Consider the following 144,179-nt stretch of genomic DNA (forward strand, 5'->3'; position numbering starts at 1 on the left):
CAACAGTGCAAGAGGGTTCCCTTTCCTTCACACTCTCCAGCATTTATTGTTTGTAGACTTTTTGATGATGGCCAGGAATAGCTCTTGCCTAGTAAATCTCAAGGGGTACCCAGTCTGATTGAACTGGTGAGGTGCATCAGTAGGTCTTCCCTTGCTCTTTCATGGTCCTGCATACAGAAAGTTACTCTACAGGATTGGTTTGTTTGAAACACTGAAAGGTTAAAACAGCCGCTAGCAGCCTGGAATGGTAACGTCCACTTGCAAAGAGAGTAATAGTTTATTTTGTAGAATGCCCTATCCCTTTTCAGGTTTTCCCTTTGGAAACAGTTCTTTTTACTCATAGGGAAAATTAAACATTTCTGTAGTCACATAATCAAGTTTACATATACCCAGTCAAACTTGTCTTTCCTAAACCTGACACTTAGTGACTTTTATCCTAACTCTTACTCCTCGTTCCTTACTCTTTAATATTTTAAAATCAAAAAACAAGGTTGAAAACATTTTTATTGATTTAGATTTTCTGAGTATTATTACTATTTAATTTTGGGAATCTAGACAACTATTATACTCTTCTATTGTCAATTATTACTCATCATTTTGTTGGTTTAGTTTTGTTCCAAGTTTAGTTGCCAAAGGAACATCTAGCACTGATGCATTTACCTTCAGACAATAAACTTAGTTTCAAACCTTATAACCTTAGCTGAAGTGATTGTATTTCTTAAATTACATTAGGCTCCCCTGAAGCAGGTTAATTGAACTGCTGTTTACTGTTTTGTCAAGATTTATCCCCTTGTATAAATCTACTTGTGTCAGCTCTGTAGCACATTGTTCTGAAAGAAAACTACCTGCTCCTAGAAAAACCCTAAACAAGGCTCAGTAGTTAAATAGAATGTAGAGACCGACTCATCCCAGCGCTGATTTGAGAGGAAAAGTGTCCTCCTGTGTTTAGAAAGTTTCCAAGCTACATTACTGAATTGTGTTTTTTGTTTTGGAGATGGGTTGTTAGATAGAGACAAAGGTCCTTGAGAAATCTTTCTTTCATCTGGTAGAGAGTAATGAGTTGGAGAGGAGTGAGCACTATAATTGTAATAAATGGTTTGTATATGGAGGCTCAAAATCTAGGCTGCCTTTTGTTGTGAGGGTGACATTTGCTTTTGTGCTATTATTTGACCAGTTCTAAGAACAAGTTAATACATATATATGTGATAATTTATTATATGACTTATTACTTGTACATAATTATAAAATTATATAGTTTGTAAAATTTTAGCAACTGTAGCTAGAGTTTGTCTTAAACACTGGTTTAAAATAAAATCTTAAGTTATTTGGGGATAAAATAGAGTTCTTAGGCTGGTTTGATAGAGGGCAAACTTAAAAAAAAAAAAAGCTGGTACACAAATTGAACAGTGTTTTGTGGATACAAGATATAAAATGGAGGGTAAAAGAGAGTGAACAGAATTCCAGGAGGTTTGGGCCTGGGAAACAAAAGTAGGTATTAAGAAATTCCCACTCAATAAAAGTTAGCCATTGTTTTATGACTACAAAGGAATTCATGATCTTGTTATTCCCATCACCAAATTGTATAGCTCATTGCAATTTAGGAGTTTGGAGGAGAGAGAGGTCATTTAGAGTTGGAGTAGACCAAAAAGATTTTGTGGAGAAATTTTCACTGGATGTATGGGGAAATTAGGTGGGACTTAACTAGGAAGAAAGGTGAGTTAAATTAATCATGGAAGCAAGGAACAATAAAATTGGTGTCAGAGACAGAAGGACAGGAGCACTGGGATGGGAAATTGCAAGGATATGTTAGAGTTTGACTGTGGAGGCCTGGCTTCCAGGTCAAAGTAGTTTGAGCTTAATCCTACCAACCATATGTGTCTTCCAAGTCTTATTAACAGGGATCTGAACAACTACTGGCTTTTCTAATCACTTTAATAACGAATGTTTAGACCACAACTAGGAAGTCTTCACTTACCTTTCAAGATAACAAGGTTGAGTTCATTTTCCTTAGAGATTTTATAACCCTGTTGGGAGCTCTCGCACTTTATAATTAATTGGTTACTATGCTCTCTCCACTACTAGTCTGGGAGACCCTGGGGAGGGGGCAGATCTGTGTCCTACAAAACTGTTGTAGTTCCAACACCTGACAGAGTGAGAGGCAAACAGTAAGCACTTATTGAATATAAATTAGATGAATGGATAAATCAATGGTGAGATGTTGAGTACTTCTCATTTTTAAGGCATCATGTAAGATTTGTGGGGAAATATGCAATTATTATTTTTGATATCTGCCTATAAGGAATTTAAACTTTAGTTTGGCAGCTAGAACTTTGATACAAAAGTAATTAGTCATTTTTGATAGTTTATACTTTCTGCTTCCCTTTTCTCTGATTGATCACCTACCTTTAATCTTTATATGCCTCTATCACTGTGTCTTCTAAGGTTACTAAATGACCTCCTATTTGTCAAATCCAGTGTTTGAATTTTCTTAATCTGCTTGATCTCTATCTAGCACTGAGCACTAGGGAATCCAATCTTTTGAAATTCTCTTTTCCATTTTGGTACCAAGACACTGAACTGGATTCTGACATCTCCTTCCCTCCACCACTATGCTAGTCATGCAGCCTCCATCATCAGCATGTTCAGTGTTCCTACCTGATGTATTATGTGCTTCCCTGTCTCTTCTTTTCTACACTGTATGTCCTTGAGAGTGCTTCCTAGGCTAATATCTCTGTTCATGATTTAACTTGTATGTGTAAACTCTACTTCTGTCACTGAGTATCATCACTTGAATGCCACATCATCCTCTCAAATTCAGTGTTTTTAAGACTAAACATTGTGTTTCCCCTTAAGCCCCTATCTCTTATTCTGACATGGTACCAGCAGTTTCCTTGTCATCCAACCTTGAAACTTGGTACACATTTTCTCCTCTTCCTCACTTTTTATATTCAACCTTTGGCTCTTATGGCAAAGATACATAGGTTCCTTTTCATTGCCACAGTAACTGCCAAGGCATTGGTTTCCCTGCAACCAGGTTTTGCCTTCTTGAGTCCATGTTCTATGTTGAATTGAGCCTCATAAACTATCCACATTAGCCCAACCTCAGAATCCTTCTATGATGGTTATTGCTTGCAGTCTGCCTCGCCTAGCCTAGAGTTTGAGGCCCTGTGTACAATGTGAATGGCAGAGTTCTCCAGCTATTTTATCCCCTCACAAACCCAATGATTTAGTGACAATGTACTGGTCAACGTGCCTGATTTGGTGCATTTGCTTGCACCGTTCCCTTTTCTATAATGAGTTGAAGCTCAAGAATTACCTGAACTCTGGCCTCATACAGAAGTCCAGTTAAAGTCTAAGGATCTCCCTAAAGCTTCCTCCATAGTAGTGTTTTCCAAAGTGTGGGGGACATAATTTTAAGTGGTGCATTAAAAGAAAGGCATCAAAAGAACATGAATTATTTAGTTAAAAAAGTTATTCCCTTTTCTATTTCCTTCACTCTTTCTAACTTTATCGAGGAGAAGGCCTCAATTTGGTTAAACAATTTTGGTTTTTAACATCACTCTAACATTTAATAATTTTTCTTTTAATCAGTGAAAAAGCAGGGAGATAACCCAGTGCATTTGGCAGTCACCATTATCTAGTTAGAAATAAATAACGTTATTTTGTTTAGGTTTGTTTGTTACCTTTCATTTATGGTAAAAATACTGGTGTTTCTTTAGGATGATAATATTAATTTAAATAATATTTAAATGTAACATTAATCAATAGTTAAACAGTCACCCAATTTTAATATTAAATATTTAAATTTGATTTAAATATTTAAATCATGTTTCACTTACACATAAAAATATCAAGTAAATAATAATATATGTAGCAATTATTAAGAGGAAAATTAAAGAAGGTGGGACATAGGAGTACACAGAAATTATAAAAACTGCACATGAATGACTGCAGTCTGGGGAACTCTCAATTACCATTTTAGCCTACAAATTTTTTTTTCATTCTTAAACTGTGAAATTTTAGTCACTCTTCTAAGTTTTTTTGTATTAACTAATGGAATTCTTTCAAGAATCCTATGTAAGATACTATTGTTTTCTCTATTTTACAGATGAGGAAATGGAAGACATAATTTGCCCAGCTTCTCTCAAGTGGCAAAGCTGTAGAGACAGGTTTTGATCCCAAGTCTTTAGCCTCCAGAACCTGCGCTTTTAGCTACACTGCAACTCTGCCTCAGGAGAAGCACATCAATCTTTGATTTGATAATAACAGGTAAAATCTTTTGTGTTCACTATCGTTCATCTGTCTCTTTCCCCCAGAGGGAAAATTTTTATTCAGACCTGAAGTCCAGCTCTGTAGAAACCTCCTATAAGTAATTGTATTTAGAATTGATTTCCATCTCTACAAATGACTTGAAAACCTTTTTTTTCCAACAGTTTAGTTCTTAAAACTCAGGGAGTACTCAGTACTACAGGTTCAATAACAAGTAGGAAAACACGTCTCTGCATGAATAACTTTTATAGTTTGTTCATTAGAAAGTCCAGGAGCATGATGACCAAGCACAATTTGTATCTGCTTCCTCAGCAGACTTCCCGGTAGATGAACAGCCCTGGGCAGTTCAAGTGAAATATTTAGTAACTAAACAGGGAGTAGTATGAAAGCAAATTATATAAATTGGAGAAATGCATCACAGAAAATGTTATGGTTAGACTTGATATTAGAAAGGATCACCCTTACATTTGCCTTTTCAATTCTCGAAAAAAAACCTGAAAGGGCACTTTTCTGAAGAACTGCAATACCCTAATTTTATAATTACTGGAAATCATATTTTGATGTAAGGATTTTATAATAACCAGATATAGTTCCAGCATCTGTGTATTTAAAATATAGATCTCATATACAACTAAGAAATATTTAACACAGAAATTTGCTCGTAAACACTCAATATTTGCTTTTTCAACCCACTTAATATAACTAAAGTTGCTGTATTTCTTTCATAATTCTGCTATCTACTAATTATTGGTCTAACACAGGAGTAAGCAAACTATGACCTGCATTTCAAACCTGGATATGGCCTCTTTTTATGTGGCTCACAAGCTAAGAATGATTTTCACATTTTTAGGGGTTAAAAAGAAAAGAAAAAAAGAATTATATGACAATGACTGTATGTAGCCCGTAAATCCTAAAATATTTACTATATAGCTTTTTACAGAAAAGTTTGCCAACCACTGATCTATCTTCTATGTTCTTCTATAATGTGCCTCCAGCTTTTATTTTGCTATGAATTTATTTCCTTTTTCTTAAATATCGCTGATTGAATTCTGGTCTGGTAGTACTTCATCTTTCAGTTTACAATATGTGATTCTGGTGCTGTAATATAAAGTCAGTCGGTTAAAGTCATCTCATATTTTACCTAACCTAGTGTTTGTTATGCTGGAAACCTGCACTTTAGGAAATGCACTTGAGCAACCATCTCCAAGGATGTCTATTTAAACCAGGATATCAGAACTGAGCCTGATACTGATTGGGGCGGGGCGATGGTCATTGGGGCATAGTGTATTGCCTGTGGGAGGAATGTAAGTCACTGAAGCCAGGGGGCAGACAGTGTTATATCTAGAATCTAAAGGTGGCCTGCCTACAAACCATGCCTCCTGGTATTTACACATCTGTAGAGTCCCCTTCCACACTGAATTTGAGTTTGCCTTTGGTACTTAACAGAATGCAGCACAAGTGACACCATATTACTTCCAAGCCAAGTCATAAGAAGTCTTGTAGCTTCTGGCTTGTTCTCTTGGAATGCTGGCTCTTTGAATGCTTCCTCTCAAAATCCAAAAAAATTAGCTAAGAATCTCAGGCCACGTAGAAAAGACACATGTAGACATTCAGCCCCAGCTGAGCTCCTACACAACAGCCAGCATCAATCACCAGTCATTTGAGTAAGCTATGCTGAATACCTAATCTCAGACTATCAGGTGATTCCAGAACCAGCTGCCATTTGTTTGCAATTATTTGAGAGATCCCAAGCAACAAACACCCAGCTGAGCTTCTACCACCATGAAGGGTAATAATAAATTATTTCAAACCAGTAAGTTTTGAAGTGATGTGTCATGCAGCAATAGATAAATGGAACAACATGTGCCAGTAATTCTTTGAGTATGTCCTTATTTACAGGCTTATCTTGTACTTTCCTGTGGCATGCCTGGGATCAACCATTTCTCCAAGCAACCCTAATTTCTATTAGTGGAGAATGATATTTAAAACTAAGATATGGATGTTAGATGATCTCCTTGTTATAATAGGTCTCTACTTTGAGGTCCTCTCAGGGGCCAGTACTAAAATATACAATATACATTATTTATTTATCTATTATCTAACCATGCATTCACAATGAAAAATTTCAATTCTAAAACAACCACACAGATTATTGTAACCATTCCCTTTAACATATATGTACCTCTTATTGCTGTCAATGTACTTACTTATTTGATCAATCTCTCTTGCTTCATACCAACTTTATAATGAGGGAGCCCTTTCTTCCCTCAGTGTAGATGCCCTCCTTACCCTACTCAAGTTTTAACTCCAAACCCAGCAAAGATACTAATGCTACACCCATCTACTATATGAGCTCCAACGTTTATTGCCCATCTAATGACTTTTGACAAAATGAGGAAGGGAAGAAGGGAGGAAGGCAGGAAGGAAGGGAAGAAAAAGGATATGTTTTAATAGTGATTTTTGAGGAGAAAATCTGGCACATGTTGACTTATTTTGAGATTGGAGTATGAAGAAAGCAGTGTAAAATTGGCCAAGAGGATATCTCAAAAATCAGGCAGAGCTGATGTGAGAAAATGGAGAAAAAACATTTTGAAGAGAAATCTGAGCTTAAGAGCTGAATAGGTACAGAAATTTATACAGAAAATAAGTAAAAGATGATTTCTAAGTACGAGACTTATTTTGTTGGGATGTAGAGAGTAGGGCAAAGAAGATATGTTCATGTGAGTGTTCTTGGGGCTAAATAACCTATTAAACATATTGCTGCATAACTTTGCAACTGTAGATTTGTGATGCAAATATGGAAAATTAAGTCAAATTTTCATGTGGTTATAGTCAACAAGAAGAACCAATGGAATAATGTCTAATTTAACAATACATTGCAAACTCAGGTATAGTAACTATGCTCAACCCTTAAATATAACACTGTGGCTTAGTGTTTTACATGTAAAACAGGCTCAGAAAAAAGATGAATTCAACACTGGCCACATCACAAGTTCATCCAGTAACTAAAAGCAAAGCATTTCTCAAATGATTTTTTTAGCTTGCAAACAGATTGCACTCTCTTGTTAAAACATACTGAAATCTGTGTTATGAAGCTCTGATAGGTTATGCCATAATAAATTCTTATTCTTCTTTCAGTCAGTGATAGAAAAAGAAGCCTGATTTGGAAGAATTGAAATTGATTTACAATGAGAAAGAAATTCTTAATTTTTCCCTTTGAGATACAATTTCTCTTTTCTCTCTCAATGAACTGTAAGTAAAAGTAAGACCTTGTCATCCATTGGTCACTCACACCCTCTGAAAAACTACTGTTTCAGTCCCAGCCGTGTGATGACTTGGAAACTGGTCATTAACTTATTTAGTACTGGTCAGCTGAGCCCACATTCCACACTCTCATTTTCTCTAGAATAGAAACAATTACTGTGCTCAATCTTTTTCACCCACATCTTCCATATATGATCTGTCTCAATTTTTAAGAAACCAGTTATTTTATCTATTATTCACCATATGGTTTTCAACATCCACTATTCTCACTAACTGTGGACAAATAGTTTTCTGCATTTCCAGATTTTAATAGGTAATTATTTTCTTCATGGAGAAAAAAATCTGTCTTTTAATCTGATCTATAATTTATGGAATACACTATTTTAAAAAAATATAAAACAAAACTAAACAAACCAAAACAGACATTCAGCAGGCTGGATGCTCAAAAGTTATCTAATTTATTCAAAGGCAACCTGTTGCATATTTCTTTAAAAACAAATATTAGCATTATTAAAGAAGTAATTATTTATAAGAAGTAATTCGATTGTAATAAGTCAAGGATGCTTGTTGTAATATTTAGGGAACCCAGGAAAAGAATGCATACTTAACAACTTAATAGAAAGTTTAAAAAATGGAATTTTTGATAATAGTAATATGTGATCAATCTAAAAGATGAACAAGAAGAGAGAAAAGAGAACATAAAATATAATAGGTCAAATAGAAAATATTATATCATTTAGATGATGGAGAGAAAAATGGACAACTATTTGGGAAACTGTAAATATATATACAGTTTATACACACAAATATATAATTGAAATAAAAGTGAATTTTATAAAAACTATAATTTTCAATGAAGAAATTAACTCATGAAATGTGAAGAAATTATGAGTGGATATCTATATAACCTAAGAGGTAGGGATAACTTTTTTCATTTGTAAGATTTTTTTTTTTAAAGTAAACTTACTTTCCTAAAAGTCATTTAATATCTTTAATATTTTTGTGACTAAGATGGAAAAATATGGGAAATATATATAACAATTATTAATTAAAACATTTTCATATAACCAATATATTAGATTAATATATGATTATTATTATTTTTTTTTAGTTTCTGCTTTATAACAAAGTAAATCAGTTATACATATACATCTGTTCCCATATCCCTTCCCTCTTGCGTCTCCCTCCCTCCCACCCTCCCTATCCCACCCCTTCAAGCAGTCACAAAGCACCGAGCTGATCTCCCTGTGCTATGTGGCTGCTTCCCACTCATTTGTAAGATTAATGACTGAATCTTTAATGAGAAAGTGTTAGAATTGACCATGTGTTTAAAACATCTTCACACCAAATTAAAGTATATAAACAAACAAACATAAAATAGACAAATAGGAAAACGATGCAATATATACCAAAAGATTATATTTCTTGATACATAGAATGTTCTTAGACAATAATAAAAAACATTTATATAATGTTTCTTTGCAGTAACTGTAGCTTTGTACCATCAGATTTAGAAAATCATAGAGCTGAGAGAAATTTAATATAAATCTTCATTTTATAAAAACAAAACAAAACATGCAAGCACTCCAGTAGAAAAATGGGAAAGGTCATCAATAGGCAATTCAAATGAATACCATTAGATAAATTATAAATTATGTTACCTCAAGAGAAATCAAAGAAATATTACTTTAAAACTCATTTAAAATTATTATACTGGAAAATGTTAATGCAATAATGTGTGGGAGAATGGACATTTTCATATGCAACTATCACACTGTAATCTTGTATAACTCTAGAGGATATGATGGAACCAAAAGTTTAATGCATTTCTTTATACTTCAAAATTCTATTTTTAGGAATATTCCCTCCTAAGCAAGTCACTCAATAAGTGTAAAAATTATAAGTATATAACAACATGACTTTAACAATTTTGTAAGTAATAAGAAAAAAGATACTTTAAAATTTTTTTATTGCAATATAGTTGATTTACGATGTTGTGTTACTTTCTGCTGTACAGCAAAGTGAATGAGTTACACATACACATATATCAACTCTTTTTTAGATTCTTTTCCCATATAGGTCATTACAGAGTATTGAGTAGAGTTCCCTGTGCTATACAGTAGGTCCTTATTAGTTATCTATTTTATATATAGTAGTGTGTATATGTCAATCCAAATCTCCCAATTTATCCCATGCTCCTTTCCCCCCCAGTAACCATAGATTGTTTTCTACACCTGTGACACTATTTCTATTTTGCAGGTAAGTTCATTTGTACCATAGAAAAAAGATACTTACAATAAAAAATTATGCTTAACTTTACTTCACCTCATGCAGTCATAGGTCCTTCAAGAACATGTGAAAAGGTAGTCTTTGTACATATACTTTGGATGATGGAAATTCCTTAGGGTCAAAAAATATCCTCATAATATTTTATTGATTTTTATTGGAGTATGGTTGCTTTACAATGTTGTGTTAGCCTCCACTGCACAAACAAATGAACCAGCCATACACATACAGATACCCCTCCCTTTTGGACTGCCCTCCCATTTAGGTTACCACAGTGCATTAGGTACAGTTCCCTGTGGTATTCAGTATGTTCCCATCAGTTGTCTATTTTATACATAGTATCAATAATGTATATGTGTCAATCCCAGTTTCCCAATTCCTCCCACCCCACCCCTTTCCTCCTTGGTATCCATAAGTTTGTTCTCTATGTCTGTGTCTCTATTTTTGCTTTGCACATAAGATCATCTATACCATTTTTCTAGATGCCACATATATGCATTATTATACGATAGTTGCTTTTTCCTTTCTGACTTACTTCACTATGTATGACACTCTCTAGGTCCATCCACATTTCTACAAATGATCCCATTTCATTCCTTTTTATGTTTGAGTAATATTCCATTGTATATATATACCACATCTTTTTTATCCACTCCTCTGTTAGTTGACATTTAGGTTGCTTCCATGTCCTGGCTATTGTAAATAGTGCTGCTATGAACATTGGCATTTGTGTGTTCTTTTGAATTATAGTTTTCCCTGGGTATGTGCCTAGTAATGGGATTGTTGGGTCATATGGTAGTTTTATTTTTAGTTTCTTATGGAACCTCCATACTGCTTTCTGTAGTGGCTGTATCAATTTATATCGCCAAACATGTATGAGGTTCCCTTTTCTCTACACTCTCTCCAGCATTTATTGTTTGTAGATTTTTTGATGATGGCCATTCTGACCATTGTGAGGTGATACCTCATTGTAGTTTTGATTTGCTTTTCTCTAATAATTAGTGATGTTGAGGATCTTTTCATGTGTTTGTTGGCCACCTGTTTGTCTTCACTGGAGAAATGTCTATTTAGGTCTTCTACCCATTTTTTGATTGAGTTGTTTGTTTTTTTGATATTGAGCTGCATGAGCTGCTTGTAAATTTTGGAGATTAATCCTTTGTCAGTTGCTTCGTTTGCAAATATTTTCTCCCATTCTGAGGGTTGTCTTTTTGTCTTGTTTACGGTTTCCTTTGCTGTGCAAAAGCTTTTAAGTTTCATTAGGTCCCATTTGTTTATTTTTGTTTTAATTTTCATTACTCTAGGAAGTGAGTCAAAAAAGATGGTGCTGTGATTTGTGTCAAAGAGTGCTCTAACTATGTTTTCATCTAAGAGTTTTATAGTGTCTATTCTTACATTTAGGTCTTTAATCTATTTTGAGTTTATTTTTGTGTATGGTATTAGGAAGTGTTCTAATTTCATTCTTTTACATGTAGCTGTCCAGTTTTACAAGCACCACTTATTGAAGAGGCTGTCTTTTCTCCATTGTGTATTCTTGCCTCCTTTATCAAAGATAAGGTGACCATATGTCCGTGGGTTTATCTCTGGGCTTTCTATCCTGTTCCATTGATCTGTATTTCTGTTTTTGGGCCAGTACCATATTGTCTTAATTACTGTGGCTTTGCAGTATATTCTGAAGTCAGGGAGCCTGGTTCCTCCAGCTCCATTTTCAGATAATTTTTTATCCGAATTTTTATGTACTCCTCTAGCCGCCAACATTCCCATACGGACTTGCTGTCAGTATACACTAAAAGGTATGAACAGTGCAATGTGAAAAGCCCCTGACATAATTTCAAATATATGAACTTCATTAAATTGTTCTGGTTCTTTATTGAATTTTTCTTTCAGCCTTAGTGTCTGAGATGGATTTCAAGCAAATGCAGCAACAAATCAAATGTTCTTCCTTGGGAACAGATGAATGTTTTGCTGCTTGTCAGTCTCTAAGTTCCATTACCATTTCTTTCTCTTTGTGTGGAGTTTTGATTGTCTGTTTGTTTGTTTTAGACATTTTTTTTTTTTTTCAAATATGAATCTAGTTTTCTTTTCTTTTTTTTATAGTGTTTATTTTTACTTGTTGACAGTTTGCTTTATCTATTTATTTATTTTTGGCTGTGTTGGGTCTTCGTTTCTGTGCGAGGGCTTTCTCTAGTTGTGGAGAGCGGGGGCCACTCTTCATCGCGGTGCGCGGGCCTCTCACTATCGCGGCCTGTCCTGTTGCGGAGCACAGGCTCCAGACGCGCAGGCTCAGCAATTTTGGCTCACGGGCCCAGTTGCTCCGCGGCATGCGGGACCCTCCCAGACCGGGGCACGAACCCGTGTCCCCTGCATCGGCAGGCAGACTCCCAACCGCTGCGCCACCAGGGAAGCCCAGTTTTAGACATTTTATGTCTATCATTTACAGTTCTGGTACCCTGAGTATTGCAAAATAATTTAATACTGAAGATGGACTCTGAATTTGGGGATGCCAGTGTCCCCACAATCAGTAAGGCAGCATACCTGATTAGAAGCACCATCATATATCACAATCCTACCAGATAGTCTGATCTGCTACAAAGGTTGTCTGAGGTTGCTTGTGGTAGAACTTGGGATAAGTCACTTGAAGATTCTCCCTGGTCTTCACTGTCTTATTATAAGATGATGAATTTGATTGCAGTAGTTGGCTTTTGTAAATAATCTCTTTCAGTTCAAAATTAGTGCAGTGCTCTTAATCCCATACCTCTATCTTGCCCCTTCCCCCTCCCTATCCCCACTGGTAAACCACTAGTTTGCTTTCTATATCTGTGAGTCTGCTTCTGTTTTACTATATACATTTGTTTTATTTTTTAGATTCCACATATAATTGATATCATACAGTATTTTGTTTGTCTATATTTGAGAAATGTCCTATTTTGTTATTCTTAGAATACTTCCCACCACAGAAGCCAGCTACTGGTTTTCCTCATTTCCCTTGTAGCTATGAACAGGCATGTGTACTGTATGTTGCTAATCACATCACTGAAGCTAGAGGCTTATAAAATAAAGGTCTATGTCAAATTTATTAGGTAAGGGTTATGGTAAAGGTAGAAGCTACATTTAATTTCCAGTGGTAATTAAGGAAGCTTCACTGTGACTTTCTGCAGCATTCCTGAATGTTTTATCTTCAAGAATGTTTTGATCCTTCCATAGATTATTTTATTTTTATTAAATCTTTTCCACTTAAATTAGCCAGCTTTTTTCTACTGCTTACAACCAAGAACTTTCACTGAAATATTAGCACATAGTAGTAGTCTTCAAATGGTGGTGGTGGTAGTTAATAATAGTATATATATAGTAGAAACTGTCATAGTATATTAAAATATGAATGGCTAAATGTTGATAATTGTTGGAGCTGGACGATGAGTATACAGAAGTTTATTACACTATTCTCTCTTCTTTTATGTATATTTGAAATTTTCTGTGATAACTTAAAAAACACTTAAATATATGCATGACAGACACATGTGATGACAGTTGGAAATTGATTCCTAACAGATGCTTTACAGTTTATTTTTAAAACTATATGAAAGATATCTGCAAGAGTTGGCAATTCCAAATATGAGGCTATATTCAGATTTATTTTTTGTTTAATATTGTGAATATCTACTTGGCCCACCTGGAGGATGCAATCACAAATGATATGAGGGGTTGATGAGAGACTTGAATTCATCATCCCATCTTAATATATTAACCAGCGATAAGTTTTGTGTTTCAAATTCTGATCATGCAGTTTCTTCAGGGAATTATGTTTTATATTAAAATATGTGGTGAAGCAGGGTGCAAAATAAAATTACAAGTAATTTTTAAAAAATTGTCTTAGTAATAAATACTGCTAATAAAATTATGTTTTTGTCAAATGATCTGCTTTGAAGTATAATACTATGTCAATCAATGTCTTTTTTAACTTTTAAAGGTTGCATTTAATTATTGTAAAATATTAAAATAACCAATGTCAGGGATATGCTTGGTAAGTGACATTAGACATATATGCATATCTGGAGATATTATTAATGCAAATAAGATGTTTTCTTTAACCCACTAAAATGCATAGCCAGAAAAAATAATTTTTTTCATGGTTAATACTTTATTTTCTTTTAAAATTTTTATGCCATTGTACCTTATTATAATTACATTTCAATGTTATATTCTAAATTCTATCTCTTAGCACACTAACACAAGTATTTACTCAGTGTTATCAAAATCTTTGCAGTGACTGCCTCGTAACTCTGTGTCATCATAAGCTAGTTCGATTAAGGATTCTTTCATGAGAAAAAATAATATTTTTTAATATTTCAAGGTACAATTTATCTATATAATCATGAAGTGGAAGAGAATAAATCTAAATCAATAACTGAATAGAAAAACAAATTTGTATTGCACTGTAAAGTGTTATTATCATATTTCATGAGTGTATTGTTCTAAAACAAGACTCCTTAAGCTCTTCGTAGATAGTAGCATAGCCAGAAGCTGAGGCCCAATATCAACGTCTAATTAACAAATGGAAATCAACTGGGTGAGAGTTACTCTTTTTGCGTACCCTAATAATACCCTAATATTGGCAACAGATTCACCTGAATCTATACATCTACAAATTTGTTGAGAACTGTGAAATCATAAAAATTTCTTCAAATTTTTTATTATGAGCTTCAGTCTTTATATACATAGAGATTTGTAAATTTGTATTATTCGATATAAAATAACCTTTAATAGCCTCTAGAACCTTTAATATAAAATGTACCAAGAGAGTATTTTTGTTTAGGATTTTATTATTTTAACTATCCATACTAGTTTTGCTTCCTAAATGCAACTCGAATTCTGTCTCATATATCTAGTGTTAATGTTTTAGTATAGGTTCTTGTCATCTTTTTCCTTGACCAACACAGATTCCATGTAGCCAGTTTTCCTAATTATTATCTATCCTCTTTCAATTCCTCTTCAGTCACCATAGTTTATTGATTCTAAGTACACAATTTTTCATATTTAAATTTCTTTGAAATTAGAATACTTCTTACAATCACTGTCAGCCATATGGCAGTCATGATGAGGTTATTAGTGTCTTCACCCAAACATCAAGTGTCCCAGTATCATAACCTGCATGAATGTCAGCGACTTAAAAACAAACAAACCTAGAATAATGGTAGAACAACATTCCTAAAGAGAAAGTCAAAAGTAGTCTAACTTTATATGACTGCACACCTAACTTTCAAGCACTAATGGCTTTCAGTTCTTCATCAGTTCTTTAAGAAATGTTGTATTACCAACATTCTTGATGGAACAGAGGAAGATTTAGAATGTAAAATCACAGTTATTGACCACTCTGAGTTGAAAATGACTCAGTATTTTATATGAATACATTCTTGTTATGAAGAAGTTTTGAAAATACCTTAACCATTTTATTTCCATTGTAATATCCTTTCTAAACGTATGTACGAAAGTTATAACTAATAAAAATAAATGTTTAATTCTAAAAATAGCTCTTTCCACAACTATAAAATAATAAAGTGATCAGTAAGCATTGTTTCATAGTTTAATTAGTGGTATTTTTTTTTCAGTGTACCTTAAAACCTTTGGCATCTTTGTTCAGTAATTCAGTAATTACCTTGTGTCACCTTTCTAATTAAAAAAGTAGCCATCAGCATCTCCCTGTTGCCTATGAAATACAGTCACAACTCATTAGCATGATGGGGCCTGCTTTAGGTTGGGTTATCTAGAAGTAGAGACCAAAACAAAGTTCTTGCACAATTGATTTGCTGAAGCGATGCTTCCAGGTGAAACCTGTGATTGTCTGGGAAACAGAATGGGCAGAAGAAACATCAGGGTAAGAATGTGTGCTCAGCTGAAGTCTATGTGAGGTCTCTGTAAAAATATGTGTTCAGCTGACCCTATGAGGAGCATGTGGTGGTGGTTCTGTGCTGTATCAACGTAGTTAAGTTGGAACTATATTCCTAGAATCTCTTTCTCATTATGGCTTTAGGTTTATGGTTGGCCACAAGAGAAATATGCATGAGATTTGTAGGGCAGAAGTGAAGCAATAGCCATTCTACTCTGAAGGTCGGTGAAGGGCACTGGGTGCTGGTGCAGATTGCTCCCACTGTTGATGAGCTGGCTCTCCTGCTTGGCCGGAGGCAGCAGCTGGGGGTTCACAGCCGCTCCAGCTCCCATTTGATCTTTTACAGTTTCTCTAAGCCCTGGGCCAGCTGAGTATATAGCTCCATGGTCTCCAGCTTTACCTACAGGTCAGCTATACCATCATGGTTGGAGGCCATGGGAAACAGACATGCATCTCAGTTTGTGCCTGTTGGTTCTAGTCTGCCTTCATGAGTTCTACTTTGCTCTTTTTCTGTTCCACTGTATGTCCACCTTTTCTTCCTAACTGCCTTTCTGACTTTTGGCAACTTCACCAATACCATGAGATGCAGAGGCAACAGTCTTCTACAGACTCTTTCACCATTGCTCATATTTGTATAGGTTTACACTGTCCTACAATTTACCATCTATGTAATTTGTCTCCTCATTTCCTAATACTTCATATGGGCCCTGATTCTGACCATAGTTAGTCTTTTGTCTATTTTCCTAACAACCATCCCTTTCTTTTCAGGTTCTAAGGTTTGTTTGTTTCTTTGTTTTAATTTTATTGGAGGATAGTTGCTTTACAGTTATGTTAGTTTCTTGCTGTATAGCAAAGTGAATCAGTCATATGTATACATATATCCCCTCTTTTTAAAATTTCCTTCCCATTTAGATCACCGCAGAGCACTGAGTAGAGTTCCCTGTGCTAGGCAGTAGGTTCTCATTAGTTATCTGTTTTACACATAGTAGTGTATATATGTCAGTCCCAATATCCCAATTCTTCCCACCTCCCCTTCCCCCCTTGGTAATCATAAGTTTTGTGCTCTACATCAGTGATTCTATTTCTGCTTTGCAAATAGGTTCATCTGTGCCATTTTTCTAGATTCCACATATAAGTGATATTTTACGATATTTGTTTTTCTCTTTCTGACTTATTTTACTCCGTGACAGACTCTAGGTCCATCCACCTCACTACAAATAACTCAATTTCATTTCTTTTTATGGCTGAGTAATATTCCATTGCATGTATGTGCCACATCTTCTTTATCCATTCATCTGCCGATGGACACTTATGTTGCTTCCATGCCCTGGCTATTATTATAAATAGTGCTGCAGTGAACATTGGGGTCCATGCATCCTTTCGAATTATGGTTTTCTCCAGATATATGCCTAGGAGTGGGATTGCTGGGTCATATGCACAGCAAAGGAAACCATAAACAACATGAAAAGACCACCCTCAGAATGGGAGAAAATATTTGCAAATGAAGCAACTGACAAAGGATTAATTTCCAAAATATACAAACAGCTCATGCAGCTCAATATAAAAAAAACCAAACAATCCAATCAAAAAATGGGTAGAAGACCTAAATAGACATTTCTCCACAGAAGACGTACAGATGGCCAACAAACACATGAAAAAGTGGTCAACATCACTAATTATTAGAGAAGTGCAAATCAAAACTACAATGAGGTATCACCTCATGCCAGTCAGAACAGCCATCATCAAAACTTCTACAAACAATAAATGCTGGAGAGGGTGTGGAGAAAAGGGAACCCTCCTACACTGTTGGTGGGAATTGATACAGCCACTATGGAGAACAGTATAGAGGTTCTTTAAAAAACTAAAAATCGAGGTACTATATGACCCAGCAATCCCACTCCTAGGCATACATCTAGAGAAAACCATTCCTTTTTATACTCCAGACCTAGACAGATTTTCTTCTCTTTCTGTCTGGAAAGCTACTGTGCAACCTAATAGATTGCCTCCAATGTGCCTTCCTCTGAGCTATCACATCACTCTGGACATGCCTTCAGTATAGCAACTATCAATATTTTATTTGCATTACAGCTACATCTTTGGTTTTTAGGTTGTTTAGTAACTCAAGGTTTGCTGTTATTCAAAGTAGATGGAGTTCGGGACTTCCCTGGTGGTCCAGTGGGTAAGACTGTGTGCTCCCAATGCAGGGGGCTGGGGTTCTAACCCTGGTCAGGGAACTAGAACCCACATGCATGCCACAACTAAAGATCACGCATGCTGCAACTAAGCATTCCACAACGACGATCCTGAGTGCTGCAACTAAGACCTGGTGCAGCCAAAATAAATAAAGAAATAAATATTTTTTTTAAAAGTAGATGGAGTTATCACTGAAAGCTTAAATTGCTTTGTACTGTACCTTGGGTAATTGAAAATTACATTTTAAATCTTAATATTTATAATGTATGTGTACATTAAGAGGATTCTAATTCAGCTTTGCATGAGTTACCATATTCTTATGGACAAAGATAGGGCAAATGAGAATTAGGGACATGTGGACCAAAGTTCCTGTAAGATTTCTTTTTTGCTTTGTTTCTCAGTTTTTGTTTTTGTTTAATTTTTATCACCCCTCCAAATGAATAGCTCAACAGAAAAACTGCTTGAATTTATGTGTGCTCACAAAAGAAATCCATGTGAGGTTCATTTTCTCTCCTATATTCTTCTGACAAGCAGTTCTACTTTCACTACTATTTTCACATAGTGTATTATTAAAGCTACTAAAAGAGAGATAAGTAGAAAAAAAAAGTAAAAACGTATTTTAAAACTAAAATTCCTCTGATAATTATGAAGAGTTTGCAAATTTCAAGAAATTATGAGAGTTTTAAGACCAGACTGGAATTACATGTACTATAATTTATAAAACCCGAATTTGGAACTGGGGAGATGTTTGGGATATGGAAGGCCTATGTAATTCAAACAGGACAGTGGTTAATGAACAAAATAGATTGAAGCACACATGTGTAGAACCTGAAGATTTTTCCCCAGAGAATATTATCAGGAGAAAAAAAAAAAAAAAAAAACCAATGAAAGATATGAACAAGGAAAGAACTGAAAAAATAACCCAAAAGAAAAAAAATCTCAGAAAGCTAAACATAACATGCTGAAGATTAAAGAACTCAAATTTTAAGTTCTCATTTGATAGAGATAGTGAATATTTTTAAGTAATTAATGCTAGCTGTTGTAACAAAAAATTCAAAATTACCATTGATTAACACAGTACAGTTTTATTTCTTGCTCTCCTCACAGGCTAATCAGATGTTTGGCATGTGGTCCTCTTCATAATTCCTAAAACTCAGTCAAATAACTGAATTGCAAGGGAGGTTGGACTTGTAGGCTAGATGTGTGTCCCGAAAAGTAAGAGCATTGGTTTAGGTAAGCAGCTAGCGTTCTCTGCCACACCTACTTTAAAGTGTATCTCAGAGGACACCCCTTTTATAAAACCTTTCCTGATTCCCCTTAGTTCTACTGAATTTCCTTAAACAGATCTGTCACCTGTCTCATTTGACTTGAAAAAGTCTGGGCTTCTGTTTATTTTGTACTGGGTTTGTCCTTCCCATTAGAATGGATCTTAGCTCTTCTGAGGGCAAAAACTGAGTGTTAATCATCTTTGTGTCTCCTGTAGTAATCAGTGTAGTGCCTTTTGCGTTTAGAGACAATTGTATTTGAATTTGAATTCTATTTGGTTTAGTGGAAAGAAATAAATTCTCAAAAAAAATTAAACTCACTAAAATTACAACTGGCAGCTTTATATAGTTATCTGTTTAGCTTTATTTGGGAGATTATTTTAAAGCTTAGCATATATTCTAATAAAGTCATACTTTAGAAAATGCATTTCAGGCAGGAAAGAGTGATGGCATATGTGTTGCAGATGGAAAAGAACAAAAGATGCCACTTACACTTCCAACATACTGAAAATAATATAATGAAGGCTCTTATAAATGACTGTGCTTCTCTCATAATGAATTAAACACTTCACAAGAACAAAAGGACAATTTTAGAATAGAGTGGTAAATGTAATAGAGCTACTTAGTGAGGAAGGGAGTCATTATTGAGAGATGAAAGAGAAAGAAACAAATTGCAACAATGAGACTATATCCCATGATTGTTTTCCCATTTTTACTTTAGGAAGGTAGATGAGTTACAGAACTCATCTTGATTCTGTTAAGTGTTTAAAGTAAAACTAGGAATAAAATTTTGAAAGTGTTCTTTAAAAAATGTGAATGCCAGTATTGACCGCAGCTTCACGCTGATTAAGGAATCTCTTAATAATGATAAGAAAGCTGGCTCATTCCCAATTCAGACTGATTATCACCAGGGCAGACAGTGTAAGTGATGGCCACACAATACCATTAAGATATATATCAAAGAGTCTGAGAGGGAAACTTTAAGATCTACAGTAAGATTGTCAATCCATGGCAAAATATAGTCAGATCAGATCAATTTTCAATTTTTTTCTTCCGTAAATACATGTGTAGAATGAATGATCAATTGATGGTATACCACAAATGAAAGAGTGGTTCAGTGACATTGTATACTCTGTTAAAAAAATTAAGAGCCACCTAGCCAGAGCATTGGTCATGCTGATGCCATGTTTACATCTTAAAATGTGGATGTAATTCAGATGCATGAGATAAACTTATACTCTTTTTTTTTTTTTTTTTTTTTTTTTTTTTTTTTTTTTAGTTTGTGAGCTTTTTATTTAAAAAGAAAAAAAGAACATTAGCATTTATCACATATTTATATCTTAAAACACCACCCAGTTTAGTAAAAACAGGGCATTCAATGGCACACTAGCAGTGGAAGCTACTTATTAACTACCAATCATTTTTACAAGGTCATACCCATATAAAAATAAACACTAAGGAGAATAAATAGACAATGAAAGTGAATAAGAAACAAGTATAAATAATACCAGATTTTAAACAGGAATCTATAAAAGTTTCACTATATAAGGATTTTCACTCAAAGTATGCAAAATGCATAATCTCAAATTTGGAAGATAGCAAGTTAATAGATTTTCTCATTTGAGGCCTATCCAACCTCAGTAACATTTCTAGATGAAGCCTTAAGTTACTATTATATATTTTAAAAGGACTGGTCCAGTTGCATTTTCTCTATTTTTAATTCCTCCTCTTCATTTACAGTATTGGCAGCAGCATCATTATGTGGATCGTCTAGAAGGTCTTTGTTAAATCCATTTGATTCTTCCTCCTTTTGCTCTTCACCTGTACTACCCTCTTCAGGTGTCTGTGTACTGGGTGTATTCATTAACAAGTCGTTTCCTAGGGACTGACTATTACTCAGTAGCTTTGCCTGTCTTCTTTCCAAGGCCAGTTGTTTATTTCTCTCAATTCTTTGTTGTTGTTCTTCTGTTAGGCTTCTACTCGACTCAGAAGCAAACTTTGCACTTTCAGATGAGTTTGTCAGAAAGGGATCTAACTCAGTAGCAGTTACACCATGGCCATTATTTTCCCCTACTTCATCATTATTGCTAACAAAATCTTCATGTAAAATAGGGAGATCAAGTCGGATTCGTTTTAAACAGGTCTGAACTTCCTTTTTATTTCCCAGATATTCAACTCTGTCAATAAAATCTTCAAATTGCAGTTTAGGGAATAGCCTATGCGCCCAGTGCTCCATGTGTCTGATTAGTGTCTTCAAGTCCTCAGCCTCATGACCTTTACCTTTGAATTTTGCCTTATCAAACACATGCCTTAATGCTGGAAGCCCTCTCTCTGAAATTAATCTCTCAGCATTCAGCTTGGGTATGTTCCTTTTAACTGTTCTCTTTGGAGGTACAGGAACAGGTGCCCCTCTCCCTAACTCTTCTTCAGGTTCAGCTCCTTCACCACCTCTCTCTGGAGAGGCTGGAGGTGGAAATGGAGGAAAAGTTTCATCTTCTATATGCTCATAATCTGGTAGGTCAATCAAGCCATTCTCCTGTGGTTCTAGCATCTTTTCCTCTGGAGGAGACTGCAGTATCCGCAGCTAAACTTATACTCTTAAAGTACTGAGTTTTATTTCAAATCCAACCATTGTATTGAGGGACTTAATTCAGTTGTATTGGGTTGGCCAAAGAGTTCTTTCGGGTTTTAAGTAAAAATTTAAAAGACACATTTTTCAGTTTCACCAAGAACTTTATTGAACAACATATTCACAGTTTTGTTTCACTACATTCTGCCATTTTTCAGGCAACCTCATAATTCCATCTTACCAAAAATTTTTATCTTTTTGAGCAAAGAATTGTTCCAGGTGCCTTTTACAGTCTTCCAGGGAATTGAAATTTTTTCCATTACGAGAATTTTGTAAAGACCAGAATAAATGGAAATCCAAAGGTGCAATGTCTGGAGAATATGGCGAATGAATAGAACTTCCCTGCCAACCTGTAACAGTTTTTGTTTGGTCATCAAAGAAACATGAGGTCTTGCGTTATCCTGATGAAAGATTATGCATTTTCTGTTGACTAATTCCGGATGCTTTTCACTGACTGCTGCTTTCAGTTGGTCTAATCGGGAGCAGTACTTGTTGGAATTAATCATTTAGTTTTCCAGAAGGAGCTCATAATACAGGACTCCCTTCCAATCCCACCATATACACAACATCACCTTCTTTGGATGAAGACCAGCTTTTGATGTGGTTGGTGGTGGTTCATTTCACTTGCCCCACGATCTTTTGCATTCCACATTATTGTACAATATCCACTTTTCATTGCCCATCACAATTTGTTTTAAGAATGGAACGTTTTCATTACATTTAAGTAGAGAATCGCATGCAGAAATACGGTCAAGAAGGTTTTTTTCACTTAACTTACGTGGAACCCAAACATCAAAGTGATTCACATAACCAAGCTGGTGCAAATAATTTTCAGCACTTGATTTGGATATTCTGAGTATGTCAGCTATCTCCTGCGTGGTATAACATTGATTGTACTCAGTTAATATCTCTATTTGATCACTGTCAACTTCAACTGGTCTACCCAACCGTGAAGCATCATCCAGCAAGAAATCTCCAGCACGAAACTTCTCAAACCACTTTTGACATGTTTGATCAGTCACAGCACCTTCTCCATACACTGCAAAAAAAAATCTTTTTTTGCGTTTCAGTTGTGTTTTTACCTTTCTTGAAATAATAAAGCATATTATGCCAAAAATGTTGCTTTTTTCTTCCATCTTCAATATTAAAATGGCCACGCAAAAATTCACCAATTTTGATGGTTTTTTTTTTTTTTTTTTTTTTTTAGTGCACGCTGATATGACAGCTGTCACAATACAATCTAACAAAATTGTTTCAAATGAAGTTAAAGACAACTAAGCACTGAGCTTATGGAAAAATCCGAATGAACTTTTTGGCCAACCATATTTAATAAGTACACTTTTGAAAGTTTCATGTGATAGCATTTGGCTGTAATGGAATTTGTTCTATTTTAAGAATATAACGTAATTTAAGTTTTGAGGATAGAATACTCACGTACATTGTCAAGCATATTATTACCTAGATTTGGATAAATTACAGATCAGAATATGTCCCTGCCTGAAATGTTAAGAACCTTACCCACTAACTCAATTGCCTTATACCTGGTTCAGTCAGGTCCCACAACAGTAGCATTTAAATATTCTATCTTATTTGGTGTGAACACAAGGTCCGAGGACTGTTTGGGATTAAAGGTTAGTATCATTATTTCTGACAAAAGATCAGGTTTATTGTTTCTGGAAATAATTGATATATTGGGCAGACTCTCTCTCCACCCAGAAAATATGTATTTTACTTGCCAAGAGAATATTAAATTTGCAAATGAATCTAAGATTTAATTTAATAATATTTTGAGATGATAACAGAGTTTTAAATTTTCTTACAGAGATCAAAATTTTCTCATTGTTCTGAGGCCATTTTCCCAGTGACTCAGTGGCATTTATTTATTCTGGGAAAGAGTTGACACAGAATAAAACAAAGGAGTCTATTGAATTTCTGAACACATTTTTAAAATATAGAACTGTCTTGAGATAGAATTGAGTCTCTATTGCAAATATTAGAATTTTTGTAGACAAAAGGATTTGGGTTCTATTATGTTAAAAAACTAGTGAGCTCAGAACAGAAAGGTTATACCTATACCACATCACAAATGAAATCTATGAATTATATAAGAGCACATTTTCCTGCTATAGTAAATGGAGGAAACAGTAGAACCAGTCAGATGGAGAGAGAGGGAGAGATTTAGAATAGATATGGCTAGAGCTTTAGATTCTTCTTGAGTCCTTTGGAAAGGATCTAACATCTTCTCTAGGGCAGATTGCAAAAGGTGGGTGTGAGTGTAAGTTTAGTGGGGTCTAAGACAGACATGTCTCCCTTCCTAGGTGATAGTGTGAGATATTAGATTCTTTTAGAGTGATCCCATGTCCATACTGAATCCTAAGTGGTTTTCATTGCAATGGACATGGGTGGAGCCAAAGGGAATGGGCTTAAAATCAGATTTGTAGGGTCCTTGCATTCCAACACTATCTGGGAGTGTCTATGAAAGTTCTCTAGGTCCAGTTAGAGAGTATGGTTCTGGCTGAGAACAAGTGAGCCTAACCAAAGATATATATGGAAGCACAATGAGGCCTAGACCTGGATACCAGAGGTCATGGGACGATCATGGACATTAGCAGTAGATGCCAGCATACAATGCCGCAGACCAAGAAGAATGAGTTACTCTTAGTGTAGGCCAAAGCAGATGAAAAATAATGGTAGAAAAAAATTCCCCATGATGCCAGGGCAATAAATAAGCCACCCTAACCCTGCTCATCAAATTTAGATCACTTCAAAGAGAAGGAAAAAAGAAAAGAGAAGACTATTGAGGAAGATCCATAATTGACTGACTAGTTATATAAGTACCTAACATAAAAACTGAACTGATTACCTAAAAATAAGATGAGAGGTACTGAGCAAAATGAGAAGTTCTAAAATAAGCTGAGTTCAATTATATAGATAAAAGGCTAAATTCTTGTGCTTACTATCTAGCTATTATTATTTTACAAGTCATAATTTTAACATATTTAATTATATTTACCTAACAAAATGAAACACCAAATTAGAACTTTAACAAAAGCCATATTTTAATCAAAGTACTAGCCCTAAATTTTGGAAGATCAAACTCCAACTGACTAGTAGCTAAAGAAGAAATAGGAGGAGGTATAATTGGGAAAAACACACGTATCTCCCTGGAACTCAAAACTGGAACTTTTCTTACCTTGGCAAATCTTCTCCAAAATTTAGTTGCATTTTGAAATCCCCCATTTCAAAGCCCCATCCAGTAAAAAATACTTCTGATATGCTCAGTAGAAGAAACCTGATCCCATATTTGTCCTATGATAGGGAATTTAAGCTCCATTTCACTTAAAAAACACCCCCTTGTACTTATTCAGGTCTGCCCTGAGTTACTAAATATATCCTTTTAATATCTTTGCTTTGCTCCAGTATAAATAATAGGATAGATATAAATCACACTTTAAAGATGTTGTACAAAATATTTAATAAGGCATGAAAATAAAATATTCCTGATTATTAGTACTTTAAGAGCTAATTAGAAAATAAGCTAATCTGTTTTCTCTTCCATAATTAATTTTAGGTACAAATAATGCTAAGGCATTTGTAATACGTAGCTGGGTATAAAATAGTCAGTAATTAGACCAATAATTTTTATTGGTCATCCATTTTATCACATTTGGAAACTAGAGAGGAGCAGTAGAAAGACCCCTGGATTATGGTACCAGATTACTGGGTCACACTGGGCACATCACTTATCTGAGTCTTTGTTTACTTATAAAATGAGAGTATAGACAATATTGCTAAAACTTCTTTTTGTTTTTTCATCATGTAGATCTTTTTATATTCTGAAAGAGGTAATGCCTGAGATGAATCTTTGAAAGATAAGTTAGGAAGAACAACAAGGATTTTGGAGAAGGGCAAGTGAGATTGAAAAAACAAAATGGCAGGCACAAAGATATGGGAAGAGAGTTCATGGAGTATACTGGGTACTGCGAACGGCTCAGTATGCCTAGGATATTAAGGGATAAGTTTGGAAAGGAAGAAAAGCCACATCATACAGGCTGGTGGGTGGCATTCTGAGTAGACTGAGGTTTAGATGTCAAGACACTTGAGTTTTAGACCAACCTGCACTTAAGAAGCTTTGGGGAGCTGGGCTGGTAAATTAACTCCTGGTGTTTTTTAATCTATGAAAAAGGGGAGATTTAGAGTTGATAAATTTTGTATCTTCTGTTCATATTTTTCCTTTACATTTTTGTGATTATACAACCTTATCAATCAAAAATAATTACTGCTTATGCTATATATCTACCCATGTAAAAAAAGTTATTTTCATGTTTATTAGAAACAAAGAAAATATTAATCTTAATAAGGATAAAAACAACTAAATACTATTTCAAAAATGCTTTTAAATTTTATTTATTAAAGTAACAAAAGACCCCTATATTTTTACTAAATAATACAATTAGCAGTGGAATACTTTTTAATAATTTTGAAAATTTTGGTTTACCATTTTGTGATGCAGCAATATGTTCCTTTATCTTAAAGGCACAAATTAAGTACATTTTTTAAAAGATTCCTACCCATAGCTGCTTGCTATGGTAAAGGTTAAAATTTTGAAATTTTCATCTTTTTGTAAAAAAAAAAATTTTATTTAATGCCTAAATTTAACAACTATTTTATGGTCTTTGCTGTGAGTTAGCTTATGAAAATTCATGAGCTACAGAATATTTTCATAATCACACTTGATAACATTACAAAGTTTTGTAAAGATTTTACTACTTAAAGGTCTTGTTTCTATAAAATTAACTACATTAGTGTTATCCCCATGTTTCCCTCAGAATTATGCATATATCATTGTGACAACCAAGTGGAGTGAGTGTCAATATGTATATTAAGAATAAATTAAATATTTTTAAAAAATAAATAAGTAGAAAGAGAAGCTCTATTGTTTTCATCCTACATCCCAATACACCACTTTGGAACCCATTTCTTTATGTAATTAATTTAGAAAAAGAATTATATGAACAGGTTTTTAACTCAATCACATTGGTAATGCAACAAGATCTCTATTTAAGGACATAATTTAACATTAAGATATTGTTTTTTTGAAAAGATGAAATTCTAAAAGAAACTTGATGCCAATGCCTTTTTTCCTTTGGACAGTTATGAAGGTTCTTTTCTGTAAAGCATAATTTGAAGTTTTATCTTTTAGGCTATAGTTAATTAGCATAAGTTGCTTAGAGGATGTTTTGGGAAAGGAAAAGAAACAGGAAAGGCTACCTGCAGAGCACAATAATCAGAAGTTCTTACATGGAGATTTTAGCATTAACAGTTTACAAAGAAAAGGCACATACTCTAGTGATTATTGATTGCTTCTTGGGGAAGGGCAGGAGGGGGTGCAAAAGAGAGCGGGGGACTTGAGAGAATTTAAGGGTTTGAACATCTGATTAAGAAGCACAATTAAAGGATCCAGTAAGGGAAATACATTTGTGCAGATGGCTGTGAAAGAAAAATGATTGTCTTTGCTGTCATGGGTCATAAATTCACTCTTTTTCTCACAAAAGAGATAATTGATGCTTCAAACATTATGGACCAAAAGTACAGCAGTGAACCCACAGTTAGTATTGAGTTCATATTGTTTTTTTCTTAAATGTTACTGGAAGAATGGCTTTTAGGACAAAACAAAATTCCATTACCAATGATAAAAAAAACTGTTTCAAAAGAGTGAACCAGGGTGATTGCTTCCTCCTTATGAATTGATCTATTTTTTGCCTTCATGCAGTGTTCGTTTTCATCAAACCTTGTAGTTTTTTCAGAAAATGACAGGGATAAAATTAGAGAAAAAATGATCTGCTCTTTTAATTTATTTTAAAAATTTTATTTAAAAATTTATTTTTTTAATAAAGAGGAAGGAGAAGAAATACTAGAACAATAGCATGTATGAGGGTAATGCTGCAATTTCAGTTTCTCCCAAATGGTCATTATTTCCTTCCCTGTGCTCTCTTTATGCTCTTCCACGTGCTCTCTTTATGCTCTTCCACATCCCCTTCCTTGCTCAGCAAAGCACATTTTCCTTCTCTTGTTAAAGCAAAACACTATCCTTCTAGTTTCCAGAGGAATTTCTTAGTTGAATGTTCTTTGTTATTATTATCTTTATGTGAGATTGAGCAATATAATCTCCCAGAGCTTCAATTATTTTTGTAAAATGGGAGTTAATAATTTGTCCTTTTCACTATAAATCCTTGAAAGGTTGGAATAGGTAGCGTATCTCTTTCTACTTGTGGTATATATTATGATACATCACACATAATTGTAGCTCAGTAAATATTGTCCTTTTCTGAATAACAGACTGGAAGTTGTTCCCCCGAATGATCATTATTTCTTGAGCTAATATGTGTGAAATGACAATATATAAATATATTTTTATAAGTTAAATCACAAAGGAATTTAATTATTCCCATTTTATATAAATCATATATAGACACAAAGAAGATTCAAGACAAAACTGTATAATAACAATCAAAGCAGGAATGACTCATATTATGGATGAGGCACTTTGACTCTTATGTCTGTTAACTCATTTATTCCTTACCACAGGCTTCACCTTAAGTTTGTCCACATTGGACAGCAGAACTTTAATTCCAATTATCATATATGTACAACCCTTTTAGAACACCTACATACAACATATATAATAACAGGACATTTTTAATTCGTCTTTAATGCAAGCTTTCGTGAAGTTGACAAAAGAGTTTGTTGATACTGATGTCTAAATCTACACTTGTAAGAAAGATTAAAATCAGCTCACTCTACAGATACAAAAACTATTATGAGTTTACACATCATTCCCCAGATCTTTTCCACCAGGAACTGATGGTAACTCTCAGTGTAACTAAGGGGTGTAGCCCAGTTAGATCCAGTTCTTCAGGTTTTATATTGTTCTTGTCCCATGCTGAGATGTCCACTTTTTGCTTGTAGATTTTTTTTTTTGAGTTAATTTTCTGATTAACCTGGGAAGTTACCATGGAAAGTTTTTACTCTGACCTGAGTTGTTGCATCCAGTGTTCTTCTGAAATGGAAAAGGGGTCACAAAAAAATCATTCAAACATTTTTGTCAGTGAGACTCTCTTCTTGTTTGGATCTTGAATTCAAAATGACTTCCCCATGGAATAAGAGGCATCAAAGCCATAATACACTCTGTTCTGTACCATAAAATGACAGCCTGTCCTCAAGTCTTATGGGACAGATAATCAGTGAAATCATGCTGTTTTGACTGCTGAAGACCAGTTTCTGATGGCTGCCAACGCCGTGAGATCCTGTGTTCTGTGTCTGAATTATTCTGCGATAGATCTTTCCAGAAATATCGTTCCCTCTTCTCTACCTTCCTACCACGCTTATTCACTTGCCTCTCATTCCCCTGCTATTCTTGCCTCAGTATGCTCTCTTAGAGCATTATTAGATTTTATACACTTAGAACATTATTAAATTAGTGTTTAATTATATTTTATACCATGATCTTTCATTTCAGATATACTAGAACATGTACGCAAGCCATTTCATAAAGAGAATTATTGCCTAAAGACTGCTAAGTATCAAAGCTCCAAGAGAAGAGGTCACTTAGCAAACGGTTGGCCATGTGTTTCTTTGCATTGCTGGCAAAATAAGTTCCCTTTGAAATATTATGAATAAGTCATCATCTAGGCTACAGGCCAGCTTTAATATTTCTGTTCTCTGGAATGCCCCAGTGGAATGTTATGCAAACCCAGCAGATAGCAGGTGAGGCTTTCAGGGACAATGCCCCAAATATCTTTCAGTGCTGCAGACTTCAACTTTGCTTCAAGTTGAACTGGAATCCTGCCCAAGAAAAGCAAAGAGTTCATGGTTTAGGGGAGCAGCCCTGACCCAGATACCTAATATCAGACAATGTCTTCGCTGAGACATGAGCTCAAAATATGCTTTTGACATTGAGTATGCCACAGTGTCTCTCTCTTTTTCTTTGCATCTATAATATCTATCAGATATAGGAATGACAATGATAAATGACAATGAAAAAAGAATGACTAAGCAGTTGAGTGTATTAAACATTCATCTCCCGGAGCCGCTAAGCTAATCATTTAGTCTCAGGTCATTCGTGTTAGGTTCACTCACCCTCACAGCATATTTTCATCCCCAAGATATATTACTTCCTATTTGTCAAAATCAGTATAAGAAACAGTAGCAGCAAGTTCCCAAGAATAATGTTCTTTAAAAAAAGGAAACCCACTATCCTTGCAAACTAATATATTATTCAGCCATCAATATATCTACCTATACATCCATTCATTCACTTGTTCATTCACCCACTTATTTAACAGAAAGATTTTTTAACACCAAATTAATTTCTAAGCACTCTGCTGGGTATTACGAGATATGGAGGTGAACAAGCCAGAGCCCTTTTCTGAGGGAGGGATCACAATCTTTTGGCTTAATAAGATTTAAAAAATCAAAGAATTACAGTAGGCAGCCCTACATAGGATTTTGCTCAAGATTATTTTAACATAGCAGAAGAGCACCTGATTGAATTAAGAAAATCAAGAGGTTTTCTTGAGGAAGTAGCACTTGAATTATGTCTTGAAGGATAAAATGAATAATCCAAGCAGATAGAGGGAAGTAGCAGTGCTCTATGCATATGCAACGCCCTACAAGCATAAAGTGAACATGACATATTCTGAGCTACATATGAATAAGGAGGTGGTGGTGGGATGATGTGTAGGTTGCATAAGCCAACTGTTGTATGACATTTTAAGAGACTTCTATTTGATTCTGAAGCCAGTGTTTATTCGCTAAAGTATTTTAAGCAGTAGGCTTATGGATTTATTAGGGTCTAGTATGGGGAATTGATTAGAAGATTTGGGACAGTAGACAAAGAAATGAATCAGGAGGGCTTGGCACTAATAACCCCTTTACCTAATTAAGTCCTCTTCTTCCTATTAACCTATTTACTTTCTTCTCATCATAAATGGTCTTACCTGTTGCTAATCTACCTGAGATATTTTAGAGTAAATTTGATTAAAATATTTATTTAAGATAATGTGTGCACAGCACTATGAGGAAGTAGAGGAATAAAAGATAAACATGGATATTTTCTCCTGTCAAGATGTTTTTTATTAAATTGGAAACATTCAGGATCCAAGTATCTTTATACAGATAGGATGGAAGAAGAATGTTTATGAGAGAGATTGAAAAGAAGGAGAGATAATATCTATCTGAGACAGAGAGGGATTGTGAAAGGCTTCAAGAGGAAAATTATCAGAAGAAAATAACTAGAATTTCAATCAGTGAAACTAAGCAAGAGGAGAAGGAGAAATTTTAAAGAAAGAGAAGTTATGCAGATCTTCTGGCATGCATCCTGTAGCGTTTTTTTTCCTTCTTTCTTTAGGGAACAGAGGGAATTAATGGATTGTGACCAGTTCTTTAGAATCTAACCAAGGTGGAGATGTCCTTCTGTAAGTTATTTGTATATTGTATAGTGACAAAATGAACAAAACATACTAAGACCCTGCTTTAATGTATTTAAGCAAATATTTATTTTTCTCCTTCTATGTCGCAGGTACTGTTAAAGGTCCTAGAAATATAATGGTGAAAAATACAAGCAAAATGTATGTCCTAAATATCTTACATTCTATATGGGGAAGACATATAATAAATGTAAATATTTAAAGAGATTAGGTTATTTCTGTAAATGTTAAATTCTATAAAGGAAATAAATCTGAGTAATGGGATAGACTCAGGTAGGTAGGGCTTGGGCTGTCTGGATAGGTGATCATGGGGAACTTCTGAATAGTTTAACTTTTTAAAACTTTTTAATGAGGTATAAATATACACAAAAAAAGTATAAAAAATCACTAACCTTTTAGGCATTGCTTTATATTTTGGGAGGGATATATTTTTACATGTTCACCATGTAGATCAAGATATGGACCATGTTTAGCACCACAGAATTTTCCCTTTGGCCCTTTCGCTAACAATACCCTGTTGTCAACTGCCTGTTGAGTATTTTACATTTGAAATAAGAATAATGATAGAGATCAACCCTCTGAAAATCTGCAAGCAGCGTATTCCAGGCAAATTGAACAGCAAGTACAAATACTCTGAGGCAAAAAAAAACAACAACAACAACAAAAAAAAAACTTGATTGTTTAAGACACAAAATTAATGTCAAAGTAGCTATAACATAGTGAAACATAGAAAAATGGTAGATTATATCAGAGAGTTATGCAGCAGGAAGGTTATGTAAGGCTTTTGCTTCCACAAAAGAATCTGGATTTTTCAGCTTCCAATGTAGAACCTGTTGAAGAGATTAAAAAATGTCAAATATAATTGATTGTTGTAAACATTCATTCCAAAAATGTTCATGCAGAAGGTATGTGAAGATTGAACTATGACAGTGGGCATGGAAGCTAGGAGCCCAATAATGAGTTCGTACTCAAGAAAATAGATGATGGAGTCATGAATTTTGGTAGTGCAGTGGAAATGGATAAGATTTGCTAGATTCAATAAAAATGTAAGGAAATGAAGCAAGGTAATGGGACAGATTAACTGGATGTGGCATATTCAAAACAGAAATAAATTGAGGATGATTCTTAGGCCTAAGCAACTAAGTGACTAATGGAAATATTCATCAAGATGGAGAATACTTGGCAAGAGTTAGGGATGTATGTAAAGACATGAGTCTAGCTTGACCATTTATGTTTGAGATGCCCAAGGGAGATGTTAGACAGATTTCGGATTCAATTTGGGGATTCTATGTTAGATACTATATTTCAAAACATGAGACAGAACGAAATTACCCCAGGAGGGAGTACAGATAGAGAAACAAAGAGAACTCTGAGGCATAGCAGCAGAGAAGTACAAACTAGCAAGGGAGACTTGGAAGGAGTAGACAGAAAGATAAGAGAAAAATAAGAGAATGAGATACAATAAATGCCAACTGACACAATCTCTTTCAGACTCAATGTCACAGAGACTTTGATAAGACAAAATGTTGAGAGTTGGCCATAGGATTTGGCAAGTTAAAGAACTTTGGGGAAAAAAGTTCTATTTCTTATTAATCCAGTATTATTTTACCTGTTGATTTAGTCATTATTCAAGAAGAATTTACACAAAAGCCATGGTCTTCTTTTTCTTTTTTTGTTAAAAAAAAATTTTATTGATGTATAGTTGATTTACAATATTATAAAAGTTCTAGGTGTACAACATAGTGATTTACAATTTTTAAAAACTATACTCCATTTATAGTGATTTTAAAATATTGGCTATATTTCCCATGCTGTACAATATATCCTTATAGCTTATTTATTTCATCCATAATAGTTTGTACCTCTTAATCCCCTGCCCCTATGATGCCCCTCCCTCCTTCCCCTTCCCCACTGATAACCACTAGTTGGTTCTCTATATCTGTGAGTCTGTTTCTTTTTTGTTATATTCCCTAGTTTGTTTTATTTTTTTAGATTCCACATATAAGTGATATCATACAGTATTTGTCTTTCTCTGACTTATTTCTCTAAGCATAATACCCTCCAAGTCCATCCACCGTGTTGCAAATGGTAAAATTTTTATTTAATTCATGGTTTTTAAAAGGGAATATTTACAAACTTTAGGCTTTCTTGGTGCTTGAACGATACTCAGTGTCAGCAAGGCCACATCCTTACTGAGAAAAACAAGTAACAAAAAAGATAATGTTAAGGTGACCCTGAGTAGTATTTATATCTCTACTTTCAGCTTTTCAGCATTTTAAAAATCCTATTACTCTCAGTCCACCAGTGTTTCTGATTTAATATTCTTTTATATATATGGTTCTGAATTTAGACAGAGAGACAAAATCACTAGTCCATTTTCCCAAAGCAGTTCACCTCTTACTGTATCATAGCTGGCCACTGCCATCTTCATAACTGAAGAGAAGCAGGATCTACTTCTACTTTTCACCAAATGTGGTTAAGATATATAATTTTAACACATTTCTTAATGAAGACAGTATTTTTTAAAGAAGTTTAAGTTTCACAGCAAAATTGAGAGGAAGGTACAGAGATTTTCCATATATCCTCTGCCCCCACACCTGCATAACCTCTCCACAGTTCAACAAAATTGTAATAAATATGGTGTTATAACACAAGAGATTTAAAAAAATAAATACCAGGCTTCCCTGGTGGCGCAGTGGTTGAGAGTCCGCCTGCCGATGCAGGGGACACGGGTTTGTGCCCCGGTCCGGGAGGATCCCACATGCCGCAGAGCGGCTGGGCCCGTGAGCCATGGTCACTGAGCCTGCAGTTCCGGAGCCTGTGCTCCGCGACGGGAGAGGCTGCGGCAGTGAGAGGCCCGCGTACCACAAAAAAAAAATAAAAATAAAAATAAAATAAATACCGTGACAAAATGTGTGCACAGAATTTCTCCTTTTCAAAAGAGAGTATTTGTTGAAACCAAATACATGTGAGCGTGCGCCGTGCGCACACTCACACACATACTTTCTTCTCCTTCCCCTAAAACAAAAGAGAAGCGTCTCTCCAAAGTATATAAATTCTCTCACTTGAGAGGCAAAAACTCTGTGTGAGGGGATATACACTTCTGGCATTGTGACTAGGAAATGTGGGCCAATCTTCCCAGCATGAACAGATAGAAAACCTAATCAAAATATATTATTAAAAAACTACTTGAAGGTATCATAAAGGCAACAAGCCACTAAAAAATTAGTAACCAAGGTCTTAAAGAAGAAAAAACCTAGATAGAGAAGCCTGGTATGTGGAAAATGCCAAAAGGCAAGTGAGAAGCTGAACAGAGCTTTCTTATGGGGCTCGGAGTGACACAGCTGAAGTCCAGAGCCTGCCAAGGAAGCAATGCCTATAAGCACACATGATAAGGACTGTACTCTAGGAGTTAGTGTGATCTAGAAATGGTCTCGTTCTCACAGGATAAGGAAGTCCAACTTCATATCACCTAGCCTCCTACAATTAGACTAAATTCATAGAAGGTTATTAGTTCCCTAGACTATTAGTTCCCTAGACTATTCTTCCCTTTCGAGGAAGAAAAGACATAACACTAGACTTAATTATATACAATTTATGTTACCCAAACTAAAATCATCAGGCATATGGGAAAAAAGAACATTCTTTTTTTAAAAAAGAAAATATGGGTAATAGAGCCAGACATATAAATGATTCAGGTAATGAAGTTATGCAATAACTTTAAAATAATATCCTGAATATGTGTAATAATGGCATCACACAATGACTTTAATATAAGTATCCTGAATATTTTCAAAGAAATAGATATAATTGAGAGGTTCTGAAAAGAAATAGTGTTTAAGAAAATGAAAATCTGGGCACTGAAAAACACAGTAACTGAAATTAAGAATATGGTGGAAAGGGGGCTTCCCTGGCACAGTGGTTGGGAGTCCGCCTGCTGATGCAGGGGACGTGGGTTCGTGCCCCAGTCCGGGAGGATCCCGCATGCCGTGGAGCGGCTGGGCCTGTGGGCCATGGCCGCTGGGCCTGCGCATCCAGAGCCTATGCTCTGCGGCAGGAGAGGCCGCGACGGTGAGAGGCCCGCGTACCGCAAAAAAAAAAAAGAAAAAAAAGAAAAAAAAAAGAATGTGATGGAAAGGTTTCACAACAGATTACAAACACCTGAAAATATCATTAGTAAAATGGAAGATAAGTCAGAACACTGTGTGAAGAAGTACAGTGAATAAAAATGATGGAACAACCACAAAACAACATGATATACCTAGGAGTTACAGTGAGGAGGGCTACCATATGTGTGACTGGAGTCCCAGAAAGAGAAGAAAGAATGGAATAGAAGCAATGTGTGGAAAGACATGGCTGCAATTTTCTAAATCATTAGAGTTTTGAAAATAATAACTCAAGAATAATGATTAACCTCTAAAAAGAAATGAAATTGAGTTATTTGTAGTGAGGTGGATGGATGTAGAGTCTGTCCTACAGAGTGAAGTAAGTCAGAACAAGAAAAACAAATACCGTATGCTAACACATATATATGGAATCTGAAAAAAAATAGTGGTTCTGAGGAACCTAGGGGCAGGACAGGGATAAAGATGCAGACGTAGAGAATGGACTTGTGGACACAGGAAGGGGGAAGGGTAAGCTGGGACGAAGTGAGAGAGTAGCATGGACATATATACACTAGCAAATGTAAAATAGATAGCTAGTGGGAAGCAGCTGCATAGCACAGGGAGATCAGTTCAGTGCTTTGTGACCACGTAGAGGGGTGGGATAAGGAGGGTGGGAGGGAGATGCAAGAGGGAGGGGATATGGGGATATATGTATATGTATAGCTGATTCACTTTGTTATACAGCAGCAACTAGCACACCATTGTAAAGCAATTATACTCCAATAAAGATGTTAAAAAAAAAATAAGAATAACGATGAACCTCAAGCAGGATAAATACAAAGAAAGTTGTACCTGACATAGCACAGTAAAGTTGCTGATAAGGGATAAAGATAAAAATCTTAAAAGCAAACATAGAAAAAGATAGGTTAAAGTAAAAGGAGCAAGAATTAGACAAAAACAGGCCCTTCCATATCTAAGAAGAGGATTGTATTAGTTATCTATTGGTGCATAACAAATTAGCCCTAACTTAGTTGCTTAAAACAATTAGCATTTATTTTATAGATTTTATGGCAGTAATCTGGAAGCAACATAGCTGGGTGGTTTGGGCTCAAGGTCTCTCAAGAGATTGCATCCAAGCTGTCCACTGAGGTGTGGCTCTCTCAAAGCTCAAGTGGAGGAGGGTCTATTTCCAAGCTCACTCAGGTGACTATTGGCAGGCCTCAGAAGATCTTCCAGGCTTATTCACACGGCTGCCTGTTTGCCTGATTTCCCTACTCTATGGGCTGCCTCATAGGCTGCCTGAGTGTCATCATGGCACTCTTTCCAGGGCAGCCTCCCCATATGGCAGCTGGCTTCCCTCAGAGCGAATGAGGGTGAGAGAACATACCGACACGGAAGTCAATGTCTTTTTTATAACCTAATGTCCAAAGTGGCATCCCATCACTGCTACTGTGTTTTATTTACTAGAATAAACTCACCTGGTTGGCCTTATGCTTTGTTGATAGAGCAGCATTGAAGTGTCATGTGGAATTGCTATTTAACAAGTTACCACAAACTTAGTATATTAAAACAACCTTTTTATTTGATTCATTTTTGGATCAGGAAATAGAGATGGGCTGAAGTAGGTGGTACCTACCGCACTGGGTTGTCCGAGGTAGGTTCTTTATTCACATGACTGGTGCCTTAGTTGTTCTTGGTCTGACTGTCTCTGTGTCTACATGATGTGCCATCCTGTAGAATCTCTCCATATAGCTTGTATTTCTTATGGCATGGTGATCTCAGGATAATCACATTTCTTACATTGTATATGGCTTCCAAGAGTCAGGAAAAGAAAGCTCCCTCGCCAGTCGAGGGCCACATCCAGGACCAGTGCTGCATCACTTCTCCTGTATTCATATCATCATGGTAGTCGCACAGTCAGCCTAGATACCAGGGGGTGGGGATGTAAATGTCAATTCTTAATTAGGAATGAGGAAGGTCACATTGCAGAAGAAAATTGTTTTAGAGATAATGTTGTTGTCATCTTTGGGACAATGTAATATTTCACATTCTGCTCTCTGGCCACAACAACCCACATCCCATTTACGTGCAAAATACATTTACCCTCTCCCTGAAGATTTCATCCCATTATGGCACTGAGGTCACATTTTACTGGTAGGGGGCTGAATTTGATCCTTATTTTGAGGCTGCTCCTTAAATTGAGGATCTTTTGTTATCTGAAGCTAGTCCTGGCTCTTTTATAGATCCTCAAAATCCATAGAGAAAAGTGACCAATTCCCTCTTTATCTCAACTTTCTGTAGCCATATTTCATTATACATAACTAAAAAAACACTTGGCATTTCCAACATTCTGCTAAACATCTGCTAAACCAGATCCTCGAGTTCATAGGCACATTTTTACTTTATATTTCCTTCTATATTATTTATTGCTGTGTAAAATAAATACCCCAAAACTTAGCATCTTAAGACAATATGAAGCAAAATTAAGATTCTCACATATTTTCTGAGTATCAGGAATCTGGAAGTTCTTTAGATGGATGGTTCTGGCCCAGGATCTCCCATAAGGCTGCAGTCAAGATGTCAGCAAAGGTTGCAACTATCCGATAGCATGGCTGGAGCTGGAGAATCAGCATTCAAGACAGCTCACTTAGAGGGTATTAGCAGAACACTTCAACTGACTGCTGGCAGAAGGCCTCAGCATCACAGGACAGCCTGGGAGTCTTCCCAGCATCACAGATGTTTCCTCAAGAGTAAATGCTCCAAAATAGAGGGCAAGAAAGAAGCTGCAGTTCTTTTTATGACCTAATTTCTGAAGTCATACATTTCCATTTCATTCCAGTAGAAGCAAATCACTAAGGTCAGACATACTCAAAGAGGGAAATTAAGCTTCACCTCTTAAAAGGGGGAGTATCTAAGAATTTGTGGACATATTTTATAAGTGCCACATCTACGTTACCTCAGTCAATAGGTTTGCTAAATTTTCTATTACTATGTAACACAATTTATCTTTTCTCCAGCCTTCAATAACACTTTTCTCAGTTTTGTTCCACTGCCACAAATCGTCTACTTGAGGTCCTTCACACTGCCATGCAACATGTGGTTCTAAATCCAAAGCCATGTGTTTTACATTTCTGTTATAACAAAAAAACCTACTTCCAGTACCAAATTTAGGTTCTGGAATATATTTCTGAATAAGAAACCCTCCCAAACTATCAGTGGATTAAAACAGCAACCATTTACTATGTGTGGTCATCCTGTGGTTCAGGTGTTTTGTCAAGACATAATGGTGGGGGGAACCTTCAAGATGGCAGAGGAGTAAGACGTGGAGACCACCTTCTTCCCCACAAATACATCAAAAATACATCTACATGTGGAATAACTCCTACAGAACACCTACTGAATGCTGGCAGAAGACCTCAGACTTCCCAAAAGGCAAGAAAATCCCCACGTACCTGGGTAGGACAAAAGAAAAAAGATAAAACAGAGACAAAAGAATAGGGATGGGACCTGCACCTCTGAGAGGGAGCTGTGAAGGAGGAGAGGTTTCCACACACTAGGAAGCCCCTTCACTGATGGAGACAGAGGGTGGCGGGGGGAAAAGCTTTGGAGTCACAGAGGAGAGCACAGCAACAGGGGTGCAGAGGGCAAAGTGGAGAGATTCCCGCACAGAGGATCAGTGCCAACCAGCACTCACCAGCCTGAGAGGCTTGTCTGCTCACCCACTGGGCCAGGTGGGGGCTGGGAGCTAAGGCTCGGGCTTCAGAGGTCAGATCCCAGGGAGAGGACTGGGGTTTGGCTGTGTGAACACAGCCTGAAAGGGTCCAGAGCTCCAGAGCTACGTGGGAGGGAGTCCAGGAAAAAGTCTGGACCTGCCTGAAAGGCAAGAAACCATTGTTTTGGGGTGTGCGAGGAGACGGGATTCCTTCGCTGTCTGCATACAGAAGGCTGAGCACCGCCTAAATGAGCTCCAGAGACGGGTGCGAGACACAGCTCGCAGCTTGGACCCCAGAGATGGGCATGAGATGCTAATGCTGCTGCTGCAGGCACCAAGAATCCTGTGTGCAAGCACAGGTCACTATCCACACCTCCCCTCCCAGGAGCCTGTGCTGCCCACCACTTCCAGGGTCCCCTGATCCAGGAACAACTTCCCCGAGAGAACACACGGTGCACCTCAGGCTGTTGCAATGTCATGCCAGCCTCTGCTGCTGCAGGCTCTCCACACATTCCAATTATAACTACTGTACCCCTCCCTCCCCATGGCATGAGTGAGCCAGAGCCCCCTACAACCGCTGTTTTAACCCCGTACTGTCTGGGCGGGAACAGATGCCTGAAGACTACCTACATGCAGAGGCAGGGCCAAAACCAAAGCTGAATCCCAGGAGTGGGGAACAAAGAACAGAAAGGGAAATTACTCCATGCAGCCTGCGAAAAGGAGACCCCCCAACACAGTAAGTTAAACAAAATGAGAAGACAAGGAATTATGCAGCAGATGAAGGAGCAAGGTAAAAACCCACCAGACCAAACAAATGAAGAGGAAATAGGCAGTCTACCTGAAAAAGAATTGAGAGTAATGATAGGAAAGGTGATCCAAAATCTTGGCAATAGAACGGAGAAAATACAAGAAACGTTTAACAAGGACCTAGAAGAACTAAAGAGCAAACAAACAGTGATGAACAACATAATAAATGAAATTCAAAACTCTCTAGAAGGGATCAATAGCAGAATAACTGAGGCAGAAGAACGGATAAGTGACCTGGAAGATAAAATAGTGGAAATAACTACCGCAGAACAGAATAAAGAAAAAAGAATGAAAAGAATTGAGGACAGTCTCAGAGACCTCTGGGACAACATGAAATGCACCAATATTTGAATTATAGGGGTCCCAGAAAAGAAGAGAAAAAGAAAGAGTCTGAGAAAATATTTGAAGAGATTATAGTTGAAAACTTCCTTAACATGGGAAAGGAAATAGTCAATCAAGTCCAGGAAGATCAGAGAGTCCCATACAAGATAAATCTAAGGAGAAATACACCAAGAAACATATTACTCAAACTATCAAAAATTAAATACAAATAAAAAATATTAAAAGCAGCAAGGGAAAAGCAACAAATAACATACAAGGGAACCCCATACGGTTAACAGCTGATCCTTCAGCAGAAACTCTGCAAGCCAGAAAGGAGTGGCAGGACATATTTAAAGTGATGAAAGGGAAATACCTACAACCAAGATTACTATACCCAGCAAGTATCTCATTCAGATTTGACAGAGAAATTAAAACCTTTACAGACAAACAAAGGTTAAGAGAATTCAGCACCACCAAACCAGCTTAACAACAAATTCTAAAGGAAGTTCTCTAGGCAGGAAACACAAGAGAAGGAAAAGGCCTACCAAAACAAACCCAAAACAATTAAGAAAATGGTAATAGGAACATACATATTGATAACTACCTTAAATGTGAATGGATTGAATGCTCCAACCAAAAGACATAGCCTGGCTGAATGGATACAAAAGCAAGACCCGTACATATGCTGTCTATGAGACTCACTTCAGACCTAGGGACACATACAGACTGAAAGTGAGGGGATGGAAAAAGATATTCCATGGAAAGGGAAATCAGAAGAAAGCTGGAGTAGCAATTCTCATATCAGACAAAATAGACTTTAAAATAAAGACTATTAGAAGAGACAAAGAAGGACACTACATAATGATCAAGGGATCAATCCAAGAAGAAGATACAACAATTGTAAATATTTATGCACCCAACGTAGGAGCACCTCAATACATAAGGCAAATGCTAACAGCCATAAAAGGGGAAATTGACAGTAACACAATCATAGTAGGGGACTTTTAACACCCCACTTTCACCATGGACGGATCATCCGAAATGAAAATAAATATGGAAACACAAGCTTTAAATGACACATTAGACCAGATGGACTTAATTGATATTTATAGGACATTCCATCCAAAACAACAACACACTTTCTTCTCAAGCGCTCATGGAATATTCTCCAGGATACATCATATCTTGGGTCACAAATCAAGCCTTGGTAGATTAAAGAAAATTGAAATCATATCAAGTCTCTTTTCTGACCACAATGCTATAAGACTAGATATCAATTACAGGAAAAAAAACTGTAAAAAATAGAAACATATGGAGGCTAAACAATATGCTACTAAATAACCAAGAGTTCACTGAAGAAATAAAAAAATACCTAGAAACAAATGACAATGAAAACACGACAACTCAAAACCTATGGGATGCAGCAAAAGCAGTTCTAAGAGGGAAGTTTACAACAATACAATCCTACCTCAACAAACAAGAAAAATCTCGAATAAACAACCTAACCTTACACCTAAAGCAGTTAGAGAAAGAAGAACAAAAAAACCGCCCAAAGTCAGCAGAAGGAAAAAAATCATAAAGGTCAAATCAGAAATAAATGAAAAAGAAATGAAGGAAACAATAGCAAAGATCAATAAAACTAAAAGCTGGTTCTTTGAGAAGATAAACAAAATTGATAAACCATTAGTCAGACTTATTTATCAAGAAAAAAAGGGAGAAGACTCAAATCAACAGAATTACAAATGAAAAAGGAGAAGTAACAACTGACACTGGAGAAATACAAAGGATCATGAGAGATTACTACAGGCAACTGTATGCCAATAAAATGGACAATCTGGAAGAAATGGACAAATTCTTAGAAAAGCATGACCTTCTGAGACTGAACCAGGAAGAAATAGAAAATATAAGCAGACCAATCACAAGCACTGAAATTGAGACTGTGATTAAAAATCTTCCAACAAACAAAAACCCAGGACCAGATAGCTTCACAGGTGAATTCTATCAAACATTTAGAGAAGAGTTAACACATCCTTCTCAAACTCTTCCAAAATATAGCAGAGGGAAGAACACTCCAAAACTCATTCTATGAGGCCACCATCACTCTGATACCAAAACCAGACAAAGGGCCTCCCTGGTGGTGCAGTGGTTGAGAGTCTGCCTGCCGATGCAGGGGATACGGGTTCGTGCCCCAGTCTGGGAGGATCCCATATGCCGCGGAGCGGCTGGGCCCGTGAGCCATGGCTGCTGAGCCTGCACATCCGGAGCCTGTGCTCCGCAACGGGAGAGGCCACAACAGTGAGAGGCCCGCGTACCACAAAAAAAAAAAAAAAAAAACAGACAAAGATGTCACAAAAAAATAAAACTATAGGCCAGTATTACTGATGAGCATACATGTGAACATCCTCAACAAAATACTAGCCAGCAGAATCCAGCAGCACATTAAAAGGATCATACACCATGATCAAGTGGGGTTTATCCCAGGGATGCAAGGATTCTTCAATATATGCAACAAATAGTAGTAGGAACTATGCTGTAACTGTTGGTATATATCTGTAATAATTGCTTTCACAGAAATGAAAGCCAGATAATGAAGCTAGCAAAGATAAGGTAAAAAATACAAAAGAAGAGAAAAATGCCTTTATAATTATACAGTACCAAATTACTAGTGAACAGGAAGGAAAATGCACAATTCTAGTCAGACAATGATAATTATTCAAATGTACATTATATGAGTAATTTGTGAAAATGAGCTAAATCGCTTATTATATATTCAATGGGCTAATTTTCTAATTTTTAGAAGAAAATATATATTTAGTCTTTATGAAACCCTAAAAATTATTTATAGTCTTTAGTAATAACTTGAAAGTGAATCTTACTTTTATGGCTTTTTTTTTTTCAAGATTTTCATTCAAAATTTCATCTTTGTTGACAGATCATATTGATCCAATGGCTGGTCATTGGAATTTTTCCTATGCCATGAATGGAGGAAAATTAGAATAACATTTCAGTCTTAGAAGATGATGAAAGTTATCTTTGGAAGATATATGCAGAATATAAATATTTATATATTCATATATAAAAACTTCATTTCTATATGTGGAAATATATATTTTTACTTGATGACAACTTTCCAAGTTACAGAATTTTCTCTCCCTGAGCAAGGAGTGCTAGTTTACTGTGTGGAGGGATTAAAAGCAGTGCATTAAGAGGTGTTAGACTGTAGAGTATGCTGAGAGAAAAGACAGGTGCAGATTATTTTGTTCTCTTTTCAGAGAGTTCCATCCACATTTCTCAAGTTTAACTTGGGCACAGCATATCTATGTTGATTCACCATGAGGAGGCAGGTGAAGTGTTTGGAATAATTCCCTGCTGGATTTTTTTATTTGTGGTAAGAACATGGTTTAATCCCACTGTGAATCCCTTTACAGAGCCTCTATAAATTTTAGAAAGTATAGAATTGGCCCTAGAGTCAGTTTACAGATCTATTAGTGTACTCTCTGAGAAGAATGGGCGACTGAGCCTTTTCCCAGTCTGTAGCAGATGAAGCTGGTGTCTGCCATATCCCGTCCGCACTCCCTGGAGCTCACCTTCAGCTTCAGTGGAAGGTCCCCATATACACCTCTTGCTTCCCCTTGAGCACTTGTGACTCTACTTCTGAGAGCGTAATCTGACCCCATGAGTGGAGCAGGACAAAAGTGCTGGGGAAGTAATGCCCCAGGAGCAACTCTTAACCAATGAGGGTTTGAGGCCTATGGATAGAACACCCAGCTTCGGGCCCTTGTGGGTCCTGGAGTTCTGAGGTGTGCTCGATTTGGCTTCTCAGAGCCCCCTTGAGACTCAGGCTCAGTTGCTCACAGTGGTAACCCTGTCGTTAACGCACACTTTCTGGCTTTCCTCCCTCCCTTCTCTGACTTACTTCCCCACTCCCTCATTGTGCTTTCTGGGATCATCTCCCAAATAAACTCCTAGCACTTGTCTCAGGGTCTGCTTTTCTGTATGCCTCATGTAAATGTTTGCCTAATCTTTTTTTTTTTTTTTTTTTTGCGGTATGTGGGCCTCTCACTGTTGTGGCCTCTCCCGTTGCGGAGCACAGGCTCCAGACGCACAGGCTCAGCGGCCATGGCTCACGGGCCCAGCCGCTCCGCGGCATGTGGGATCCTCCCGGACCGGGGCACGAACCCGCGTCCCCTGCATCGGCAGGCGGACTCTCAACCACTGCACCACCAGGGAAGCCCCTAATCTTATTTTTTAAACGCCAACAGTGTCACTATTCTGGAGACACAAGATTGAGGAAAGAGGAAAGAGTCTCTGCCCCCTGATTGCATTTGTGAAGAGCTAAAACCATCTATTTGTCTCTGTATTTTTACCATGGAGGCCATGGTCTGCTCTGGTGACTGCTTCTTTCTTTTACCTTTACATCTGCCATGATTTGAGGCCCTCTCTCCCAGCATGGGCACAAAGGAATATATGAATGAAAATCATTATTAACAAGAAGGAATGGCTTCATTGAGATATTTATTCTGATGGATTTCAATACTTCCTTCCTGCTTACTGTACATTTCTTGAACGTTTTCTTTATGACTACTTAAAATGACTGCCTGAGGAAATGGGACTTAAAATATTGAAATTCTGTGGTCCACAAAGCCCGTTATCCTTTGCCCTTATTTTTCCTCTGCCCAGTCCACCCCAACATTCCAGCTTCCATGAAAGCAGGGGCTTTGTTTGTTTTGTTTATTGCTCTATCACTGATATAATAACAACGAAAGTGCCTGGAAAACAGTACTTTCTTCATAAATATTTGCTGAATGAATCAGTCGAATCAATTCAATTACTTGATAGCCTTAGAAACTTGGGCAAATTGATTAACCTCTCTGTGCTTCACTTTTCTCATAAGTAAAATGGGGGGATGATGAAAGTCCCTTCCTTAAATGATTATTGTGAGGTTTGAATGAGATTTTGTATGTAATACACTCAATGTAATCCCTGACACATAATAAATGCCAAAAAAGCATAGTTTATATTATTATTACTGTTAATATATATTTATTGAGGGATGATTATACGACAGGTACTATTAGTTGCTGAGATTACAACAATGAAACATACATACAAGGTCACTATGCTCATGTAACTGTACTATAATGAGTGTGATGTATGAAAAACAGACAATCCCTATATAAATATTTTAGCTTAAGGAAATTCAATTTTTTCTGTAGATATTGAAGAACTACAAATTATAAATCGGGGAATATTTTTAAAAAGCACATCTTAAAATATAAAGATAGATTAATTGGGGAAAATATTGAAGGCATGAATTCTTAAGAAATTATTGGATTGGCAAAAAAGTTCATTCAGGGTTTTCTGTAACATCGTGAGGAAGACCCGAACGAACTTTTTGGCCAGCCCAATACTTCAGTGTTTCAAGCAAAAGCTAATAATAGTAGTAAAATGAATGCCTCTGAGAGACTTTTCTGGATGAGCAAAGGTAGAGCTCGTGGATGGCCACTCAGTTAACTGACAGGAGAATAAAAAATGAACAGGTAGAGAAAGAGATTTAAGATAACTGTGTGTTCCCTAAGATCCACTGGAGAAAAGCATTGCAAAGGCATTGGGAGCGAACAGGAGTTGGGGAAGATGAAATGGCTCTTAAAGCTTTGCAGAAAGTAGTAGGAGCACAAGATCTGTCCTGTTACCTGGAATGGTGAGTTGGGAAAATAGAGAAGTTGGGGTGAGGATGAGAGGAAGAATGAGAGCTCGTGATGTATCTGGGGAGAGGGAGATTGCTCATAGAAGAAGTGGAAGAAAAGAACAGGAACATTATCGAAGTATTTTCACAAGGTGGTGTCTCTTCTTGTTTCAAGGTTGTTTCTGTTATCACTTCTGTATTCAGAGTGACTCAATTTCTAATTCAACCCAGAATGCTTCTCTCCAGCTCCCAAAGGGGAACCAAGAACCTTAGTGTCTCTATTACCTTACGCTGAATAAGATATTCTCATTCCATCAAATCAAAGCATGCTTTCCAACCTTTCTGTTTTCTTTTTAATCTCTAAAAGATAAAGATTCTTGCCTTTAACATAAACATAATACTATCAACACCGGTAAAAATAATAATTCTTTAATGTCATCATACGTAGCCAGTTCAGCTTTGTGTGTGTGTGTGTGTGTGTGTGCTTTTGTGACTCATCGATTCCTTATTTTGGCAATATATCAGCCCTAAATTTTTATTATTTCCAGACTTGGTTTTCTTCCTCCTGCCAAAGTTAAAAAACAAATAAAAAATTGGATTCTTATAAAGGTTCTCCCACTCCTTTGGGGATTTAAACAAAATACCACTAACTAAAATCATCTGAAACAACAGTTTCTAAGATCCTGAAAACGTAAACATGTCAGCAAAATCAACTGTGGCTCATATATATGTAGCTCAAAGGTATTAAGGCCTAAAGTAAATGCTGGAGTGTGCCTGCTTTCTAAGAGAAGAAAGGGCATTGCAAGTTCATGACTAAATGAAAGAGTTCAGTAATTTGAATATATTTCCCAAGAGCCAGAGGGCTAAAAAAGGTGACTACACAAGACTTGAGCAAGCCTCCAGATTATGAAAATTAAATATTTTTAAAGATACAAGTGGTTGTCCTTCTACTAAGATAAAATATCCTATGAAAAATATCTAGTTTGTGGCAGTTGCTCTGTTAGGAATTTTCATATGTGAACCAATCCTCACAGTAAATGCATAAAGTAGGGATTATCAAGCCCACACTACAGATTTGTAAAGCAAGGTTGTCTAATGTGCCCAAGATCACATAACTAGTATGTGGATTTGCTCCCAGGATTGTTAGACTTTAAAATGTGTGGTGTTTCCATGACTATAACAGGCTGCCTCCTCTGGGCTTCATGAAGGTATAATATTATCAGCTTAAGGTAAGGATGAGGAAAATCAAATTCAAGATATACTTATGTAAACACAATGCTGAACTGTCCTCTATGGAGAGAATCTGCCCTGTGCACCCCAGTGGCCAATGAGGTGAAGCATGCAATCTTAGAGCAGCTTTAAGATTCTAAATTCTGCTTGCTGGAATTTGGTCATACCTAACTTTCTTATGCATGTGCATGTAATTAACATTTTCTCTTTAAATTAACCCTCTGTATCAATCAGAGTTCAGTCAGGAAAACATAGCCACCATAAAAATTATGTGAATAAAGGATTTACAATATTTATTAGAATAACTAATTATATTAATTAGTATATTAATTAGACCTTACGCTAATGTGCAATAACCTGGGGAAGTGAAGATCTAAAAGTGGGAGTGATAGGCATCAATCATTCCATCGGACACACAGGTATGAGTATCCAGTCAGAACTATAGGATAAGGTTGTCAGATTTAGCAACTAAAAAATAATACGTAACACCCAGTTAAATTTGAATTTCAGATAAATAACATTTTTTAGTATTAGATGTCCCATGCAATATACGAGATTGTATTTATGCTAAAAATTTTTCATTGTTTATCTTAAGTGTAAATTTAACTGGGTGTCCTGTAATCTGTCAACTTCATAGTGGGAATATTTGAGAAGCCAGATATGTTGGTCTCTGAAGTGGTACTGTGGAGAGGAAGTGTGTGGAGACTCTATGGAAATAGGTACCAGCTCTGTGGCTATACAACTAAGTGTGTGGTGGTGAGCCAGGGGTTGCTGTTGGCCAACAGGGTCAGTGGTCAAGGAGAGGAGCTGGATATGGATCAGCAAGAGCAAGGCAGAATAACCTGGGACCTGCCGGGCACCTCTGTGCCCAGAATGATGACCTCACATCTACCTTCCGAATTGCACAGGGACCTTTCTTGGCCACACAGGGAAGGAGGTTCTGGGAAAGGCAGTCTCTGGTGTTAGTCAAATCAGTGTAATATATCTATCCTTTTTGCCCAAGATATACTTTCTCTCTCCCTCTCTCTCTTTGCTAAGTTAAAATGTATTTAAAAATGCATGGGGGGCTTCCCTGGTGGCACAGTGGTTGAGAGTCCGCCTGCCGATGCAGGGGACACGGGTTCGTGCCCTGGTCCGGGAAGATCCCACCTGTCGTGGAGCGGCTGGGCCCGTGAGCCATGGCTGCTGGGCCTGCGCGTCCGGAGCCTGTGCTCCGCAACGGGAGAGGCCATAACAGTGAGAGGCCCATGTACCGCCACAAAAAAAAAAAAAAAAAAAAAAAAAAAAGCGTGGATTTTAAATATAGCAGTTATATGAATTTTGACAAATGTACACACCTGTTTAAGCACTATCAAATCAAAATGCAGAACATTTCTGTCTCCCTAGAAAGTTCTCTCAAGCCCCTTTCCAGTCAGTCCTCTCTCTCCAATAGGTAAACACGATTGATTTTTTTTATCATAGTTTTGCCACGTGTGGAGTTTTCTATAAATGGAAGCATACAGTATTTTTCTTTTGGATCTCACTTCTTTCACACAATATCATGTGCTCATCAATGTTGCCACATGTATCAGTAGTTCACTTTTTTTTTTATTACTGGATAGTAGTCCATTGTACAAATATATCCATATTGAAAATAAGATAAATTTATTGAAAAGGTAACTTTATTCCAACACTGGAACTATTGTCATATGTAGAAGATATGCATGCAAAAGATTACCATAAAATGTAATTTAATACTAGTAAGTTGTACTTGTTTGTCAAGTGCTCTAAACCCCTCTCATTTCCTATTGTTATTTAGAGTGCTATCCAATACATATAGGCACTGACAAGAGACTTCTTTTTGAGTGATCAAAAGTATTGATGGATAAAAGAAGATAATTTATTTTGATGCCCTGACTTCAAACAATCTAAAATTATTTTGCGCACAGTCAGAGTTAACTGCCACCACCTCAACTCCCCACACACATTCTGAGAAATATTACACTAGAACATGATGTAGGAATCCTTGGAAACCGGGGAATTGGGGTACCGTGGGGTTCCCAGTGTTCCATACTCCAGACAGAACCCTGGAAGTCAACTCATTCCAATACTGAGCCTGTTGCAAGCCTAGAAAAAATTTTAACAGAGCCTAGAACACTACTCTTGGCCATAAGCTAGAACCAATTTAATGAGCTGGAAAGGACTAGACTTGGACATGACTTTGGAAGAGCCAGTGGGCATGAGGATGGTGGCGATTTTTATCAAACAAATGACACTCTAACTGGATGCTTAAAATTTTGCATATACTTCTCTGTACTGCTTTTAATGCCTGCTTCTGTGATCTATCTCCTTGAGGATAGAAGCCATGTCTTTTAATCTGTGTATCTCCATTGCCTAAGAGGGTGCATAACATTTGCATGACACTTGAATAAACAGCAGTGGCAGTACCAGGACACATCATAGAAATAGAGTGTCACACACAACCTGTGAGGAAGTTGGTGGAGCAGAGTAATGGAATGGGGATGATGGAAACTCAGGCTGTCAGGTGAATTCTGGTTTGTGGTGAGACTGCTAGACTTCAAGATGCTCCGCTCTATTCCAGTTGTCTAAGGAACAAATGTTTCCTAGGGTGAAGTTTTTCACACCTTGCTGGAATGTTTCATCTACCCGTTAGCTGTACCTGAATGGAATTGTCAAAAAGAGAGTCAGTAGTGACAGGTGTCCTGGGAGAGGAGTTTATGATACTTGAAGAAGAAGAGCCTCTTATTTGGGGGATAGATGGAGAATATTGTTTCAAGACAATGCCCTCGGTAACTGGACCAATCACCTAGTTAAGAGACGCTAATATGACCTAACCATGGCCTGAAGGAGACAGGTCTTCTAACACTAGATAGAGTTGTTTTATAAATTGGCTAAGGACTTAAAAAGACAATAATAAGCATGGAATATGAGTATCCTTGCTCCCAATTGGATGGATGGAGAGATAGAGATAGGTGATAGATATTATATATTAAAATAATAACAATAAAAGTTTAAAATATAACTTTAAGTACATTTCATGGGACTGATGCAATGAAAAGGATTTTTTAAAAGTACTTGTTAGATACAAGAATAGTACCCTCTGTGCTTTCTTTCCTGATTCCATGTTGAACAAGAAAAGTGAGAACTAATAAAAAATTCAGAGACTATACCATATTCTGTTTGTGCTAATATTAGAACAATATTTTCAAAGATAGGAAAACATAAAGTATGTTGTGAAATAATCTATAAAAGCTCCCAGCACGATGTCTGGCTCAATAAGCAGTCGATAAGTATTAGTGTCTTTTCATCTATTAAAATCCCAGGATTAGGAACTCTTGTACAGCCTAGAAAATGGAATTGATAACTATCACTGATAAAATAGTTTTTAAAAATGCTTAAGATGAATAGAGAAGATACTAAAACTTTTTTGAACTTTAACCTAGATTAGTCTATAATAATGAATGAATAGCAGAAATGGTTTCAGTGTAAAGTAAACAGTCCTGTTGTTGTGAATGAAAGCTGAATTTACCTCATAGGTTCTCCAGAGAAATCATTTTATTCACGCCATGTGTACCCAAAAGAAGTTTTTCAACCATATTTTGCTATTTGGCATGAAAATTGTTTTCTGACTCTCTGTCTTTGTTTATAAAGCCTGCATGTTTTGACTTGCCTATAGCAGCGCCTAATAAATATTTGCAGGATAAATGAAAGGAAAATTAGGCAACATGGGAAACTAAGTGGGAAGGGAGGGCTCTCTTTACATGAAGCCAGAATCACAACATCAGAAAGAAATTGTGCTGGAAATTTGTCCTCAGTATATTGGGAGAAAGAAGTGCATAATCCTTTGAAGAATCATTTTTACAACGTGTAAGACCAGTTTCAGCAAAACTATGTTGTCACTGGGTTGCTTACCCATGCTTTAAGTGACCTTTCCCCTTCCTCCTGGGCCCCTTATCATTGTTGGTCCCATTCCTTCTGGTCTCAATCCTGTGTCCTGGTTAGTGTAATCTAAACAATGGCTGACGTGGACTAACCTGTCTGCCAGGCCACGCCCCTCTTCCTCAGGCTGCCTTTCTCACCAGGTCAGGTCCCCAGGGCCTAGCGAATTGCCTGGTGCACCTACAGTCTTTACTATACTAAATTGAACTTGGGGTTTTTTTCTCTCCATCCTGTGCTGGCTTCATGCTCAGAAATCTTCTCTCCTTGTGATTAAGAGATGGTTACAGTAGGTCCAGCCTCATATTTTTTCAGGTTCAACATCAGTGAGAAATATATATTTCCTTGTAGTTCATGTAACTCCCTCTGCTGAGTTGAATGTGAACCCATCCCTGAACCAGTCACTCTACTTCTACCTAGGTAGTTAGATTAGGAAGTGGGGAGAGAGAGAGACAGAGACAGAGACAAAGGGAGAGAGAGAGGGGTTGGGGGGGAAGAAGGAATTTCCCTAAGGCAGATTGGTGTCTCTTATTCACCAGTTTTTTCCAGTTTATTCCAAGAGTTTGGTACAATGCTAGGCCCATAGTACATATTCAATAATATAAATTGAACTGATGTTAAATTCAGTTCCCACATTATCGATTTTTCAGTTTACTATTTTGCTAGATTATTTTAATTCTGCCAAGACAATTTTAAAATTCTCCAACTTTTACTTATCTAACTCTAATTTCATTTAATTCCTTTCCTTTGCATGTTATTCTGTTATCTTTGAATCACAGCTTCTTATAGATTTATGCTTCTCTTTTAGAGTGGCTACATCTGTTAGTATCACATGAGATATCTTAAGAAGCTTCCTGATTTGTTGTTTCGTTGAGACTAAAGGGGTGAGGGAGAGGGACAGTGGAGCAGGAGAATGCATTGAGGGTTTATGATGGCTCTGCATGCTCCACGTGTATTAGTACCTTCAATCCTAAGAGCAAATGCTTCAGGTAGAAAAATTATCCCCATTTTATGGGTGAGAAAACTGAGGTATAGAATGGTAAGTTACTTGCCCAAGTTTTCAAAGTAGGAGTAGATGAGCCAATTCAGGAAAAAATTCATATCAGTAAATTGTTGATTGGTTGGTTGGTTTTGAACTTGAAGGAGTAATATACCCTGTCTTTCATGGTGCAGTTTTCCTTCAGAACTTCCATTTTATTCATTGGTGGTATTTTGAATATTGACTTTTTCCTCTAATAAGGGAAAATATATTCAAACCTGTGTTTGCAATGCAGACTTTGGAGGTGGATATTTCAGTAGTGGTTAAAGAGGGTGGGGTAGGGAGGGTGGGAGGGAGATGCAAGAGGGAGGGGATATGGGGATATATGTATATGTATAGCTGACTCACTTTGTTATACAGCAGAAACAAACACACCATTGTAAAGTAATTATACTCCAATAAAGATGTTAAAAAAAAAAAAACCCTTCTCAAACAGACAGCTTGAGAACAGGTTAGTATGTATGTTTCCTGACTACATTTTTATACTTAGTAGCTATTTCATCTAGCAAGACTCATTTTTTAGTGGGATTTTTTTCCTTATCCTACTAGATATTCTTCTGACATGCTATATAGGGGAGTATATGAAAAGTTATAATCACTGCCATTTGGCAGTAAATGACTATGAAGTTTTCTGCTGGAGTAGACCCTAGCTCCCTAAGCAAGAGGCTGTACGTTAGTGGGAAGCATCCTATGGGTCCTCATGTTCTTTCAACTGGAGGATATCATGTTTCATGGAGCAAAACATGGAAGTAAAACCATTTCCCACCCTTCATCTAGTCCCTTCTAACTTATATTTACTAGAAATTCCTCTTACATACCACTGATACATTGTATGATCATCTTGATATTTAGGTCTTGTGAATTTATATCTTTGCATCATTACATAGATAATTCTATGGAAATTTATAAGGCTCTTAGCCAGAAACCATTTTGAACCAGACAACTCATTAATTAGGTTCATTGATTTTTCTAATTTAACTATCAGAGAGTAATCTGTATTTCCTTTACTTACAAGTTATTGGTGGGGGGAATGAAACTTGTTTTTCTCTCTTGAGCTCTAACATTATTATTTTATAAACAACTCAACAACATAAAGATTAAGTAAATAAGAGGAAAAGAAAGTTTAAAAAAAAAGTAGCTAAGTACAAGCTATGATGTTTTTATTTAAAATCAACCAATGCCACTCACTACTTAAATTTAATATAGTTTCTACCTTAAACATTTATTTATATATTTATTTATGTAATGATTTACTTTGCTTCCAGAAATTGAAAAATGCAAGGGCCTTAAAGGAGTTGTTAAATTTATGAATTCAGCAAATGTAGGTACTGACTGAAAAACAGGTGTAGTGTTCTGGAATTCTGAGGTCAGAGTACTAGGGACTGAAGTCATAGTGTTGTATTGTGTTCCTCCTTATACTGTTTTCCTGCAAATAAATCACTTGTTTTGTTGAGCATCAATTTCCTCTTCTTTAAAATGGGAATAATAAAATATATCTTGTAATAAGATCTATAAGATTATATATGAGATTATAGATGTTGATAAGATTATAGGTATAGATAAGATGTGAATCTTGATGAATAATATTTAGGGAAATGATTTGAAGAAACAAATACTTCAAATGTAGGAAATGTAGGAATTATCCTTAATAATTATGAAAACACTTATTTTGGGTTTTTTTGCAAAGTATTTGAAATTATATTGTTTGGAGATAGCTCTGGTCCTCAATTAACAACTATTCTAAAAGAAAATGTCACCCCTAGGTTTAAGAATGTCACTTACCTCATCTTATTTTTTGAAATTTCACATGCAGATTAAAAATAGAAATAGCTCAAAGTATGTCACTTTGTATCTCTTTTTCCATTTGAATAAAGTCAGGCTCTAACCTCGTTATTTTTGTTTTCCATTAAGAAATGTCTACTTACATGGCCAAATTACAAACTAATTTGAGCACTTTCATCTCTTCTTAATCAAAGACAAATATACACAAGCAAGTCTTGTTCACTTTTTCTCCATTTTTTAATAGCCTTTCTTTTAAAATGATGTTTTAAAAAAAGATCTTAACCTATTTGAATAACCTAACACTCTATTACATAAAATCTAAGATTTAAAATATTCTCTGGAGAACCTTGTCCATTTAACTCTCTCATCTCTCGTTAATGTCATCATCCTTGTCAGCCAGGATGGCTTGCTTGTAAACAAGCTTCATACATTCAAGCTTTTAAATCAGCCCACGTATCAGTTCTTATGTCCAAGTGCCCTCTCTCTCCTTTCTCACCTAATCTTATTCCTCTGCTAAAGAACTGTCTACTCTATAAAGCTCTCCAAGCATGATGACATCTGGCTCCAGGCACCCCATAGTGCCATTTCTACCACCTTTTCCAAGATAGTGTATTTGAATTTTGAATTTTATATTTCACTCCAATATTAACCATTACTTTTACATACTGACACATATGCATAATTGGTCAAATCTCAACTATATTTTTTTAAGAAAACTAAGAGTAAAATCACTGGTCTATTAATTTTACTAAGTCATCTTTTGCTTTGCCACCTTTGAGTCTATTATTTCATACATAGAACAGATACTTAGTAAATATTTGTCTTTTCTCCCATTACTCCCCTTGCCCCTTTCATAAGTGAAGGGATGAAGTTTATTCTTCATCCATTACAGCAATTTTTAAAATTCTTATTTTCCTTATATATTCCTTACTATATAGTCATGCTCTGATTTTACAAATGGTTGTTATGTTTATGTCCCCATCCAATGCCCACAAACAACTCTTTGATGAGGATGAGGGTATTAGGCATCTTTTTAGAGATGTGGAAACAGAGGCTTAATTAGTTCATAGGACTTGACTGAAATCACACAACTAGTAAGTAGTGGAACCAGATATTTGACTTGGTTCTTGAACGATTGAGAGGCAGAATAGATTAATGATTTCAGAGCCTACTCTGAAATTAGGCTGCCTGGGTTAGACTTCTGGCTCCTACACTTACTAGCTGTATCACCTTGAACTGACTGACTTATTTTTCCTCATCTCTGAAAAGACAATCCTAATAGTGTTCACTTCCTAGGACTGTTGTTCTGATTCAATCTGTTAGTGTATATAAAGCACTTAGAACGCAGGGGTGGCCCCTACTAAGTGGTCAGTAAGTGTAAGCTGCTGATCTGAATAGAAGGGAAAGATAAGTGAAGACTGAAGGAGTAAGTTCTTCACTCTAATTTGGCAGAGATTGTCTCATTTAACACGAAAACTATTGAAAAATGGCAAGGAAGAAAATATAAAATAGAGGAGCCTACTAGCAAGCAGAAGAACAATATTATAGGAGTAGGTTAAATTAGCCTACTCCTATTACTTATATGATTCCCACCTTCATGACACAAGGCATTAAAAATTATACAATGAATTGTGGGAGCAAGAAATGCCAACACAGCACCCTCTGAGGATAATATCATTGCCCTGCTGGGAATGAGAAATGGCACATAACGATCTGATGGCCTCTCTAAATAAGGATAAAATAAGAAAGTCCAACTCCTTTTAAGTACATTTCCTGAGACGTTGTCAAGCTCAACTGCACCATGACACTTGCTAAGTTAAGAGTTGTTGACTCCTTCCTTGGGAATAAAGCAGCAACTAGCATGATCTGTAAAATTCATTGACAACTGAAACTTTGTGTACCACTGACCAGCTGAAAGGCTGGTTATTCTAAAGGACACAAGCAAAGAGAAGCAGAATCTCAGACCCTTCACAATGTGGTAAAAATCTGCTATATTGCCTGCCCACTTTACTGGAAATTCTTATCGTTTTTGTACAAAGAATTTTATTTTAATTAGAATCATACCAGATACCTAAAAAAATTTATATGACTGACAAAATGCATATCATCATCTATTGGAACTCCTAAAATAAAACTGAAGGATTGACGTATGATAAAAATCTTCCCCAAATTATTGAGAAGATATTTTCTCCAACACAGAAGATACTTTAGCTGGCAAAATTTACATAGTGGCTTTATTTTCAAGAAAGCCTGGCATTGTACAAAAAATTTTTAAACATTTAATGGATTTAAATTTAATAGTTTTAAGTTACTATGTTATAAGCAGATAATTCTAGATTTCTGTTGTACAGAAGACTGTCATAATCATGCGGTGGTAATAATTTATCCATATTTGGCAAGGTGCTCATCAATAATATATAAGAAAGAATTTACAAATTAAATATAAGATACTAGATAAATGCACTAGGGACTATTATCCATTCATTTCTCTTATTTTATTTTCCAAGTCCTATCCCTGTATCAGTTTAGATAACCAGAAGGTATATCTAGACTTTCCTGGCTGAGCTAACAGTCCACTTGTCCTTATACATTTTCTTGGCTTTTAGTAAGACATAGTAAGAGTTAAAAGATGGACAAGTTTTAATCTTCTGAAAAAATAAGTCACATTTTCCTTAGTATATGTTCCAAGAAAACATGTCTATTCCATAGAACTTTGCATTTCTTTTTATCTTACAGTGAGAAACATGTAAACCCCTATGGTTTCATTTTTGCTTTGATTCCCACCATGTTCAAAACAAAATTGAGTGTTCAAATATAGTAATCATTGTATCCAAACTCCTGGAAGAATTATCTCTCTCCTTTCCTGTCTACCTACCCTATATAATTATATAAGCACAGTGGCCTGAGTGCCGTGATATTTAATAAAGGTTTGTTTTAAAAAGCGATAGAAAAATAAATGATAATTAGGTAATGTGATAGAGGTGTTAGCTAATGCTCTGGTGATAATCATATTGCAATATATAAATGTATCAAATCAACATGCTGTACATCTTAAACTTACACAATAGTCTATGTCAATTATATCTCAATAAAAAAAATGAAAATCAATAAATAGGTAAGTCACCTAAAGTCATTTGTGTAGTAGACATGGTGAAAATTCCACTCTCATCACTATTATTCCAATAGTATTGGAAGTCCTAGCCCCGGCAATAAGAGAAGAAAAAGAAATAAAAGGAATACGAATTGGAAAAGAAGACGTAAAACTGTAACTGTTTGCAGATGACATGATACAATACATAGAAAATCCTAAAGATCCACCAGAAAACTACTAGAACTAATCAATGAATTTGGTAAGGTGGCAGGATACAAAATTAATGCACAGAAATCTCTTGTTTTCCTATACACTAACAATGAAAGATCAGAAAGAGAAAGTACGGAAACAATCCCAGTTACCATTGCAAGAAAAAGAATAAAATACCTAGGAGTAAACCTACCTAAGGAGGCAAAAGACCTGTGCTCGGAAAACTATAAAACACTGATGAAAGAAATCAAACATAACACAAACAGATGGAGAGATATACCATGCTCCTGGATTGGAAGAATCAATATTGTGAAAATGACTATACTACCAAAAGCAATTTACAGATTCAATGCAATCCCTATCAAATTACCAATGGCATTTCTTTTACAGAATTAGAACAAAAAAATTTACAGTTTTTATGGAAACGCAAAAGACCCCGAATAGCCAAAGCAATCTTGAGAAAGAAAAACAGAGCTGGAGGAATCAGGCTCCTGGACTTCAGACTATACGACAAAGCTATAGTAATCAAGACAGTATGGTATTGACACAAAAAAAGAAATATAGATCAATGGAACAGGATAGAAAGCCCAGAGATAAACCCACACACCTATGGTCACCTAATCTATGAGAAAGGAGGCAAGAATATATAGTGGAGAAAAGACAGCCTCTTCAATAAGTAGTGCTGAGAAAACTGGACAGCTACATGTAAAAGAATGAAATTAGAACACTCCCTAACACTATACACAAAAATAAATTTCAAATGGATTAAAGACCTAAATGAAAGACCAGACACTATAAAACTCTTAGAGGAAAACTTAGGCATAACACTCTTTGACATGAATCACAGCAAGTTCTTTTATGACCCACCTTCTAGAGTAATGGATATAAAAACAAAAATAAGCAAATGGAAAAAAAGAGAAAAAACAAAACAAACAAAAATAAACAAATGGGAACCTAATTAAAATTAAAAGCTTTTGCACAGCAAAGGAAACCATAAACAAGACAAAAAGACAACCCTCAGAATGGGAGAAAATATTTGCAAACAAAGAAATGGACAAAGGATTAATCTCCAAAATATATAAACAGCTCATGCAACTCAATATCAAAAAAACAAACAACCCAATCAAAAAATGGGTGGAAGACCTAAGTAGACATTTCACCAAAGAAGATGTACAGATGGCCAAGAGACACATGAAAAGATGCTCAACATCACTAATTATTAGAAAAATGCAAATCAAAACCACAATGAGGTATCACCTCACACCAGTCAGAATGGCCATCATCAAAATATCTACAAACAATAAATGCTGGAGAGGGTGCAGAGAAAAAGGAACAGTCTTGCTTTGTTGGTGGGAATGTAAATTGGTATAGCCACTGTGGAGAACAGTATGAGGTTCCTTAAAAAACTAAAAATAGAACAACCACATGACCCAGCAATCCACTACTGGGCATATACCCTGAGAAAACCATAACTCAGAAAAGTCACATGTACCCCAATGCTCATTGCAGCACTACTTACAATAGCCAGGGCATGGAAACAACCTAAATGTCCATCGACAGAGGAATGGATAAAGAAGATGTGGTACACATATATAATGGAATATTACTCAGCCATAAGAAGAAATGAAACTGGGTCACTTGTAGTGAGGTGGATGGACCTAGAGTCTATCGTACAGAGTGAAGTAAGTCAGAAGAGAAAAACAAATACCGTATGCTAACACATATACATGGAATCTAAAAAAAAAAATAAAAAAAAAAAAGTTCTGAAGGACCTAGGGGCAGGGCAGGAATAAAGACTCAGTCATAGAGAATGGACATGAGGACACGGGGAGGGGGAAAGGTAAGCTGGGACGAAGTGAGAGAATGGCATGGACTTATATATACTACCAAATGTTAAATTGATAGCTAGTGGGAAGCAGCCGCATAGCACAGGGAGATCAGCTCGGTGCTTTGTGACCACCTAGAGGGGTGGAACAGGGAGGTTGGGAGGCAGATGCAAGAGGGAGGAGATATGGGGATATATGTATATGTATAGCTGATTCACTTTGTTATAAAGCAAAAACTAACACACCATTGTAAAGCAATTAAACTCCAATAAAGATGTTAAAAAATAAATAAACAGTGTTTAAAAAATCTAATTCTAAGACCACAGGTCTCAAATACCAAAAAAAACCCCAAAAAGCAAAAAACAAAAACCAGAGAATGTACGTGATCTATGATAAATATAATTGGGAAAGGTGAATAAGAGTTGCCGAGCAAGGGATATTTAGAGATTGAATGCAAATATAAGTGAACTAATAAGACAACTTTTCTGAAAAGTTAACTTTTCTATACATGGAAAATGTATAGAAATGGTTGTAATGCCATGATCGATTTTTATTTTCTCCAAACACATGTTTGTAGATTTTCAATATTTCCTGAGTGATTTTCCCTCTCTAAATCTACACTCAAAGCTTGCCATGAAGAAGGACTAGGCAGTAAAAACAATTCTTTGCCCAAAAGCTGCTTCTTATTAAAATGGAAGAGTAAACTTCTTACTAGATGGTTCCATTAATATATGTCTTTTGATGACCTATGTTATCACAGCTTTAAAATCACTATAAATTTAGAGCATCCAAAATATATTACTGCTGTTTTTTATGGAACCAAATTATAGCTATACCCAACTTTTGTAACATTAATAACACAGTCTAATGCACTTTCACACTTATAAAGTCACATTGTGTTCAACTTCAAAATAATAAATTACATCAGAATATGAATATCATTTACTCCTTACAAATGAAAATATGTGATTTATATTGCCATGCTTTGAATATATGGGCAGGAAACTTCTATCAATCATCAATAAGCTATATTATTTAAGAGCTTTTTTAATGGCAAATAATCTGAAAACGATTTGCTATTTTGGTTTTCCTATACAATGAAAACTTTGTACAATATATCAACCACCAGTACATCCATATTCTGGTATAACAAGCTTTATCTGTTGATTGCTTGATATTTGGAGTATATATGCCTCATAATAATTCTCATTTCAATAGTATACTGAAAACTTCAGAAAAAATAAAATAGAAGACTAGTGAACCTAGGAATAAATCATACTAACTGGTTAAGTTCTTTATAAGCTTCCCAGGCTTTCACATGCTAGGTCATTTGTTCATTTACATTTGGAAACAGTGAACCATATGGCTTCTGGGCCAAATCTGATGCATCACCTGTTTTTGTAAATAAAGTTTTGTTGGAACATCGCTGTGCCCATCTGGTGACATTTTTATGTACGGCTGCTTTCTCAGTACAATGGTAGAGTTGAGTAGTTGTGACAGAGACATATGGCCTTCAGAGTCTAAACTATTAACTCTCCACCCTTTTATAGAAAGTATTTGCTGACTCCCTATTTAGAGGATCTTGGGAATAGAGTCTACATTTTTTTCAGTGATAATTTTTTTAGGAATTTTTTTCTTAGTTCCGGGAACAGAAGAAAGCAGTCATTGCCTTTCTATTTAATAAACATATTTTGGACAAGAAGACAGCATTCCCGTCCTAGATAGTAGGGTGATAACTGGTTCTTTACCAGTTTTTATTATGTATCTGACATTATACCAAGATATTTACATGGATTAATTCTCACATTTTTGATTAGAGATTGATATTATTAGGTAAAATTATTGTATTGATGGACCCAAGTATTGCCTCCTTTTCTGCTTTAACTTTGTAGTTTCCATCTATTTTGACTCTGGGCTAACCCTGTGAATTGCTTTAGCGAAGTAACATTTGGCTAATTATGTCCTCATGCTCTTAAAGCCCTGCCATTAGCATGAGGACTAATCCAGGCTGAGAGACCATGTGCAGCAGAGCTGAATAACCCAACTAAAGCTCTCCTAGACCAGCCAATCCTCAGCTAACCTGCCAGCTGAGAATACATCCTGAATAAGTCACGTTGATATCAGTCAAGTCCAGCACAGAACATCAGACCAGCCCAGACAACACACAGAGTCACGAGAAATAATAAATGATTATTGTTTTATGCTGCTAAGTTTTGGGGTGATTTGTTACACAGCAAGAACTAACTGATGCAGTATTGTTTTATATCCCACTTTCCAGACAAGTAAACTGAGGCAGCATTAGGTTACCTAATTTGATTAAGAATGTACAGATAGTTAGTGGAGAAGGCAGGATTAGTAACCAGTAATCAAATTCCAGAGCCTTTAAGAACCATTAAGATCCAGGTAATGGGCTTCCCTGGTGGCGCAGTGGTTGAGAGTCCGCCTGTCGATGCAGGGGACACGGGTTCGTGCCCCGGTCCTGGAAGATCCCACATGCCGTGGAGCGGCTGGGCCCGTGAGCCATGGCCGCTGAGCCTGCGCATCCGGAGCCTGTGCTCTGCAATGGGAGAGGCCCAAGTACCACAAAAAAAAAAAAAAAAGATCCAGTTAAGCAGGGCTATATCTGAAATGGCCAGGTATGAGGACTCCTTCCTATTTCTTACTGGCAAAATGTGGTTGGAGAAGATTAGACAGCATCCTATTACCCCCTCATCTGTGAGAGTCAGTAGTGCAGGGACTAGACAAGTAATAGCATTGTCTGACTGAGAGGCTGACTGACAAAGCAGTATGCTCCATCCTTGCAGTAGTAATAAACTTCCTGAAACAGTCCGTAAAGCTCAGTAGCCAAAGGGGACAAGTAGATGAGCCACATGGAGATGCAGCAGATGTCCAAGAGAGGTGCTGGAGCTATAAATCAGAAGTAGACACTTGGTGCTGAGAAACTTACACAGATAGTTTTCTGAACAGAAATTCACCAGCAAATTTCATGAATATTTCGAGTAAAAACACATACCTTAATACACGCAATATGAAATAATAGGCAGGAGACAGAGTACAGAAAGATTTCCTTACTATTTTCTTTATGATTTCCAGGGCATGTTTTCATTGCCTATGTGAAGTAAAGTTTTCTTTGTGTTTTTGTTTTTGTTTTTGGTGTATTGGAAATTCTGTGGAAAGTGGGTACAATGGTGGGGAATGAGAAGAGAGGTTCAAACTGCAGAAACAGGGGAGAAAACAATAAACAAAGCTAAAGAGACATTGTGGCCTACTTCCTAAGTAGAATCAAACAACGAACCTTGCACAGTGTAGTTACTTCTTTGTGGATTTAACAGAAAGTTAAAACCTAGATTTTGTTTACATTTAACAATATCTGATGAAAATAACTAATTTATTTTTTTAATATTTATTTATTTAATTTATTTATTCGGCTGTGCTGGGTCTTAGATGCAGCACACAGGATCTTTTAGTTGTGGTATGCGGGATCTAGTTCCCTGACCAGGGATTGAACCCAGGCCTCCTGCATTGGGACTGTGGAGTCTTAGCCACTAGACCACCAGGGAAGTCCCAGAACTAATTTATTTTTAGTAGTGAAAAATAAAAAAAAACTGGAGGCACTTCAAATGTCCACTGACTAAAAATTGAATAAATAAAAAAGTGTGATATTTGTACAATGGAATAATATTAAGCAGTGAAAATAAAGTTAACTCTATCATCTAGATGAATGTCACAAGTTATATTAAGTAAACAGAGTAGACAGCAAAATGAATGAATTTATAAAATTCACTTATAAAAAAGTTAATAAACACATAAAATTAAATTCTGTTGATTAGGGATACAGACATAGGTGATAAAGCTATCAAAAAAAAAAAAAAAAAAGGAATGGGCTACCTCGATGTGGAATAAAGGAGTTGCTATTTGGGAGAGGCACTTGGTGGCTTTCAAAAGCAGTGATGATTAGTTTCTATTGGGGGAAAAATGTACCCATGTTTATTTTTAAGTACTATGTATACCTTACATATAAGCTACATATAGTGTAGAATCCACATATAATAACTCTAAGATAGTGTTCTCTCAACAGATTGATTAGTACATTTATTGACATAATAAACTGAAATTTTCCTTAGTTCATATAAAATGGTGTCATTGACCTTATGTGTGTGACAATGGAAGTAGGGCACTTCATACATTTTAAGAAATTACCTATAAAAACAACCTTTGGTCCACAAATACTAAACTGAAGGTACGTTAGGATATAAGTCCATTTTGATTCTTGCATGTCAAGCACATCACAATAATTTGGTTTTCTTTGAGACATCTTGAAAATGAAAGTGACAGAATATTGAATTAAAAAGAGCAAAGAACATGAGACAGTCCATTAGCAGATTCAGTATGCATAAAAAAAAAATGGAAATGCTTCCAGTAAAATAGCTGGGTTTTACATCCTAATAAACTTATGACAGGGGTCCTTCGTTGCCTTCAAAAACTGCAAAACTCTGTCTCCCTGGGCAGTGGAGGGTCCAGCTCTGAGGGTCACTGGGAGGTGACAGAAATAGCTGCACAAATAATGGAGTTTGTACTTGCTCCCAAACTGCTAAAAACACTGGATGTGGATTAAATTTTCATGATAAATTTTCCTCCCCCTTTTTACTGTGTCTTTTTGGTCTTTATTGTTCTTCTTTCAAAAGCATAAAGAAAAGATCACATATACATACTCCCACACTTCCACACTCCCACATGTGAGGAAACTGTGCAAAAGTACTGGCACATTCAGAGATGAGCACAGGTCTTGTCAGGCACTGGAAGTTGAACCAGACTGCTTGACAAATCTGATAGAAATGCGTCCTTGCCCGCAATGCCAATTTCTATGGAATTTGTGACTGCTTTCTGGAAAAATGCAGTGTCTTTTGAGAGGAGAGGAGATCTCTCTAATAAGAAAGACTCAGTTGGGATAGGCTGAGGACCAAAAGGCTGGGGCCAGGATTCTGAGAGCCCCAAGCATTCCACACTATCTTAAAATTCCTTCCAGCTTCAATTTTGAAATCAGAAGGTGGAGGAAAAAAGGGTACTTTGGAGGGCAGAAGGGTAGTTTATGATGTTTCTCTTTTGATGGATTACCTGTTCTCTGCTACAGCAACTGCGAGAGACAGCAAGGTTACATGGAACATAAAGCGAAGGAGAGCACTGGCATTTCCTGAATTCTACACAGGTCCTGCAGCTTTGATACATGACTGCCGTGCCTGCACAAGGCCGTCAATTCTCTGTGCAGCACCATGGGGAGTGGAATATGCAATTTGTATGATTATAGTTATCATTATTACATCAAGCTGAACAACATTTTCAGCTCTGTGAACTAGAGGGAGGAGAAGCACCAGAGGGGTTGGATTCAGACTGACAAAGGAGTGGAGAGGGAGAGGTTTGGAAATTCCTTTTATTCTCTTTTCTGCTGGTTTCCAATTCTTGACAATGGAGTGCATATCTGGGCCGTAATCTAATAGATTCTGATTCAGTGTCAAGCGGGCCAAGGAATCTACTTTTTATAAGCACCCCCAGGTGATGCTGAGGAAATTTTTTAAATGGTACAAGACTGGATATATCATGAGATTAAATCCCCCCAAAACATCTCTCTCTTTACTCTGAGAAGCCTGATGTATATTGGTTAAACCTTCGGATTTTGTGAGATGATTGGTTACAAGCTCCTTGAGTGACAGGACTTTGCTTGGTTCCCCTGCCCCTAGAAGAGTGTTTTACGTAAGGTAGGCATCAATCAATAAACATAAGATTTAATGAATGAGAGTATGCATACTCTGAGTCAACATTATGGTTACACTTTAGATGCTCTTGGACATTAGCTTCTCCATGTGGCACCTATTTGGGAAGCTGGAGGAACAAGGTATTCCTGTAATGTCATGATAAATGTTTAAAGGAGGCTCAAGCCTTAACCTAAATTTCTCACTCATTTGCTCGATGGTCTTAGATTGTGATTTAAGAAAACATAGCATAGATTTATTTAACAGTGCATTTCCTAGTAGTAAAATAAAGCCCCTGCTTCTCTCTTTAGAGCACAGATCCTATTGACAGTGGCTTTATGACATATCTTCCCCAGTAACTGGGGCTAAATTTCAGTTTAGGACATGAGTTTTAGATCAAAACGATCTGTCCTCTGTGCATTGCTGAGTTTTCCTGTTCTATAAGAAGAATGAATATTATTAGTAAAATGGAGATTGCAATTAAATTTTGGAAAATAAAAATCTCTGAATTGGTAAAAGACAAAGAACACTATAAATATTTAAGCTTTGGGACTTTGGCTGAGCCAGTTTAAGCTGACTATCTTCAGTATGGGAATAGTCTTTCCTAAGCCACTGACTTGCATGTCAGCATGTCATGTCTTTTTTTGTTTTTCCCAGTAACATTTTAAGCAGTCCTATTGAGGACTCCAGAGGGAGTATTAAGATATATGTATAATGGGGAATGTCAACAACAACAACAAAAATATGTCATTTGAACACATCTGCCATATGATTTTGAAAATTCAAATGAAACAAACCTCTAAAAACATTATAACCTTAGGTAACTTGAAAATATATAATTTGAACTTGTTTTGCTGGATACATGAATGGAGATGAATTAATTTCAAAATTGAATTTTCTTATTTAGGTAGATGAATTCAAAGGACAAAATTTAACTAGAATATTGACATTATGGAAATGCTAATGATATGTGCTACAAGCTTAGAAGAACATCCAAGCAGTCATAGCACAGTCAATTATGTAAAAGTTGAAAGCTGCAGCCACGGTGCCAGAAGAGATTTAATGTAAATTTTATTTAAAAAAATTTTTGTACATAATATATATATATATATATATATAAAATATCAAATTGTAATTGATTCATGGATAATAATTCAAAGAAAGAATGTAGGGTCTTGAGCTTCTTACAAAGGGACATTTTAATTGCTAATAATATAGAGGCATTAGGGAGGGTAAATATAGTTTTGCTCCACTTATAACTGTATTTGAATGAAATGCTAGAGGAAGTTCACTGACATTTTTAATTGTTTGGTTTTTGCCTTTTGATGTTTTGTTGATTTGTTTGTTTTCTTTGTCTACTTCCTAGAAAACTGCTAAAGTTGGTATTTGTTCTAGGATGGGGAGACCAGGCTTCTCCCAGTTGGGACAATCTGAAATGTGTGTTCTTTGTGAATAATCAAGCCTAACATTGTGCTGAATAGTCAGTGAGTCTTTGATGGTGCTTTGCTCAATCTGTTTCTTATCAAAAACTAAAATTGTTGGGCTTCCCTGGTGGCACAGTGGTTGAGAGTCCGCCTGCTGATGCAGGGCACGCAGGTTCGTGCCCCGGTCCGGGAAGATCCCACATGCCATGGAGCAGCTGGGCCTGTGAGCCATGGCCACTGAGCCTGTGTGTCCAGAGACTGTGCTCCGCAACGGGAGAGGCCACAGCAGTGAAAGGCCTGCGTACCACACACAAAAAACAAAAAAACAAAAAAAACCCCAAAAAACTGAAATTGTTTCAATCCATGGAATGAAATGTTAATTTAAATTGTTTCCCAGGAAATGAAAATAGCTTCTTCCTATATAGTTTGTAACAGTGGTTGTCCTTTGATGGATGGAATTGTAGCTACATTGTTTTCCTTCCTTTACATTTTTCCATACATATGTACACATGCACATACATATTTCTCTGTAATGAATATATATTTCCCTTTTAAAAAGAAATAGCTTTTTAATTTTTATTGGAGTAGAGTTGATTTACAATGTTGTATTAGTTTCAGGTGTACAGCAAAGTGAATCATATATATATATATATTCTTTATTAGATTATTTTTCCATATAGATTATTACAGAATATTGAGTATAGTTCCCTGTGCTATACGGTAGGTCCTTGCAGTTTCTCTATTTTATATATAGTAGTGCATATATATTAATCCCAATCTCCTAATTTATCACCTCCCCCACCACATTTCCCCTTTGGTAACTGTAAGTTTTTTTTCGAGACCTGTGAATCTGTTTCTGTTTTGTAAATAAGTTCATTTGTATCATTTTTTGTATTAGATTCCACATATAAGTGATATCATATGATATTTGTCTTTGACTTACTTCACTTAGTATGATAATCTCTAGGTCCATCCATGTTGCTGCAAATGGCATTATTTCATTCTTTTTTATGACTGAATAATATTCCATTGTATATATGTACCACATCTTCTTTATCCATTCCTCTGTTGATGAATATTTAGATTGTTTCCAAGGAAATAACTTTTTGTTAAAAGCAAAAGAATGAGAAATAATCTCATTATACAGAATTATATGATAAAATGGCTTTCATTAAAACAGTATTCTATCTAGGTATGTTGTGAATATTCTTGGCAACTTTTATTGAAATAAAAGTTTATTCATGTATTTAAGAAATACTTATTTAGCTTCTACCAAGTGCCAGGTACTGGTTCTAAGTGCTGGGATATAAGCAATGAACAAAGGGAAGTTCCTGATATCATGGAGCTCATGTTGTCATGGATGATAGACAATAAATTATGTAATATGTTCAGGGATGACAAATGCTATGAAAAAAAATCTAAGAAAATAGGGTGAGGAGATGGAGAGTGATATAGAAGGTGCTATTTTGTATAGGTTGGGCAGGGAGTAATGAATGTATCTGAATAGATACAGGGACATTTCAGCAGAAACCTACTTAAAGTGGGTGAGCTAAGGAAATATCTCCGAGAAGAACTTCATAGGCAGAGGATGTGTAAGTCCAGAGGCACTGAGTGGAAGCATGCTTGGCATTTTTAACATCAAGGAGGCCAAGGTGGATGGGGTGGACTTTGAGAAGGAAAGTAGCACAGAATATAAAGTCAGACAGGGTGGTAGAAGGTCAGATTATATGGAGGTCTGATGGCCATCGTGTTCTGAGTGAGATGAAAAGTTGTTGGAGGTTTTGAGCAGAGATGATGTTCTATTTCATAATTAACAGGATCATGCTGGCTACTGTGTGGACAGTAGGTGATAGCAGGAAAGAAGTGGAAGCCAAGAAGCCAGTATGGAGCCAATGAGCAGTTCAGGTGAGGGATGATCTCGCTTTCTGGGTTTCTGGCTGAGTAGTTCTTGGGTACATAGAAGTCCTCAGCTTTTCTGAATGTTTTATGTCTCAGATTTCTTCTGTGGCCTGAATGAAAGTCTCATTTGGTTACTCTCCAAAGCAACTATGAACAAAGCTGCCTACCCTGGCTTGAAATTATCTCCAACTTATTGCCTATGATGGGAAAAAACATTATAAAATTAGACAAAAAATAATTTTTCAATTTTATTTCCATCATTTTGCATATAATTCAGCCTTATCAGAGAATCATTTAGAGAGAAAGAATATTAGTATTTAAATGTTTACGTTAAAGTCTATTATACCTATTTAGGTCTAAGATTGATTTTTATTCTTATGATGTGGGAGAGAAGAGAACAAAAGGTCTTAGATTATGAATTTGGAATTGTTGAATCTTTATGAATTTGGAATTGTTGAATCTTTTCTCTGCAGGAGGTGGTGTTACTTATATGCAAGGGTCAAGTGAGTCCAGAAAACTAATGCAGAAAGAAGGACTTAGCCTCCAGGAAAATTTATATCTGATTTTGAATCTCTCATGGCAGCATTAAAAAAGAGAAATGAAAACAAAGAGTGGAAAAGGGGAGATTAGATAGCAGAGTAGATTGTTTACTTTCCTTTGCCTCCTGGATTTTCATTCTTTTCTTTTATCTCTGCAGCCTTGGGGATTTATTGGCACCCATTTCATTTGTCTTTCTCCAGGTTTAAAATTGAGGTGATGAGATGGAATATTACCTGTGTGCTTCGGAACATCCATGAGTGACATGTGATAGTTGCCTGGGAAACTAGAGATGAAATTTTATAGGCCTTTGAAATGCTTTACATTTGAGAATTAAGCTCAGCTGAAGTTTAAACAGCATACTGACAGTGAGTATTGATCTCTCACATTATCTGTTAGGATATTTGAGCTGCAGATAACAGAAAACCCCCAACTCCAAGGGGTTTAACCAACAAAGAAATGTATTATCTAATATAACTGGAAGTACAGAGGTAGAATGAGCTCCATGTGTTGTAATGAGAAGCCTAATATAATCAAGGATCCAGCTCCTTTTCTTCTTTCTCCTCTGTTGTACTCAGCTACCTCCTAGGGCTGGTTGTCCTTATGGTTTCAAGATGGCTGCCAGTGACATCCTGAGCAACATTAATTCTTATTAACTGCCAGCAGGAGAGGAAAGGGGAGCTTTCTCCCTTAAACCTAGAAAATATTCCTTTTCTTCAATCTGATTGGGAAAACTTAATTCACATGTCTACCTCTAGACTAAGGAAGGCCATGATCTAACTGGCACAAACAAATCAAAATCCTCCTTGAGGACTAGATATATTGTGAATCTCTGGATTAAAAGGGCTTCTACTAGGAAGAAAAAAGGGGGGGAATTGGGAATTAGGCATTGTATGTATCATACAATGGAGAGGCAAGAGTTAACAACAGATTCTACACTGGAAAAAACTTTCAAGGAATGGAATCTTCCCCAAATGTTGTTATTCTGTCCCTTGTCATCAACGCCGTGGACATGTATCTCCCTCACTAAGGATGAAAAGAGAAGGGGGAGGGAGTTCTGGTGAGTCCAAAGTTTCTCCTTTCTACAGTATTTTGAAGCACTTCATTAAAGAACTTAGAAATAGTTATTTTAAAACATAAGTGATTCTAAGGCCTTTGTTCAGTATCCAAAACTTAAAATCAATGAATACTTGTGATGTTATAATAGTGGTTTGTTGCTTATAATTTCCTGTATTCTGGATTTTTTATTTAAGATACCGGTAATAATTTATTTCAGCATCTTTATTAGCTGTATCTATAGATATAAATATTAGTAAGCAATTAAACAAGGCTTTTGAGACATTTTCCCTTTTATTTTGGAATCATGAACTTTTCTTTGTTAAAAATAATTTTAGCATATTAGAACCCAACCATGCAACAGCAGATATATGACAAACTTGCTTTTTTGCAATTTATTTATAAATAATTTATTTATGTATTAATTTTCTATTGCTGTGTAAAAATTACTGTAAACTTAGTGGCTTAAAGAAAAGCAAATTTATTATCTTACAGTTCCTTTACGTCAAAAATCTGGGCACGGTGTAGCTAAGGTCCTCTGCTCAGGGTTTCACACGGTTATAATCAAGGCTGCCACCAAGTGTTGGTCACACTGTCATTCTCGTCTGAGGCTCCATGTCCTCTTTCAAGCTCATTAAGCTTGTTGGCAGAATTCAGTTCCTTGTAGTTGTAGGAATGTCCCCATTTTTAAATAATGTTGCCAGGGATCCCTCTTGGCTCCTAGAGGTCACGCACAGTTCTTTACTAGTGTTTCCTTTTTTCCAGACCAATAGGAGCGTGTCCGACTTTGAGTCTCTGATTTCCTATGTCTCTAGACACAGATCTAAGGGTGCATGTGATTAGGTCAGGCCCACCTGATAATCTGTCTTAAAGTCAGTTGACTGGGGATTGTAATTTGATAGGCAAAATCCCTTCACAGTAGCACCTAGAATTGACGACCTGGGAGAAGGTATGTGCACACCAGGGAGCTTCCAAACGTAAAGGCTGGGCTTCCATCTCTCAGTGGAAGATCCAAATATTGTTTGCTCAGGTCTCATGTGTTGGACACTAAATACTTCAGAAGGACTATTCTTCTCTCTCTCTCCTCTCCTTTCCCTCTAGCTAGATACAAATCATTTGAATTTCTCCCCTACAGGAAAAAATATATAAAGAATTACCTCTGTAGGTTGCAAGGGCAGGATGAGAAGGAAGATGAAGATAATGAAAAAATAGTATTATGTCTGAAGAAAGTAGGGAAAAATATAATTGAGGAGAAGATGTGAGAAGGAACAAAGACTGACCCAAAAAGCAGGCATCCATGAGAGAGAGTTGGTGTCAGGGTTCTATGGGTTTGAGATAAAGTTAGAACAAAAGAAATCACTATAGGAGAATGAAAAGATGGAAAAAACAAGGCAGAGACATTAGAGTGCAAAGTAGTAATAATGATGGCATTTGTGGCCATGGATTTGCTTTGAACAAGGCACTCTGCTTCTTTTTCCTAAATAATTTCCTGTGGTGAAGGAAGGCTGATAGCAGCAAATATTTGTGTATATATCTTGATCTTGTTAACAGTATTTCTCAACACTCACTTTGTTATGGTCTGGCTGCTGCTTTGAGGAGCCAGACAAAGCAGATAATATTACACTTAATAAACACATATGAAGGCCAAAAACATAGCTACAAATGAAAGAAGTTTAAAATAACCCAAGGTGGTCTTGTAGTCTCCTTGCAACAAACTGTTTGGACAAGAATATGAGAATATATATAATCCAGTGTGTTTTTTTCTCCTTTTTCTTTTTCAAAATACTAGCAAGGATGAATATAATTTGAAAACAACTTCATAAATCCATTTTCCCCAGAGGACCGTAAAGAAATATTCCACGTGAGTACCAACTGGTTCCTAGTTACTAAATCAGAAGTGATCAAATAAACTTCATGATAGAGGGTTGGCTAAGCTGAGACTTTCAGTAGCGTGTGTGTGTGTGTGTGTGTGTGTGTGTGTGTGTGTAAAATCCAGTACAGATGTACTGCAAATATCTATCCTTTAAGCATGCCATATGCATCTGTTTTAAAATAAATCGTGAACTATTGCAGAATTAGTTTCATTTTAAGAAGAAGTATCATATATCACAAATGCAGGAGATTTTGTTTTCACTTCTGATTTTTTGATGCTCCTGAATCTTCAGGTTCTTAGCTCCATAAAAGAAGGGCCTAGGCAGAGGTTGAGAGTTCCTATGACACCATCAATCAGTAGCAAACAAGTGAGCACGTATGCCAGGCTGCTCCTAATGTCCTCTTTGAAGATTCACTTTTCTCTTTGACTGGACATTGTTGCCATGGGGTTATGCAGTTGACTCATTTTCATTTTGTTGGGGGAATTGTGAGAGTGCTATAAAGAAGGGAGATGAATTGGAAGAAACAGCTCTCTCTTTCCTTCTCTGCCAACAAGATTTAGAGCATAGCAGAGGGATGATTCAGAATCCAACATACTTGTGACTCTGATACCCATTCTAATTAGATGGCTACTTGTTTGGGCTTTTTAAGACATCTCCCACAAGAATGAAGAGGAGTTTTTCTGAGAATAGAGGCAGAGATATATTTGCAGGATTGTTAATGACAGCTGCCAAAGACAGCAATGATGCCAAGATTGTTAGCCTAAAAGGAAGACACAATTTAGGCTAATTTTTTTGAATTAATTTACTAACTAAATCACCAACATTGACCTCAGGTATGTGCACCTACTTTTCCCCCTGGCTTCTAGATCTGACTCCTTGTGTATCAGTTACCGTTCATGGATTACCAGGCATCATTTTTCTCATCAAGTCCTCAGATAAAAGAAATGCCAGTGTTCCATTCCCCATATTTTTCAGGTTTAAGTGTTTGTTACTAAAGTACCAGAAAGCAATGACACTTTGTGGCTTTTGGGATACATATGGCTTTTCAAAATGCAGTTCATGAAAGCTTCCAGTTTCTGAAGTAGTGATATTTTTCATCACAGGGGATCAGTAGTCCTATGATTCTTTGGTTCAGGAAAGCTTGCCATATCATTTTGCAAATTATGACTACAACATACTGAAGGCAATCTTGTCAAGAGGATGTGTTCTTTCTGTTACTTGAACTTTATTTTGGTTGGGTCTCAGCTCTAATGAAGATTGGCCTGGGTGATTCTGGTTTGAAAAGGTCACAGTTATACCAAAGTCTATATAAGTATTTTCATCTTATTATGTCTCTACCACACAGCTGCTATTGAATTTTCCTGGGAGAATATACTAGGAGGGCCAAGATCCTTGTACCAGATTATTGATAGCAGTTCTTAATATATATAGCTCTTGGGGAAAGAAAGTGATTTAATTCATAGTAGTATTCACTAATGCATAAGTAGAATCAAAATTAGCTGCTTATAATTTGTTAAGAAATCAGAATTTCACTTGGGAGTAAAAATTACTTCAAATATAAAATAATAATGCTATCATTATGCATCCTTTTTTGAAAATTTGTGAACATTAATGACTTGATGATGTTTCTGGAGAAACTTCTTATGAGCGACATTTTTGTTTGTTGCTTTATCTTCATTTGACAGACCAAGTTGCTAAGTTCATATTAATGGGTTAAACTGATTTTTTTAATTACATTTGGAATGCAAGAGTAAATTAAGAATTTATTAAATTAATTGGGTTATTTTATTCAAATGTTTCCAGGGTGATTATCATGATACCTAAGTAATCAGACTCAATCTAAATAAATTAATTCAATAGAATATTAGCCTAGTTTATGCCGTAATGGAATCATTTCATTAATACTGTCAGGAATGAGGAGAAAAGTTTCCAGGCATTTTAAAGAGCACCAGCAGCATAAATGTGGTCAATACATTATAGCTGGCAGTGGAATTTACCAAGTTAAGGAAACTATGTTACTGATTAGAAAAGGCCTGATGATATTACTCCTCCATTTTACTGAGAAATTTAAGCCTCCCCACAAGCCTCCCCACAAGGCTCCCCATACTCATCATCCATCTTTTTCATTTCTAAAACCACTCTATAGCTTCTCCCTCTTTTCCATTTTACAATCTCTGAGAAAGAAATAATCTTTTTTAACCAAGGCTGATCCTTCTGCTTGTGCTCTAATCCTACTCATTGTTCTGTCTTCTCTAGGGCTTTGATTTATCAAATATGTCCTTTAGAATTATTTATCTATCTACATATATTTCTTTAATTTTTCATTTCCAACTACTTTCTTTCCCTCTGCCTAAAAATATACTTGGGATAAGCAACAAACAACCCCCTAAGAAAAATAAACAAAAATACAAACACACTTCTCTGATTATTGCTGCCCCAAACTTCTTAACTGTTTTATCACTTTCTTTCCATTTTCTTTTAGCAATCTTAGAAAATGAATTTACCCTTGGTGCCTTATCTTCCATAAAGTTGACTTATTTTGTTCTATTCTGATTTCCAAGGTTGAAGTTTTTCTTGAAATATTTTTCTGGCCAGTGTTCATCATTTGCCTCCTAAATTTCTTTTTTTTTTTTCCTCATTTTTTATTTTTTAAGAAAGATTTAGGATTTTGTAAGAAATTACTGTTACATTTTTTAAAAATCTGTCAAGTACTGCAGTAATGGAATAAATAAATAAGATTTTTAAAGTTCAGTGTTTATAGACATATGTATAAAATAATGACTGAGTTAGAAGACATTAAATAATGTTGATACACACCAGGAAGGGATTAGGCAAGGAAAGGCACATCATTTCATCACAAGAAATAAAGACCATAGTTGGAAGTTAATGACCAGCCAAAGCTTTAGGTCTTGTGGTAGTTTTCATAGCTCCAGGGGGTCATTATGGTAGAAGCTTCTTTATGGTACTTAGCTGAAATAAATAGATGGCAGTTGGAGAATTTTACTCTGGGACCCCAATGTAGTGTTAAAAAGAAAGGCACTGTTTTAATAAGCCTGGTGTATGAGGAGGGAAGGAACAAAAGTCCAAAATGGTTTGGTGATACTGAAAATCCTATTGACATATTAAGGAGAGTTAAAAAAAAAAAAAAGTAAAATAAGGTTAATCCTCTTGTCTAGCTGAACTGGAATTCTTGCAGTTACAAAGTTAAAATTCCATGTAAACACTTCCTTTCTTGTAAACAGACACAGTATAGGTAAACAACTGCGATATTTCATCTGAAGCATATAGCTTCAGATGAAGCTATATGCCAATATTTAGGGAAAAAGATCTTAGGTAATTTCCTTAGTTTTAGATAGCCTAAGTCCTTGAAAATAACACTAATACCTCTGGCTGACGGGCTATCTATAACAGCAAAGTGAATAGAAGTTTTGACGATGATAAGAGGTTTCCCAAAGAAACTAGAGTTTCCAGTTAAACACGTACAGTTACTGTACTGAGAAGTCCAACAGACATCAGCAGAACTTGCTTTGGGTCAACCCCTTACTACCAATTTTCTTTGACAAATTTGTGCCAAGAGTCTACCCATTTTTTTCTGTCTGGACTCTGAACCTAGATTAGTTTGTCTGAAAAATGGACTCACTCAGGTTCCATATAAATTTTAGCAGTATTAAGAAACCATCTGTGTGAATAAATAAAATGAATTTTCAGGATGAAATGGTATACACACACACACACACACACACACACACCCCACACAAAGTTAAAAACAATTGGGGGGGAGATAAGGGAAAATATTAATGTAAAAAAAATCATAAAAGTGACAATTGTAAAGCAAGCAGATTCCCACTCATGCCACACGATATGCCTTCATTAAGGTGTACTCTTTCTGGTTGGTGTGAGGGGCCCAGACGAAGAGAGCAGAAGCCATGAACTGTAAGGGAGCTGAAACGCAAGCCAGGCAAAAGGACCATCCGAATTCGCCAGACACATTCTTAGGCAGCTCTAATTTCTGGTGGAGTAGTTCAGTTCCAGGAACGTAGAAACTCACTGAGCCCAGGGTACACAGACCCACAAGGAGATGGAGAATGCCTGTGGCAATGGTGGGGGTACAAGCTTTGGTAGATACAAGCACAAAGTCCAGTCAAAGCCTCAGAGCACATCAAACCTAGACTAACAAAAGGTGAAAGGAACTGGCAATGCCAAAGATAGGTCCGAAGAAGATCAATCCCACCGTTCTAGTTTCCAGGATCAACAAATTTCTCCATGAACTGCTCATTTAGCATGAAACTCATTCATTTTGTGACCATATCAAATGACTCTGTCCTTTCAGGTGGGCTGTACTAGTATGTATTTTGGGGTATAGTGATACACCGTCTCCACAATCCCACTGTGCCATTATATCGGAAAAGTGCATCATTATAAGTCTTTTCATCTGCCTCATCACTAGCAAAGTCATTTCAGATGCTTTTGTTCAATCACTGGAATTTTCTTGAACTGGACTTCGATACTCATACCAGAAGTCTGTGCCAATTGCGGCTGCCATGTAGATGGTAGAAGTGAGGCTAAGCACACAAGCAATTACAAATGCTGTAGCAAAACGGTTATCCATTCTGGCATTCAGACTGCTGGCCCATCCTCCTGCTTCACCAGCTTCACCCTCAAGCTCAAACCACAGCACCCTGCTCTCCCCGTGCCCCCTCTGGTGCACTTCCCTGCAGAGCCTGCCCCCTGCACTCCAGCACCTCTGCCTTGGCCCTCACCCCGGCCCGGCCTGGCCCAGGACTGCCTCCTAAATTTCTTTATTTTATTCTATTCTATTCTATTTTTTTTAAACATCTTCATTGATGTAAAATTGCTTTACAATGTTGTGTTAGTTTCTGCTGTATAACAAAGTAACTCAGTTATACATATACATATGTTCCCATATCTCTTCCCTCTTGCATCTCCCTCCCTCCCACTCTCCCTATCCCACCCTTCTAGGTGGTCGCAAAGCACTGAGGTGCCTCCCTGTGCTATGCAGCTGCTTCCCACTAGCTATCTATTTTACGTTTGGTAGTGTATATAAGTCCATGCCTCTCTCTCACTTCATCCCAGCTTACCCTTCCCCCTCCCCATGCCCTCAAGTCCATTCTCTACGTTTGTGTCCTTATTCCTGTCCTGCCCCTAGGTTCATCAGAACCTTTTTTTTTTTTCAGATTCCATATATATGTGTTAGCATATAGTATTTAAAGGCTGGAGGGTGTGGAGAAAAGGGAACCCTCTTGCACTGTTGGTGGGAATGTAATTGACACAGCCACTATGGAGAACAGTATGGAGGTTACTTAAAAAACTACAAATAGAACTACCATATGATCCAGCAATCCCACTACTGGGCATATACCCTGAGAAAACCATAATTCAAAAAGAGACATGTACCACAATGTTCATTGCAGCACTATTTACTATTCCAGGACATGGAAGCAACCTAAGTGTCCATCAACAGATGAATGGATAAAGAAGATATGTCACGTATATACAATGGAACATTACTCAGCCATAAAAAGAAACAAAATTGACCTCCTAAATTTCTGAATTCACTATTTCTTCCCTCTTACTTTCCTTTTCCACTCACTTTTACTAACTTTCAAAGCCCTGGCTTTACCTGCTAGCCAAATTCAGGAATTAAATGAAAGTCCTGACTTTGTTTCGCTTCACTATTCTCTACATTTATTTTCTTGGTGACCATATGTGTTTCCTTAATCACAAGATCATTTCTATTCTATTGAGTCCCAAGTCTATTTACTGATGATCTAACTTATTCCTAGGATGCTAACCTTCATTTTTAGATAGGGATAACTGGCTAACACCACAATTTCAAAAATCTAAAATTTAAATCAATTGACAATATCTAAACTTAAACTTTTTAATTTTTTTTTTTTTTTTTGCATTACGCGGGCCTCTCACTGCTGTGGCCTCTCCCGTTGCAGAGCACAGGCTCTGGACGCGCAGGCTCAGCGGCCGTGGCTCACAGGCCTAGCTGCTCCGCGGCATGTGGGATCTTCCCAGATCAGGCACGAACCTGTGTCCTGGCAGGCGGACTCTCAACCACTGCGCCACCAGGGAAGCCCAAACTTTTTAATTTTTTTAAACCTTTTTTTTTTTTTTTTTACCCCCAATCAACATTCCCAAGATACAAACTTGAAATCTTGGTGACAAAGTTTGCTTCTTCTTTCCTCTAACCTTACACATCTACTTAGATATCCTGTCCATAGATGAATTCTCCTAAGTGTTTCATTTATATTGTCCTTTCTTTCCATGATTATAGCCAACATTTGAGTTCAGGATTTTGTTACCTCCTAATATATTGCCTTATTTAATATGACAGTTTTCCAATAGGGTACCCTCATTCAGTGTCTTGTTTACAAGATTGGTATATACTAATAGCCTCTCCTTCCCACTGCTTTATCTCTAAATCCCATGAGATGATGGTGCCTTTCCCTACTGTTCTTCTGACACTTCTCTCTCAATAAATGCTTTTTCATTCCTATAGTACAGTTTGAAAATATCACATTTTTGCCAAGAAGACTTTATACATTTTTGATTTGTAACCCAATTGAAGAAAAATTCTTACCCTTACATTTATTTGCCTTAATCATCAAAGCCACCAACATCATATCTGAAACCAAAACAACTTCTAAACTATAATTTTTTTCTACTTTATAGATACCTGCTCATTTAATTGTCAACAAATCTATGAAATAAATATTTATATTTCCCCTTGTTAAATGGTGGAGCTGTAACTCAGAAAGTTAGCTACTCAAGACACAAAAATGTATCCTTCAGGGTAGGGAGCGTAACAGACCATGGCTCCAGCTGCTGGGCTCTGAAATCCATCACCATTGTGCATCAAAGTCACAGTTCCTAAGGGCTACTCCTAGTCAGTGACGGGGAGATACAGGACTCTTCTGACAAACAACTTTGGCTCAAAGACTCCCTACCAATTTTGTAGAAATTTCCTGAGCTACACTGCAGTCCTTCCTTCCTTCTCTTTCTCTTTAACAGGTGGCAGACCTAAATCATAGTCTGACAACTTTCTTGATCTTCTCTGGCTATCTCCCATTTTCCCTCATGGCATTTACTTCAATCAGCTCTTGTATGGCTAAATCTGTCTTGGTATGTGCTTCTCAGAAGACCCAGACTAACACAGTCACACTACTACTTAGAAGCTGAGCTAAAATTTGTACTCTAGATATCTAGTTCCAAACCCAGTATACTTAGCCACTAATATATGGTCTCCATCCACATTTACAGATTTTTTACCCATCTTTAGTCCACCACTCTCCATCCAAACCAGGCTACTATCCATTTCCATTTCATTGCTTTCCATTTTGAATGCCTTCCAACCTCCCTCTCAACATATAAGTTACTTTTCAAGGTCTATTTCAAACATTACCTATCCTTTGAAGCTTTTTAAAAAAATCATTTGCCCTAAATTGAATTCTCTTTTCACTGTATCATCACTACCTGTGCTTCTTTTATTAGTTTAGGGAATATTTTAACATTTTGTGTAAAATAGTTCCAAAATATGTGTTAGCTACATTCTCATTTCTACAGTTGACTTCCTATGTGACTTTAATTATGGATCTGTGAGACATGGTGCCTTGTATGCTTCACTTTCTTCAGCCTTACAGTAAGCAGATATAAATAGAAACAATTTCCAAGCTACAAAAATAATCTTCGTAGTGCTGAGATCTCATGAGACTTGAAAATATCTACTATAGCATTTGTTTTAAAATAATGGATTTTATTCATTAGGATTTCTATAGCAACAATGAAATAACTTGCATGATATTACCAGTCAATTATAAGATTCCTAAGAGTAGCTATTTTTTTTTACATTGATGATCTCTCTCTCTCTCTCTCTCTTTCTTTCTAGAAGAAGAAATACCATATGCATCCATTTTTCTTTTCCTATATTCAGTTGACAGGAATATGAAGAACACAATATTTCCTTCAAACATAGTTACAAAGATAAGTTGATTCTTCGAAAAGTAATTTAGATCTAGACACTAAGCATCTATAGCTGTTAACATCACAAAAAGAAAGATGACTAGATGTTGTCTCTCTTGATAGAACATACAGCTATGGAATAATCTTTTCAAAAAATAAAATGTAGGAGAAACTTAATTTAGAAGACATCTTTAGATCCAAATGCAAATTTAATGATATGACTAATGGACATGTCAAGTGACGCTACAGGGATGCAATCAGCACCTATGTTCTTTTTTCCAACATTTAAATTGCAAGTGAGAAAAATAAAATTGAAAGGGATCCTTATAGATTAAAGAAGATTTAAACAACATATCAGCCATTTGCAATGTGTGGTCCTTGGTTTGATCCTGATTCAAACAAGTGTTAATAAAAATAACATATATGAGACAATTGGAACTTTGAACATTTAAGCAGATATTCAAGGATGTTAAGGAGCTATTGTAAGTATTTAGGTAATAATGGTTTTTAGGTTTTTATTTTTTTAAAGAGACATTCTTTAGAGATACATACTAATATATTTATTGTTGATGGACTATGGATACATAGGGCTTTATTGTGGATTCTGTCTATTTTCTATGTTTGAATATCTATAATAAACAGCCTAGTACAATTAATATAAGATAAAGATAGTGGCTGATTGGATAAGCAACAAAGGCTAACTACCCTTTTTGCTGATTCTCTCATAGTCAATTTTTGATCCTCTGTATTAGTCTGCAATACAGATTGGTCTGTGTTAGTTCCTACCACAGTGATGAGGCCTCAGAGAATAGTCGTAAGCATTAAATCACAAGTTACTGCTTGATCAGACATAAAGTAATATTATTAAGTGAAAATGGGGATTAGAACAGCCATGAGGTTCAGAATACACCTGTATTTTGTCAAAACATTTTATTCCTAAATGGAATAGTGAAATTACTGTCAGAAAGATTTTTTTTAACGAACAAAGAGTCAAGATAAATATACTAGATGATTTTACGAAATCGTATTATCAAGACTGATATATGCCCACCTTTACCAGAGGGATAAAACTGCTAAACAGACCAGGATACCTGTGATAACAGCCAAAACAGCCCATTTCTATTAAATAAGGCCAGGATTATACTGAGCAATTTTTGCTGTTTGTCTCTTGTATCTCAGACTCGAGGCGGACCATTTTTGTTATGATATTGTCAAGTGTTTGGATGCACAGGGCATAGCTTGTTTATCATTGCATCTCTCCACCAGCACAATTTTGTAACATATAATTGGCACTTAATAAATATTTATTAAGTAAATAAATAGATAAATAACTTCATGTGACTTTTACCTTATATTACATTCATTACATTTTATATTAGCATCCTTCTGAGGGATTCAGGATTCTAAATAGTGAGCCATTAATTCAATGCAATAGTTTCATCAGTTTTATATTGATAATCATTAGCTTCGGTGTCAAGGGTACATTTTCTAAGTAGATCTGCGTACTCCAAGGCTGTAGCCTATCAGGAGTGTATAGCATCACATAGTGTAGAAAATAGAGCGTGGGTTTAAATCCCAGCTCAAGATAATCTTTACCACACTGACTTATTTGCTCATTCCCAATGGTGACAGCTTTTTGTCTTCCATGTCTTTGCCTATACTGTTCCCTCTGCCCTGAATGCTCTTTTTCCTTGTTTGGCTAACTGTTACTTTTCCTTGAAGACTCAACTCAGACCATGCCTCCTGGCCTGGATGAGATAATGCCTTTTTTCTGTACTAAGAGACACATCAGGTTTGCCACCATAGAGCTTATAGCCCTGCAACATAATCATCTATTTATTTGTTTCTCCCCCAGCCCTGGTTGCTACTCAACTCCATCTCACGCCAGAACACACACACACACACACACACACACACACACACACACACACACTCAGTAAAAAAATATCTAAGGGTAAGGGCTATGCCTACCTCTTTGTATCTTCAGTGCCTAGAATAATGGATGACACTCAACTGATGCTCAATATATCTTCACAGTTGTTGACATGACTTAAAATTAAATAATTGTATGAAGTTGTCGTTAAACTTTTGTCTCCCATTTAAGTGGAAAATTTTTCTTTGTCCTGAGATAAAACAAACACATACCTCAAAGTGATATGACTTCTATTGGTAATAAAAGGAGAGTCACCTTCACAACCAATTTGACATCACAATTACCTGGTATGATTTAGGGAGCATCAAAAAGACCTAGCCTTCCTACTCGTAAATAATATTATGGCTGTGACACAATGCCTGAAATAACCATAATTATTCACTCTTATAGTTTAAGTAATAAGTGCTGCTGTTACAGTAAAAAGTTAACTCACAGAGGAAACTTGTTTGATAGTTCTCTGGGCAGTATGGCATTTAAGTAATGAACATAAGTCAGATAAATTTGAAAAGAGGAAATGAATTCCAAATACATAGAGAATGGTTCTATGGTAACCCAAGAGCATCATGAGGACACAACTCTAATAAGTTGTTCCTGGATTATAGTAGGTACTAAATATGAACTCACCAATTTCCCCTAGTACCAGTTCTGAATAGAACCTTCTTAGCGATGCTACTGACTGGAGATGGACAGTAGGTCACTCAAGAATTTCCTAAAATTCCATCAATCAAATACAACTTTACTAATTTTGTCATATCTGATAAAGCAATATGGACACTTCTTTGGCACTAAGAGAGTGATACACTGAAGTGCAGAGTAACTTCAAGAAGCCTTGGGTAGGAGAAGGGAATGAACCAATGTACTCTAGCAATTTAAAAAGTCAGTTTTTAAAATATGAAATAATCAGTTTTGTTATTTGTATGAGCTTGCATCTAATATCATCACTGTTACAAAAAAAGCATATTCAAGAGCATAATCTCAAATTAGAGTTGGACAAATGGGAGCTACTATTCTAAAGCTTAAAGCTCTCTTAAATCATAATATTTTAATAATATCAGAGCCTCCAAATTTTAAATCTCCATGGTTTGTTGAGTCTGGTCTATTGAGCTCAGTTTTGGCCCAGTTCCCACACATCACAGCTTCCTTTAGCATTTCAATTTTGCAACATGTGGTTCATGCTTCTTTTCACCTCTGCATAAAATGAGCTAGCCTATCATTTTAACTATTTATCCTTCAGGGTATTTTTGTCACTCAGTAAATATTATTTAAAGCTAAAGGTGATAGTTTTCAAACATCTATCTGTAGAATATAACATACATTGGTCATTTGGATAAATGTCAATGCTGATATTTTTAATATTCTTTTTGAGTTTCTCTTAAAGTGAAAAGGAAAATTGAGTTCAGCCATCTTTCCGTATTCAACTCTTGTTCTTTCTCACCTTTCTCATGCCTCTTGTAATAATCTGTCCTGTTTTGTCTTTTAAGAAAAACTCTTCTATCTTTTTCCCTCACCTTGTACTTTCCTGGTGTCTTGTGTTTACATATTTTCTAAACTGAATCCATCACTACAGCAGAAAGTAAATTCTTTTTAAAATACTAGAATTTTGCAAGGAATTTTTTTACATTTTTTTTATGAAAACATCATGATATTTGTGGGACAAATTTAATACAGTAAATTGGGTAGAGCAAGTCTACTGAATAAGAACAAATAAAACATTAGGCTACTTCAGCTTGGAAGCACAGAGTTTAAACAGTGACCTGTATTCATTTCATAAATATTGATTGAGTACCTTTTATATTTCAGATTCCGTATAGATTTTGATATAGAACAGTGAACAAAAGAAATAAAATTCCTGCTCTCATGGAGCTTGTATTCAAGTATCAGTAAAAAGTATGATGATATTTCTGGTCATAGGTTTAGAGGGTGTGAAATGTATATAATTGGGAATAGGGGTATTTGAGAAGAAAACAATACAAAATTAGAAATACAAAGTTGGATATATAAATATTTATTTAAAACTAGAAAAAATTCACAAAATTAAAAAAAATTTAAAGCTGATACATGCCACAGGCATTATAAAATTCAGGAAAATAATAACACTTCTACTAATAAACTGACATACAACTATGACACTTTTTTTCCCTAAAGTTTTGGCTGTATACTTTTTATAGCCTCTTCATACATTAATGATTTTATACCATTTTCTGTAGAGAGTATAGAAAAAAACTCAGGCTCTTGTCTACAATGATAGAAATAAGTTTGTTTTATTATTTATAGTTTAGAAAAGTTTCAGTTTTATAACTCACTGAGAAATGTAATGCTAAGGTGCAATTTATAACAAAAGGATGAAAAATACATGATTCTTTACACACTGACATACCCCATGGTACAACTACAGGTTTGTTCTCTAAAAATTTAGGAATTCTAATCACTTCTATATAATCAAATGAAAAGAGCTATTTATTGTGCATTTATAGTAATAGATATTGTATTATTGGGTATATGTGCAGTCATAAAAAAATTTTTTTCACTGAATAATCATGAGGGAGAACTGAGTCTTCTACTTAAATGTTTACATATCTGATGATTGGGAGAAGTTCTCACATACCACATCCCAAACCTCTTTCTCTTCCATAGTCCACATATTTCTAGCGCTTGGTACTGTAGGACTCATTCATCTCACAGCCTGACTCCTAACCATGCACCACGCATAACCACTGCATAACCATGCATAACTCATGTGCTTTAGCACCATAGGAGGCTAACACTAACTCAACCCTTCATGGAAGGGAATGTGAACCACATACATAAATCTCATTAAGCCCAAACTAAATGTGTCTCCAGTGAAATTTCCACTTAGTTGAATTTACCCTTAATTGGACTCTGGGACATGAGGGGAAGTGTGCTCAAAGGAAAGTCAGAGTGGAAAGAGGCAGTTGTCTTATACAATTGTGGCTAAAATCTACTTCTGCATATTTTACAAAAGCATTGCTAGAGCTGAGCTTTGGAAGAAGCTTGAGCAAGTGAGAGGCTCTGGAGTTTCAGCTACATTAGATTTACTGTAAATCTGTTTCTGTGGTCACGAATGAATTGAACAAAGCTGTTTTATTTTTCTAGAGCTGACATTTCCAGAGATACAGCATTAATCTTACCTATCCAAGGTAAACTCAGTCATATCAAGTTTAACACATTCAGTTAACTTAGCATTTTCCTGGGTGGAGCTCTCTGGAAGTGATTATATATGACTTTTGCATTAGAGGAATATGGATCCAGAATTGTCCTCTATCCACACTAGCCTCCACTGATGGCACCATCCCGCTTGGTTCCCGTTGTCATATATTTGCACCCATTGTTGCTACATGTGGTGTCCAAGTTTTTTCTATATCCACTCTCTGAATCTGCTCTGAACCTGGTGGCGTTCTTTCAGCCACTTTCAAGGTTCTCTCAAATGTTATAGATACAATTCATGTGTTTCCCTTCCCCACAATGGGTGGTGCTGACAATAACATGCTGCCTGTGACCCCACTCACCATCCCTATCTCTCAGCACTTGCAATTCCACTACTTTATCAACTCAGTTAAAGAGGAATATGTCTAAGAAGCTAGTAGTCTTTCCAGTCTTTGCTCTGAGATGCTTTCTGTGCTCTTGGATTCCCTTTAACCTCTTAGAGTTTCTAATACATTTGCTCCTCTAAGTCTTGGCCTGGAAATTTGGACACTGGGTCCCCATCTCAGCTTAGTTTTACTATTCAAATCAACCTTCTTTCATAGGCAAGTCAAACTTTTATCTCCTTCTAGGATAGATCTAATTCTTAGGATGCATCCTACATTCTTTCCAATTCTGTCTATGTCTAATAGTCAAGATTTAAGAAATTAAAAATCAATTTTTTTCTGTGAAGCGTCTCCTTTTGCAGTTAAAAGTCCTGATTTCAGAATATGTTTCTCTGCCATTAATTAAAAAGTATCTGTGGGAGAGTTCAATGGATTTTTTACTGGACATTATATACTTTTCCTATTAGGCAACGAATGACACTGGAGTAATCAGTGGGGTGTCTTGGAACCATAAAACATTGTGGCCATAAAAATGTATCTTTAAAATTTCCTTATCCTGCTATGACTAAAAGTGATGAAAATGAGCAATTTTAACAAATGCTAATATATTAAATATTGTACAAGAAGATACTTTTAGGGCCTCCCTGGTGGCGCAGTGGTTGAGAGTCCGCCTGCCGATGCAGGGGATACGGGTTCGTGCCCCGGTCTGGGAGGATCCCATATGCCACGGAGCGGCTGGGCCCGTGAGCCATGGCTGCTGAGCCTGCTCATCCGGAGCCTGTGCTCCGCAACGGGAGAGGCCACAACAGTGAGAGGCCCGCGTACCACAAAAAAAAAAAAAAAAAAAAAGAAGATACCTTTAAAAATATTGCAACAAGAAAAGAACATGGAGATACATTTAAAATGTATAACATGAAATACTACTTCAACTAGGTAATAACACTGAAAAGACTTGTTTTTATCAAAATTAAAATAGCTTTGTTCTGATTGTAAAATCACTTCATATTTATTTTTTAAATATCATATAATACTTTATAAAATTGCCCATAATTCCACTACTGAAAGATAATGCTAATATTTAATGCTCTTATTCAAAACTTGAAGAATTTCTTATTCCAAGAGCTAGGATAGGCAGAAAATGAAAATAAATGTACAAGTTCTTACAGCCATTTACAGATGAAAGTAATGGGTCTATAAATGGAAAATGGAATATGTTTTACCATAAGTAATAACTATTATGACTTTCCTTCAGCTTATATTGACAATGTAGTCTTGGGCTGACCCACAGTCAGCATAAAATGTTTAATCAACAAAGCCCTGAGGAATATGGTGAAAGAGATTATTTGAAGGTATCAGAGAGATGTTTGTTCACAAAAAGAGGGGGGATTCTTTTTATAACTTGAGCTGGAAATTGCCCCAAATTCCAGGGTAGTTTTTATAACTCTTCCACTGTCTCAGGCAAAGATAAAATGAAGAGAGGAAATATGGGGGCAGTACAATGAGATAGGAAAGAAAAAAATCCTGGGAAATCTGGCAGCTGTCTTGGGCCACTTTGGAAAATATATTTTGGAGGACAAACATTTTCATGCTTCAGTGTTACACAGATCTCTAGAGAAGTGGCAAGTTAGGAAAGGCAGTAAACTGAACTTCAGCAAGAAAGTTGATGACAACTCTGAACTCAAAGTCTGGTTTTTGAACAGTTGTAAAAAACAATATTGAAAAAATATCTCTCACATATTCATATAAAAGCCCAGAAACTCAAATATGCCTGCTCCAAAATAGTCTGGAATGACATGTGGAATAACAAACCAAGTCTTGTCGTGATGATGGTGAGACGGTCTCATCAAGGCAGGACAGCAATAATCCTTTTAGCTTCAGCTGGTTTGGGGTGTTAAGAAGTTCCTTATGTAAAATTAGGGCTTCCCTGGTGGCGCAGTGGTTGAGGGTCCGCCTGCTGATGCAGGGGACATGGGCTCGTGCCCCGGTCCGGGAGGATCCCACGTGCCACAGAGTGGCTGGGCCCATGAGCCATGGCCGCTGAGCCTGCACGTCCGGAACCTGTGCTCCGCAGCGGGAGAGGCCACAGCAGTGAGAGGCCCACGTACCGCAAAAAAAAAAAAAAAAAATTAGTGTTGGGTCAGGATTTTACTCTTAGACCTAATCCTAACTTTCTGGTTGATTTTAGGCAAATCTCTTATCTGCATCTCATTTTCTTTCTCTGTAAAATGATGTTAGACATGGCAGTTCTAAAATTTGATGTACATAATAATAGAAACTAAAATGTATTAAATGCTTACTCTGTGAGCAGAGCATGCTTTTAGCATCCATTTCATACTTGCAACTTTATGAGACAGACTATGTTATTATTCCCATTTTAGATGTAGCAAAATTTATTATTGAAAAAATTATTCAAGCTTATTTTATAGCTAGTTGACTAGGGAAAAATATGATGAAAGTAGAAAATTTTAAGGAAAATGAATCAAGGTATTGTGTATAACAATCAGTATATAATGCTGGAAATTTTGTAGGGAAGCAATTAGTTAAGAGCATATTCTAGAAATAAACACATGGATTGATGAGAGATTAGAACTAGGAGGTAAAAGTGGGAACACAGAAGAAAGAATTAGTCTAGGAGATATTTCAATGAGTCTTATTGAAAAATTGTATGGATGCAAAAAAGAAGACTGGCAGAATGTGGCTTTGAAGTCAGGAATGCCTGAACTCTGACACTTTCTCTCTGGATCTTGAATATGTGCTTAACCTCCTTGAAACTTAGTTTCCTCACCTATAAAATAAGAGTCAGGATACCTACCATGTCAGTTGTTTGAAGGATGAAATTAAATACCATACAATGTGCCAATGCTATCCCTGAAATTCCTTAATTGCTAGCTATTAACATCATGCTGATGGCAGGTTTGGAATTTTCATCAAAGCATATTATTAACTGAGATACTAATGATACCACTTACTATGTATAGTATCAACAATAAACATTTACTGAGCATTTCTTGTAAAATACAAAGAAGCGTGTGATGCTGACCCTTTATATTAATGTTTCACAATTTTCCAACAAAAATAAGAAAAGTACATAAAGAGAAAAAAAATCAAACCACCATATGATAATGCAATAAGAGTATTACAGAGTACAATGAGAATTGAGAAATGAAAGAGCTTATTTTTGGCTAAGGGATGAAGAGCATAAAACCATGTTCTAACTCTTAGAAAATGAGTAGAATTTCAACATACAGAGATGGGATCATACCAGGTTTTTGGACTAGAGTGAAAAAAGACACATTATTAGGAAAATGACAAGAATACTCTGGTTAAGGTGGCTAGTGTATATTGGGAGAATACTACAGGGAAAGTTATACATAGTTTGCAGATGGTTTTGAGTGATTGGCCAGCACTGAATTTTATCTTTCAAGAAGCAGGGAGGGAGGTGACATTTTTAAAAACAGAATGACACTGTAAAATTGGTGATGTAAGAAGATTAACAGACTAAAAAAATTGAAATTGTGGTACTGGGGCAAGGTAATATAATTGGTGAATTCAAGATAAAAAATATAACTATTTTTAGCCATATGCTTTAAAACAAGGATCCTTTATTTGAGGAAAAATTCACCCCTTGTAGTTGTGTTCCCTCTAAAGATTGATCTGTTGTCTCCTTTATAACCAATTGTCTCTAAGGGTAAACCCAGAGTCCCAGATATATAACTGATACCAAAATTCTAAGGAAGGGCTGAGAAGGGTACAAAGAAAACCAGGAGTCCAGTGAGATAGGTGCATATGAATTTGTGTGGATAGTATTTTGTTAAGTTGGGATTCTTCTTCTTTTTTTTCTGGAGGCTCTTAGGCCAGGAATGTCCTCTATTGTTCTAAAATCATGTTATTCAGAGGAGAGCAGACAAAGAAGGAAAGTAGATGCATTATAGGATAGTTGTTCCTTCTCAGAAATCCTGGGTTCAAGTCCCAGCTTGCAGTAGTTCTGTAATAATGGACAAGCTGCATAATTTCTCTGTACTCCAATGTTATCACCTTTAAAATAGGGATAATAATACTTCATAGGGATATTGTTAAGTCTGAATGACAAAATTCATTGAATCAACTAGAAGGATATCTACCACATGGTAAATATGACATGATATTTAACTTCTGTTGTCTTTAGTGTCAATCCTTTTTAGGTAGAATCCATTGTAATAGTTCAAGGATATGTTAATTATAGTTCAGACCAAAATGTTTAGCAGTAGAACTGAAAAAGTTGAGAATAAAGAATATTTTGGTAACAAGGCAGTGGGGGATGGGGCTGGCAGTTAAGGTGATTTGGAATAAATAAAAAAGAAGAATAGCCCTTGAACTCATAGAACTGAAAAAAAAACAAAAACAAAAAACTGTGGAGCCAGTCCTAAAAATCTACTAGTCCTAAAATCCGCTAAAATAAAAACTTGTGATTGGGGTTAGTGCTTCGAAATTGAGCCACAGATAGGGAGTTACTGTGGAATGCAGCATAGTCAGTTTGCTGTGGAAAATGAAATAGAAATAATCTAGAGGATGGAAGAGTCTTGAATAACACCCAGATGTACAGAATGCATTAAGAAAAAACAGAGGATTTAAATGGAAATCAAAAATATGCTCTTTCAAAAGCCCAAATAAAAAAACTAAAATCTCATAAAATAAAATATGGTGATTTACATGGACTTAGTGTTCATTGCTTCAAGTTCAGGGAAATGGAGACTGAAGATAAAAAATAACTGGGGTTGGAAATTACCAGGCAAATGATATCCCTTAAACACACAATATTATTAGAGTCATGTGAAACAAAGTCAGATATGGAGGAATATGTGGCCAACAGATAATAGAAATAGAGGTCCAGTCATCTTTGCAAAAGTGAAGTAGGCAATATCTGGATTTAATGGTAGCATTTAAAATTTTTTTGTGGAATATCCTGAAAAAAAAAAAAAGAAAAAAATAAACCCACTGGGCTAGAGCTTGTTTGATACTGGATACCATGAATTTGCAGTAGGCAAGATCCATATAATTTTCTGTTCTGCAGCCCTGGCCAATAAAGGAGAAAGTAGACCAGGGGGTAATCCAAGGTTCAGAATGGGTGCCCTCTGAGTTAAAAACCATGAGACAGTCTTAGGGAGTAGCAAATATGGCATGAAAATAGATGTTCACAGAAGCAAATTAGCACCCAAATAAACTCTAAAACTGGTCTTACTTCTTTTGAAATAGAACCAAGCAATATCCTGGCAGCATACATTATAGTGGTGGATGCCTGATGTTTTGTAAGCAACTTGATTGCTTCTTAAAGTTGGCTTTAAGCCTGAAAAGAATATGCATTTGGAGTCTAAGAGGGAACCAGTAGCAGAAGAACTATAGCAATTAAATTCATGTTTAGCCCTCTGCTAACCCTTTTAGCTGTCTCAGCCTGACAGTCTGCATTTGGCAAGGGAGCTGCTCAGTCTGCTTTGCCCTCTTGGCAAGGCAGCCATCTGGCCAGTTGCACCTGTTTCCAACAGTCCTACTACTCCCATGAGCCCTATGTTGGTTTAAATGAAGTGAGAGCTAATGGGACTTGAATTACATGTGGAATGGGATGGAAATGTGTGAAAAGGAGGGCTAAGCAAAGCCAATTAGCTAACCTGGAATAGATAAACTAAACTGAGTAATTGGAAAGAATGGCAGAACAAGGTTAGACAAAACAGCAACCAGGATGATGAATGTTCTTTGAAAAAAGAAGCTGACAAGTTCATGGTCTGGAGGGAAAAACAAAACTCCATCTGCCTATTCAAGTGGCTGCAGCTTCTCATTCATATTAAAGATAATTCTGAACTGTGCTCTAGCAGCATTGCTGAAAGAAATTGCTTCAGGGAACAGGCTTCCTCTCTCCTAACCTCTGCTTGATGACTTGAGGTACATAATGAGCGCGGTGGTGCTGTCAGAGGAGCAAAATCGGTACCTAGAAGAGATTAAATTGAATGTAGGGGAAGCCTCCAAAATAACATATCTTTCCTCCTTGCAGAAACAATGATGATATTTTAACGTAAAAATTGCTGAAATGGTCTAGATGTGAATTTTGCTTCATTTTATATATCGTTTTAGACTTTTTCAATCTCTTCGCATTACTTACTGTTTTAGCCATACCTACTGCCCCACCCCCTGTTTGTACTAGTTCACACTAGCAAAATATATGTCACAGGATTAGAATTCCTATTGTTTTCTATACTGGAATACTGAGGATTGTATTACATGGTTACGTACCATACATGATATATACACTACTATAATAGTTTGTGAAATTTCACAACTTTATAATAGCTCTGTCTATGAAATAATTAACCTTAGATGCCCAGAATATTAAGACAGAAACCTTTTGAAATTACTTGCCCCAGAAGTTAATCAGCAAAAAACATAGTATATTGAAATTCAATGCATATGTGTACATGTATATATGTTCAACTATCTAACTCATTGCTAATTTTTCCTCAAAACTAACAAGTTACCAAAAAATATCTACATGTCTTAAATTTAGATTATTTTTGTTAATCGGCATGTCTCTGAGCTAAATATTTCAGGAAAAAAATGGAAAACTATTTTCTATGATTCCAAAGTTATATAACAAATCCACATGTGCCCCTACATTTACTGAGTTTTGCTTCTTCATGAATGGCCCGGGAAAGAGTGAATAAATTATTTTAGAAAAGTTCAGTTGTGGCAAAATATACACATTTTTCCAATTTTCAAACATTTTCTGTTTACTCTATAACTCATATAAACATTTGGGCACTTATCAAAATTAATCATTTTGGTACAAGGGAAAAGTTTTAGAATTTGAAAAGGCCAACTTTCAGTGGATGTGGATGTGTGTGTATGTGTATGTGTTTAATGCCAGGTACTGCAGATAGTAGGGAATGAAGTTGGTGATTTTATGTCTATCTTCACATTCTATTTCTGTACTTCAAGTCTCCACCTCTAAAGATTTTCATGTGGGTATCATGGTAGCATATGATAAAACTTAGAGGGATTAACAAAAAGTCATACAGTGGTCTTCTTTGGGGTAGTTTGAGCTACACAGGTTTTGCTTTGTGTTTATCCTTCATATGAACTCCTGAAATACATTTAATAAATAATGAAAAAGAGTACTATTAAAGTTTATAGAAACCACTATAATAAAGAAAAATTATTTTGACTTCAGGAATCTTCCACCCAGAGATTATCTTCTCTTTATCTTATCTGGCCCATCATTCACACACACACACACACACACACACACACACACACACACACACACACACAAAACTGCTAAATTGACATTGCTTTTAAATTGGCCTAATGTGTTTCTTTTATCAATGACATAAAAAGAAGGCTTTGGGCTTCCCTGGTGGCACAGTGGTTGAGAGTCCGCCTGCCGATGCAGGGGACATGGGTTCATGCCCCGGTCCGGGAAGATCCCACATGCCACGGAGCGGCTGGGCCCGTGAGCCATGGCTGCTGAGCCTGCACGTCCGGAGCCTGTGCTCCGCAACGGGAGAGGCCACAACAGTGAGAGGTCCGCGTACCTCAAAAAAGAAAAAAAAAAGAAAAAGAAAAGAAAAAAAGAAGGCTTTGATTTAGAAGTGATAGCAGCCACTTAAGAAAAATTTCATTTATTCACTGTAAAGATCTCAAAATAACCCTACTCTATCTGGGATACTCTGTAGAAGGAAATAAAATGAGATTAACTGGGCTAAATGCCAAGAGCAAGCAGTAATTAGACAAGCCCAGAAGAGGTGCCAAACCTTCTACACTACCATAAAAAAGTGAAGAGATACACTGAAATGGCACTGTGAACACTGCATTTGAATTTCACATGTTTTTCAAGATTCAAAGATTTCATTAACGTTAGGGAGAATTTAGGATAAGCCATGTAATAAAATACTGGTTAGAGGCTTAAATTCAGGTTTGAAAGAACTTAATGTAGATGTGTAGATTAATCAGGATACTTAAACTCAGAACTATATGAATTTTCTTTGTAAATTCTCGCTTATTTTCTGCAACTCACCTCTTCTCTGTATTTGTAGATTTGAAACTCTCTCCCTTTAGCTATTATAAGAGATGAATTCTGTGATGTTAATGAAAGAATCTGTAGAATTTGAACTTCACAAAAGCATATTATGATTACCATCATCTTCATATTTCAAAAACTTCTTCCAGACACAAATGGGGCCTCAAAATAGAAGCAAAATGAGACAAAGGATTAGTTGACTTGCAAATGAATTGGGAATTGTTTTAGAGAGACAGCTGTATATCTATCAGTAGATCATGTTATTTCAAGCATGGGATTGGCTTGAAGACAGTATACAGAATTTAGAAATTAACTGCAGTAGCGCCAATCCTACTTTTGCCTGTGGGGAAGGAGGGCAAGATGGATATATTTAGTAGTGTTGCATAGAAAACTTCATTGCTTCCATGCCTCCTGGTAATTGTGCATCTCTTTCCTTCTCATTCTTCAAGAAAATGGAGACTTTACAAACATATCTTCCTCTATCGTTCCACCAAAATTAGTAGTAATAATAATGAAGGTGACGATGTTGATACCACAAAGAGAACAAAGCCACCACTAGACATGGATGGAGCACACAGGTTAATAGAGAGCTGCTACATCACAGACCCGGGGCCAACATTTTGCAAAGCATATGTGAGGGTACCAAAACCAATGACTTGAAAAACTACAGTCATACAAAAACCTTTATAACAAGGGCCTAGGAATATAAGAAGCTGACATCCCAACATAAATGATGTGGAGCAAGGCAATGTTCTAATAAAACTGCTTCATTAAGTGCAGTGGTTAAGGGTTGTTGTCAGTTGCTCAGAAGAGAGGAACTCAAGACTGAAATCCAAATCCGGTATACTAACTCTTTATCTTTACTTCATTCTGTGTGAGTATTTCATAATCTCCCTCAACAAAATGTTGTCATCTCCACAACGTCTTAATTTAAATACCTTTAATCTCCGTTACTAAACATATCTTATCTAGTAAAACCAATGCAACTATTATAGTTAAGTTTCTAGTTTCCAATGTAGGAAAAAACAAGTAAGGAGTACCCCTTTTCAAATGGTCTTTCAAAGCTTCTATTCATTAGATATGGGGCATAAAAAAAAAAAAAATCCAGCAGACTCTTCTAACCTGAAGATATAAAACATTATAGTCAAGATTGTGGTGATAGAGCATATTTTAGAAGCCAAAGCTATTCGATGGTATCGGTTCCCACCTTTGGCATATCTAGACATATTTGAGAGCCACAAAAATGTTAAGTCCAGAGGTACCATTTTTTCACTCCAATTTGCCATTAAGCAATTTCTTAGTCAGGCTCTCTAGCCAGAGATTTCTCTGATGTCACAGGATGAAAAGCAGAATTACCAATAAACCCATCATTGGTAATACCATCAACTCATATTGCTTCTAACCACTGAAGACAATTTCTTCATTAAATCCCAATCCTCTTTTTGAACTAGATATTTTTCATAACCAATCAACTGATAAATGAAGCCTCACATTGTTTAGAAAACTATGCTTGTCATGGAGCCTACCTTTGTCAGACCATCCCCCCAGAGAGTCCCATTCATCAGGCCTTGTCAAGTTGCATTACTCAGCCTCATTAATGCCACCTCACAGGATGCAGCACTATATCCCTCCCGGAACTGCCTGATAGACTGCTCCTCCCTGCACAGACTTCTCGGGGACCTTTGAGAAGTGCTTTATTGAGGGCTCTGGTGAAGGAAATAGCACCTTAATGAAAGACATGTACCAGGGCATAATTAACTCCTACTGCAGCCCATTGCTGTCATCATCAGTACTTTCATCGATTTATCACCTATGAGGATGACGACTAACTTTTCTTAACTGAAAGCACAGGTGATAAGAGAAACTAAGTAAAAGTAGAGGAGGAGTGATTTCAAAAGCTGTTTTTTTTTTTTTTTTTTTTTTGTGGTATGCGGGTCTCTCACTGTTGTGGCCTCTCCCGTTGCGGAGCACAGGCTCAGCGGCCATGGCTCACAGGCCCAGCCGCTCCACGGCATGTGGGATCTTCCCGGACCGGGGCACGAACCCATGTCCCCTGCATCGGCAGGCGGACTCTCAACCACTGCGCCACCAGGGAAGCCCTCAGAAGCTGTTTTAATAGAAATGTTTTATATTCTGTTGGCTGAAAGAGGAACCAGTCCTTGATCTCTCAGTTGGTATAGTTAGATTAAGGAAAACAGCCTCAGGAGAACAAAGTCAGAACAAAGCCCAGAGATTATCAAGAAAATCATTTAGCACAAGAGGTAAATGTTTATTTGAATTGTGACAAACACTGTTAGTAGTAGATCAAGATGTCATAGATTTAAGCTCTTTGTCATTGCAAATACTCTAAACTCAGATTTTGAATGGAGGATCACTTAAGACATGACAATGTATCCTGGAATTAAAGGTGACAGGAATGAAAAGCAGAGATTGATGACAACTGTTCTCCTTTACAAAGCTCTCTACTGTTCTTTTCTTATTTTCCTAGTGTCAGCTTCTTTGAAAGAATTAAAATAAATGAAAAGATTATTTATTTACACCTGCTTTAAAATGCTACACAGGCACATGCACACACAAACACACACACACACTCCCCATTCAGCATTGTTCCAAAATTATATGCAGCTTCCGCTCTTCTCTAATTGCCTTTGCAGAGCAACAAAAGAAGTAAATGACTTTTTTTTTTTCTTACTAAGCTGTAAATCAGATTCCTCTCAGCCATGGTGGCATCTGTGGATGTAGGGCCCCTTTAGAATGACAGTGTCCAATTACGAACAAACATTGCTGTTATCCCCAAGGAAAACAGAATTCAGAGGATCTGTGAGATAGCACATGGCCGAAGAATCTGATGGTTTGGTTACTTTTTGACGGTGCAATATCTATTTAGTATTAATAGTGGTAGGCTATATTTCTGTCCAGGTGGAATTCACAATTTAAAAGGGCAGGTTTAAAACACCAAGTGCTAAGCCTGCGTAAAAGTAGTGTGTCTAGTCAAGGGGTCTCAAAAAATCTATAATTATCTGGAAAGCCCTGTTGTCGAGATTTTCTTTATTATTTATGGAAGAATATTATTTTTATCCCAATTTTTAGGATCCCTTTTTTCACTCCTAAAAACACTTTCCACTGAATATTTATACCCACACACAGTCCCTTATTAAAATTCCAAAATCTAAGAGCTCCCAAATCTTAGAATTTATTTTAATTTGTTTGGTGGTAAACTCTGCCCTAACATGAACCAAATAGCAGTGAAACTTCACGTGAACTTATATAAGTTCTTCATATTCTTTATTTTTCCACTTAGTGTGAATATTGATATACTGCATCCCAGTGTCTTTGATCATAGGACACTGACCCAGGCTTAGAAGGGATATTATGTAATATATAGTAAATGCCCTGCCTTACCTTTGTCACATTGGAAAAGTGCTAAATTCTGAAATATTTGTCTCCAAGGAATGTTGTAAATACAGTTGTAAAACTGTATTCTAGTCTCATTCTACCACCTGATCCTGGTTTTTCTCATAATTATAATTATATGTTTAGGTTGGAAGTTTTGAGAAAGAAACTTATCTTTTTTTTTTTTCCTTTGGCTGTAAGAAAAACTACTTCTGTATTTTCGATTCTTTCTAGATCCATTCCTTATCTAAAGAAGCCTCAGACTAGCCCTTAAAAGTATTGTATGAAAGAGATTTTTAAAAGATTAATTGTAGAAATTCTGAAATAGCTAAGTGGACCTGGACCTGAGATCGTTCATAAAGCCAAGAGCTGCCTGCTTTATAAAAACAGAATTAGTCATGTTTCATCCACCACTGACTAAAGAAACTACAAGAAAGAATGCAGCCTACCAGAGGCTAAGGGTGCAAATAGTCACACACCAGAAATTTAAACTCAAGCCTGGTCATTCATAGTAGATGAAGTTCACATTACACTATCAATGGTATGGAATGCTAACCTAAGAAATCAATACAAATACTGGTCTAAAACACTACTATTGGTTTTTTATTGCTGTGTAACAAATTACCACCAACCTAGTGGCTTAAAACAATACCTGTTTATTAACTCACAGTGCTCTAGGCTAAAAGACCTGGCAGACCGATCTGGGTTCTCTGCTTACAGTCATATAAGGCCAGAATCAAGGTGTCAGCTGGGCTGAGCTCTTATCTGGACATCCTGAGGAAGAATCTGCTTTGAGTCTCATTCAGGTTGTTGGCAGAATTAAGTTCCTTGTACATGTAGAGTTGGGGTACTTGTTCCTTTTCTATCTTTAATTACATCTGAAAAAATTCTTTGCCAATATGTCAGTGTTCAACCAGAGAAACAGAAGAGATGTATATTAAGGGATTTATTGCTAGGAATTGGCATATGTGAGTGTGGGGATTGGCTAGGAAAGTCTGAAATCCATTGGACAGCTTGTCAGGAAGGGCAGGCTGGAACGGTTGTCCACAGGCAGAATTTCTTCTCAGAACTGAGAACTGAGAAGCCTCAGTTCTGCTCTTAAGGCCTTTAGCCTGATTAAATCACTGCCACCCAGACTAGCTAGGATATTCTTGCTAACTTAAAGTCAGCTAATTATGGACTTAATCACATCTACAAATACCTTCAGAGCAACTCCTAGATTACTCTTTCATTGAATAACTGGGGACTAAATTTTAGCAAAGTTGGCATATAAATTGACCATCACATGTAATATAACATAATCATAAGGTAACATCAGGAGTAAAAGGTCATGGGGGTCATGTAGAATTCTGGCTACTGCACCACTGAAACTCCTATAGCCACAAAGGAAATAAACCACTCTACATGTCAGAGCACTTCAGATTCCCCAGAGGCCAAAGAGTCTTACTGAAAATGAACTCACTTTCAAAAAAGTGCGTAACAGATGAGGAAACTATCACCTTAGGTGCATGTTGGTAGATGCAACAAAGAGAGGAACTAACACCAAGAAATGGAAACAATATTACAATCTAAAATGAAATATGGATACTCAAATGGTAAATGATTAAGACAATTAAAAAAAAATAGAAATCACAATGAAAGTACTAAGCTGTGGGAAAGAAGAGCCAAGTTTAAGGTAGGAACAAATTCAACATTAAGAAATGAAATTTATAGCCCCTCAATTTAGAAGTAACAAAGAAAAAAAGTACATTTTAAAGACTGTTAGATGATATGTTCCACTGAAAAAATAAACCAAGAGAAGGTGGGCTTGAAAAAAAATCATAGAAAATATAGCTCAAAGAGATAAAGTTATGGGTCACAATAAAAAGTAGTTTTGAATCATAGAGGATAGCTCTAGTATGTCCATCGTGTGTCTGATAAAATTCTGTAAGAGAAAACGTGAGAGGCAATATTGAAAACAAACAGGCCCAGATTTTCTTGAGCTTAAGAAATATAGAACATCAACAATATAGAAATCTTTTTTTAAAAAATTATTTATTTATTTATTTGGTTGTGCTGGGTCTTAGTTGCAGCAAGCAGGCTCCTTAGTTGTGGCTCGCCAGCTCCTTAGTTGCGGCATGTGGGCTCCTTAGCTGTGGCATGAGAACTCTTAGTTGCAGCATGCGTATGGGATCTAGTTCCCTGACCTAGGATTAAACCCTGGCCCCCTGCATTAGGAGTATGGAGTCTTAACCACTGTGCCACCGGGGAAGTCCCAACAATATAGAAATATTAAAAATATCTCAGAAAAAAATCGTACGATACATAAAATAATAATAATTAGGGTAAAAGTAAAAATTTTCCCAGAGAACAATGAAATAATATCCTGTGCTGAGGTAAAATGATTGCTATAGACTCAGTTAAGAGAGAGGTAGAATAACACTTTCAGTCAAAGACTCTGACAGTTTATTACTTTCAAAATGTACTTTACTAACCAGGAAACTGACACCAAAACAAAGAGTGGTTTGTAGGAGAAATGTGCAAAAGAATTGATGAAGATGTTTGTAAATTTACATAATCATTGACCGGTACTACTACTGCTACTGCTATTACTACTAATATTAATAATAACCAACTGGGAAGAGGCAATGGTTAATAACAAACTGAAAATAAAATACTGAAAATAAATAATCAGGAAGATGGGAAAATGGAATAAATACTACACAGTATTTCAAATAAACCATATCAACAGAAATACATCTTACAGTGTTGAATGAAAAAAAGTTGAAGTAATGTAAAGTAACACTAAGTAAAGAAAGTAAGATGCAGAAGAATATGCATGGTGTTACACCATGTAGTTTTATTTTAAAAATACGCAGAACTATACAGAACATTGTTTTGGATGTGTACATACATGATACAATATTTTAAACCATTTTTAACTGAATATAGTTAATTTACAATGTTGTGTTAGCTTCAGGTGTACAGCAAAGTGATTCAGTTATACATACATGTATTCTTTTTCAGATTCTTTTCCATTATGAGTTATTATAGGACACTGAATATAGTTCCCTGTGCTATACAGTAGGTCTTTGTTGTTTATCTATTTTATATATAGTAGTGTGTATATATTAATCCCAAACTCCTAATTTGTCTCTCCCCCCTCCCTCCCACTATCCCCTTTGGTAACCATAAGTTTGTTTTCCATGTCTGTGAATCTACTTCTGTTCTGTAAATAAGTTCATTTATATCATTTTTTTAGATTCCACAAATAAGTGATATCATATGGTATTTGTCTTTCTCTGTCTGACTTACTTCATTCACTTAATAGGATAATCTCTATGTCCATCCATGTTGCTGCAAATGGCATTATTTCATTCATTTTTATGCCTGAGTAATATCTCTTTAAAAAGTGGGTGGGAAGGAAGCACACCAACTTCAGGGTACTGTGTTTGTTTGGGAAGGGTGGGGAGGAAATGAAAACAGAGAGGGGTAAAAAAAGAGTCTTTGGTTTATCAACAGCATTTTATTTCTTAAAAAATAAAAACTTCTGGGGCTTCCCTGGTGGCACAATGGTTAAGAATCCACCTGCCAATGCAGGAGACATGGGTTTGAGCCCTGGTCCAGGAAGATCCCACATGCTGCAGAGCAACTCAGCCTGTGCATCACAACTACTGAGCCTGCACTCTAGAGCCCGTGAGCCACAACTACTGAGCCCATGTGCCACAGCTACTGAAGCCCGTGTACCTAGAGTCCATGCCCCGCAACAAGAGGAGCCACTGCAATGAGAAGCCCGTGCACCACAACGAAGAGTAGCCTCCGCTCGCCACAGCTAGAGAAAGCCCATGCGCAGCAACGAAGACCCAATGCAGTCATAAATAAATAAATACATAAATACATAAATTTATTTATTTAAAAAAAAACTGTTACAATTCTATTTCAGTAATCCATGCAAGAGATGACCTATGACAGTGGCTCAAAAAAAAAAAAAAGAAAAAAAAATTTAATGAGACCTTTCAAATGTAAAATCAGTATGACTTGATAATCAATTTTGTATGAGTGGCAAAGGAAAATGTTGAATCAAAAATGACTCTGAGTTTTTTGTCTTGAGAAATTAAATGAATGTTGATGCTTTCAATTTTCTAAAAGACAGAAAGTTGTAAGGTCTTGATAGAGTTGTCCAAAGGGTATCTCGAAATTCAGTTTTCTAAAAGAAAGTTGTAAGGTCTTGATAGAGTTGTCCAAAGGGTATCTGGAAATATGAATCTGAAAATATGAATCTGGATTGTAGACAGAGTTTGGGGTCAAATGAATGGATAGATAAATGGTTGGATGAGTGGACGGATAGACAGATGAATAAAAACCTCTATATCAGTTTATCCATTCTTCCTTTAATCCTTCAAGCTATCTGTTTGTCTTTACTTTCTAATGATCCTAATGGCCCATACTATTGCATTCTAAGTTGTTTTCTTTTATATTAAATTATTTATTGGCATTTTATTTTTCTTTTGAATTTAGTTTTTATACTTACAATCTGCTTGTATTTTCTTGAAGCTTTTAAAAGATAAGGAAGGAGCTATGAAAGGAGCTATAGATGATTATGAAGAGCATGAACGTGGATTGTATAATATAAACATGGATTCATAAAAGAAACCTTATAACCACAAATAGCTGAATTTTCACAATTTGACTCAATTAGATATCCTTATAGTTAGAATTTCAACTTGAAGTTATTAATTTTCCCTTTCTACTGTCTTTAATTATAGAAAACTTCCACCAGCTTGTAATTTAGAGAAATTTGCTCTAACAAGGAAAGTTTATTTACCATATGGGTATTCTCCAGATTATAGTTTGTATAGCTAGAAATTGATATACACGATTGGAGAATAGATTTCCTTGGAAAAAGTTAACATTGAAATTCATTACAAACCATGTTAAAATGCTCACATTCTCTAGAGTTGTAGGAATCCTTAAAAATCAAACTCTGCTTTCCTCTGCATGTAATTTTATTAATTTTCCTCCTTCTCTTTAGAATATTTCCCACATTTTTGCCTATTTGACATCTTTAGATCCTCCAAGTCTTTGTGAGTACTTACATTGCTCTGTGATGCCTTTCCCAGCTTTCCAGGCAGAACTGGAAATTCTCCCACAATACTGAATAGTAAATAGTAAATAACCACACACTTTTGGAAATTAACTTGATACTTGTCATCACTGTTTCTGTTAGCTCTTTGGGTAGGAATTGGGGTAATGCAATTCCTCTATAGCAATGGTAAGATGCTTAAAAGATGCTAATGACCCAACAGTGAAACTTCCTAAATAACTAGAAACATAATTAAGATATTTATTTTATATTGATACAGTTTTTTCAGGTAAAGAATGAAGTCAGGAGAATCTAAATTTTTTTTTTCTGATAGGGACTGATGAAAGGATAGTAAGAGAGAAAGGACTGAAAAGGAAAAAGATATTCATTCTGCCTAGAAATGTAGGCAAAGTTGCTAAATATAAGCATGGAATTTTTTCTCATTGTAATAATTGTTCATTCATTCAACACATTGATTACTTACTATAAGTTAGGCCCTATGTCAGACCCAATAGTTTGATAGCAGAAAACTCAGACCAGCAATCTTGCCATACATAGTAGACTATGTTGAGTAAACTCATCTTCTCTGCTCCCTCAAAATATTCGTCCAGTGTCTCATAGGCTTATAATCGAGAAGTTTATACACTTCAAGAGGAAATGTAGTCCTCCCTGCTTCCCTTTGAGGTGGTACAAGCTTTATATGCTGATTGTGTTACTGACCCAGCAGAGTGGGAGCCACTCACAGCAATAGAACAAGACCAAGTTCAGTTCAGAAGCAAAGGAAAGTTTTTTCTTTTTTCAGAGAACGGAGAGGTGTGAGCGCCCACTCTAGAGCACACGCTCTCCCTAACAGGCTGCAGCTGTGGATGGGGCTGCTTTATGGGGACTTAGTGGGAGGGGGCGGAGTTCTCATGAGTCAGGCTCAGCTGTGCTGTTCTCACTCCAGATCGCAGTGCGGATGCAGCGTCTCTGTGCAGCGTGCCGCCGCCATTTTGAATCTGCACTCGGCCGTGGAGCTGAGGTGTCCGGAGCAGCTATTTCGCTGGAGGAACTCTGGTCTGAAGAAGGGCCAGCAAGGTGCAAGGCCTCTGCATGCGGCATCCTGCCAGCAAGTGAAGCTAGAGGAAGCGCAAAGAAAAAGAGAGGAAAAAAAAAAAAAAGGTTAGAGTTTATCTTATTACCAAGATTCTATTCTTATTTCCCGGGAATTGTTAATGGGCTTTGCTAGTGACAAATGTGTATAACAGCCACTCCAATTTTTAATAGCATTGGTGACAAGTAATCTCATTTTTCTCTATTGAACACTATGTTATTAGAAGTTCCTCACCATCAGTCGGCTTGAAGCAATTGCCCGGGGTATGACTCTCCTAACCATATCCCTCCTCCCTGGTCCCAGGGGTATGGAGACCTTGCTGTTTCAGGCCACATTCCCCTGACTTCCAGAGTGTGTCCCAGTAGCACCTCTGCCTCAACTTCCTTTGCTCCTTTTCTGTGGGCTCCCAGGGAGTGTTGGGGTGAAGGATGGAGAAAGGATGGTAGTGGAGACCTTGAACATTTTAGTCAAAGGCAGGATACGTCTTCCAGTGCCATGATGTGTCTTTAGGGCTGAGCAGCAGCATTAAGGGTTTAGGCCTTGTCTACTTCCAGCTGTAGCCTTCAAGTCCACTAAATTACCATCATCACCACACCCCACCGCCAAATCTTGAATAGATGCCTCTTTTACATAAATATTCAAATATGCTGGATTTGCCTCAGAATGTTAATCACAGTTGAAAGATAAACATTTCTGTGGCTATCTGATTAATGCATTTTTTTAATAACCTGTAAGCTCAATGAGTCCAGGAAGTGTATCTATTTGATCACCACTACATCAAACAGCTGGAAAAAATGTTCTCATTTAGGTTCTTTTGAATAAACTCTGATGATTAAAACATTACAGACTATTAACTAGACTGAAAATTTAACAGAGTTAATATCATACTTATTTTTCAGTCTCTTACTATCTCTAGTCTAGTATTTTATATAAAATAGGCCCTTAATATATTCAGAATTGAAACAAAGGGACCATGATTAAGTCTCCTGCTTGAGAATTTTTTCAGGGTCTTCTTTATATGACAAAATCGTGGTCACCAGCAACTCTGGGATCACTTTTTTTTTATAGGTCATGATTCAAAGGGAAAGATAAAGGTTTTCCTTTAGCATCTGTATAAAGTTCCTTATAAAGACTCTAATTTGCACAACTTGTGTCATATGATTTTCCCTGAGCCAATTTCTATGGTCAGAAGTGTGAGGTTTTGTGTGATAGTTAAATGTCCACCCAACAGACTGATGGCAGATGTGCTCTGATTGGGAGCCCAAAGAGAGTCATATGGAATGAGGAACAGGTAATTCCCAAGGATGCAGAGTTGCTGTTGTTTTAACAGAAAGGAAAAAAATGCAGAACTTCTACGACATACACCACCACCACTACCATCATCAACAACAACAACCAATATTTACTGCAGTGGGTATGGATATACAGTAAATGGGGAAGTTGAGAGTGTGGTATAGAGAGGTGGAATAGTTCATCAATGATTTATAATCAGATAGGCTCTACTTTATTAGTAAATGAATTAACGTTCTTAATTTACTAGGGAGAAATTCTTTAGGCAAAATTAGTTTCAGTCCAACTTTACAGTTAATGTTTAAAATAAAGACTGAAAAACTGTTGTCAGGGCCTGAAGTTGAGAGTTTTCCATTATGAGTGGTGATAAGAAGCTTATCTCTGCTTTGATTTCAAAAAGTCATTTCACTTTGGAGTCTCAAGAAATATTGAGCTGCCCTAAAAACATTCCCCTTAAGTGAAACTATTGTGGATTTTTTAAAGGCACTTAAATAAAAGTAGTGGGTTTTTTCCTTTGCTAAATGGAATCCTTACATTATGCATGATAGTGAATCTAGGTTTAAAGTGATTCTTTTTGGTAGGACTACCCAGGGAATCAGATAAATAAAAACTGAAAGGTTAGTGTTTTGCAAAAACTAAATGAAAGACCAAGCATCAAAGTTTGGAATTATGTTTGAAATGATTTCTGAATAGATTCAATATTTGCTTAATTGAGGTTCTCCCTCAGTGAACATGAGGCTCCTCATCTTTTCCCTATTTGCTTCACCTATGTTTTTAAACAAAATTTAGCTTTCTCTGATCCTCAAAAATCAAGATTTGCTAATCGTTCCAACTACCATTCCATTCCCCACTGCACATGAAAGCTTTTGCTGAAAAGGGAAGTACACTCTTGTCTCCATTTTAATTCATTCAACTCCCTTCTCAAAACTTTGTTTTTTTCTTTTTCTTTTTTTCCCATCTAATCTATCCATAGCTCCTTTGAATAGCTATGTTATGTCTTGGCACTTTTTCAATCATTCGTTTTAGAACTGGTATACTGTCTAATATTTATCACCAATTTACCCATAACTCTAGCCACTTTGGACATTCCATTATGCTGTTATACCTCAGTTTCCAAAGAGATGTGTCCCCAGGTAGCCATAGTTTATTCTTCATTTATGCTTATTATTGACAACCTCCTTCAGAGAAAATTCAGTGTCTCTCTGTTTCTCTCTACTTTCATTTCCTTTCAGATTCTACGTGGCATCATATTCACATCTAATTACCTCTAGCTCAGTGTTTGCATTTCGACACACTAATTAATTCTCTTTTTGCCCCAGAGTTAGCATTGTTCAAAGGATATCATCATGTGCTTGATTTATGGTGTCAAATTCTGAAATAAAAGGGAATGTATTTGTAGAATGTCTTTATTTTAAAAGTCTTTGCCATTTCTACTGGCTTTTTCAAGCAAAGAACTATAAAGTGAATTTTGGACTATAGCCTCAGTTATGCTAACTGGCTGTGTGATTTGCAGCAAGTTCTCTCTCTCATCTCTGTCTCTGTCTCTCTTTCATTATGAAATAAGGATAGTAGGTAACTTAAGTAATCTATGAGTTTTCTTGAAGTCCCCAAAGTCAGGATATTTATTCAGGGCAATTAACACTAAGTGTCATAGCAAATAACCCCCAAGTTTTAATAGCTTAAGACAATAAAAGTTTATTTCTTGCTCATATCACAGCTTAGTGCAACTCAGGTAGCTCTTCTGGGTGAATCTATTCCAAGTAACAACTCAGGGATCCAGGAATCTTCTATCTTGTGTCTTTGCTATCCTGTAGGTTCAACTTGGAGGTCTCTGCTGTCATTTAGTCAGCCAATGAGCAGAGAGACTGTAGAATCTCCTGGGATGTTTTGGAGCCAGATCCCAAAATAGCATACATTAATTTGACCACATTCCACAGTCCATTGACCAGAACTCAGTTATATGATCTTAGACTTAAACTTACTTTAGGGGGAACTAGGAGAAGTGGTCTTTCTGTGTGTCCAAGAAGAAAAAACAAGCTTGGTGAGCTTTTAGCCAATTTCTGCCACAGCCTTCAATATGATGAGACTATTAATTTCCTTCTATTTTTCTACCATCCAGTTTCCCATTCTTTCCATCTCTATTTGGTTGATTAATGGTTTTGATCCTCATCATTTTCCTCCCTGAGTTTGTTTTTTTTTTTTACTTAACACCCTGACCCTGGACTCTGGTGTCACTGCCAAGCTTTGAAAGAGACCTCGTTTTATCCCTGTTTTCTATAGAAGAGCCTGCAGATCAGTGTGCAAGGATCCCAGTTTTCCCATTTGCTAGCAACTTGCATGACTCTTCGGAACCTCAGTTTCTTTATCTGTAATAGGCTTACCTGAGAAAAACTAAGTTGTCAGAGATGTAGTATGTTCTCAAAACACTTTTATTTTTTGGTTCCATTTCCTATTGTCCTTGTATATTAGAAAGATTATCTCATCCATTAAACCTCTGCCCTATTATCTCTGTAAGAAAAATAAAGCTATTATCTTAAATTCTAGAGCCTGTCCTATATACATAAATCAATTTACTCTCCCTTTCTGACCTTCCATTATATAAAAACCTTCCTACTCTATGGTCTCTATGTCTGCAGTGGTCTAACTTCTCTACTCAGCTAGCTATATTTCAAAAATATTTTAATATGAACTTTCTAGATATATAGCCAGCGTTATCTGATTTGTTGGTAAAGTTAGTTAATATTCTTTCTGCCTCAATGTTTACTATTTCATTACCTCTACCATTATCCATTACCATCTCTACCAGTCAGAGGAAATTTTTTCTATGGCTTTGACTAAACCATTACTTGAATAACAGCAACTATTAGCTAAAGTGAGATTTGTGTCTGAACAGATGAAAATTTCCATGCATAACCATTAAGCATTGTAAAAGGCACCCTAATAGTGAACCATTTCAAGTATGTATTTCCAAAAAGATAATTATATCTAAAATTCAGGGCTCTCTATTGAACTGTATGAGATTGGACAAATAACCTCTCTGTGCTCAGTTTTCTCAACTGTCAAATATTCAGGTTATTTCCTGTGTCTCTTCTTTACCTAAAATTGATGCTTCATATTATTTGTGAGAGACTCCTCATATTTTATAAATATCTTTCCAGTTATAGCAAAAGATTTTTTTTCTTTCTACATATCATACATACACCTGTGCTAGGCTGAATAGTGTCTTCTGAAAACTTATGTCAACTCAGAATCTCAGAAACTAGGAAGAGGTAGGGAAGGATTTTTCTCTGGAATCTTCAGAGGGAGCATGGCCTTTCTGACAACTTGATCTCAAACTGCTAGCCCCCAAAACTGTGAGAGAACTAATTTCTTTTTTGTTAAGCCACCAGTTTGTAGTATTCTGTTAGGGCAGTCCTAGGAAAATAATACAACCCCTTTCAATTATTTTTAACTGTTGTAATTACTCATTTAACTTGTTCATTTTCACCATAACTGTAAGTTCTCCAAGTGATGTCGTGTTCAGTAGTATTACTCATAACTTTGTAAGCAGAAGTCCATTAATAGTTATTAAAATGAATGAACTCAGTTCATACTGTCCTGGTAGCATTATGCTATGGATAACTAAAGTTTTCTAATATAACAGGCAAAAAGCCTATTAATTTCCCCAAACACTTCTCAAATTTCACCCTTATGAATCATTTTTTCCAAAGTCTTATTTATGCGTGAGACAGGAATGAGAGCTTTTTTTTTTTCTGGTAGTGAAGCTGAACACCAAGGCTTTATTTCTGTTTGTATTACTGCTACTGTCTTTTTTTTTTTAATTATATTTTATTTTATTTTTTATACAGCAGGTTGTTATTAGTTATCTATTTTACACATATTAGCGAATGTATGTCAACCCCAATCCCTCGGTTCTTCCCACGCCCCCGCCATCCCCCACTTCCCTCCTTGGTGTCCATACATTTGTTCTCTACATTTGTGTCTCTGTTTCTGCCTTGCAGACTGGTTCATCTGCTTCTTGAGCATCACATTTTCTTGAATATGAATGCTTGCATTGCTCTTTTGCTCTTTTTGGTGTCTCCCTCTCTTGTTAAGTCTTCACTGGATTCAGGGCATATGGAAATTCTATAAGAGGCATATGAAATGGCATCTTGAGAGTCAGATTTTATAGACAACATGGACAGCAGCAGCAAGGAGCATCTGTGCCTACATTTGTCCTGTTTTCAAGGTTTTGCTTTACCTCTGATGACAGAACTTATCCCATCACAATGTTTGTTCCATCCCAGTACAAATCCTCATATATTGCCAAAGAAGATATTATGCAATATGAAGATTCCATAACTGTATCATTGCAAGGACAGCTACAGAAAACACTCTGAAATAAATTCCAAACACTATATTGTGTGAGACTGGGGAGTAGTTATGTCTGTCTTATTTCCAACAGCTATGTGGTTTCATTGATGAGTATTAAGAATTTAAGTTCTTTGTGGGCTGAGATTTTCTTCTGTTCACTGCTATATCCCTAGAACTTGGAAGATTGCCTGAAACATTTTATATAACCAATGAATATTTTGAATGAAATGTCCCTTTCTTAATTTACCTTGCTGCTGCTAACTCAGTGATCAGATGCTGCTTTATGTGCATTCTATTAGATGACTAAAGCAGGGTTTTGCAACTTGTAGAAGTCACGTCAGAGAGTTTCACTGCCAGGGAGGTTTACCGTATTCCCTACAGCCCTCAAATTTGGCAATTAACACTCCAGCTGGAGCGCTTCTTTTTCTCACTGACACCAGTGTTTACCTGATCATTATCCCTTCATGCTGAGTGTGTCCTATTACAGAGGTTTGGCCATAGCAACATTTTTCAAGAATAGCTGATTCAAGGACTAGGGTCATCTGTACCATGATTACAAAAGGTAATTAGGTACAGATAAGTACAATTTTAAGAAGTTGTACATTTTCGTGTGTTATTGTGAAGTATTATTTTCAAGTATTTTTCTTTTGAAAAGAAAAGTAAAGGTATAAAATAGATTAATCTCAATCTCCTTTCTCTTTTTCTCTCTCTCTATTGCTTTTAGAACTATTATCATGACCCACAAACTTAAAGATTTAGCACAAAACTGTTGCCTAAGGGCTCCATGAAATAAAACTCTTCTTTCCTCAACTTGAGATTGAAAGGTTTAAGAGTAAAAAAAGTTGGAAGGGTTAACACTGTTGTGATTTAGTTTCAAATCAAAGTCCAATGTTGACTTCAGCTCTTTTCCTGTTTGGCCTTCATTTATCTTTATCTGGGCTGAAATATAAAGAGAAGTTTCCACTGCCACCCAGTATGTCAGAATAACTGCACATCCAGACACCTGAACGGAAACCCTGGCTGGGAATTGTTCCAAATCTGGGAGCTGGTTAAGCTTGCTTAAAGAGGAACCAGAGGAGCAAAAAATTCTAAGCCAGGAGTAATCAGTGGGTTCAGAATAGCAATTTATCTTTCAGGCTTAAGCCAGGGAGCTGCATTCCCAGCAGGCTCTGGTCTTTACTGTTTTATTCCTGCCCGTGCCTGCCACTTGCTTTTTATGTGAGTTTGAACAAGTTTTGTACACTCTGTGTGCCTCAGTTTCCTCATGCATAAGATAGAGAACACAGATTGTTGAAGGGAGTAAATGTGTGAATATATGTAAAGTATTTATACAGTAAATGCCTGACAGTAAGCACTAATTAAGTGGTAGCTGTTATTGCAGAGGTGGATGTATTAGGCCATCTTAGCCTGAACTCTAAAACATATTTATATCATATAAATAACTCCCCTTTTCTGAGTCTGTGTTCACCAAGCCACCTTCTGATAACTTGGCTTTCCTAGAGGATATAGCATCCGTAGAGAGAAGATATTTTAGCTGGCCATAAACATCCATTCCTCTTGAGAGTTTTATTTATCTCTTTAAAAAATATATGTACCAGGCACTTCCCTAATTTTATATATTATTAAAATCCTATGAATTAACCTTCTTTTAATAGATTAGAAAATTGAGGGTAATATGGGTAATATAATTCACTCTAGGTCACTTAAATGTAAGTGACAGAGACTTTGTTGAAACCCAGAATTCTTCCCTTTTTTCCCTACACAGGTGCTCCCTGTGCTGTAGCAAAAGGGCGTCTTGTGTGGTGGTCACCAAGTTCTCTTCTACTATCAGTTGGACTAAAAGTCTAATTGAGGGTAGAAATCTAGGTAAATTAATCCCTTGTATTTTAGTTAGAATAAAGACCCCTCAGCAAAAGTGGATCTAGGTTGTGTCCTCCTTGAGGAATGGAAAATAAATCCATATAAAATTATTCACTTTGAGGAGTCCATAGAAAACACTTTCCTCTTTTGTTTGTTTTGTTTTGCTTGTTTTTTCTGTAGTAGTTCACAAACCTCAGTGTGCATCCAAGTCACCTGGAGGGCTGCAATCAAACACTGATTGCTGGGCTCATCCACTGAGTTCCTGATTCAGGAAACCTGGGCTTCGGCCTGAGGCTTTGCATTTCTAACAAGTTCTCTTGTGATGATGATGTTGCTAGCACTGGCACCACACTTTGACTCTGTCTTAAAATCAGTGGAGTCAGCGCTCTTAAACTGTTTATGTGTGAACTCAGTAAAGCTTAGCTGATCTGATATTAATCTTTAACTAAAATCCCTTTTTTCCCTTTGTTAAGTACTTCAGGTCTTATTCATTAACCAAAAAATCCTGATACGAACCAAATAGACCTTGAGTTACCCAAAGCAGAATTGAAATCATCCATGTAATGGCTCACTAGTCTCCGGGGGTGTAACACATACAACATTTATATACTTTTGGTCTTTCAGATTACATTATTATTAATTCAGTGACTGTGTGAATATTTTCCTTTTTATTATCTTTAAGAGGACCTTTTATACAAGATGCCATATTATTATGACATGTCTGATTAAACAAAGAGTGCAAGACAGAAATTGCCTACAGGGATTGTTGCATTTTGTTTGCTTGTTTTAGCATTTGATGGAATTCACTTTAAGGGCTTGTCCTGAGTTGCTATTTCTGAAGGGAGTTCTAAGAACAAGTAAAAGAATCATGGAAGAAAGTAAGCATTTGGATTTAAAGGGTTGGGGATACTGTAAAATGCTAATCAGCAAATTTTCCTTGGTAAGTCACTATTCCTGTGGCATTTTACTTACATGCAGAATTTGCTGCTCATTGTATCGTACTTTACCACTTCATCCCTCCCCACAAGCAATCACAAAGTATTCACAGAAAATGTTGAATGAAAAAAATGAATGAGTTCAGATCATTAATAACAGTAATAATGAGAGAAGCAACCATGTACATGCTTCCCATAGACCAGGCCTGTTCAATGTCCTCATAAGGAGTATCCCACTTAATCATCCAAAATCCCTATAAAGCAGTTTCTCAACATCAGCACTAGTAACGTTTTAGGCTGGATAATTCCTTGTTGTGTGTTCTGTCCTATGCACTGTACAATGTCTTGTAGGATCCCTGGCCTCTACTGACTAGATGCCAGTAACAACCTCCCAGTTGTAACAAAAAAATTGGCCCAGTTGACAACCACTGATATATGTCAATATATAGGATTATAATCTCTCTTTCATAAATGTGGCCTTGGAAATTTAATTTGTCCAACTTTCCACAGTTCATTTGTATCAGAACAGGAATTCAAGTCCAGACCCTCAGATTTGTCCATTCTTAATAAGTTGACTAAAATGGGAGACACAAACTTCTGTAGACCAGAATAGGACAAATCAGCTGTGATTAATTTCCTCTAAATGAAACTTTTCTAAATAAATTTTGCCATATTTAGGCTTTAAATTGTATAGTCTATGTTTTGTCTTAATTTTTATTAGACATATTATAAGTCCTTGAATACAATCCAGCATCCGTTCTTTTGTTATGGAAACAGATGCCTTTGGCTTGTGAGTTAAAAATAGCTACTAGTACAAAGCAGGGTTCTAACTGGCCTGGCTGTATGGGTCCACAGTCTCTGGTCACCACCTAGGCTGAGGTGGGATTTTTGTCTTGGATATGCATTTACTTTGTTGTGTATTTCCTTAGTTGGATCTTAGAATATTATTCATAGCCTTCTCTCTCCCCTGCTTTTTTATATCAAGGTCCAAACTTGTGTTTTCTTAAGTGTTTCATCAGACAAATAATATATGTATAAACTTCAGTTGAAATTGGGAAATGTTGTGTATTTTAAATCAACCACATGAGAATGGATAGATGATAGATAGATAGGCAGACAGGCGGACAGATAGAAGTTGGCTGTGTAAAGCATGGAATCTCTGTCACTTCTAAGAGTCAGTCAGGGGCTCACGTTCTGGTCCTGAATGAAAAGAACTGGTGATTGTAGTAACTCCTTTGGGAAAGAGGACTATATACTAATAAGGAAATTGGGAGTATATAGAGATGGATAATATAGGGTCATTTACTACAGAATAGAACAGGTTGAAGAGATATGGAGTTATAAACTATCTAATTAAGGTAATTGTAGATAGGAGAGAGGAAGGGCCCATAAGTTATATTTAGACTATAATATAAAGAAAATGGATATGCATTATCAGCACAATACACACACACATGCACACAAAATCACATGTTTGACTTATTGCAATAGATCCCATAAGCTTTGCTGGGATTAGGTAACTGTCATAAAGTGTACTCATATGCTTTTATGTACTTAGGAAAATATTGTTAAAGGTTTAGTACCTACATGAGGAAAAATAAAAATCTCATTAAAGGATATAAAACAAATATCTCAACAAATGGAAAGACAAATCAGGTTTTGGGGATACACTATAATAGAAAATGTTTATGCTTCCAAAACAAATGTGGACTTGATTTAATATCAGTCAGAATCCCAACTGGGAATTTTTGAAAGTGTAAAAAAAAAAAAGCCTTAAAATTTATATAACTGAATGGGTTTTATAGATCTCTCTCTCTCAATCTCTCTCTCACCCACACATACATAAGAATAGTAAGACACAGCATAACTGTAGAAAAACCTGTAAAACAGATATTCAATCATTATTTTATCAGCATGACATAGAAGAAAAAGGGAGTCTAGAAATTGATTGTAGTATATAACAGAAGATTTTATATTTGACAAAGGTAGTATTTCATTTCACAGGGAAAAGATTGATCATTAATAATTAGCCCTGGCACAGTCAGCTATCCATTTGCATCTTACACCATGTACAAAAAACTAATTACAGATGGATTGAAGATTTATTTGTAAAAAGTTAAAAAAAAAATTTTGCAAACATCTAGGAGACTAGTAATACGTGTATATGTACAATAGCTAGTAACAAGTATAACTTTCTTAAATAAGACTGAAAACCCAGAAGCTGTAAGAGATAAGGTATATAAATTTGTAGCAAAAGATAACACAGACAAAATATCAATCAAAAGATGCATAATAGGTTTTGAAAGAAAAATATGTATACTGGAGAATACTGACAGAGTGTTGTTTTTTTTCTTTTTTTTTTTTTATTAGTTTCTGCTTTATAACAAAGTAAATCAGTCATACATATACATCTGTTCCCACATCCCTTCCCTCATGCATCTCCCTCCCTCCCACCCTCCCCATCCCACCCCTCCAGGCGGCCACAAAGCACCGAGCTGATCTCCCTGTGCTCTGCGGCTGCTTCCCACTATCTATCTACCTTACGTTTGGTAGTGTATATATGTCCATGCCTCTCTTTCCCTTTGTCACAGCTTACCCTTCCCCCTCCCCATATCCTCAAGTCCATTCTCAAGTAGGTCTGTGTCTTTATTCCCATTTTACCCCTAGGTTCTTCATGACATTTTTTTTTAAATTCCATATATATGTGTTAGCATACAGTATTTGTCTTTCTCTTTCTGACTTACTTCACTCTGTATGACAGACTCTAGGTCTATCCACCTCATTACAAATAGCTCAGTTTCGTTTCTTTTTATGGCTGAGTAATATTCCATTGTATATATGTGCCACATCTTCTTTATCCATTCATCCGATGATGGACACCTAGGTTGTTTCCAGCTCCGGGCTATTGTGAATAGAGCTGCAATGAACATTTTGGTACATGTCTCTTTTTGAATTATGGTTTTCTCAGGGTATATGCCTAGTAGTGGGATTGCTGGATCATATGGTAGTTCTATTTTTAGTTTTTAAGGGACCTCCATACTGTTCTCCATAGTGGCTGTACCAATTCACATTCCCACCAGCAGTGCAAGAGTGTTCCCTTTTCTCCACACCCTCTCCAGCATTTATTGTTTCTAGATTTCTTGATGATGGCCATTCTGAATGGTGTGAGATGATATCTCATTGTAGTTTTGATTTGCATTTCTCTAATGATTAAAGATGTTGAGCATTCTTTCATGTGTTTGTTGGCAGTCTGTATATCTTCTTTGGAGAAATGCCTATTTAAGTCTTCTGCCCATTTTTGGATTGGGTTGTTTGTTTTTTTGCTATTGAGCTGCATGAGCTGTTTATAAATTTTGGAGATTAATCCTTTATCAGTTGCTTCATTTGCAAATATTTTCTCCCATTCTGAGGGTTGTCTTTTGGTCTTCTTTATGGTTTCCTTTGCTGTGCAAAAGCTTTGAAGTTTCATTAGGTCCCATTTGTTTATCTTTGTTTTTATTTCCATTTCTCTAGGAGGTGGGTCAAAAAGGATCTTGCTGTGATTTATGTCATAGAGTGTTCTGCCTATGTTTTCCTCTAAGAGTTTGATAGTTTCTGGCCTTACATTTAGGTCTGTAATCCATTTTGAGCTTATTTTTGTGTATGGTGTTAGGGAATGATCTAATCTCATACTTTTACATGTCCCTGTCCAGTTTTCCCAACACCACTTATTGAAGAGGCTGTCCTTTCTCCACTGTACATTCCTGCCTCCTTTATCAAAGATAAGTTGACCATATGTGCATGGGTTTATCTCTGGGCTTTCTATCCTGTTCCATTGATCTATCTTTCTGTTTTTGTGCCAGTACCACACTGTCTTGATTACTGTAGCTTTGTAGTATAGTCTGAAGTCAGGGAGCCTGATTCCTCCAGCTCCGTTTTTCGTTCTCAAGATTGCTTTGGCTATTCGGGGTCTTTTGTTTCTCCAAACAAATTGTGAAATTTTTTGTTCTAGTTCTGTGAAAAATGCCAGTGGTAGTTTGATAGGGATTGCATTGAATCTGTAGATTGCTTTGGGTAGTAGAGTCATTTTCACAATATTGATTCTTCCAATCCAGGAGCATGGTATATCTCTCCATCTATTTATATCATCTTTAATTTCTTTCATCAGTGTCTTATAATTTTCTGCATACAGGTCTTTTGTCTCCTTAGGTAGGTTTATTCCTAGATATTTTATTATTTTTGTTGCAATGGTAAATGGGAGTGTTTTCTTGATTTCATTTTCAGATTTTTCATCATTAGTGTACAGGAATGCCAGAGATTTCTGTGCATTAATTTTGTATCCTGCTACTTTACCAAATTCATTGATTAGCTCTAGTAGTTTTCTAGTAGCATCTTTAGGATTCTCTATGTATAGTATCATGTCATCTGCAAACAGTGACAGCTTTACTTCTTCTTTTCCGATTTGGATTCCTTTTATTTCCTTTTCTTCTCTGATTGCTGTGGCTAAAACTTCCAAAACTAGGTTGAATAAGAGTGGTGAGAGTGGGCAACCTTGTCTTGTTCCTGATCTTAGTGGAAATGGTTTCAGTTTTTCACCATTGAGGACAATGTTGGCTGTGGGTTTGTCATATATGGCCTTTATTATGTTGAGGAAAGTTCCCTCTATGCCTACTTTCTGCAGGGTTTTTATCATAAATGGGTGTTGAATTTTGTCGAAAGCTTTCTCTGCATCTATTGAGATGATCATATGGTTTTTCTCCTTCAACTTGTTAATATGGTGTATCACATTGATTGATTTGCATGTATTGAAGAATCCTTGCATTCCTGGAATAAACCCCACTTGATCATGGTGTATGATTGTTTTAATGTGCTGTTGGATTCTGTTTGCTAGTATTTTGTTGAGGATTTTTGCATCTATGTTCATCAGTGATATTGGCCTGTAGTTTTCTTTCTTTGTGACATCCTTGCCTGGTTTTGGTATCAAGGTGATGGTGGCCTCATAGAATGAGTTTGGGAGTTTTCCTTCCTCTGAAATTGTTTGGAAGAGTTTGAGAAGGATGGGTGTTAGCTCTTCTCTAAATGTTTGATAGAATTCGCCTGTGAAGCCATCTGGTCCTGGGCTTTTGTTTGTTGGAAGATTTTTTATCACAGTTTCAATTTCAGTGCTTGTGATTGGTCTATTCATATTTTCTATTTCTTCCTGATTCAGTCTTGGCAGGTTGTGCATTTCTAAGAATTTGTCCATTTCTTCCAGGTTGTCCATTTTATTGGCATAGAGTTGCTTGTAGTAATCTCTCAAGATCTTTTGTATTTCTGCAGTGTCAGTTGTTACTTCTCCTTTTTCATTTCTAATTCTATTGATTTGAGTCTTCTCCCTTTTTTTCTTGATTAGTCTGGCTAATGGTTTGTCTATTTTGTTTATCTTCTCAAAGAACCAGCTTTTAGTTTTATTGATCTTTGCTATCGTTTCCTTCATTTCTTTTTCATTTATTTCTGATCTGATCTTTATGATTTCTTTCCTTCTGCTAGCTTTGGGGGTTTTTTGTTCTTCTTTCTCTAATTGCTTTAGGTGCAGGGTCAGGTTGTTTGCTCGAGATGTTTCCTGTTTCTTAAGGTGGGATTGTATTGCTATAAACTTCCCCCTTAGAACTGCTTTTGCTGCGTCCCATAGGTTTTGGGTCGTCGTGTCTCCATTGTCATTTGTTTCTAGGTATTTTTTAATTTCCTCTTTGATTTCTTCAGTGATCACTTCGTTATTGAGTAGTGTATTGTTTAGCCTCCATGTGTTTGTATTTTTTACAGATCTTTTCCTGTAATTGATGTCTAGTCTCATAGCATTGTGGTTGGAAAAGATACTTGATACAATTTCAATTTTCTTAAATTTACCAAGGCTTGATTTGTGACCTAAGATATGATCTATCCTGGAGAATGTTCCATGAGCACTTGAGAAAAATGTGTATTCTGTTGTTTTTGGATGGAATGTCCTATAAATATCAATTAAGTCTATCTTGTTTAATGTATCATTTAAAGCTTGTATTTCCTTATTTATTTTCGTTTTGGATGATCTGTCCATTGGTGAAAGTGGGGTGTTAAGAAAGTCCCCTACTATGATTGTGTTACTGTCAATTTCCCCTTTTATGGCTGTTAGTATTTGCCTTATGTATTGAGGTGCTCCTATGTTGGGTGCATAAATATTTACAATTGTTATATCTTCTTCTTGGATCGATCCCTTTATCATTATGTAGTGTCCTTCTTTGACTCTTCTAATAGTCTTTATTTTAAAGTCTATTTTGTCTGATATAAGAATTGCTACTCCAGCTTTCTTTTGATTTCCATTTGTATGGAATATCTTTTTCCATCCCCTTACTTTCAGTCTGTATGTGTCTCTAGGTCTGAAGTGGGTCTCTTGTAGACAGCATATATATGGGTCTTGTTTTTGTATCCATTCAGCCAATCTGTGTCTTTTGGTGGGAGCATTTAGTCCATTTACATTTAAGGTAATTATTGATATGTATGTTCCTATTCCCATTTCCTTAATTGCTTTGGGTTCGTTATTGTAGGTATATTCCTTCTGTTTTGTTTGTTGCCTAGAGAAGTTCCTTTAGCATTTGTTGTAAAGCTGGTTTGGTGGTGCTGAACTCTCTCAGCTTTTGCTTGTCTGTAAAGGTTTTAATTTCTCCATCAAATCTGAATGAGATCCTTGCTGGGTAGAGTAATCTTGGTTGCAGGTTTCTCTCCTTCATCACTTTAATTATGTCCTGCCACTCCCTTCTGGCTTGTAGAGTTTCTGCTGAGAGATCAGCTGTTAACCTGATGGGGATTCCCTTGTGTGTTATTTGTTGTTTTTCCCTTGCTGCTTTTAATATGATTTCTTTGTGTTTAATTGTTGACAGTTTGATTAATATGTGTCTTGGCGTATTTCTCCTTGGATTTATTCTGTATGGGACTCTCTGTGCCTCCTGGACTTGATTAACCATTTCCTTTCCCATATTAGGGAAGTTTTCAACTATAATCTCTTCAAATATTTTCTCAGTCCCTTTCTTTTTCTCTTCTTCTTCTGGAACCCCTATAATTCGAATGTTGGTGAGTTTAATGTTGTCCCAGAGGTCTCTGAGACTGTCCTCTGTTCTTTTCATTCTTTTTTCTTTATTTTGCTCTGCATCAGTTATTTCCACTATTTTATCTTCCACCTCACTTATCCGTTCTTCTGCCTCAGTTATTCTGCTATTGATCCCATCTAGAGTATTTTTCATTTCATTTATTGTGTTTTTAATCGATGCTTGATTCATCTTTAGTTCTTCTAGGTCCTTGTTAACTGTTTCTTGCATTTTGTCTATCCTATTTCCAAGATTTTGGATCATCTTTACTATCATTATTCTGAATTCTTTTTCAGGTAGACTGCCTGTTACCTCTTCATTTGTTAGGTCTGGTAGGTTTTTATCCTGCTCCTTCACCTGCTGTGTGTTTTTCTGTCTTCTCATTTTGCTTATGTTACTGTGTTTGGGGTCTCCTTTTTGCAGGCTGCAGATTCGTAGTTCCTGTTGTTTTTGGTGTCTGTCCCCAGTGGCCAAGGTTGTTTCAGTAGGTTGTGTAGGCTTCCTGGTGGGGGGGACTAGAGCCTGTGTTCTGGTGGTTGAGGCTCGATCTTGTCTTTCTGGTGGACAGGTCCACGTCTGGTGGTGTGTTTTGGGCCCTTATTATGTTTTTAGGCAGCCTCTCTGTTAATGGGTGGGGTTGTGTTCCTGCCTTGCTAGTTGCTTGGCATAGGGTGACCAGCACTGTAGTTTGCTGGTCGTTGACTGAAGCTGGGTGCTGGTGTTGAGATGGAGATCCCTGGGAGATTTTCGCTGCTTGATATTATGTGGAGCTGGGAGGTCTCTTGTGGACCCGTGTCCTGAAGTTGGCTCTCCCACTTCAGAGGCACAGCACTGACTCCTGGCTGCAGCACCAAGAGCCTTTCATCTACCCGGCTCAGAATAAAAGGGAGAAAAAGTAGAAAGAAAGAATTAGTAGAAGAAAGAAAGAGAGAGGGAAAGAAAGGAAGGAAGGAAGAAAGGAAGAAAGGAGGGAGGGAGGGAGGAAGGATGGAAAGAAAGAAAGGGAGAGAGGGAGGAATGAAAGAAAAAGGAAGAGTGAATGGAAGAAGGGAGGGAGGGAGGGAGGAAGGAAAGAAAGAAAGAAAGACAGGAGGGAGGGAGGGAGGAAAGAATAAGAAAGTGAAAGGAGGGCTTCCCTGGTGGCGCAGTAGTTGAGAGTCCGCCTGCCGATGCAGGGGACACGGGTTCGTGGCCCGGTCCGGGAGGATCCCACATGCCGCGGAGCGGCTGGGCCCGTGAGCCATGGCCGCTGAGCCTGCGTGTCCGGAGCCAGTGCTCTGCAACAGGAGAGGCCACAACAGTGAGAGGCCCGCATACTGCAAAAAAAAAAAAAAAAAAAAAAAAAGAAAGTGAAAGGAAGAGGCGTGGGAGGGAGGGAGGAAGGAAAGAAAGACAGGAGGGAGGGAGGGAGGGAGGAAGGAAAGAAAAAGAGTGAAAGGAAGAAGGGAGGGAGGGAGGAAGGAAAGAAAGAGAAAGAAGGAAAGGAGGGGCGGAGGGAGGGAGGGAGGAAGGGAAGGTAGGAAAAAAAGAAAGAGCAGGTAAAGTAAAATAGAATAAAGTGTGAAATATAGTAGCGTTATTAAAATTTAAAAGTAATTATTGAAAAAAAAAACGGACCGATAGAACCCTGGGACATATGGTGGAAGCAAAGCTATACAGAGAGAATCTTACACAGAAGAATACACATACACATTCACAAAAAGAGAGCAGGGGGAAAAATCAAAAATCTTGCTCTCCAAGTCCACCTCCTCAATTTGGGTTACTTCGTTGTAAAAAGAGGAAAAGGGCGAGAAGTCTGAAATCTTGCTAAGTCCACCTCCTTAATTTGGGATAATTCGTTGTAAAAAGAGGAAAAGGGGGGAAAGTCTTAAATCTTGTCCTCAAAGTCCACTTCCTCAATTTGGGATGATTCGCTGTCTATTCATGCACTACACAGACGCAGGGCACATCAAGTGGACCGTGGAGCTTTAATCCGCTGCCTCCGAGGCTGCACAGAGAGATTTCCCTGTCTCTTTTCTGCTTTCACAGCTCCCGGGTCTCAGCCTTGGACCGGCCCCGCCTCTGCGTGTAGGTCGCCGGAGGGCGTCCGTTCTTCGCTCAGACAGGACGGGTTTAAAGGAGCCGCTGATGTGGGGGCTCTGGCTCACTCAGGCAGAGGGGAGGGAGGGGCGCGCAGTGTGGGGCGGGCCTGCGGCGGGAGAGGCCGGCGTGACGTTGCACCAGACCGAGGCGCTCCGTGCACTTTCCCGGGAAAGCCGTCCCCGGGTTCTGGGACCCCGGCAGTGGCGAGGTGCACAGGCCCCCCGGAAGGCGGGGCGGACAGTGACCCGCGCTCGCTCACAGGCCCCGCGGCGGCGGCAGCAGCAGCAGCCCCAGCGTCCCACGCCCGTCTCCGGGGTCCGCGCCTTTAGCCGCGGCTCGCGCCCGTCTCCGGAGCTTCCCAAAGCAGCCCTCTTAATGCCCTCTCCTCGCGCACCAGGAAACAAAAGGGATGAAAAAGCCTCTTGCCTCTTCGGCAGCTCCAGACCCTTTCCCCGGACTCCCTCCGGGCTAGCCGTGGTGTACTAACCCCCTCAGGCTCTCTTCCTGCCGCCAGCCCCAGTCCTCTCCCTGCGCTCCGACTGAAAGCCGATACCCGAGCCTCAGCTCCCAGCCCCGCCCGCCCCGGCGACCGAGCAGACAAGCCAAGCCTCTCGGGCTGGTGTGTGCCTGAGGGCACCGATCCTCTGTGCCGGAATCTCTCCACTTTGCACTCCACACCCGTTGCTGTGCTCTCCTCCGCTACTCCGAAGCTTTCCCCCTCCGCCACCTGCAGTCTCCGCCCGCGAAGGGGCTTGTAGTGTGTGGAAACCTTTCCTCCTTCACGGCTCCCTCCCACTGGTGCAGGTCCCGTCCCTATCCTTTTGTCTCTGTTTATTCTTTTTTCTTTTGCCCTATCCAGGTATGTGGGGAGTTTCTTGCCTTTTGGGGGGTCTGAGGTCTTCTGTCAGCGTTCAGTAGGTGTTCTGTAGTTGTTCCACGTGTAGATGAATTTCTGATGTATCTGTGGGGAGGAAGGTGATCCCCGCGTCTTACTCTTCCGCCATCTTCCCAGGGTCCCGACCAGAGTGTTGTTTCTATAGTACACACAGGACCCTGAAAATTTGTCAGGATGAGAATAGTAGCTCAATAATAAGAGTCAATTCACAGAGATCATCTTCAAGTGATCAAGTATATGAAAATAATGCTCAAACTGATGGTTAACTTTCTATGCAAAAATATTGACGAGACATCACGTTATAGCTGTGAGCCTGCCAATAATTTGAAAGGGTGATAACTTGACTGGCAAGTGTAAAACCTAAAGTATTAAAGACATTTTGGAATGCAATGTCTATTTAAATTAAAAATGCATTTACCTTCTGACACAGAAACCCCTCTTCTTGCTAGTTCAGCCATAAAACAAAGCACCAGTAGGAGGCATATTTATTGCAGTGTGTTGAGTAGCCAAGTACTAAATAGAAAGCAATGGATCTTCAATAGGGGAATAACTGAAAATATGGTAAATACATATCACAATTTTGCAGCTGTTAAAAAAGAATGAATTAAAGCTGTACCAACGGATAATTGATTCGGAGTGATTTCTGTGGTTTTTTGTTTAGTAAGAATAGAAAGATAGAGAAAAATGGGTATTGAACAATCTTTTTGAGTAAAGTAAACAATTACACGATAACTAAATTCTTCATTTGTATATGTATGTGAGTCTTTGCATGGGTGTATACATATGCATGCTTGCCTATTGTCATAAAAATATGAAAAAACATACATTCAATAGTGAAAATTTGATTTAACAGGGTAGAGAGGAAGGTAGGAAAGTGGGAGTGAGGAGGGCTGAACATTAAAATAAAAGAAAATAAGTGAAAAATGTAAAAATCCAATAAAAATGAATGTACATTTGATTGCCACTTCAATTTACACAGTATTTTAAATGTGAATTAAAGTTAAGTACATTGAAATTATTTGGGATTACTCTAATTTGATTCTTAGGTTTTTTTCCAGACTTTAACAAGAAACTGTTTCCTAAGATTTCAAAAAATATATATAATTCATATTTCCTGTAGAAAAAAATAAAAATTACAGTTAAGCAAAAAGAAAAAAATATCCTAGTCCTTCCAGCTTGAGGCTCTGTCTGTTGACTGTCTTCCCATCCCTTACCCAGGGCTGTGCTCACTGGCTTCTGTCTTCCCTCCCCAGTCTAGCTTAGGTACCACCTCCGAGTAACTGTCTTGTATTGGCCTGCCTCTGTCAGCTTCTACATCTCTGTCCTTTGGACAAGTTGCATACCCAACCTCAAACAGGCATATCCCAGCCCCAAACTAGAACACTTCACAAAAACAGCATCTGATCCTGGGGAATTCTACAAATTCCAAAACCTGGCCTTTAACAACATATCCTCAGTGAATGTTCTGATAGAGGTTATGACAGAAATAAAAGCATAAGAAACATAGTTCCTTCCCAAAAGAAGCTTAGAAATGCATAGAGGAGCTGAACTTTACATTTATTCAAATTAAATAGGTTTGTTTCAGCCCTTAACCCGATATGATTGTTTAAATTAATTGTAGGTTGGAGAGTTAAGGAGAAAGTTTATTCAAAAGAGCCCATTACACCAGGTAGAGGGAAGACAAAGATATGAAGATAAAGTACACAAGGACCCAGCACTTCTAGCATTTGCCTCATTTCTGGTGCTTGGGCCTGTCTCAGTCCTATATAACTCAACAGGAAAGAAGGGCCAAGGCTGAGCTAGTAAAGTAATAAAAATGGACATTTCTAATCATGATCTAAAATGATACACAACTGAGGCTTCATGGCTAGAGGCATAGTTTACCTTTAGCTAATTAAAAGGAGACTCCTGCCTGTAGAAGAAGCCAACCTATTGTCTCCAGACAAACAATTTTTGATCTGGACATGTTTCTACAATAAACCTCATGTTTGGGTCTTTTTCAAAAAGTACCCTACTTCTTACTGGGTTGGGATGGGAGTATTAAACAGAAGTAGTTTTATCCAGATACCCAGGCCAACCCATGGTTGATAGAGATACCTGAGGAGGCCTGGGCCTTGGAGACCCAACTGGAAAGTGAAGGTCATACTTGCAAAGGTGAAACACTCCGATGCCCAACTGACAGGGTAAAAACACTTAAATAAAAGAGAGTAGGAGCATGTGAGAATTATCAGAAAATCTTTGGAGAGCTCTGGGCTCTGCTCTGGCTCCTAAGTAACCTTAGCTGTCAGTGCCTGTGTCACTGTAGTAGCTATTGAGTGGAGAGGGTTGCTTCTAAAGGCATGACTGAAAAATTTTAAGTCAGGGATACACAGACAAGCCTGTATGCTGTCTTTGTCTTTTGCTCATATGTTTGTTCTTTGTTTTCCTATTATTGCCCTTCTAACATTTTTCTCAAGGTAAGTTGTGCTCCAAACTATTCTTTTGTCCTTAGCAGTCACCCAAAACTATCTTTTTTAGTCTTTCTGTATCTCAACCTGTCTTTTAACTAAGCCTGTCCAATAGAACAGCCCACAAGGTTGCCACTGGATAAGCCACAGTGATTTTTAGCTTCAAGAATTTTATCATAAATCAGAGCAGAAAAACAGAAGATTATAAAAAGAACTAGCATAGAGGAGTTGCAAAGATCTCTGAATCTTACTATGTTCTTATAGTCATCTTTTTCTCACAGTTCCAAACTTCCTTATATAGTGATAACTGGAAATCCCTTGGGACTTGGAGTCTTTAATGTTATTTCTGAACTGGAATCACAAATCACCTCTTTTCATCATCCTAACTCCCTTCCTACCCCCACCACTAGGCTAGATGCCTGTGTGGTTCTCTTTCTTCACATAGGCCCCTGTTACTAGCAAGTAGGTTCAAGTCCAATCTCAACAGAACAGAGGTAGAAACTCTCATTTCCTTTTCCCTCCAGGTTATCCTACTCTGTACCGCCCCCCTCCCCCCATGCTGTAAATGAGATATCTGCATTTCTGTAGATTTCCAGTCAGTATATCACCTCTCACCACACTTCTACACAGACCCTTGTGTTTGTGGTTGATAGTAAATATTTCCATTTTAATCAATTAAGAAAAGTTAGGTGCTAAACAGTATACTTAAGAAGAATGTTATATAATCTTTATCATTGTAGAATTAAAAACCTTCAAAGACCAGAATAATGGGTAGAAAATCATTGCAAACAGTAAACCCATTCATTCATTTATTCATTCACCTAGTTTAAGACTGTCAAGTACACAGGATATAAGTAAGGCTTTGGAAATTTTTAGGACAAAGTATTAGTGTTATATCAGGAACTATTTTGTTAATTATACACCAAGTTGTGTTCAACTGAAATGTGGAAGGGTCACAGATGAACAAATTCTAAGAAATCTTGAGGAGAGCATCTAAGGTTTCTGCTTGAAGTAAGCCCATTATAATTTATTAAAGTGCTCTGCCAAACCTGTAGCTTTATCCTAGGATTCTTATTTATGTACAGAGACAATAATTTTTAAGAGTTTTTGAAATATTATTTGATTATGCTGGACATTATAGCCTGAATTTCTATAGCATGAAACAATAAGGGCCTTGAGCAAATGGCTATTTGCTCAATAATTGCACCCCTCCACCCCACTTCCAGAACTGGGCTGTGCAGTTCCTTAATTTGGAGGTATTTTGATAGAGCATTTGTTCTTATTCTACATAAGAAAGGTATACAGTGATGGGGGAGGAGGCTCTGCTGTCCTAGAGAAGGTGGAATAGTAGTATTTGAGCCTAATGATTTTAACAACATGCAGTTGAGATAGAAAGTAATGGGTTACAGGATTAGTTAAAACCTGTGGTGGTTTAAAACATGTCCACAAATTATTTGACCCTCTTCCCATTGAGAGGTGGGAACTATGTCCCCTCCCCTTGACTCCGACAGGATATGTCTCTGTTTGGACCTGTAGAGTAAGGCAGAATTAGTGCAATGTGTCTTCTGCAGCTAGGTAAGAGCAGGCCACACAGCTTCCATCTGGTTTTCTTGAAATACTCTGTGTTGGAAATCTGAGCTGCTATTAAGAAATCCTCCGACCCTGAGGCTGCCATGCTGTAAGGAAAGGAAACTCAGGCCACATGAAGATGCCCTGTGTAAGTATGTCAGTCACCAGCCCCCAGTGAGGTCCCAGCTGACAGCTGGCGTCAGCCACTGTGAAATTGTCTCCAATGATTCCAGACCCTTTCCAACTACTAACTCATCTCCATGGAGCCAAGGAGTCCTCCCAGCCGAGGTCCCAGACCACATAGAGGATAGATAAGCCAAATCCCTCACCCACAGATGCTGTGAAGAAAATAAAATGATTGATTTGAACCCCTAAGTTTAGGGTAGTTTGTTTGCAGCAGCAGTAATTGGGGCAGTCCTTTAGAGCCCTCTCTTCCTAGAGATTTCTTCTAGTGATGGGTAGTGAAAATAGAGATTTGGTGGAAACATGACTCCTGGAAAAATGGTTTGAGTATAGGTGGTTAGAGGTAAAGATTCTCAGGAAGAAAATGAGGTGGAAAATGGAAATCCATGCTTTTTCCTCTTTAGCACTATCCACTCTCTTCTTTTATGCTTCTCCTCACATTACTAAGAGTCTGTTCCTCTATGTTCTTTTTCTTTCTGACTGTGGCAGCCAAGATTGAATGAGGGAAAACATGGGTTACTAAAAACATGGGTGGGGGATCATTTTTACAAATCAGAAATAACCTTAACAAATCAGAAAAGAGCCTGTTTTGTTCCAAAAAAGAAATCTAAAGTTTGAGTTTACATTAAAAACGAAAAGCAAAGGGAGATCGGGTGGTACAGTAAATTGATGCCAGCAGGATGAGGTAGAAGTTTCCAGAGGCAGAGACATCCTATCCATCTGGTTGAGTAGACAGATTGCCTAGGATTCACAATACTTTTAGAAACTCATGAAATGTTTTAATTTCCTTTAAAATCAGAAGAAAAGAAGTGTAGTTTTAGATAGAAGAAAATATTGTAACATATAGTATTCATATCTTTGTCTTTTCATCCTCAGTCAAAAATAGAACCTTTAATTATTTTTTAATGGTGTAAGTGTTTCATGATACATAGGGACCGTAAATGTAATAATGTGACCCTGACTGGAGAACCATGTGGGACAGGACTAGAAGGAATGGGTATATCGGATCGGTAGTTTCTGTGCTTGCCTGAAGTGGTAAGTTTTGTATGTCTAAACTTAAACCCTGTGTTTGGAGTTTCAGCACAGCACTAATGATGCTTTATATAACCAGTTAGTGCAATTCCGTAGCATTCAGACTTTATTACTATACGCCTTCAGACCCATTATCTAAATTATAATAGGGTAAGGAGTTTAGAAGGAAGAAAGATACAAAACTGTGACCCTTCTTCAGTTACTGCCATACCTGGGCATCAGTGGGTACCAGGGCAGTCCCTGGGCTCACAGGAGAACAGGAAGCCCTCACTGCCTGGTGAAAGAATACCGTTGGGTGACCCTTGTCAAAGACAGCCTCTCTTAACTCAGTTTTTCCAGATATGTTCAAAATGATGGTGTCATTTGTTCAAATATTTTGATAGTTTATTCCAAAAGGAGTCTGGGCTTTTTATCAGTCATGTCCAGCTGCCCATTACCAAGAGGGAAACCAGTGGGAACTGTACAATTCAAGAGCAAACTTAAAATCAATACAATTTAAGTGTCAAATGTTAATACTGGCTACACCTGTGCAAATATAAACTCAAACAGAGCAAACATAAAAGTTTAAATATTATGCATTATTACTCATAAAAATAAATAAAGCAAACCCAAAAAACTAGCTAAGGGACCGGGCCTCCCCAAAGCTAGCAGAAGGGAAAGAATTGTTGCAATCTCCTTAGAGACATTTTCCATCGGCCATTCTCTGTGACAGTACATGGTGTAGAATAGAGAAGGAAAGCTATTTAGAAGGTCCATTTTGTTCATCTGCACTTCCTCAGAATCCAGTGTAGTGCCTGGTGTATACTAGGCATGCAGTAAATATTTGTTGAATAAAGAATGAAAATATGAGTAAATATAGGGTTCATTCTAGTATACTCATTGTTCAGTTCTGCCTATTTGCTTGTTCCGCCCAGCAGCACACTAGCTTCCTCAGAAGGAGCACCTCTAGCTTCCTCAGAAGGAGCACCTCAGAAGAGCCTTGGGTCCCTTTTACTCATTCATGCCTCCTTTCTGTAACTTCTTGTTCTTACTGACCCTCCCTTTTCTCTTTCTTCTGACTACTGCCTATCTCCTGCTCCAGTGATCCCAGCCCCTCATTCCGATTGCTCAGTTTCCTGATTTCAATTCTGCCTTCCTGTCTTGATATACTCATAGATCTACCTGTAATGACTTCTTTCTGATTGATGATTCTTGATCCATCCTCTCCTGCTGTCCTACCTTTTAAGTAAACTTCAATCCACCAGGACAGTAGAACCCAGTCAGCTGTAACTTCATAATGACCTCAGGGTTTAAATAGGTGGTTTCTCCTATGTTTCTTACCGTCCTCAACATGCTGCCTCTAGAAGCCTTCTCCAAGAGGTTATAATGTAGTTCAGTTGACTCTCAGTTACTGGCCCTTCATCTAAAATTTCAATTCTTAACCAATCAAAGCTTTGACACTTCATATTAACTCTCTATGACCTTACCATTTTACATTAAGGAAATAATTCCTGTTACCTCCCAAACTTGAAAGATCTTAGAAAGTTACCCACAGTGATAATATGCAGTGTAAAACTTCAGAGAGAGAGGATGAATGCTTTTGACTTTCTGCAATACTTTTTGGATATTGTCTGATAGTGAGGAGAGAGGAAAATTAGAATCAAGTAAAATTTTTACGAATTCTTTACAGAGGAACACTCATAACCATGTTAGCAATGTTATAGTGTAAATAGTGTCAAACAAAGCAGATAAATGTGCTATTTACACACTTCTGGTATAAATCTTAGCAACTTTTTAAGTGTTTTGTTTACATATTTCTGTTTTCTATGTCATTGTCAAATCCATAAACCTTTCAAACATGCGCGCACGCACACACACACACACACACACAAATAATCAGTAAATATATCCAAGGAGTAGTAGATTTAGTGAAATTCCAGTTGTTTTCACTTACCTGTACACATTCCGGTTGCATTTATTTCTCTCTATTCTTAGAAACTAAATGTCAAAGTGAAATAGATGGGGTTGGTTCTCGGTAGGATTTGGTAGGATTCTTATTTGTTTCAGCCAGTCACAAAGAAAAAGAGCCAGACCTTCTGCTGGGTCTTTGGAACATGGCTTCACATTTGAAAAACCTGAATGAGCTTAAAAACAATACTGATCCCCAACTCTACCCGGAACAACAACAAAACAAACAAAAAAACCCCTGGGTTGTGGGGGAAGCAGTGTATTTGTTAACACCTCCATGGTGATTCCAATGTACAGCCAAAGTTAAGAACTGCTGATTTAGAATGTGTTGTTGTGCTATTATTTTCTTTGCTTTAGTTGAAGAAAGACAATTTAGATTATTTTTATATGGTCCTGGGAAAAATGAAACAAAAGTATGCAAAGCAAGAAAATACTTCAGTAGGGCCAAGTAAGTGAGGCAAAGGGTTTCTATTTTATAACTTGATAGGCTATTGTCAAAATATAAACACGTCTAGGTTAGAATCCACTTTGAGATCCATAGAATTTGTAGCAACCTCCCACAGCTGGAAAATAAACAAACAGGCATTCTCCTGGCAACACACTTTTCCCAAACTCTCAACTACATTCTGCACTTGCTGTTTCCTGAAGATAATGCTGTTTTTATTATTTGCTGTTTAATGTTAATTACTTTTGCTCTTTAGAATTACTCACAATACATTTTGGAATCCAGTGAATACATTAGTGTCTTAGAGCATCAACATTTCTCCCAACTTGTCCTTCATTATTACAAAGCTGAAAACCAGTTATAAAATAGACACTGCTAAATGATTTATTTATCATCCATTGAAATATACTTTTCTGATGAACAGGAAGAAATTATTCGAAGAATTTAATGCAGTCAAGCAGGAGATTCCAAAATCTATACATAGAATTTCAAGTCCTTGTAAATAGGTCAACAACATTTGTAAAGTATGTGTAGATGGTTAGCACTATAATAGGAACCTAAAGTTTATAGTTGAGATTAGACGTGACTTATGCCCTCAGAATTTTATAATCTTTCAAAAAAGACGAGATAGGTTGGTATTCAATGAATACAAATACATACAAAGAAATACTCTGACAGAAAGAGATAAGGAAGGGATTGTGCAGATCAAAGAATGAGCCACAGTTAATTGAGGGAAATTTCCCTTGAGATGTTTTTCTGAAATGGGCTCTGAACTTCAATTTAAAGTGAGGGATACAGTTTGTAGGACAGGAATGTTGAGACTATTCCTTGTATACGTGATAAATTAAATGAAAGCTCTAAGAAGCGAATAAAAAGGAGTGCAGTGGCTGAAAAAAAAAAAGAAGAAAGCTCCTAGATGTCTATAATGTCTGTGAAAAGAGACATATTGCATCTTTCTCAGCATTTTAAAATTAGCAGTTTACTGACAGTTTTCTGAATTAAATGATTTATATGAACATTTATGGATGGAAAAACATGTTCCTCTGATGATAAAAATGCTATAATTTCTCCTATTTTAAAAGTTAAGTAGGCTTTATATATGAAATATTTTTTAATAGATCTTTTTTTTTTTTTGTGGTACGCAGGCCTCTCACCGCTGTGGCCCCTCCCCTCGCGGAGCACAGGCTCCGGATGCGCAGGCTCAGCGGCCATGGCTCACGGGCCCAGCCACTCCGCAGCATGTGGGATCTTCCCGGACCGGGGCACGAACTCGTGTCCCCTGCATCGGCAGGTGGACTCCCAACCACTGCGCCACCAGGGAAGCCCCTTTAATAGATCTTTATTGGAGTATAATTGCTTCACAGTACTGTTAGTTTCTGTCGTACAACAAAGTGAATTAGTCACATGCATACATATATCCCCATCTCCCATCCCACTTGAGCCTCCCTCCCACCTTCCCTATCCCACCCGTCTAGGTCATCGCAAAACACCGAGCTGATCTCCCTGTGCTAAGCTGCTGCTTCCCACTAGCAATCTATTTTACATTTGGTAGTGTATATATGTTGATGCTACTCTCACTTCACCCCAGCTTCTCCTTCCTCTCCCCTGTGTCCTCAAGTCCATTCTCTACGTCTACATCTTTATTCCTGCCTACCACTAGGTTCATCAGTACCTTTTTTTTTTTTTAGATTCCATACATATGCATTAGCACATCGTATTTTTTTATCTCTTTCTGACTTACTTCACTATGTATGACAGACTCTTGGTCCATCCACCTCACTACAAATAGTTCAATTTCATTTCCTTTTATGGCTGAGTAATATTCCATTGTATATATGTGCCACATCTTCTTTATCCATTCATCTGTCGATGGACATTTAGGTTGCTTCCATATCCTGGCTATTGTAAATAGAGCTACAATGAACATTGTGGTACATGACTCTTTTTGAATTATGGTCTTCTCAGGGTATATGCCCAGTAGTGCGAGTGCTGAGTCATATGGTAGTTCTAATTTTAGTTTTTTAAGGAATCTCCATACTGTTCTCTGTAGTGGTTGTATCAATTTACATTCCCACCAACAGTACAGGAGGGTTCCCTTTTCACCACACTCTTTCCAGCGTTTATTGTTTGTACATATTTTGATGATGGCCATTCTGACTGGTATGAGGTGATACCTCATTTAGATTTGATTTGCATTTCTCTAATGATCAGTCATGTGGAGCATCTTTTCATGTGCCTCTTGGCCATCTGTATTTCTTCTTTAGTGAAATGTCTATTTAGGTCTTCCACCCATTTTTTAATTGGATTGCTTGTTTTCTTGATATTGAGCTCCATGAGCTGTTTGTATATTTTGGAGATTAATCCTTTGTCCATTGTTTCATTTGCAAATATTTTCTCCCATTATGAGTGTTGTCTTTTCATCTTGTTTACGGTTTCCTTTGCTGTGCAAAAGCTTTGAAGTTTCATTAGGTCCTATTTGTTTATTTTTGTTTTTATTTTCATTACTCTAGGAGGTGGGTCAAAAAAGATCTTGCTGTGGTTTATGTCAAAAAGAGCTTTTCCTATGTTTTCCTGTAAGAGTTTTATAGTGTCTGGTCTTACATTTAGGTCTTTAATCCATTTGGAGTTTATTTTTGTTTTTGGTGTTAGTGTTCTAATTTCATTCTTTTACATGTAGCTGTCCAGTTTTCCCAGCACCACTTCTTGAGGAGGCTGTCTTTTCTCCATTGTATGTTCTTGCCTCCTTTGTCATAAGTTAGGTGACCATTTGTGCATGGGTTTATCTCTGGGCTTTCTATCCTACCATTGATCTATATTTCTGTTTTTGTGCCAGTACCATACTGTCTTGATTACTGTAATAGTTTGAAGTCGGGGAGCCTGATTCCTCCAGCTCCATTTTTCTTTTTTAAGATTGCTTTGGCTATTCGGGGTCTTTTGTGTTCCCACACAAATTGTAAAATCTTTTGTTCTAATTCTGTGAAGAAAGCCATTAGTAGTTTGATAGGGATTGCATTGAATCTGTAAATTGCTTTTGGTAGTATAGTCATTTTCACAATATTGATTCTTCCAATCCAAGATCATGGTATATTTCTCCATCTGTTTATGTCATCTTTGATTTCTTTCATCAGTGTTTTATAGTTTTCTGAGTACAAGTCTTTAGCCTCCTTAGGTAGGTTTATTCCTAGATATTTTATTCTTTTTGTTGCAGTGATAAATGGGATTGTTTCCTTAATTTCTCTTTCTGATTTTTTGTTGTTAGTATATAGGAATGCCAGAGATTTCTGTGCATTAATTTTGAATCCTGCAACCTTACCAAATTCATTGATTAGTTTAGTAATTTTCTGGTGGCATCTTTAGGATTTTCTTTGTATAGTATCATGTTATCTGCAAACAGTGACAGTTTCACTTCTTCTTTTCCAATTTGTATTCCTTTTATTTCTTTTTCTTCTCTAATTGCTGTGGCTAGGACTTCCAAAACTATGTTGAATATGAGTGGTGAGAATGAACATCCTTGTCTTGTTCCTGATCTTCGTGGAAATGCTTTCAGTTTTTCACCGTTGAGTATGATGTTTGCTGTGGGTTTGTTATATACAGCCTTTATTACATTGAGGTAGTTTCCCTCTATGCCCATTTTCTGGAGAGTTTTTTATCATAAATGGGTGTTGAATTTTGTCAAAAGCTTTTTCTGCATCTATAGAGATTAGAAAATATAAACAGACCTATCACAAGTAATGAAATTGAAATTGTTATTAAAAATCTTACAACAAACAAAAGTCCAGGACCAGTTTGCTTCACAGGCGAATTCTGTCAGACATTTAGAGAAGAGCTAAAACCGATCCTTCTCAAACTCTTCCAAAAAAATTGCAGAGGGAGGAACACTCCCAAATTCATTTTACAAAGACACCTTCACCCTGCTACCAAAACCAGAAAAAGATATCATAGAAAAAGAAAATTATAGACCAATATCACTGATGAACATAGATGCAAAAATCCTGAACAAAATACTAGCAAACAGAATCCAACAACACATTAAAAGGATCATACACCATGATCAAGTGGGATTTATCCCAGGGATGTGAGGATTCTTCAACATATGCAAATCAATTGATGTGAACACCATATTAACAAATTAAGGAATGAAATATTCTTATTATACCTCTTATGTTATAAATATTGTTACTTCTTGTAAAATTATTCTAAAGCTGACTCCCTTGTGGCAGACATATTTATCCTCATGAAATAGCCATGATCTGTTCCATATTTTTCAGCCCCCTTGAAGATAAGTGGGACCATTTAACTAGTTTTTGGTATGTAGGCTGTGTGCAGAATTGATGTATATAACTTTCTTGCCAAGGCATTTAAGAGTTGGTGTGTTCCCTCAAGTTCTCTCTTCCCCAACTCATCATCTGGAAGCTGATGCAGACAAAAGATTCAAGCAGAATGATCTCTGGGTCACTATTTGGATAGGAACCACCAAGAAATGTCATTGCATTGTAGTAAACTTTCTTAGGTTATACTCCTGAGACCTTGGTTTCTTTCCCTGGTATAGGCTAGGCTAACCTCACTGTGTACCCTCCAAGCTTTTTGCATGCATAATCTTTTGTTTTAGAAGAGATGAATTTCAGGAAAGTGGTGGCAACAGGGGAGATGGGAAACACCAAGTATCATTACAATTATAGACTCATGTTCTAGCCACAAATCCTTTCTCCCTTGAAATAAACTTTTACAAACTATGTCAGGTTAAACTGCCTTTATTTTTCCACACTTTAGCTAGAATAAGGCAATATCTTTCTTTTGGGTTGCTAAAGAGGATTTTATTTATACATAGGATTGTACTTTGGCAACAGAGTCAACTTACCTCAATTTCAGGTTCACTGAATTGCTCTCAATTCTCCTATTTATTATCTTCTAATAAATTAAGACTAAGACCATGTCTGTTCATTGAACTTCAGCTAAGAGTTATCTCTAGCCAGAGAACTCAAATATGTTTTGGAACTTGTCTTATTCACCCTAGCAATTGTTAAGACATTTGTGAGGAAAATGACTTCCACCAGGAATGAGGGCAGGATACATTTTTATAGGGGCTAATCAGAGTCTAATGAAATTGAAACAAATAAAGTATTCTTAAGTGAAATCAGCTTCATTAAGCCTCTGCCATTTCAAGCCTTCACCTTGTATGTCCATCCTTAGCCCACAGTAGAAAAGTGAATCTGGTGCTGTCATGGTGCCTGAAATGGCTTGCTGCAAGCTCTAAGAGCGTTCAGTAGCTAAAAGTCTTCTTTGCATTAATAGCATTTTGTTTTTTAATTAGGAAGAAAGCAAGGCCCTTCTTAACTTTCACTCCATTCTTTAATGATGATAATGGTATATGCAAAATAGAGCCAGGCAAAATTCCACAGTGATAGTCCTTTTGTAAAAACAACAAACTTCAGGCTGCATTAAAAGAGCTTTTGAAATTTTTAAGAATGGCAGAACATTTGGCTACCATTTTCCTTTTTTTTTTTTTTTTTGTTTCCCTGGCCACACCGTGCAGCATGCGGGATCTTAGTTCCCTGATGAGGGATCAAACCAGTGCCCCGTGCATGAGGAGCGCAGAGTCCTAACCACTGGACCACCAGGGAAGTACCACTATTTTTTTAATATATCAACCTTATCATCAAAAATGTTTCAGGGGCTTCCCTGGTGGTGCAGTGGTTGAGAGTCCACCTGCCGATGCAGGGGACACGGGTTCATGCCCCGGTCTGGGAAGATCCCACATGCCGCAGAGCGGCTGGGCCTGTGAGCCATGGCCGCTGAGCCTGTGCGTCCAGAGACTGTGCTCCGCAATGGGAGAGGCCACAACAGTGAGAGGCCCGCGTACCGCAAAAAAAAAAAAAAAAGTTTCAGAAATAAAAATATAATATTTATGTATTTATAATAAGGGACATTGTTTTTAAAGACATTCCTGTGAGCAACGTAGTTGATACTTGTCTGTGTGTAGAAACACGAATCTGAAAATACTGAGTACAAATCAAACTTTCCAAACCAAAGCAAATGTAAAGGGAAATGGTAAACAATAATAAAAATATTTTCATTTTAACAGAGATTTTGAGATTCCCTAAAGCAGCCATATTTGTATTTTTTTAATATCTTTATTGGAGTATATTTTTGCATGATCTTCAAATACTATTCATATGTTAGACATAGAATGAATTTTATCAGTGTAAATATGGTTTGGGCCGTACCTGAAGAATGGTAAAATATATATATTTATAAATTCCTACTATCTGGAATATAGCTGAGAACTAGAAGATAAAGTATAAAATGTTGTTATGTATTCATGTTTTCATAGGTTGTCTGTTTTCTCAGACATAGCAGATGAGGCAAAATTTATTTATTTATTTATGTTTTTTTTAACATCTTTATTGGAGAGGCAAATTTAAATGGAAGGGAAGACAAGGTTGTAGGACTATGGAACCAGCAGATACACAGCACTGACTTTAGATCCAAACAGACCCCAGTTCAAATCTCAACTTTACCCCTTGCTAACTGGGGAATGCAGTGAATCACTTAATCTCCATGACATTCAATTTCCTACTTTGGAAAATGAAAATAATCACACCTGTCTCGCAGGATGTTGTAGAAATTAAATTCAATAATGTGCATATATGTCATATATAATATCAGACTCATACTGTACTCTAAAAATGCTAGGGTCATCTTTTATATATTTATTCTAGAAATGTTTAGTAAGAACTTACTATATGCCAAAGACCATGCTCATTCACAGTCGAATGAGAGAGAATTCTAGTTTAAAGTCTAGTAGAGGGTCATTGCGGCTGACCCCATTGAAGCATAACATAGCCAATCCTGACTTCTATAGGCATACAATTTAATAAAAAGAAGGTACAGTAGAGAGGGAGGGAAAAAATAAGCAAATTCAAATACAAAGAAATCCAAGAAAAATGGTCTAATTTAGTGAAGGGAAAAGTATCCTAATATATCTCAGCATTCATGAGAGTATGGCTGTATTTGACAGCCAGTATAATGATCTTGAGTCACTGAGTGATTAGTAACATAGAGATGTTAATAAAGTATTTAATTGTTTTTAAAAACTATATCCTACAATTTTATAATGTAAAGTGACTAATAAGTGGTAAAAGTTCACTAATGTGTAAAACTATATGTGGAATACCTCATCCGTTGTTGATAGCACAGTATGCATTTATATATTCAGCAACAGTAAGAATGACTCTGTAGCTAAGGCACTGTAGGTACCATAGGAGAGAGAGAGAGGTAATGGAGACACTATTATATATTTAAATGCTTTTAGCAAGTTTTCTCTCTGACCATGCCATGTACCATCATGGGAGTCTTCGCATCTCCCTACAATACTGCCCACCCCCATCCATTTGCTGTCTTGCAAGCTAACAAAAATGTCCTGATAAGGAAAAGCTACCTGCTTTTCCTTCCCTTATCAGTACTTCAAGTTCCTTTTAGTCAATAAGAATAATACCACTGAATCTTGACAAGGTATAAATTCAGACTTGTCTGCCACAGAGGGACAACATCTTGAGGCCGTCACAAACTCAGCTTTGTTCTTTTGCTTTTGGGAAAATATATCAGGTCTAAGTTTGTACTGTCATTTCTCCCTTAGAAGCTAAGGATATCTTGAATAAAAAAGTCACCAGAGGAACGTATTATCAACCAAAATTTTAAAATTATTCTAAATTAACTGCTTCTGGTGTGTTAATAGTCTTGCTGTACTTGAGAGGGTGGGGCACAACCTGAGTATGTTTTTTAAACTTTTTATAATTTCAAATAATACTTCTGTTCCTGTTGAAATTTGCCACATGCTGATAGAAAAAAACAATAGATGAAAAATCAAGAGCACATATGTAACTTTAGTGTATTTTTTTAATCTCAGTAATCCCAGATTGTAGGACAGACAAATAATTTTCTTCTTTTAAAGGAAAGAGAATTGTCTTCAAGTTTTCTTCGTTTTGTGAATCATGGCTGAGACAAGTTCAGAGGCTTAAAGGATGTATTTCTTTAAATATTTACTGAGGAAAAAGATGTATGTCAGGTTCCCTTCCCATCATCCAAGTCCCCTGAGGATTCCTATATGGCAAGCTTTTCTACAGAAAGAATTTCATCCACCATTAGCTTTTGTAGATACAAACACATCACGGAAATTTCTGAGTGAGAAGGAATACTGCATCACAGGAAGATTGGTTAGACATAAGGGCTGATCCTTGATTCCAAGCATACCAGGACATATTATATGAAAACAGTTTGACATGACCTTATAGCAGGTGGTTTATTATATATTCCATTTCTTTTAAAGCAATAAACAATGTCTGTGTTCAAAGTAAGAGGGCAAAAGTAAACCAGCTTTTCTAAACTATCAATATTCCCAAATAGAGTTTAGAGTTTCTCTGCACTGGAACAGAACTTACATAATCGTTTGACATTGGTCTTTTAAAATAGCATGTCTATGTCTATATGGTCCCACCACACCTATATCATAGCTTATGACTGCTCAAGCAATGTCATTATTATTATCTTTCAACACTGTGTCAAATTCCTATTCAAATAAATGAATGTTGCTAATTAAGTTCTTTTAACTAGATGGCTACTCCTAAGCAGCTAAGAAATAATTCACAAATATTGGATTGAGAAAGTTTTGAGTAGAGGAGTAATAAAGGAACTACTAGCCTACTTATCTTTTTAATCCAAGACTCCATTTTTAAATGTATGAAGAAAAGTCAATAGGGAAATAAAGTAGACACACACACACACACACACACACACACCCCTATTTGGAATATCCATAAGATGTATGTTCTCTCTTTTGTTTTCTTTTATCCCCAATTAAATTTGTATAGAAGGAAAATTATCCTACTTTTCCTTTTATCCTTTCCTACTTTTCTCACTTGGGAGAAATCAGAAGTTACTTGATTAATTGCTACATTAGTAATGCTTGTGATGCACATCTGCATTGAGTAGTCATGTCTCTAAGGATGGAAGTTACTCACTGCCTGGCATTTTCTACTCATATCTCTAAATTTTCTTATTCCCATTCTTTGGCTGTGATAAATATTGCTTACAGTTTTTCAAATCAACAAATTAGGTGACAGCGATGCACTTGTTGATTTATAAAAAATTTTCTGTATCCTAGCAATTACCAGAGTTCCTAGTGTATATCAGAAGCTCAATAGGCTGTAAAAAAAAAAAAAAAAAAAAAAGGAATGGATAAAGGAGTATTTAGGTACCTTATAAAGTGTACAGTTCAAATTAGCATTGAAACAAGTATGTGACTGCTCCTTCATGAATGTTGTACAGAGCACAACGTCTGCTCATCTTAGGACTGGTTGCTGGACTAGAAGCAGGCCCTACTAGACACTAAGTGGTGCCTGCCATCACCACCTTCCATGTTCCTTTTAGACTTTATCCTACTTTGTCTCTAGAATTCTCAATGTCCTTATGATTCAGATCCCTTCCTGGGAAGAGTGAGAATATGCCAAAATTGTTAAAGCCAAAGTGTCTCCAACTGAGAAGTGGGTGCTTTAATTTTAAAATAAAAGTTTAAATGTTATAGGTGTGCTAAATCATATAACAACAGGAACAAAAAATCTTCCCATTTTTTTCATGAAACTTCAATGACATTAATATCAAAGCTTGACAAAGAGAGCCAAAAAGAAAAGAACAGAAAAGAAATAAAGAACAAAAGAAAATGGCAGAACTCACAACTACAAATACAAATACCAAGCAGAAATTTCCAGCTGCAAATCAGCAAACAGAATCCAGAAGCAAAGTGAAGAATAACACTATGATGGTGAAGTATGTTGAATTGTGATTCAATATTAAAATCCATTAACAGGGCTTCCCTGGTGGTGCAGTGGTTGAGTGTCCGTCTGCCGATACAGGGGACACGGGTTCGTGTCCCGGTCCGGGAAGATCCCACGTGCCGCAGAGCAGCTGGGCCGGTGAGCCATGGCCGCCGAGCCTGCGCGTCTGGAGCCTGTGCTTCGCAATGGGAGAGGCCACAACAGTGAGAGGCCCATGTACCGCAAAAAAAAAAAAAAAATCCATTAACATAATTCAAAATACTAATAAAATCAGGAAAGTTGACTCCTCCACAGATGATGAAAAGTTATTCAATAAAATTTGACATCCATTCTTTATTTAAAACATTAGAAAATTTCCAAATATGATCAGTAGCAAAGTAGCATGAATTTTGTCACTACTACCATTTTAACTTTATTTCCTAATTGCTAATGGATGAAATTAAGCAAAAAGGGGAAAAAAGTAGTTATGAAAATGGGAAAAGTAGAGATAAAATTACATATTTTAGATGATTGGAAGAAAAAAGAAGCAACTGAATAATTGTTATTAATGGTAAAATAATTAAGTAAAGTGAGAAGAAAATCAATAACAGGGTCACATTGTTATATATACTGCAACAACCACTTAAATTCTTTGTTGAAAGAAAAGGTTTATGTACAATAGAAAAAAAATAAATATCTATGAATAAGCTTGGGAAGAAATGCACAGAATCTATGAAGACAATGTTAAAATAAAAGTTAAGGACATATAATAGTTTAAAATATAGAAATTGATACAATATTCTATAATAGGAAGCTTAAACTGCATAAAAATATGAATATCCCCTGAGTTAATTTATATATGCCATGCCAGTCTTCTTCCAGTCAAGGCCTTGTATTTTAAAATGTCTGGAAGGGCCCATTTCCCCTAATACAAATGAAAACAAAATGTTTTTTAAGGTGCACAGTTGATTCTACAGTTTACTTAATACATAAGTAGGAGTAGCCAATTAAGTTATGAAAAGAAGAAAACTAAATCGTGCTATAAAGCTGTTAGAATTAAAGCAGAATAGTACTTGGTATGCAAATAAACGGATCAGTAGAAAAAAATAGAATATACAGAAATAGATTTCAGTATATATGAGACTTTAGTAGATGATAAAAGTGGCCCAATACATTGTGTTGTTGGGACAACTAAGTAGCCATCTAGAAAAAAAAAAACATAAAATAAAATAAATTCCAGACATATCAAAAATGTAAACATTCAAAAATTGAAATATAAAAGTAATATAATGAATATTGAAAGATTTTAGATAATGCCTGCCTTAGTATAAAACAAAATCTAGGAATAATTTTTAAAGTAATAAATTTAATTAAATACTTAAACTTATTTTTCTGAAAAAGGAAAACCACAAATTAAATCAGAGACAAATAAAAACCAGGAAAACTATAACTTTGTCATAGAAAAAATAGCTGAATTCTTTAATGTATAACAGGCCCCTACAAATAAGTAAAACTATGTAAACAATTCAGTAAAAAGGAGCAAAAGGTGACTAAAGTCCACAGAAAAGAAGGCATAGCTTCTAAACGCAGGAAAGTATCCTCAAGTCCACTCATAAGAGAAATACAAATTAAAAGCCACATAAAAATAACATTTTTCACCTAGGAGAAAGGTAAAGATAAAAAGTTTTAATAACACTCTTTTATTAAGAACTTAGGAAAAGAAGTTCTTTTACATTACTGGTGGGAGTGTAATTTTTATATCTCTATGGAAACAAACTTAGCACAATCTATAAAAATTTAATATGTATATTTCCCTTTGCCCCCAAAATTCCATATTTAGAAATTCATTCCACTGATAAACTCATGAAAATAGCAGATATAGAGGTAAATTTATCATGGCATAATATGTAATAACAAAAGATTGGCAGTAATTTAAGTGTCCTTTAATAGGGAATTGGTTAAATAAACAATGGTGATCCATACATTGGAAGTCTATATCGCCTTTTAAAAAACACTGAGGGCTTCCCTGGTGGTGCAGTGGTTGAGAGTCCGCCTGCCGATGCAGGGGACACGGGTTCGTGCCCTGGTCCGGGAAGATCACACATGCCACAGAGCGGCTAGGCACGTGAGCCACGGCCGCTGAGCCTGCATGTCTGGAGCCTGTGCTCCACAACGGGAGAGGCCACGGCAGTGAGAGGCCCGCGTACCGCAAAAAAATAATTAATTAAATAAATAAATTTAAAAAGCTGAGACAGCACTATATGCACTTGTGAGGACTATCTCCAAGATATATGATTTAATCTATTTTTTAGAAAGCCAAGTTCAAGTCAAAGTATTGTGTCAAGAGGCCCAAGTTTAAGACTGTACGTTTATTTATATCTCAGAAATTGGAAAGAACTTTGGCAAAAAAATATGGCATAATGAGGGGAAACTTTAAAGAAATCTAATGTGACATTGGCATACTGATCATATTTCTTGGTGACACATTTCAGAGGCAACTTTGCTTCACAAACTGATTGGGGGAGAATATTGAATCAGAAGAAGAAAAACCGTCTCTCTTTAGCACTGCCCATTCTTGGTCTTCAACCCACCACTACCCACCCCTTAAAAAGAATAGCTGTTTTGCTTATCATAAGTAATATCTCCCGCCCATGTTTCCGAGCCTGGATGCTGTTTACACTGTTTAGACCTTTCTGGTTATTTAGCTAATGAAAAATAGAAGGCTGAAGAAAGAATGACAAAAATATTCAGACTCATTTACAGTTTCAGCCTGGAACTGCTAATATCAGGACTTAATTGCAGGCAACAGCCCCTGTATCGACATTTGAATGTGGACCAACTATGTTTCGAGAAGCAGAACATATACCCAAACCATAAGCGCTTGGTGAGGAAGGCAAAAGAGTGGCCAGTGGTACTTACTGAATAAACATAAGAGGAGTGTTTTAGAAGGTACAGGTAAGTCCTGTGCTTGAGAAAAAGAACATGCAGATTAGCGTTATTATTTAGTCCACACAGGAAGAAACTCAACTCTTTTTTTTTTTTTTTTGCGGTACGCCAGCCTCTCACTGCTGTGGCCTCTCGCATTGTGGAGCACAGGCTCCGGACGTGCAGGCTCAGCGGCCATGGCTCACGGGCCCAGCCGCTCCACGGCATGTGGGATCTTCCCGGAAGGGGGCACGAACCCGTGTCCCCTGCATCAGCAGGCAGACTCTCAACCACTGCGCCACCAGGGAAGCCCTCTTTTCTTGATTTATAAATAACTAAGTGAATTCAGAATCTGTTTAGTGACATATGAAAAGAAAGCATAATCTCTAAAGAAATTTAACAAGTTAGAGTGGTAAATACTGTTCAGCAGGAAACATAGTGTTTATCGATTTTCTGTTGTCTGCAGTTGCTGTTGACTTTGAAATGGCTAAGGGAGTTTAACATTTAATGGCTTGTGAGCTTTCTCAAAGTCAAAATCAGTGTTTCTCTCTCCCCGCCCCCCTTCCCCCCCACTGTAACAACCTGTCCTTAAATCCTTATGCTGAGTTTCTACTCCATAGGTGTGTTTGGATATGCTCTGGACAGGGAACTGGCTCTTCCAGACCTTTTAAGTAGAAGGGCTTGACTGGAAGAAGACTGGCAGCAATTCAGCTTTACCACCTTTTATTTTCTGAGTTAGTGCAGATAAGGGAGCTATCAGCTTGGGCACCAGGCTGCAGCAGCAGATCTGATTGAAGCAGAGATTACAGTAAAGTAAGAATTTGTTATCATTTACAACAGACTATCCTTCTTGCAGGGCTTGTGGGCAAAGTCACGAACTGATTGAAGGGCTTCCTTGTTCTAATAATACTGGATATTTATATTTCTGAGGCTAAAAGGACAACTTAAAGATAAAATGTGTTGGTTCTCAAACTTGGGAGCTTCCTGGGGTGAAATCTGAAACTGGCCCACATACACGGAGGGCAAGGAGAAACCAAAGATAGAGAAGCAGGCCACTCCGGATGGGTAGGTGGCAGGTTTAATAAGCAACAGAACTTACATTCGAGGCTGGTCTTGGGCGGCCACAAGATAAGTATTGATATATCTCTGTACCCACCCACCAGAATCTTAAGTTTATACTGAAGCCTTACCTGAGTTCAGTCACATATTCAGTCCAGGTGGTCTCAACTACACCTTGCCTTCTCAAGGCTGTGTCCTTGAAAATGGCTCCAGCTATGTGAAGGGTGGGCAGAAGCTACATTCCAAGTACAGGGGACGGAGGGAGGAGCCTCTGATTCCCTGGATCCAGCTCACAGGTCAATCATCAGTCACATTCCCTCCATGACCTCCTCCAACCCTCCACCCTTTGTGCTGGTTCTTACAATTTCATAAGCCCCCCTCTTCTATCATGTTCTCTGAGCAGTCAGCCAGGGCTTCCACTAGCTTGGAAGTGGGTCATTAGGTGGTTATCGGGCGGCCCTGGAGGCAGATACCACAGCAGCAACAGAGGCACATGCAAGAGAAAACACAGATCAAAATAATGATTCTCAAAATAAGTAACGATTTTTTTCCTGCAAGATCCCCATGATTCTAACCAGGAACCACTGATTTGTTAAGTACCCTGTGCTGGGAGTGGGATCACTCAGGACATTCACTTGTGTCTTCATGTGATTTAATAAAAATGTTACATTAGCAAACTCATCAGGTATGAACACATAGCACTCTGTTTGGATAATAGCACAGGTGCCTCCTTGTGAGGCAGTAATAATATCCAAGGCCATCGTATCTTGGAGGATAGCTTTTCTCATTAGATACATTTTAGTGTTCAGTAAAGACAGGCTTTGCCAGCTATCATTTAAGGTTTGCTGGGTGAATTTAGTAAGGGCTTCTTTTTTTTTTTTTTTTTTTTTTTGCGTTATGTGGGCCTCTCACTGCTGTGGCCTCTCCCGCTGCGGAGCACAGGCTCCGGACGCACAGGCCCAGCGGCCATGGCTCACGGGCCCAGCCGCTCCGCGGCATGTGGGATCTTCCCAGACCGGGGCACGAACCCGTGTCCCCTGCATCGGCAGGCGGACTCTCAACCACTGCGCCACCAGGGAAGCCCTAGTAAGGGCTTCTATGTGTGGTATAATGTCCTCCAGGCCAGTGGAAGGGACAAAGATGGTGGCCAAATGATGGTACCAGTAGAAAACAGAGCATGCCCATCTTGCCTTTAGGGGAAGGAGGCTGGCACATACCCATTAGCTGGAGTTTGAGTAGTTATATCTCTTGTTGCCGTGGGGTAGATTCTCCCCTGTGCCCAGGGAAAACCCAGGGTGCAGTGGCCGAACCATCCAGGTGGAAGCCATGTCAAAGATTCATGCCACACAACCGCTGGGTCCGATTTGGGGCTACCCATTAAATTCCTGGGCAGTATAACTAGTCAGTGCCAAACCAGTCACTATCTTTTAATGTGTCTGAATGACTATACCGTTCTGGTGATATCCACCCCATATCCTTGGAGCAATTGAGTTGGTTCCATTTAGAGTGATTTTTCTGTTACCAACATGGACGTACCTGGGTTCAAACGTCCATAACCCCAGGTGAGCTATATAAACCTACCCCAAATCAGTGTAGCCACCCATGGCTCTGTTGGTGGTGTTTTAGGACCTTTCCCGTCAGCAGTTTGATGA

General features: G+C 36.9%; 1 protein-coding gene, 1 long non-coding RNA gene and 1 pseudogene across 3 annotated transcripts; 1 reads left to right on the plus strand and 2 right to left on the minus strand.

Moving 5' to 3' along the window:
- The first annotated feature begins 4,138 nt into the window (after positions 1–4,138).
- On the plus strand, positions 4,139–68,939 carry LOC307053633. The gene is made up of 3 exons (XR_013810916.1): positions 4,139–4,269; positions 68,010–68,097; positions 68,832–68,939. It is a non-coding gene; the product is annotated as an uncharacterized lncRNA (long non-coding RNA).
- On the minus strand, positions 20,444–21,715 carry LOC307053894 (TIMELESS-interacting protein). Its single transcript, XM_079705356.1, has one exon. The coding sequence runs from the start codon at positions 21,707–21,709 to the stop codon at positions 20,840–20,842; it is 870 nt and encodes a 289-aa protein (XP_079561482.1). The 5' UTR covers positions 21,710–21,715; the 3' UTR covers positions 20,444–20,839.
- A 6,466-nt stretch (positions 68,940–75,405) lies between the features above and the next one.
- LOC307053301 (claudin domain-containing protein 1-like) lies at positions 75,406–76,179 on the minus strand (annotated as a pseudogene). The gene has a single exon. The product of its transcript is annotated as a claudin domain-containing protein 1-like (transcript).
- Between the last annotated feature and the right edge of the window lie 68,000 nt (positions 76,180–144,179).

This window comes from Hyperoodon ampullatus, assembly GCF_949752795.1.
Source record: "Hyperoodon ampullatus genome assembly, chromosome: 5".
Taxonomy (NCBI): domain Eukaryota; kingdom Metazoa; phylum Chordata; class Mammalia; order Artiodactyla; family Ziphiidae; genus Hyperoodon; species Hyperoodon ampullatus.

What these genes read in the sequence shown, in the direction of transcription:
- LOC307053894 (XM_079705356.1), bottom strand. Translation starts at nt 21,709, where the DNA reads ATGCTAGAACCACAGGAGAATGGCTTGATTGACCTACCAGATTATGAG.